This window comes from Dermacentor variabilis, chromosome 5, assembly GCF_050947875.1.
Source record: "Dermacentor variabilis isolate Ectoservices chromosome 5, ASM5094787v1, whole genome shotgun sequence".
Taxonomy (NCBI): domain Eukaryota; kingdom Metazoa; phylum Arthropoda; class Arachnida; order Ixodida; family Ixodidae; genus Dermacentor; species Dermacentor variabilis.
This window is the reverse complement of record NC_134572.1, coordinates 145,137,888-145,282,066: the sequence shown is the minus strand read 5'-3', so window position 1 is coordinate 145,282,066 and position 144,179 is coordinate 145,137,888. Positions and strand designations below refer to the sequence as shown.

General features: G+C 44.3%; 3 protein-coding genes across 4 annotated transcripts; 2 read left to right on the top strand and 1 right to left on the bottom strand.

The window, feature by feature from the left end:
* Positions 1-41,455: 41,455 nt before the first annotated feature.
* Positions 41,456-90,372, top strand: LOC142583215 (dTDP-glucose 4,6-dehydratase). Its single transcript, XM_075693579.1, has 13 exons — positions 41,456-41,654; positions 42,504-42,565; positions 44,261-44,317; positions 48,392-48,446; positions 59,017-59,108; positions 60,635-60,748; positions 66,063-66,216; positions 66,599-66,651; positions 69,771-69,897; positions 73,822-73,907; positions 79,333-79,446; positions 86,856-86,957; positions 89,930-90,372. Exons 1-13 carry the CDS (start codon positions 41,612-41,614, stop codon positions 89,981-89,983), a joined length of 1,113 nt encoding a protein of 370 aa, XP_075549694.1. The 5' UTR covers positions 41,456-41,611; the 3' UTR covers positions 89,984-90,372.
* LOC142583216 (testis-expressed protein 9) lies at positions 88,626-93,993 on the bottom strand. Of its 2 annotated transcripts, XM_075693581.1 has the most exons (4): positions 93,645-93,993; positions 93,095-93,173; positions 92,834-92,950; positions 88,626-92,314 (listed from the first exon to the last, which is right to left on the bottom strand). In XM_075693581.1, the coding sequence occupies exons 2-4, from the start codon at positions 93,170-93,172 to the stop codon at positions 92,225-92,227; spliced, it is 285 nt and encodes a 94-aa protein (XP_075549696.1). In that variant the 5' UTR covers position 93,173; positions 93,645-93,993; the 3' UTR covers positions 88,626-92,224. The 2 variants fall into 2 exon arrangements, with proteins under 2 accessions (XP_075549696.1, XP_075549695.1); XM_075693580.1 differs by having other exon boundaries at positions 93,095-93,992.
* A 129-nt stretch (positions 93,994-94,122) lies between these two features.
* Positions 94,123-140,031, top strand: LOC142583214 (uncharacterized). The gene is made up of 8 exons (XM_075693578.1): positions 94,123-94,674; positions 95,821-95,854; positions 106,803-106,894; positions 107,859-107,990; positions 114,120-114,236; positions 117,005-117,092; positions 121,065-121,275; positions 125,995-140,031. The coding sequence occupies exons 1-8, from the start codon at positions 94,409-94,411 to the stop codon at positions 128,772-128,774; spliced, it is 3,720 nt and encodes a 1,239-aa protein (XP_075549693.1). The 5' UTR covers positions 94,123-94,408; the 3' UTR covers positions 128,775-140,031.
* Positions 140,032-144,179: the final 4,148 nt, after the last annotated feature.

Sequence of the window (144,179 nt, the reverse complement as noted above, 5' to 3'; positions counted from 1 at the left end):
GGAAAGCTACGGGAGCGTGGCTGCAGCACGTGTGTTACGGCGCCAAGCAGTCCGGCAGCGTTCGACAGTGGTTTTGGTTGCTCGGAACAGAGGCTGAATCGACACAGCTTCACGTGCGACGGTTTCGCGTTTGCCCAGATGCGCAAGGAAAAAGCTGCAAAATCAGAAAACCTTTACATTAAGTGGTGCGTTTTGTCTTATTTGACTGATGCTAACAAGGTGTTTTTGTTTTCCCTTCCCCAGCTTAAGCTAACATAGGTGAAAACACGGGACTTTTTTCAGAAGCGCTCTCACTTGTGCGCGCTTTGCCTCCGTAGCTTTCCCTTCATTGCCACAGAAAGCTGTCCGCGAGTATAGAAATTTATTTTGAATAATGAACTGCGTTCTACAAGGCTAAAACAACTTTTGTAACTTCGAACTTGCTAAAATGTCGCCAAAAAGTCACCCATCGCTAAGTAGAAAACTTTGTCGCAAAACAAAAACACAGTCGTAAATAAAACCTCGAAATCTCTAAAGTGACAACACTGATTATAAATACCATTAAACTATTAAAAAAAATATGATTTTCTGTTTTCAAAGACGATCAGGTTCAATGGCCCCAACAAATATGTGATGATGCAAGCGGCGGAAGGTGAGATTTGGGTTTAACTGTCCGCCTACAGCTTGCTAAGCAATTCAGACGTACAAGGTGCGTCCCACAGGCGGCTCGCACTGCGAAGAATCGTAACGGTTGCTTAGTTCGCCCGTTGATCGTTATCTGCTTACAATGCGTCACGGCGAGGCCCAAAAAAAAAATCCTCGCTACGTAAGAAGGGAACAGGTAGTAAAAAAATAGTAGCTATAGTCACGTGGGCGCTATTCTGATAGACAACTTGGTTTAGGTGTTCTTTTAATCGTTTGTCCAGTGTGCAGCCGACAGCGCCCGCTTTTGAAAGCGGGGCAGCAAATGACCTACTTTGCCCCCCAACCTCTCACATTGAGGGGGGGGTGCAAGTGCCCCCCTGCCCTCCCCTCCCCCCGGTAAATACAGCTGTGAAACGAGAAACAGCACCAATGTGCATTCACTCGCTGCTGCAGGCCTTATATTGAAAGCGATCGTCTTACGGGACGGTCGGACGGACGTTTTTTCTTGTTGGGTAAGCATAGAAATGCATTTTAAAAAAATATGCGGATATCACGCAGTGTAGGAATCAATTTAAGCGAATCTTTCTGTGATGTTCACGTTGATTGACGATAATTAGCGGTGATGTTGACGGCGCATTCTTAATTTCTTAAACTTTTAGTCCAACACGACAGTGGTAAATAATGCTAAACGTTACCTTGCGTGCACCAGTGCTGTTTGTCTGCGTAGTACACAGAATGCACAAGAGGAGGTGTTTGTTTAAAGCGTTGTTGTGGGCCATACTTCATAACCTCTGAGAGGGTTGAGCGTTGTCATTGCCTCACATTGCACATCGCATCGGGGCACAAGCGTTAAACTTTAATGGAATTATGGGGATGTGCGTGCCAAAACTACAATCGGATTATGAGGCACATCATAGTGGTGGACTTCACATTAATTTTGATACCGTTGTGTTCCGTAGCGTGTCGCTAAATCCAAGTGTACGAGCATTTTTTTTTATTTCGCCCCCGTCGAAATGCGGCTCCCGCGGTCGGGTTCAAACCCGCGACCTCGAGCAATGCCATAGCCGCAAAGCTACCGCGGCGGGCACAGAAGAGTTGATTCTACGTGTGACCACTTCCGTAGTGTCGCCTAGATCCTACTGTGCGCTTTAATGCGGCTATGCTTCATGCACCCCTTGCGTAAGTGGTCCGCTTGACAAACTTGCATAGTGTTTACTTTTCAGAAATAGCAGAAACGTACTGTCCCGTACCTTGAACTTAAATTTATACCGTTTGCCCGCAACAGCAGTCGTGTCTATAGAGTAGCGTTTCTTTGCCTTCTTACGTCATCTTCTCCCTATCACCCCCCCCTCCCTTGTATGGTAACTGTGACGAAGAGTGGCAAGGCAGTTACTCGTTTCACAACTGCATCGGTTCTACCCATGCTGTACCTCCTCTCCCCCTCCTCTATTTATTTAATTGTGGGGTTTTACGTGCCAAAACCACTTTCTGATTATGAGGCACGCCGTAGTGGAGGACTCCGGAAATTTCGACCACCCGGGGTTCTTTAACGTGCACCTAAATGTAAGTACACGGGTGTTTTCGCATTTTGCCCCCATCAAAATGCGGCCGCCGTGGCCGGGATTCGATCCCACGACCTTGTGCTCCCCCTCCTCTCTGACCTTCTATCTAGCGCTCCTCTGGACTTGCACATAAGAAGAAAGGTAAGGGCTACAACCATCAGCAATTTGGAAGATATAATAAACGCAGCGGAAGGATTCTATACTGACCTGTACAATACCCAGAGCAGCCAGGACACTTCCATTGGAAGTAGTAATGCGCAAGTTAAAGAGGCTTCTTCGATAACTTGCGATTAAGTCAGAAGGGCCTTAGAAGACATAAAACGAGGAAAAGCGGCAGGAGAAGATGAAATAACAGTCGATTTAATCAAAGATGGAGGGGACATTATGCTTGAAACACTTGCGGCCCTTTTTACGAATTGTCTCACGACTTCAAGTGTCCCAGAGAACTGGAATAATGCCAACATTATGCGAATCCCCAAAAAGGGAGACATTAAAGAATTGAAAAATGATGGGCCCATTAGGCTACTTCCACTATTGTATAAAATAGTTACCAAGATAATTTCTGATAAGGGCAACAAGTCAACATAAGTCAACAATAAGTCAACCAAGGAAACAGGCTCGCTTCAGGAAGGGATACTCTACGATGGATCACATCCATGTCATCAATCAGCTAATCGAGAAATCTACAGAGTGCCTCTTTATATGGCATAAATTACGAAAAGGCATTTGATTCAGTAGAGATAGCAGCAGTCATAGACGTACTAGATAATCAAGGAGTATAGCAGGCTTACGTAAATATTTTGGAAAATATCTACAAAGATTCCACAGCTACCTTAATTCTCCATAAGGAAAGTAGAAAGATACCTATAAAGGAAAGGGTCAGACAAGGAGACACAATCTCTCCAATCATATTTACTGCATGTTTGGAAGAAGTATTCAAGCTATTAAATTGTGATGGCTTAGGAGTAAGGATTCACGCTGAATAACTAAACGACCTCCGGTTTGCGGATGACATTGTCCTGTTCAGCAACACTGGGGACAAGTTATAACAAATGATTCAGGACCTTAACAGAGAAAGTGTAAGAGTGGGGTTGAAGATTAATATGCAGAAAACAAAGATAATGGTCAATAGCCGCGTAAGGGAACAAGAGTTCAGGATCTCCAGTGAGCCGCTAGAGTCCTCGAAGGAATACGTTTACCTAGGTCGATTACTCACATGGGACCCTGATCATGAGAAAGAAATTTACAGAAGAATAAAAATGGGTTGGGGTGCATAAGGCAGACATTATGAGATCCTGAGTGGAAGCTTACCATTATAACTAAAAGTAAAGGTGTACAATCAGTGCATTCTACCGGTGCTAACATATGGGCCAGAAACTTCGAGACTGACAAAGAAGCTCGAAAACGTGTCGTCATCTGTTGAAAATTCGTTGTCATGTCGTCGCACCTATGCTGAGCAAAGTGGCCGCTGCGAGAGCATAGTTACGATGTCAAAAATGTGGCCGGTGGCTTTCTGGCGATGCATTGTAAAAGTTGGGGTTGCGTTCCCTTGTTTAACAAATGAATTGTTGGCCGAAACAGGAATCAGCTTACAAGAGGGATCATAGAAGCAGAAGAGATAGAAAATATGTGGGAATTGTTGGTAAGCACGCGTCTATGCGCTGACAAAGGAAGAATTTGATTTTCTGGGTGGGCCATCCTCGCTCGTGTAGAACTGTTGACGTGTGCGTGCGTGTGTGCGTGTGCGTGTGCGCGTGCGTGTGCGTGTGCGCGTGCATGTGCGTGTGCGCGCGTGTCCTCGGCCTTTCTTTTGTGCGCTTGAACCAGTTCTTAAAAATTGCTGTGGTGATTGCGTCTATACAGCGGCGAAGTTGTTTATCAAGCTTGTTTTTGCTCCCGTTTCTTCACTAATCTGTGCTGAGCGTCCCAGAGTGAGATGAGATGCCGATCAGTTTGAGCTTGCTCAATAGAACGCTAAAACAAAGCAATCAATCAATTTAGGCCGATATGGCATTCTATGAAAACTCTGTGGTCGTTATTTCCACGATAATATTTTAAATGACGTCAATGTAGTTTCGAAGTCGCTTTTCATGTCTGTCCTGCGTTGGCCTTATTCAACCTTTGGCTCCTTTAGAGCACAATGCAATCTATCTTTGCCGCCAAACAACTAGCCAGGCCCTAGCGGAAGTTGTCAAAATCTATGACGTCACGGTAAGCCCTTGCGGCTTTGCGGGAACTTCAAGGCGGCGGCGTCACCCGTCTTTTGTGTTTGTCGTTTTCTTTTTTTTTTTTGTCTGGCTTGCCAAGCGTCTTCTCGTGGTAAGAGGGGTGTATTCAGTATGGCGCAAGGGTAATTTACTGGTACAGAAGAGGTAATTCTTCCCTTTTCTCTTTAAGGAGCGGTAGATGGTGCATGTCGGCCAGTTCTATGAGGTACGAGCCGGCATGTGAATACTGGGTAACCGCAGTATACGTGACATTAATTAAAGGCGCCCAGTCGGAAAAAGTTGGTCTCGCGCAGATTTCTGATAGCTTTGTTCCAGGCGGCGCGTTCAATGACCGTGGGAGGGAGCCGGTGAGGGTTTAACATTTTGAGGTTGTTTGTGTTGTAAAGGTCACAATTTAGAAGAACCTGGCTACTACTCCTGGAGTTATTGAGATGGTCCGCGCTTTCCTGCAAGCCTGCGTGCATGTCCGCGATCAGGGTAATTGCCACAGAAGAGTAACTCACCTGGTTGGTGCCATGCCTGCTGCCACCGATGAAACTCTTCCGAGAAAGCGCCGAGCCAAAGCAGCTCGAGACACGAGGTTTGCCGTGGTAATACGGGCGATGGATGCCTCAGGGGGGGCCCCGGCTGCAGGCGCCAGTCAAAGTGCGTTCGCGGGTCCTTGGAGCAGAGCGATCTCGAAGCATGACTGAGCCTCTTCGTACGCCCATAGGGTACGCCTATCAATTGCAACAAAACTGCTGATTCACAGTCGATCAGCCGGCCGCTCGTCTTATGCGAACGGTGGCTATCAGATAAGCCATTCCCGATTCGCGCTCGGCGGTGAGAGCTTTTGTCGCGGTCCTCTGTTTCCTTTTATTATTATTACATATTACGTATTACATGTATTCTGTTTTCGTCCAGTACACTGCGTGTGTCATCGCGCGAATTTTGAATCTTGAAAATTGGTGGTGGTAAAAAGGTGGTGTAAAAGCTGTAAACTGAAAGCGACGTCCGGAATCGCTGGGGTCGTGGCTTGCAAGAAGAAAGGCCCTGCGCACTGTCCAATCTGATCTGTACGTGAGATTGAACATGACAGCGCAAAACATGGCCGTCCCTCCGCATAACCAAATTCTGGAGTGGGGAAAATCATTACTGTGTTCTGCGTCACCGCAACGGGGGGTAGTTTTCGTGCACAAATATGAAGGCGAACGTGCGCGACTGATTCATCCGTCACGACTTCGAGCGGCTGGTGAAATAATTATGTTCAATAATGAATGCGGTGTCTGCCTGATCGTAACATGCTCCGATTGGGTTGATCCCACGCATTCTTTTTTTTTTTTTTATTTGTCGGCTCTGAGCATTAAGAAAATATATGTGTGTGGTACATCCACTTCAATCGCCAATCGGCAAGGAAGAAGTTTAACGACCTAGACATCTTTTTTTGTCTTGCAGTCTGTAGTTCCACTTCGACGTCATAATGCTTTCAGAAACGTGGTATGGCCGAACTCGCTTCCTTGGAAGCTGCCAAATTGCCAGTGCCTGATTTAATCCAGCAGCGCTTCCCGAGCTGGTGGCGTCAGCTTGCTTGTCCGTTAAAATTTTACTGCGCATCGCATTGATTAATTCTGTATTACAACTATTTATTACGAAGTTTACGAAGTCATCACTGTTCTTTATGCGTGGACTGTATTTTCGGCATTCTACCACTCGCCGACTAATAATGCTTAATGTTTGTCCTCGTTCCTAGTAAAATGTCTTGTGTACACCTCTGCATATCAGTATAATCTAGCAGAGGGCAGATATTTTATCACCAACATTTTAGCACAAGGTAAAGCTAAACGCGACCTTGCGATACTGTTGCAATCTGATGGGTGCTTCGAAACTTGCTATAACTATGCCCAAACGTGCCTTGTTTTTTTTTTTTCCATGACCAACTTCGCCCCATTTAGCATAAAGACTAGTGCTTCTTTTTTTTTCATATAGGGTCAGAAACCACATGCCAATCTTTCTAACTTTCAATTGCGGCAATTTAAAAAACCTAGTTACGGGCGCATACCACTCAGCTGATTACACCTACTCGGCCAGAGCATTTTCGCGCAGAATTAGGCCTCATTAACGGAGATTATGTCGATCGAGAATTTATTTACTCCCGCATGATTACGTTGACGATTATTATTATTATTATTATTATTATTATTATTATTATTATTATTATTATTATTATTATTATTATTATTATTATTATTATTATTATTATTATTATTATTATCATATAATGTCGTGAGGGTCAGGTATGGCCAAAGAGCGCCATAAAATGGTATTGAGCGATCGATGGAATGGTGAATAGAGATGTAAAGTGGCTGTATAAAGGCCTAAAATGTATCGTTGTATAGATACGTAAAATATATACTTGCAATAAAGCTATGGCTGTGACTAGAGTGAGGTGAGTTATGTATGTAAAGGACGTATAAACTTAAAACATCCCTGTTATAATATTTTTATGCAGCACTACTGCCTCACCAGGGCCCTTGTACACAATACGCAAGGGCCTGGAGGCGTGTGCTCTGATGATATGTGGTGTTCAATGGCGTAAGGGGCCATGTCTGGCCAAAGAGCGCTATGCAAGTGAGTTCGAGTATTCAATGACACAATGAAGTACAACACGTCTGTGCATGGCCCTAAAGATATATATAGTCTCTGTAGGGGGCGTAAAACATAAATTTAATAAAATTACGACACCCACTTGTGAAGTGTCGCGCGAACGTAAAACGTGCAGGGTGTTTCAGTTAACTTGGGCCAAGTATTAAAAAAGAACATAGGCGCTAAGTGTGTCGAATCGGCGCAGTATTGTTCTGGGGCATATGGTGCAAGTCATGATATTTCTTTTCCAATCCGCCAAGTTGGTAATTAACAAATATTGCTTCATTAACTTTTTAAATGGTAACTCTAGCGAAAAATCTTCGATACCAAAGTTGTAGCGCTTGTTCAGAAACATCGGATTATTTTAACTGTGCTAAGGTCACTGTCCTGTTTAATTTTCTTCTAGCCTTTCTTTATAGTGCGCGAAACTTTAAAAAACTACCACGTGACCGCCGACTAACGCGTAGCGCTTTTAGTACCCTCTAATGTAACTTGAACGAATTAGCAAAAGCTGCTCCGGGCACAGAGATCGATTGAACAGGCTGTCGGTGACTGCGATGGACGTAAAGTGACAAAAGGAACGTCCGTCCTCACAAATAAATTCTTCAATGAAAAAGCGATCGGTACGTGCGATATGGGACCGGAGGCAGCATTTGAAGCAGCGCGGGCATTTTTTTTTCTTTTCATACCAATGAAGAAACACAATGGAGGGGCCGAGGCTGATAGTGTGATGAAGGACAGCGATAAAAACCACGCTGCCTCCGGTCCCACATCGCATTCGCATGTGGCGGCCGCATTCAGCCGCAGTCCACATAATGGACCATTGCCGGTCGAACAAGTGTATTCTGTCGGTAAGCTAGAGGAAAGTGCCTTTGTCCTTTCAGCTTCTGATTCACAGCACTCCACCAGGACAGGGGAGACGGTCAGCGTTTCTCCACGTTTCGCGCAGATGGGAAGCTCACCACCAGGCAGCAAGTAAGAGTGTGCCGTAGGTATGTCCTATCCTAAGTCGGCACAGAACTGTTTACGCAAGTTGCCCTCTTAGAAACAAAATGAATTCATTCTGAACTGCCTGGAAGAGTGTTTTTATAGATTAGAGCAAGACGCCTTTGACAGTATAAATGCCCTCTTTTCGCAAAAAAAAGAAAAAAAAGTAAGCATATTATGGTATAAGGGACACAGCAATTGACTTAATTACATCGTACTTGAAACGACCAAGGCGGCTAGTGCAACTTGACATGACATCACATGTCAGGCCAGTTAAGTTTGACGTCCCGCAAGAAAGGACCTTAGGTCCCCTTCTGTTTAATTATTCTACGTAAGTGACTTAGTTAATGTTGATCCTAACACGAGATATGCTGTCTATGCTGACAACACTACTTTGCGATTTAAATTAAATGCCGCATATTTATTTATTTAGAAATGTTTAGAAATACTGTTAACCCTCTGTTGAGGGTCACTACAAGGAGGGAGAACATTCTGCATACAGAAGTTTGCACATACGCACAAGCTTGCATATATATATATATATATATATATATATATATATATATATATATATATATATATATATATATATATATATATATATATAAAATAAGTAATGTGGGTAGTAAGTAAGTAAGCAAGTGCTTTATTTCCCATATACAACCAAACAACCAGATTATAGCTGAAGCTCAAACTAATCATCAGACTTATTGACATAAATGCGCATCAAGTAAACGCATGAATTGAGGAACATCATTTGTATTGACCATATCTTTCGGAAGGCGATGCCATGCCTGAATTGTATCAGTAAAAAAAAGAATACCGAAACACATTCGTTCGAGCGAAATGAGGCTGAAACACTCGCATATGATATTCGCCCTCTGACTTCGTTTTCCCAGCCAATAGTAAGTAGTCGTTTTTTATTAATACTAAAATTGCCTTTCACCAATTGAAAAAGAAACTTAATGTTATTTTTAGGTCTGCGTTTGTTTAGCGATTCTAAATCACACAATCTTAACATCACTGTAACTGGGTCATCCTTTGTGTACTTTACCCGCCGTGGTTGCTCAGTGGCTATGGTGTTGGGCTGCTGAGCACGAGGTCGCGGGATCGAATCCCGGCCACGGCGGCCGCATTTCGATGGGGGCGAAATGCGAAAACACCCGTGTGCTTAGATTTAGGTGCACGTTAAAGAACCCCGGGTGGTCAAAATTACCGGAGTCCTCCACTACGGCGTGCCTCATAATCAGAAAGTGGTTTTGGCACGTAAGACCCCAAATATTATTATTATTATTTGTGTACTTTGAACATATTGTCACGTGGTGATGACGTTGAAGAACACAGTAACAATACTGTGAACGACAAAACTAACTTTTATTGGGCGAACCTGTGCCCACAAGACGGGCTACACTTATATAGCGCAACGATAGCGGCGAACATGGTCGGCGATCGTCGAAAATCTGATCAACGGGTCAAGCGCGTCGGCTTTTATAGATCAGTCGTCGAATGTTCCAGATTAACCGCTGGGGCCCGCGTGTCTTCCACAAAGTTCTACACTATTCGCGTCGCGCATACATGCAATCAGATTACACAAGTTGCGGTGAAAGACAGTGGACGGAACCATCGATAACATTCCAGAAACTTCTTTTACATGCAGGCGCGTCCTGCGCTGTGCGATAACATTTGTTAGGCGGCGAAACGCGGTCGCCCGATAAAGATAAGTACACGTGTCAATATAAAACGGGTCGCAAGGCGTTGTATTGTTTGTAGCTTATTTTTCAATATTTTCTGATGAAGACTCCAGATAACACTGCCATGTTCAAGTAACGGTCGTATAAACGCCTTAAAAGCAATAAGTTTTACATCCCTACTTGCGCCCAACAAGTTTTTCCTTCGAAAGTGTAGCATCTGTGATGCTTTAGAGTATACAATATCAATGTGTGAATGTCACTAAGTTATGCGTAATTGTAACACCAAGGTACTTGAAAGTATCTACTGTCAACAAGGCGTGATTGCCGATGTGATATTCATGTGGAATTATCTTTTTCTTTTTCGAAATATGAGTAAGTGTTGACTTTGAGTCATTTATTTCAATTCCCCAAGTTTGACACCATAAGTGCAACGCCTGTAGACACTGGTTAATTCTTACCCGCGGCGGTTGCTCAGTGGCTATGGTGTTGGGCTGCTCAGTACGAGGTCGCGGGATCGAATCCCGGCCACGGCGGCCGCATTTCGATGGGGGCGAAATGCGAAAACACCCGTGTGCTTAGATTTAGGTGCACGTTAAAGAACCCCAGGTGGTCAAAATTTCCGGAGTCCTCCACTACGGCGTGCCTCATAATCAGAAAGTGGTTTTGGCACGTAAAACCCCAAATATTATTATTATTATTAGCTGATCATCCCCATTAGGTATTTTTGCGCAGGTTAACCAATCGCATGCAGACAGTTTGAGCATTACGGGAGGCTTTGCTATCTCTGCAATCTCATTAATATATATCAAAAATGATAACGGCCCGAGAACTGAGCCCTGCGGGGCTCCTGAAGATACTTCTAGTGAACCAGACACGACATATTCTATTTTCACGTATTGTTCCCTATCTTTCAGGTAAGCTTCGATCCAACACAGCACAGATTTACTAAGTCCGGCAAGACAGAGTTTAATCATCAATTTATCGTGAGGCACCTTATCGAAAGCTTTAGCAAAATCTACACCTATGACATCAAGTCGCTGCATGCCCAAAGCAGTCGCAAAGTCATGAATCGTTTCAATAAGATACGTTGTAGTTGAAACACCGCTCCTGAAAGCATGCTGATAAGAATAAAAATACTTCTTGCTTTCCAAAGACGCGTTAATGTGCTTGGCTGTGATGTATTCTAATGTTTTGCAGCAAACGGATGTAAGTGAAACCGGTCCGTAATTGTTTGCAGAGAATCAATCACTGCTTTTAAACACAGGAATAGTTACAGCTTCGCTCCGGTCACATGGTACCGAGTTAGAAATAAGGGATTTTTTGGAAAATAATATTCAAGTAGTGTGATAACCACTCTGCATAACGCTTCAAAAAAAGTGTGGGTATTTCATCGGGCCCACTCGCCTTTTTTGAATCAAGAGACAAAAGTTGTTCAGATACTCCTTCTTGGCTGATAATAATGTCTCCAATCGATTCAGATAAGTAGCATGCCGTACCCACGTCTCCCTGATTGCTTTTGCGTCGCGTGAGAACTTACTGGAAAAAAAGAACAGTTCAGACTGTCTGCAATGTTGGCCTTTTGGGTCAAAAGTTCATTACGTCATTTTAGTCCCATAATTTTGTCCCGCCTATCAGCCATATAAAGCCAAAACTTTCTAGGCAATGTTTGAGCAAAGCACTCAGCTTGTGTTGAAGAAAATAGTGCTTAGATTCTAACAGCGCATCCTTCAGTTCCCTTCGTGCACGTGCTATTTCCGTTGAGTGATACTTTCTCTTACGCAGCCTATTTAATTTCCGCTTCTTATGAACAATATCTTGCGTTATCCAGGGATTACGCTTCTTTATTCTCACACACACTGCTATGAATTAATTAGTGAAGGCAATGTTTGATTATACCTTTGAAGCGCTGCCATAATTCTACGCAAACCTTGCAACGACAACCATCGTTGTTCTGAGTATTGTTCACGACCGGTGTATTGAAAAGGGCTTTATAATTGACGCAAATATAACTAAAGAAGTGATGTTTCAAGCTAAAAATAAGAAAACTACGTTCGAAACAGATAAACTATTAGGGGGGCTACAAAATAGGAGGTGTAAAACAATAAATATAACTTCTATCCGAATAAGCCGTAAGCCGTCTTTTTTGGATAAGCATTTGTTGTGGAACAGCCATTACGACTTCCTCGCTGGAAAACCGTTCTTTTTCGTAAGTGCAGTGTACTGCCCTAAATGTCGTCCATAGAATGTAAAATTACCAATTTACAATGCCTTATTTTTCGCTCATTTAAACTACTGACGTCTTGCTTGGGGCACGACATCGAAATCTAATGTTGGGAGGTCGGTTTAGCGGAGGCAAGTAACACGCTTTGACAGGTAGAGAATGGAGAGTGAACATGCTTTATTCAAGAGTAAAAGCAGGTTCACCGAGTGGCAGAGGTGGCACCGCTGTCAGACAGCCGCTTCGGTTCTAGGAGGGGGCAATGACCCCCACGGCGGGGCGGGCCGCTACACTAATGTACACTGCGTCAATATCCTACAGAAAAAAAAAGATAATTTTACGCTTGCTGTATAATATGCCGTACGATGCTTCATCTCGGCCACTGTTTAAAGCACTTAACTAGGGCCCTATAACGTAAAACTATTCCCATATGTTTTTATTCGAATCTCCTGACGTCAAATTTGCGTAACCGCCGACGCAAGCATCGGACGGTCACTCGCAGGGTTGTTTGAACAGACCAATCAAACGCTCTCCTCGTTCATAGGAGGTCACTTTTGTTTGCTTGAAAAACGAATAACATTGCCTACACTTAGCGGCTTGTCTTATCTAATTGGCTGACAAGAGGCGACGAGCATGCTCAAGTGCAGAGAGATTCGATGGAGCCGAGCCAGTGCACTGAAAATCGATAGCCGGATGAAGAGGGTGGTGCCGGCGTCTGCGACTGGTCCGCTTTCCCTTACTTAGCTTGCAGTGGCTCATCGAAAATCGCGGCGGCATGCAACGTAGGCTTAATAATGACACTAAAACAGATCCTAAGCAAAGAAAAATTGGCAGAACGAGGTCGCGAACGTGCCGAAAGTACTTGAAAAGTTACACGGCCCCGCAGAAAGCTTTGTTACACGCAAATAAACCCATGCTCTCCGGCAGGTGCGAGCAGCGAGTGCCTGAGCGATCAGCGGCAGCCATCTTATATTCATTTCGGAACGGGGCAGCTGGCGGCTATTCAGAAGAAAATTCAGTTTTGTTCGGCACATTAATGCATCTTTAACGCGTACACGTCACTTTGACGCAGTGAGTTTTTGCGGTTTTGTGACGTCGCGTGAGGTGAAGTGGGCGCAGCCCGAAAACTTTTGAACAATAGCCTACGGCTAATGGGGTAAAGGCGTCGAATCAGAAATAACAATTTTTCTTCTGTTCGATCACATCATGCATAATCAGTGCGTACACGTCATATCAGATGGGGAGCTATCGCGGTTTTCGTGACGTCGCCTGACAGACAGGTGAAGCGGGGGTGGTCCGAAAAAGTTTCTGACCAATCGCGGAGGGCTGATTGCAGAATTGGAATAGAAAAGTTTGGAATAGCTTTACGTTATAGCGCCCCACTTCCTGCTTTACGGCACTCTTATGACCGGCTGGTTTGCCAAACAACTCTGTCAATTTCTCTTTGCATTGGTCCCAGCTGGTTAGCTCCTCTTAGTGGTTTTCGTACCACACCTTTGCCGTGCCTCTCAGGTAGAACCGCAGGTTAGCTAGCATAAGCGTAGGGTTCCCTCTGTTGATGGCCACCCACTCTTCAACGTCGGTGCCATCGGTCCCGCAGAAAGCTACAGGATCCTTGGCTTGCACAACGACAACCGAAGGTGACAGCGACGTAGCTGGCGACGGTGACGTTGGAGGCGGCAACGACGTTGATCCCGCGTGCTCACCGTCATTCATGGTGCGGACGGTGATGCGACGTCCACTGCAGAGCTCCGTTTCCAGCCGTGGTACCTAGAACCTCCACCAATATGTTACGGGGATGTTGCGATTATATAAAAACTATATTTACACTATATATACAGGATGAGTCAGAATAGCTAAGATGGCTGACCACCAAGAACACGCAGCAACCAGCGTCTCCGATCTTCTTCCTCTCTCTTCTGTCATCGTTCCCTAACAATATGCTTACTTTCTGTCTTTTTTGAAAAAAAGAGGGCATTTATACTGTCAAAGGCGTCTTGCTGTAATCTATAAAAACACTCTTCCAGGCAGTTCAGAATGAATTCATTTTGTTTCTAAGAGGGCAACTTGCGTAAAAAGTTCTGTGCCGACTTAGGATAGGACATACCGACGGCACACTCTTACTTGCTGCCTGGTGGTGAGCTTCCCATCTGCGCGAAACGTGGAGAAACGCTGACCGCCCTCTCTGTCCTGGTGGGTTGCTGTGAATCAGAAGCTGAAAGAACAAAGGCACTTTCCTCTAGCTTACCGACAGAATACACTTGTTCAACCGGCAATGGTCCATTATGTGGACTGCGGCTGAATGCGGCCGCCACATGCGAATGCGATGTGGGACCGCAGGCAGCGCGGTTTTTATCTGCGTCCTTCATCACACTATCAGCCTCGGCCCCTCCATTTTGTTTCTTCATCGGTACGAAAAGAAAAAGAAATTCCTGTGCTGCTTCAAATGCTGCCTCCGGTCGCATATCGCACGTACCGATCGCTTTTTCATTGAAGGATTTATTTCTTAGGACGGACGTCCCTTTTTTCACTTAACGTCCATCGCAGTCACCGACAGCCTGTTCAATCGATCTCTGTGCCCGGAGCAGCTTTTGCTAATTCGTTCAAGTTACATTAGAGGGTACTAAAAGCGCTACGCGTTAGCCGGCAATCACGTGGTATTTTTTTAAAGTTTCGCGCGCTTTAAAGAAAGGCTAGAAGAAAATTAAACAGGACAGTGACCTTAGCACAGGTAAAATAATCCGACGTTTCTGAACAAGCGCGTTTCTGAACAAGCGCGTTTCTGAACAAGCGATTTACGTTATAGTGCCCCTACTTGTATTTCCTCATTTGTTTTAACTGATCACATTGGCACTGACGAACCGCACGGAGCTCAAACGCCATAAACAAATTTTTGAAGCACAGCTTGCCTACACTAACACGTTGCCACTCATGACACGAGAACACCTGGACAATGGAAATTCCCGCGTTCAAGAACTAATTACTGTCGGAAAATGCTTCGACATATGTTCCCGACTTTGCTTAATAACCTTGCCTTGCAAAATATGCATCTACTCTCATTGTAGATCGTGCAAATATACTTCCATTCAAAATAATGCGATTTTTTGTCTTTCTTATTTTGATTATGCATGTACTTTAGGTTATACGAACGCTCGCGTAGTTTGTGCTCTGTACTCTTACTATTGCACCTGCGCCAAGTTTTCTTTTTTTTTTTTGCCTGTTGTACCATAAAACATGTATAACCAATCAACGCTGCTCCTGTATTGCAAATGCTCGTGTTATTTTCCAGTGTATTGGGGGCGAGCTCCACCACTGGAAAATCTGGCGCCACCGTCGGCGTGACGTGGCATGAGGGATCACGTGGACACAGAGGCCGCGTCGGCTACTTCGGAAGCGCCGAAGCGAACTGAAAAAGAAAGTTCAAATGTCCCGCTTGCGCTGTGGTTCTGATTAAGGGGTGAGGTTTTCCCGCCTTGGGTATCTACGTGACAGCATTTGAAAGCACTATAATAGGTAGTGGCTGCTTTTGGAGGTGTACAGCATGGTAGGCTACTGCTCGGTGCCGCAGTGCCGGACGTGCACAATGGAGCCTGGTGTCAGCCTTATTCACACGTAGCCGCAAGACAAGAAGCTGTGTGAAGGTTGGCTTGCGAAACTTAGAACCAGCAAACAGCCATCGGCTACAACTCGGGTACGCAGAAAGCACAGATGCGAGGAAAATTTCTGCTACGGCGTCGGGACTGCGATGTTCGGTGAGTAGAAGAAAACGCGCACTGAGACGCTCACCCACGCCTGCTGCCAGGCTAATGTCGTGACGCTTTATTTGGTCTATGAACTTGTTGATGCTAGATTCTGGCAAGTTCACTGGAATGGGAAGAGAGCGTTAAGGAGCACATTAAAAAAAGGGCATGTTACATGGTCATGTTTGTGTTATGAATTAATGTACTGGATTACGAAAAAGAAGCAGCGCGAAATCACACTCTGAGAAGCCCGAAAAAATTCAATACGACGCAACTTGAGAAATAATATTGAAGCGTCCAAGAATTTAGAAGAAAAAAAGATGGAATCGTCGCGACGGCACATCACAGTCGCCGTAGGCGTCGAAGTCACTCTAACGAAATTATTTTTGAACAGCTCTGATAGCGTCCACGCAACAATGGTTACTAGAGTACTGTGAAATGTTCATATTCTGCGCCCTAAAGCTCACGGCACGGTGCGAAAACGCGCTCCTAATGAAAACAAAACATTGTGCGCGGACGTGCATGCAGACGCGCAATCTGTCTCTGCGAACCCGTGCGATCACTGATTTGAGGCTTCATTCTGTTATGCCCCATTCGGTTATACAGACAGCCCACTGTAAGAACACATTTCACGTAGTTTGCGCTAAGCGTTTGCCTACCTTTCACGCAAGAAGCCGGTTCGGGAGACTCCATCGCGGCGACCGCGCGCAATAGCGTTCACTGTGCATATTCGTTAAAGAGAGAGCGTCTGTAAACGATTCTGTGCTTTCAGTTTGCCCAAGATTATTGTTTCGACAGTAAAAGACTTCGCTCGCTTTGAGAGTACTCGCAGAAATCTCCAGGACGGCTGCCGCGTGGTGTTATTATTGAGCGCCGTAAGCGAAAGCTGTGAGTAGCACGCCGCGTGATCCCCCGTACTGCGCAAAAGAGGCGCTTCCGACAAATGGCGACTCCGTAAGTCCTCGCCTCCAATAGTGATTACATGTTTCTTTGTAGTCAAATAATCAAATGGACTGTTTCTCTATGACCTGTATACACGCATGTTTATAAAACGATAGCCATTTCTTTTCTTGTTTTCTGTAAGTGTGCGCCCGCTGTCTTCTGTTCCCTCAGATGGATTATTTTTCCTTATGACTTCTCTATCTATCTATCTATCTATCTATCTATCTATCTATCTATCTATCTATCTATCTATCTATCTATCTATCTATCTATCTATCTATCTATCTATCTATCTATCTATCTATCTATCTATCTATCTATCTATCTATCTATCTAATCTATCTATCTATCAGATGGATTTTCGGGCTCGTCTTATTGAATGGGAGCTGATTTTACCCAGAACCCTCTCATAGTATTACTTCGAACTTCATGGGAAATGAAGGCATTCACCACTGTCTAACGACTAGGACCGTTCGGGCCCATATTGAGTCAAAGACACTAAAATTCATCTCGTAAACAAGAAAGGGCTACGTGGGACCTTCATGGTCTCATTTCACTTAACTTCCTCAGACTGGTCGCTCCTTACATCGATCAATTCTTGCGTTGACCGTTTCTTTTTTATTATTAATTAAGCGATAAATGGTAACAAAAAAAATGTAGCCCCGGCTTGAGTCCAGATACATGCACGGTACTGCATACATCGATGGTCTAGAAGCGACACTGATTTAAGCGAAACCGTTTTATTGCCACACAAAAAGGAAACACGTACACTTGTGGTTTGCAGGACTCAACAGCAAGAAAAAAAAAATATGAAGGAGATTGGTGAAAAATATACACTGTGTTCGAACATGACAAATAAAATTTAAAATAAAAGGCCGTGGTAACCCGGTGGCCATGGTGTTGCTTCGCTAAACTCGAGGTCGCCGGTTCGATCACGTCCCCAGCGGCCGCATTCCGATGGGGCCGCAATGCAAGAACGATGATGTGTCCTGTACTGTGCAGAAAAAAAAAGTAAAGCAGGAATACTGTGGCAAAGGAAATCTCTTTCAGTTCACTGCCGGGCCGGCTCCCCCAATAAACGTCGTTGCTCGTCGCGTTAATCGGTCGCCACCAGGGTTGCCAAGCCCCGAAGCCAGTTTTCCCCATAACTAGCGCAAAAAAAAAAGATCCCCTACTTTTTTTTTTTTTTGCAGTAGGTGGTTGTTCAGCGTGACATTGCGTTTTGTGTAAATTTTTTTACATGTTGTGGAAACAGCTACTACAAATCTTTTATGGTTTCAATTTATTTATTAGCTCTTTTTTTTTAATATTTATGTAAGGACCTCTTTGTTCTCAAGCTGAAAATGTTGATCCGTGACACTCACGCGTCGGCTAGTCTCGCCAGAACATGTGACCGAGAGAAAGAAACAAAAATTAATCAGAAACCACGTACCACGACTGTCAGCGCGAGCGAATAGCCGAACGCTTACAGTATAAGCTATTTGCTTCTTTAAAGGAATGGCGCGCACAGGATGGCGCATATATATATTACTTACAGTCAGACAATGTCATCTGCAAACCGCATGTTCCTGGCATGTTCGTCGTTGATCCTCACTCCTTGTCCTTCCCAATCTAATAGCCTGAATACTTTAAGCATGCAGTGAATATCATTAGAGAGATCGTCTTCTTGCCTGACCGCTCTTTGATCGGTATTTTTCACTTTTTCTTGAAGACAATTAAAGTAGCTGCAGAGTCGTCACATAATATTTGCTAAGATATTCACGTATGCTGTACTCCTTGACTACGCAATTCCTCCATGGCGGCTGGTATCTCTACTGAATCAAATGAATTTTCATAATATATGAAAACCATAGAGAGAGAGTTGTATTTCGCAGATTTCTCCATTACCTGATTGATCACATGGTAGGATACCCCTTCCTAAAGCCAGCCTGTTCTCTGGGCTTACGGAGGCCGAGTGTTGCCGGGATTATATTGGAAATTACCTTGAGGAATACTCTGTAGAGTTCTAAAAGCAAGCTAACGGGCTTGTAATTTTTCACTTCTTTAATGTTTCTCGTCTTATGGATCAGTATAATGTTGGCATTCTTCCAACTCGTTCGTATATTTGAAGTCTTGAGGCATTACGGTCGCAAGCTTTTCGAGTATAATATCCCCTCCACCTTTGATCAATCGAACGTTAATTAATCAATTTACTCCTGCCGCTTTCCCACAGGACCTGTCTTGCAAAGCCGCTCCACTCTAGTCGCTAGTTACAGATGGTACTTTGTAGAGCTAAGCTCTTAGGCGCCCGTTCCTGCGGTGAACGTCGGCGTTGTGCCTCGGCGTAACCGAGCGAACGAGAGTAGCGCGGAATTAAAGAGCGAGGAGGAAAGTGGAGAGGAGGGTGCAGCAGAACCATGAGGCGGAAAGCTGAGGAGGGTATGGCGAGAAGCGTGAGAAGAAAAGCGTAGTTTGGAGACGATGGCTACGAGATGGCGCCACAGTAGAGCGCGTAGTCTGAGAACTCTGTCGGCGGCGGCGGTGGCTGTGAATCGCGCCCACGCGTCACCCACGCGCTGCCTCTCGCGATCTCTCGATTAGCGAGGCAGTGGCGCCACACTTCGCTCCGTTTACAACGTGCCGCACGAGTCAGATTGTCCGCGCCAGCCAATAAATCGCGAAATGAAAACACATACAGAGCTGCGCGCTCAAATTTCGCATTAAAGAGTATCGTGGTCATCGGCGAATTTTTCCTTCACTACCTCCAATCTAGTTACGTAGTTGCTCTGCGCACATGTACAGTTCCGTGTAGAATTCCTCTGCCGCATTTACTGTATAGTCGAAATTGCTATGACAGTGCCCTGGTCATCATTCACTGCGTGCCACCTGTGCTTTCCTGTGCCAAGTTTCATTCTTACTGTTTCTACGCTGCCCCCAATTTGTACTGCTTCCTCAGTCTTTCCAATGTTACATAATTTCGAATATCATTTCCTTTCTTCTTGTTAATCAGCCTTGGCAGCTCAGCCAATATCATATGCTTCTGTTTATTAGCGTGTGTTAATACCCCTTCGACTAGAAGATGGTCCAAAATATGATATATAGCTTCCCACAGCGGCGTCTGAAATAAAAGAAAACCTGTTTCTTTGGGAATATTAAACACAGTCATTCAATATGTGTCTGCTTCCTCGAGCACTTCACACGATTCTATTGCAATGCTGCGTTGACGTTGGCTTTTCTAAACTATGACTTCACTCGTTGGTCCCCGTTATAGAAGAGTTCAGTGAACAAGCGGATTCGTTTGCTATGTAACCAACATTCAAGTCAGTCGGATTGAACGGTCAAAATCTATAATGTTTGTTTCCTGAAGTCAACGATATCAGTAGTGGCGAAGAACAGAGCATAGAAAAAGATTGTGCCAACATCTGCAGACCGCGGACGTTCTAAATGGGAAATTTTTGCTCCCAACGGTGATCTGCAAATCACTCAAGCAGCCAAAGCCCTGTAAACACAACCACCAGAAACTAAAGGAACAATGTGCGCCGCAACTTTTTTCACAGCCAAGAGTGATTTGTTGTCGTAGAGTCCAGAACGTTTCGCAAGCAGTGCATGCCTTTCCGAACACAGAGTAGCGCCATTTCTTCAGAAAGAAAACATATTTCTCCATCATGTTTGCTGAGGAAACGCATCTACTGGCGTGATCGAATCAGTGCACCACTGTAGCGTTCGGTCTCCAACACATACGCCGGATTTTATCGCATTTCTGCATACACTTGAAGGTTATTGCGCAAATGTTGATAGACATGGATAAAAGAATAAAGAGCAAGAGACAGACAATTCGTTTACTCTTTGTCTTTCATCCCTCTTTTGATTTGCGTTGTGACGTTCAAGATCGCGCAAACCAAATTATAGTTATCCTAATAGATTCACGTTTCCAAGTTATATATTGCTGTGCGTACACTTGGATACTCAGACTCCGTACGATCCCAGCCCAGCAAGCTTTCTTAATATTGCTGCTACTTTCATTAAATGCCTGAGCGAGACGTTTCATCAGTCACGAGCATTTTAACATCTTGTAAAGAGTCGTCCCAGTTTTTTAAGCAGTTTGCAACACAACTTCCACTTGCAGAATTTTTATAAATATTACGCGTGCTTTGGGGGAGGGGGGGATAGGTGGGGGCACCAATAGACTCCGGATGTAATGAAGACCAGTAAGACTGCTTCCACTCTTTTGTGGAATTCGCAGCTGGAGTCAGAGATATACCTTGATAAAAATCTATGACCATAAGATTTTGCAAGAACACGAAACCTATAGGCCTATTCAGGTTAGCAGGAAAGCCTGCAGAGTAAAGACTAAAGCGATAGCCATGTGTAATGACATGCAGCTCCCCAGACTAGCTATCGAAATCAGCCAATGTAAGAAGGGCTATCTGAATGTGTTGTTTTCTGTCAAAACGTGCAAGTAGGACATGCCGTTTAGATGTATCGTTAGCAAGCCCGACTCATGGCAACAGCAAATCAGCCGTTTTCTTCTTGAACATTTGAAAAGACTTAACTTGGGTGATCCCTTCGCCACCAAGAATTCCACATAGGTGACTGCGTTTTCAAAAGAGCAGACTGACGGTGGGTCTTTATTTTCAATTGATGTTCAGGATTTGTTCTAGGCTGTACCGCATGCAGAACTGTTCGAGGCCGTACGTGAATGCATTGAGCTTAATGGAGCCATATCGTTTCAGAATCCAGCCTTTTTCTTGTCTTGTATGTTTCCTGTGTGCTTCGTTCTTTTCTTTTGGGTGGGGGGGTAGGGGGGGGGGCTGGTTTTTCTTAATGCTATAGGCCGGACAGCCTCCCAACTGAATCACAAGCGAATTCACGAGTCGCATGTCCTTCCCGACGCTTCTCAGATTACAATGTTGCTACTATGTTGCTACTATGGCAATACTTTCTTACCGAAAGCTGACTACATAGATATTTAAAACAGCGCAAATAACACGGACAAGGGAGGACGCAGGACGAGCGCTGTCCTGTGTCCTCCCTTGTCCGTGTTATTTGCGCTGTTTTAAATATGAATGATCCGTACCAACTAGCTCGCACCCAAACCCTTCTGACTGACTACATAGGCGCTAAAAGGCTAGTGCGACGTTACGCAATATAGATAGGGTCATTTTGCTTCGGGTGAAATACAGTAACTTTCACATTTTCACGGTAGATCGTTCTTGAAAGGCTTAATTTGGACTCCACGTCATCATGTTGAACTGACTGGCACTTGAAGTGGCCATTGAACGGCGTCGTACTGTAGACAGAAAAAAAAACATACCGCCTGCATTCCACCCCGTGAAAGTGGATGTACGGCGAAGCTGGTGCGGACGTCAGAAAAGTACAACCACCCCAACTGACGTTAAACGATGTTACGCAAGCACCACCACCACCACCACAGGTGACGTACTACGTCATGCGCGCACGAACGTGTACGGAATTGCACCGCACATCCTCAATCTTCTGCGCCTTCCGCCAATCGCAAGTGCCTTATCGAACTAAATCAATGTTTGAAAGTAAATTGCCTCGCAAAAATGCGTAAAGTACGACTTACACACAAGCTGCAGACTTAGTAGCTTTGGATTGTAATTCCAATATACGAAAAAACGTTAACCTGTTACGGGGAAACTGAAAGACAAAGCCCTTTTCCGGCTTCCGTTTGAGGTCTTTCTGAGTGGCAGCGGCCGCTAGAGCGCGGCACCGTTAGCATAGCATACATCCTCATTCTTGTAGACCCTCCGACAAGCGCAAGTGCGTTATTGACCTAACTGAATTTCTCAAAGTAAAATACGTCACAAAATTCGTAAAGTAGCACTTACACACAACCTGCAGACATTATAGTTTCGGATTGTAATTCAAATATACGAGACAACATAATTCTGTTACGCCGAAAATTAAACATAAACCCCTTTTCCAGCTGCCGCTTTTTCTTTTTCTTCTATTTTATTTTGGGGGGGGGGGGTTAGCACGCCTCGGAAAATCCTGCCCAACCAGAGGCTAACAGCTTCGCTGTTATACATATAAAGATTACTCCCTCTATAATAGCTTATGCACGTATCAGGTAAACTCGTTTCAGATCATGTAGTATCACTGGAGGTATATTGCATAAGGCTACTCCAATATCACACAAGACTACGCTGGCCGCAATCTATCGCAGCCTGCGTAACTCACCGAGACAGGAGGAGGTTAAATATCGCAGCAGTGCACCAATTGATAGATGACGGGCAGGAAACTTTTCACGTTGCGCAAAACTGTGGATCCTCCGAGATTCACTCAACCTTCCGGATAATCAGGGGCTTCCCTAGTTACTCAGCCTTTAAAACGAATATAACAAGTCTTGCAGGTCCCACGCACTGTGGAAATCGTTGCACATGAAACCATACCTATAACTCCACACCGCTTAATATGCAGGGTGCCCCAGTTAACTTTAGCCAGAGTTTAAAATATGCGAATGCGACGTAGCTGGACGGAACCAAGGTAATGTTCTTGGCCATCGCTTAGAGATACTCAAATTACTTTGTTTTCATTTCGCCTGATTAGATAATTAGTCTTAATTAACTGATCAACTTCTCAAATATTGTAATTAAGTTCCTCCATACGGGCTATATAAAAGTGTTTTTCTGAGCGCGAAAGAAGCCCGCAAATGCACGCACAATTGCCGCGCGATTGGCCGCTCGAGGCACTTTGCGTGTATTTGTGGGTTTCTTTAATGCTCGAAAAAACACTTTTATGTAGCTCGTATTGAGCAACAGAAAACTGTATCGGGAGTTTTTCTTGTTGCTCTACAATTTTTTCATTGAAACGCTTCATCTAAATGTAATATTTAAGAAGTTGATTAATTAATTAGGGCTAATTCTGTAATTAGGTAGAATAAAACAAATAATATGAGCATCTCCAAGTGACGGCAAACAACATTACCTTGGTTCTGTCCAGCTGCGTAGCATTCGCATATTTTTAATCTGGCTAAAATTAGCTGGAACACCCTGTATGCTACACGAGATGACAAAAAATACTATAATGCGATAAAAAGATACTAAAATACCATCGCATTGCTTAGAAACTATTGTTTAGGTGAAATGCACAACAAAAACGTCACAAAAGCGACACAACAAACTCATTAGACCTTGGATATTTGGCGCTGGTCTAGCTCTACAGCCGTTGCGTTGCAGCTTTGGTCTTTGTACCTAACCGTGCAAGCTTCTCGTTTGAGTACGCTTCAAGGCCGCGCATTCTCTTTCCGTCTCCATCAATATTACCCTGGAACGCCTCAAGGATAGATCATATATCCCACCCTCTTTAATCTGCGCAAGACAGCCCTATCAAGGCTGCTATCCACAATCCCCAACCTTCGTCACCCTTTCTACGCCGACGAAATTATCCTATGGCGCGAAACTGGATGTCCATGGGACGTTTAAACAACCCTCGAGTAAGGCGCTGACACCATGGTTGACCACTTACACAAAGCCGGCTTCCAACCTTCAGCAGAAAAGTCGGCACTCCTCCCCATGAATCGAACACAATATCAAAAGAAAACAAACGCCCTTATACAACAGCCTATTAGGCAAACAGATACCAAAGGCGACACCCTGCCGAATATTCGGATTCATCCTAAATCATAACAACAATGCAAACTCTAGCGTTATACAATATCAAAAAGATTGCCGAACTCTCACGCACCTAATGCGAAGGATCATTAGCAAAAAAACACGTACATAGCGAAGAACAAGCAACACAGCTCTTGACTGCACTCGTGTATAGCAGGCTTATGTACACAGCCCCGTTTCTAACGATAACACAAACACAAACTCGAATATTCACTCAACACACTTCACAAGGCCGCCCTGAGTCCACCGATATTGTTAGGATCGGCCTGCAGCTATTTCAGCCCGCTGCAGGTGCGTCGATCGATCCGGGGTGGTGGCGCCCTTCAGAGAACCAGCGAGGACCGCGCTAATGAACCGTGAAATTCCTTTGGAGAACTGCGGACTACGGAAGCTCTGGAATTTAGGGGCGCCGGCTGGGTTCGGGCGTGACCACCTGACTACGGGGACGCAGGACAATGGGTACCACGACGACTGCGCTGCAAAGGTCGTCTGCCCTCGAGAGAGCACTGAAACCTGTGCGGCACGTGTGTGTGAGCCCTCTTCCTCCAAAAAGGCGTGTAGTCTGCGATGACGTCGAACGATGACGTCGAACGGAGTGCTTATAAGCAGCGATTGTCGGCTGCTAGAGGGTGCTCGTCGTCGTGCTCGGTGCTATATATAATATTTGGGGTTTTACGTGCCAAAACCACTTTCTGATTATGAGGCACGCCGTAGTGGAGGACTCCGGAAATTTTGACCACCTGGGGTTCTTTAACGTGCACCTAAATCTAAGCACACGGGTGTTTTCGCATTTCGCCCCCATCGAAATGCGGCCGCCGTGGCCGGAATTCGATCCCGCGACCTCGTGCTCAGCAGCCCAACACCATAGCCACTGAGCAACCACGGCGGGTATGCTCGGTGCTCGTCAATGTACTCGTGAGCTGTGTGCTCGTTTGCTGTATGCTTCGTCTTGCGGGCTCCAGTTGGGAGTCACGCTAGACTGTGTAAATGCATCCCAAGTTCAAATCTAAATAATGTAAATAAACCCTGCTCGCCTAGTCCTGTCGCCCCAAGTTCCTCCAATCGTCCCTACAGCTACAACCGCCAAACTGAATAACTGAATGGCAGCGGTGAGATCGGCCTACGACTCGGGAGACAGCAACGGCAGCTGACGGGCTTTGGCACATCGTGACCGACCGGTATCCTGATCGAGTTGGAGGCGACTTGGGATTGACCATCTCTCGCAACTGACTGGATACGGCGGAGAAGGACTGGTGATATGTTGCTGCTTCAGTGGGTAAGCGTTTGGTTTTGGCTGTAAGCTTTACCAGGCTTCAATTTCTCTGTGTTTTTGGATTTGATTCGCTGGGGATCTTCTACTTAAAGTTCTACTTAAAGGGTATATAAAGTTCCCTTGTCGTGTGGTTCCAGCTATAGTGATCAGATTGGTAGATGTATAAATGGAAGACTTATATAGAATACAGAAGTAAGGTGGATAATCACCGTGATGGGAATCTTCATATGCATTGTCATGAGTGTGTAATAAAAAACAAGAGGCCGTGCAAACTTTTGTTCGACATGTGTAGGATAGTAGCCAAAAAAAATAAGAACCCCGATGTTAGGGAGATAATTGAAGCAGATTGCATTAGAAAGGCGGGTGAGTCGGGTGTCAGCGCACCTTCTATTTTTATGTCGTCTAAAGAAACTAAGTTTCTGAGGACGACCACCTGATGTCGGCATGCCGGTCTTGTGACGTCATGAAGGAAAATGTTCCCCCCCCCCATATTATGCAATTTTCTGAATAAAAAGTTAACGATCAGTTTGAAGCACTCGTGTCGTCTGCACGTCCCCTCTGCACTTGTTTGTGCGCGCTTGACTATGTTCTGGTAACGCTTGACGTTTAATGCATCTGCACATCTTGCAAAGAAATGATCAATTGCAATTCCCGATTAGGACGCTCGCAGATGACGTTTAGGGTCAGGCTGAGCGCTTAAACTCTCCGTTAACTGGGTGCTAAGGGCTCTCGCGCACTCATGAGTCGCTTCCTAGTGCGTACGTGCTTATTTATCTACGTCATGCTGATCGCCAGGCGAACGGGTGCGCTCCCTCTCTCCCTGCCCCGCTCGGCATTAAGCCTTGGTCGCACTGAACTACACGTGAATGTCACTTGTAACGTGCAAGCCAGCACTTCGACGCAAATGATTCCTGTCGAAACTCCTCCGCGCTAACGCCACAGCCGTTCTCTTTCCCTCTTCTTCTGTCCCTCTGCGCTTCTGAGCTGTGTGAGAGACAACCCGTTCTATGTGTTCGCGTCGATACACCACTGTCGATAATCGCAGTTACGTTCTTGAGAATATCTCCTTGATAATAACCCCTGCGATAGTCCGCTGCTGTCACAGTGTGAATGAGTTCAGAGCGGAACAAATAGGTGAATTGCTTCTTTTTTTTTTTGTCATTTTAGGGAGGCGTTTGAGACTGCGGACGCGCAGCAGGGTTGCGACATGTCAGCAAATTCTATGGTCACGCTAAATGCGCCATCAGAGCCATGATATTACAGGGCTCATGTTCAGTGAGAGAGCGCAATTTCCGCACGTTTCGAGCACGTGCAGCCTCAAAAAGGCAAAACAGAGTTTACCCCTAATGCATGCTAAGTCAAGCTAGTTACAGGGAAAGCACTCCCCCGGCTTAGCGGAAATCCAACCTTCCGACCGAGTCCCACGCTTCTCCAACTTTCGCCTCCATTATTCCAAGCGCGTGTGTTCTGGCGAATACTGAGACCGCTTTTAGCCGACGACTACAGCGACTTCCTGGCCGAGAGCACTGCTTGAAGCAAACTTGCGTAAATATTTATGTCGAATCCATTAATATAAAGCACGGGTTCCATGTACCATAGTTTATTAAGAGAATCCACGCGTGTCCGTTCCTTTCATAGCGGCTCCTACAGTGGCTGTTACGTATAGGCCACCTCGCGGACGTTCGCGCAGGTTTGAATCGGAATAGTACAATAATTTACCGCTAGACGTCAGTAGTCACCAATTTTTTTCTTGTTTTGACTGCTTGACATACTGAAAGGAAGATCGACAGAATACTGATATATTCTTGCTTGTAATTTTAGTCATTATGTGTAAGCAAAAAAAAGGAGCAGCATTAAATCCAATTTTTCGGCACTAAATCGGGCTATCATATTTGCGAGAAAGAAAGGCAGCGTACAAAACCAATACGAGACGATTTTGGTGTTGTTGTTGTTCTTCTTGGTGCTGCTGCTGTTGTTTCAACACAAGGCCCGCACCTAAAGGAGATTCGAAGTTTGTCCAGCGCAGTTTCTCTTTTCCTTTTTTTAATTATTAGCTCACTGTTAATACCCATAGACACAGTGGGTCAAGCGAATGTGTTTTCTCTTGTTTTGTTTTTTTTTATGTAGAAAAATGGGAAGGTAGACCTCCTTAGGCCCCAATATACGTAATTCAGTACTCAGACATAGTAAATAATAAAGCTAGGCTTTATTATATTACATTATTATATTGTATTATTTATGTTTGTGCGTGCGTGCGTGCGTGTGTGTGTGTGCGCGCGTGCGTGCGTGTGTGTGTGTGCGCGCGTTTGTGCGTGTGTGCGTGTGCGTGCGTGCGTGCGTGCGTGCGTGCGTGCGTGTGTGTGTGTGTGTGTGTGTGTGTGTGTGTGTGTGTGTGTGTGTGTGTGTGTGTGTGTGTGTGTGTGTGTGTGTGTGTGTGTGTGTGTGTGTGTGTGTGTGTGCGTGTGTGTTTGTGTGTGCGCGTGCGTGTGCGTGTGCGAGTGCGTGGCGTGTGCGTGGCGTGTGCGTGTGCGTGTGTGCACGTTAAATAAATTGGAAAACACAAGTTTATTTCGACGTTTCGGCAGGTGACCAGCCTTTATAAAATATTGTTTTACAGAGGCCGGACGGCTCTCTTGTACACTGCGGGTTTATTATTGCTGCAACATCGCGCGATTATCGTTTGCAGAGCAGTTGTAAACAGAATCACGAAAGAAATGTGAGGATACACCAGCACAAAATATAATTGGCAAAAAAATTCAGGGATACACAATACAATACAAACTCCCTCGTGAGCCAAGGCACTGTCGCCAGGCGTATTGTGGCAGACACGAAGGAAAGGCATTTCCGGGAAATGTAGTTACATACACAGGGGCGACGTGCCGGAAGTGTAATAACATAGTCACAGGCGTACAGACATTGAAAGGAAGCCTTCTCAAAAGCCATAATCTCATTTTAATGTACAGAATAAAGGCAACAGAGCATTGCTCCTACATTGCGCAACTATCTACAAAGGAAAGGAACTGGTTGCGGAGAAGTTGCAAAGGCCGTCACAATGGTGACTACGGTGCAGGCGTGCAACCATCCAACATTTACAAGCAAACCCGACCGCGAACGCTGTAGGTCACACTGGGGGCATTCTACAATAATATGATCCACTCAAGCGTCTGGGTTGGCACAAAAATGTCATCTGTAAATGCTGTTCTCTTGACGCCGCACAAGAAACGAGCCGCTTGAAATATGCAGCGGACCAAGAAACTAAGGGCCAGGAAACCGGTGCAGCTAGTGAATGAATACAGTGTATCTCCGAGGCAAAATTTTGCCTCGGAGTGTCTAAAAAAAGAAAGCTCGGGTTAACGCGCTGTGACTTTAAAATTAATATCGCCTGCTTCCAGCTACTCTGCAGACTGCGTGCTACAGCTATACTAGTTACCCCAAGAGCACAGGAAACAACCTAGACCCTACGTGCAACCACATCGGCAATACATCGTATAACGCTGGTCCAACATTATAGTCGCACGCCGGCCCCACATTAGTGTTACTTGGGTGAGGACAGCAATGATAATGAAACAGGCCGACTCTAATGAGAGCTGGAGATGTTCGCTCAAGAGAGGGTATAGCATGCTACTCCAAATTGTTAGTGAGTGATGAAATCAAAGTAATCAAAAGGTGAAATTAAATTGTATTTTTTAAATAATATATAAACAAAATCAAAAATTTTTAAAGAATAAACAAATAAAACAAAGAAAAAAATACTGAAAGACAACAGACTTTTGTGACCTCGCAGAGTCACAGCCCCATTTTCAGTGAGGCTGTTTCTTTCGAGCAGCTCCATTAAGGAATACAGTTGCCAGTAATTAAACCTCTCACTTTAAGACGTTGCCAGTTTATGACTCACCCACTGACGAACCCTCTTAAAACGTTGCTCGCATGTCACACTTTTCAGTACTTGGTTGAGGAGCTTTCAACAAAGGCGATACTTCAGCCCTGCACATTTGACTTGGCATGTTCATCACTGATAACGTTCCCCCCATTTCCGGCAAATTTGGTTGCGGTGACAGCTGGAGTTCTTCCTGTACAGCTAGCTAAATTCTACGCCGTTCATTAAGAGGAAGCTTTAGCTCGGGCCCAACTCCGACGCGGCCTATTCAAATACATGTAAAACGCAAAAACGTTTTTATGAGATAACCCCTGGACCGATTTTGATGAAATTTGTCGCATTTGAAAGAGAAAGTTACATTCTAGTGACTGTTGGAAGCGGAATTTCGATTTAGGGCTTGAATTTTCTTAAAACGATTTTCAAATATTTGACCGTTTGAAAAAAATAGAAGCACGAAGTTTATAAATTCATAGCTCTGCATCAAGAACCGATATCGCGGTTCTGTAAACGGCATCCATTAGATCATTCAAAGCGGACAAATTAAATATGTCATTTTACATCTTACGTGAATTTGTTACGTTGGTTACAACTGTTTTGCAAGAGTTGTATTTCTCTATTACTAAATCTTTTTATATTCATGTGTAACATATCAATTTTGTCCGCTTTAGATGTACTATTAGATGCAATTCACAGAATTGCATTATCATTTTTAGTGGTTGAGTTACGGAGTTGTAAACTTGATAGTTTCGTTTTTTGAAAATTTTCGATTTTTGACAATTTTTAACAAAATATTGACAATCTAACTCGAAAATTCGAAACCAACAGTCACTAGATTTTAAGTTTGTCTTTTAAATGCAACAAACCTCGTCAAATTTGGTGCAGTGGTTACCGAGAAAAACGAATTCTCCTTTTACATGTATTTAGATAGGAGCACTTGAGCTAAAGCTTCCTCTTAAACGCAGTTATAATTTTCTGATGTGCTTGCATAACTAATTTACTGTGAAGGCCGTAATTAAACCCCATGGTCTGAACTTTGCCTACAAATCACGTATAACCCATACCATATTTCCACGAAATATAAACGAACTAACTGGTTTCATTTATTGAGGACACCGCAGGCACCTCACATAACGCATGAAAATGGGGAATAAATAAGTGTTCAGTAATTATTTGCGGAACTGATAATTAAGCTATAAACTTTGAAGTTTTGTCACGCATTATGCTTAAGATGCCCCACCCCCCTTTTTCCAACAAATGTTGGAAATGTATCCCACTGTCCAAAGAGTTATCTCGGAACAATGGCAAACATGTTACTGAAGTACTATAGCGCCAAACAGACGACGCAAGAAGAGACACGGACCGTGTCTCTTCTTGTGTCGTCTGTTTGGCGCTATAGTACTTCAGTAACATGCACCAACTAGCCCAACAAAAAGTTCTGCTGGAATGGCAAACATGACGGATAACGGCCGTATAACACTGTCGAGCACTTCATTAAAGAATTATTTACAAAAATCGTAAATTATCTGTACACATTTAACTTCGCAGGCACAACAGCCATAAGATCCCACTAATGTTAACCAAATTTTATCTAAGTGGCATTTAATAGCTCTCCCAGGACAGTGGTCTAAACAGTGACCGTTCGTAAAACACTTATAACTCTCCGGAGCGCTTAAATACGTAAGTTACAACAATAACCGTAGTTAAATTACACACTTTGAACTTCGCCCACCCATAACCCATAACATGTCCCTTATTTTCACCAGACACAAACATTCGAGTAGTTCACCGAGGACACCGAGGAAATTTACTTCCGAGGCAAAGGAAGCTTCGCTTTAAACAGGTAAGAGAAAAATCAAGAAGCTAGTTGGATGTGAGCATCCGCTTTGTTACCCTTCGTGGGGATTGGGGAAAAACGGAGACACAAGTATAGGAGAAAGGGAAAGTAGGCGATTGGCGCACATTCAAGAGAGAAAGGAAATAGAAGGCGTAAAATGTTATATGCGTTCACATGGGATTCGTTGCAATAAGGGAATGCGTGGGCAACCATCTGGTCCCGTGATGAGTGAGATCGTTTTTGGAGAATTGTCCGGCCCGCCAGAGGCCTCCTACCAGGTGAAAAAAGAGCAGACTGTTTTGCTTACTTCGCGTGTGTTTTTCGCTACTATCTTAAATCCGGGGGTCCAAAAAAACCCATTCACATTTCCCAAAACATTTTTGCTATAAAGATTGTGGAGTAAGAATGCACAAAGAGACTGCAGATAGACAGCTGACAAACTGGTGACGTTGAAGTATGGGACAACTTTAACGTCGCGTTCGCAGTCTGGTCTGTACCGACGGCCTCTCGTTGAATAAATAACCGAAGGAATCGCGAGACAAGCACGTATATGCAGCTCCTACAGCGAACATCGCAGCTACCAAGGAATGATACCTCGACAAATGTTGGCACTGCACTTCATGCACTTGGAGCTCTTCGCTGCAAAAGGTGTCGTGACCTCGGAATAAAGTCGTGCGACCTGTTGCGAGTTATTTCACGTGTCCGATTGGTGATTGCGGCGGAGATTTCATTGCTCGTAGCAGTGTGGCCAATAGACGATGCGAGTGTTTTCGTGGTTTTCCGCACATAAAAGGATCGCTGTCAAGAAGCCGACACACAAACACGCTCGTACGCACGCGCATGCACTTTCTCCCTTTCTTTATATCTCTCTTACTCACTCCAAGCACGCAAGCACGTTTGCGTGTTTGTCTGTATGCCTGTGCGCAACTTCTCCTCACTAAGAGTGTTATTGCGGAGAAACAAACTTTACAAAGAACGGTATAACGAGCTGCGCACGCATGCAGGGACAACTGTTTCAGAGGCGCTGCAAAAGTTAGGTACAGAATGTCGTGTGCGCAAGAGACATTATCACTCGCCGGGGTTACTTAGTGGCTATGGTGTTGGGATGCTAAGCACGAGGTCGCGGGATCAAATCCCGGTCACGGCGGCCGCATTTCCATGGGGGCGAAATGCGAAAACACCCATGTACTTAGATTTAAGTGCACGTTAAAGAAACCTAGGTGGTCTGTAGTTCCCCACTACGACGTGCCTCATAATCAGATCGTGGTTTTGCACGTAAAACCTCACGACTTAATTTTTAAAGAGACATTATCAAGCCATCGCTTAATCTATAATGAAACACCCAAATGTATCGGGCGCGCGATACATTTTAGGACTCTGTTCTATTTCACGCAGCTTAATGTAATTCCAACATCATCTCTCTTCATCTGCCATGTGAATATGGAACAAATTGCCGCACGAATGCATTGACTTTTGTGCTTGCGCTACATTTACAGCAGAACTAGAAGTTATATTGAACCGAATGAAAGCTATCTGTGAAAATGCAAATTTACTGTTTCGAGTTGCCAAACTGGGATGTCCGTTTGATTCGGATTCTCCTCCGCAAACTCCACCTTGGACGTGGCACGCGTGATGGTGCTAGTGATCGCATTATCCCTCTTCGCCGCCACGCTCATCATGAGTTCTGCATACATGCTACTTTGCAACACAGGTGTCGGGTTGGTTTCCTTCTGGCCGGTGAGTTTCTGGAGTCGAGACTGACAGCTTTTTTAGTAGCATGCTTGGTGACCGTGGGGGTTGTTTCAACCTGTGAAAAGGCGTAAGTGCGCGTAGGGATCGTCAGCAGCGAGTCCGCTTGCTTTTATTTCCTTTTGAAGCGACATTCACTTGTTTTTTTGTTTATTTTTTGGTTTTTTTTTTTTTTTTTTTTTTTTTGTTCGTCCCGGTGTCGGGGATCTGGGTGCTCGTTGGAACCGCCCGATACAAAGCTATCGATGAAGGAACCTGGCACTTCACATGTTTCTGCTCCGCGGATAGAGTCTTTCGTCGCACTCAGTCAAAATTCCCTCAAATACTGCACCCTTTTCCCTAAGCGCTCCAGGAACGCCGCACGCGGTGGCAACCGCAGGCCTGTGTCTATTTGTCACGTCTGGAAGTGTTTGTTCCAATGACGCCAGCCACTTCCGATCATGCTCTTCCAAAGTATCGCTTTACGCGTTCACCATGTCTTCCTTCGGTTGTTTCATCGCTTCCGATCCCATCGTTGCCACCAAATGTAACCACACCACCACGCCGACTACAACACTACCTTTTAGTAACGTCGCTAGTCGCCATTCTGTTCTTGATCTTGTTCCTTGGCGAAATGGCGCTACCCACTCTGGGGTTGAAATGACTGTTTTCATTTTTTGAAGAAAAAAAGGTTAAATCAAATAAGTATCTTGTAGAAGTCACCATCATGCAGCTTCTGGCTCCGCGTATTCTTCGTTCTCTCCTTGCATCCATTGAGCTTAACTTGCAGCTTGAGTTACTCATGGTGACGACGGATGTGACTTGGCCTTCTGGCCATTACCCATATATATATATATATATATATATATATATATATATATATATATATATATATATATATATATATATATATATATATATATATAGCTTCTTTAGGCCACTTTCTCCTCAATATAAAAAAATGCTTTAAAATTTATCCGGTACTGGGCGGCGTCGCATGTGTTCCTCGAATATAGCAGTCCGACGCTTGAGTACTGCGCCACGAATGCTCACGGGCAGCGAGAGATAATTTCTCGGCGTTCGCACAGCACCTGAGCGCCATCGGTGCAATCTCGGAGGCTGAGCAACAGGAAATGGACTTCGCGCGCACCTATAGACGGCGCACCACGTGAAAAGGCAGTAAAGTCCTTTGATAATCAAGGGGCTTTAAAAGGCACTAGGGTGCCTTGATGTCCTCCTCGCCCGCCGCTCCGTACAGGGTGGCGAGAACCGCATTATGGTGGTACCTAACCGCGTCGTCCGCTACCGCGGGCGCCATGTTTCATCTCACTCCGCAGTTTCCTGCGCCTAGAGCGGTGACCCGAGATGGTCTTTCTGTATATGAAGACGTTCGTGCAAGGAATAACCGCGCTGAAGTTGGCCTATTGCAATCCAAGTTTGCCTGCATTTGCAATGCTAATTTGCTTGAACTTGCGAAATAATGTAAATTTGCGACAAATGAAAAAGAATCGCAAGCTCACTTTGGTTGTGGCATATATACAATCTGCGTCCAGGCGTGCTTTCGAGAGCGAAGTAATTATCGTACATTATTGCTGAGCAAAACAGCTGCAGTCCATTCAAAACGGTGCCCGTCGGTCTCGGGTTACGAGCGCGTGCTTGCCGTGCTTCATATGTAGTGATAAGCACGCATGCGTGGAAACCCGCCAGCTGTAAGAAAACCCACACGGGCTTCTCAGAAACAAAGCTTCGTAGTTGAAGAAAAATTCGCCCTGGTCCGGGATTCGAACCCGGGACCAATGCTTTTTAGGAGCGGTCGCTCTACCATCCGAGCTGAGTATAGGGAGCTAGCAGATACCAGCGCGGGGGCGAATTAATCGACAACTCGAAGCACAAGCTTCCTCCACCTTGCGGAATTCCGCAGAACTGACTTGCCAAAAGATGGCGGAGCGTGCCGAGAAAACTATGGCTTCGAGGGGAAACTGTCAGCATCGAAGGAATTGTCGCCACCCTGCACCACCCGCACGGAGCCGCGGGGGAGGAGGTGCGCTTTATAGCGAGAGAGCTGCACGAGGCTGGCAAGTACGCGACTCACACACGACGCGTTGTGGTGGAAGCAACTGCAGGTGGCGCTACATTGCTTGAGTGCTGCGGCATTAACGTCGATAATCATCGCGAGATGTGTTTCTGCCGCAATCTTTAAACTCTCTTCGGTGGAAAAAAAGGATTGGAGACATGTGCGACACTACGTTCACTGTACTCTATTACCCTTATGTTCACTCTCTCTTTCATTCTCCTTTGGCCCCTAAGTCCCTCTGCCCGAAGATACAAGTCGCGGGCAAAGTTATTCCGGACGACCTCTCCGCTTCGTCATTAAACGTTCTCTCCCTATCCCCCGCTGAAAGGGTAACGAGTACGCATATGCTGTGTCTTCACGAGCAGTAGGTCACGTACCAATCAGCCAAAAGCGTCTGCGCAGGCCAAGAACACGGAAGAGAGCTTTCAAAAAAACTGAAACAAGTGTAAACGCTGACGATCGATACAGCGTCCACGACAATTCAACACTTTCTTTCTTTCGTTCTTCCTTTCTTTCTTTCGTCTTTTCTTTGGTGCTGTGAAACTCAACCTTAAAACAATAAAATGGGGGACAACAATACAACACAACACATACGTAATAATGGCGAGCACGTTCTGTGGTGCGGGAAACGCGTTTCGTAACCTGACTTTACGTAACGTCCACGGCCACGCCCAAAACAAGGCCGCGGTAATATCGTGGGCAGAATTTAGAAGGAAGGATAATATTAAGTTTTGCGTCATCTATACGTGGCCGGCTGCGTTTTTTTTTTTTCTGTCAACCGCTAATTGGGATCATTACGAGGGAAGCAATATCACGCGTCACGCAGTTTGTGGATGACGAAATCTTCCGGAGGGTCGCTGTATCCGGAATTGCCACCACTTAATTCGTATTAGTGTGAAAGCGTTTAGGATGAGCTTCCCACAGCGTCCTTCAGACCAACAAAGCAGTGTAGGTGACGCCGCAGTTAGATTTCCTTTCAAAGCGCTCGCTGGTATTTCACATAAGGAAGGTAGTAGTGGGCTCCTTTAATACCCCAGTATAGCAGTACACGCGTAATCTCCTTGAATTTTATTGCATATATGGGCTATTTCTGGCTCAGAAAACTCCAGACAATGCCTTTTTTTTTCCTATTAGCTACTACTTGAATAATTATAGCCGGTTATTCACCGATGTCGTCGTGAAACAATACAATTTTAGAACATTTTTATACATCTAAGATGGCCGCCAGCGGACTTAAAGACATGATACTGTATTCCTTCGGAACTTACTTTCGCTTGAAGAAGTCGATAACTGGAAGAAAAAGTAAAGATAAATCTTTTTTCCTTTTTTTTCCTTCTTGTTTTTTTACGCTCGACTTCCAGAGCCGATTTTCTTGTATTTGGGCCGTTTTCGAGCAGTAAGTGTTCTCAAAACTCGCTAAATTCTATCTCTGGCTCCCTTTGATTACAATGCAGTCCACCTTTATATAACGAAAAAATGCTACAAGCCCTCAACAGACGCTTTCAAAATCTAGGACGGCAAGGTAAGCTGGTGCAAAAGCTTTAATGCGGCGTCTCCACCCGTTTTTTCTTTTTTTTTTTCTTTTTTTCTGGCTTGTGAAGCGTCCTTTCACTGTAAGACTGAAATTAGTTGAGTTTTGGGGTCTTACGGGCCAAAACCACAATTTGATTATGAGGCACGCCGTGGTGGAGGACTCTAGAGTAATGTCGCCCACCAGGGGATCTTTAACTTGCCCTCAAACGTCGTGTCGTTCCATGAAAAAAGATCAAAAGTCGTCATGATCCTGATGCTGTCGGACGTCTTCATTTCACAGAAATATCACGCGCAGATTTTCTTTTTTTTTTCATCCTGTACAACTGCGCCGAACACACGCCTGTGACGCGCGGAAAGTTTTCAGTGAGTGTGAATCGTCCTGCTAGTTACCGTGTATACACGTGTGGACATACGACGCTGAAGCAGAAGTAACTGATCCAGCAGGCCCGTCTCCTCAGCGACAGGCTGGCGCGCATTCGGGAAGTATACCTTAGTGAGTGATGTTCATCGGAGATCGTACGGCGCAACAGTAGGCAAGCTTTTATTTCCATTTTTTCTTCCTTCTTTTTCCGCCTGCTTAGCCTAACGAGGGATTGCGTTAAGTACTGTAACCCTGCTCACTTTTTAGTACAAGTTGTTATGCATAGCTTTGTGCGGTTGCCCGGCGTTTCATCGACCAACATTTCTAATTATTGTTGTCTCGTAGTTGCGCACTTCTTGCGCGTACTACGCCGAAGTGAAAATAGCGTGAAGCAGCCGACCAGCACCGCTGCAGCCGCTGAGAAGCCGAGCGGCGGTGAAACTGATTTTTTATTGTACGTGCCTTCCGCGCCGAGGAGGCCGGCTCTGCAAACATAAAACATCCGCTCGTTGCACAGACGTTCACGGCGGTGGCGCTGGAAGCGGATCCTCTACAATAATCTATAATGTGACATACAGATTAGGCGGAAAGGTTGTTGAGCAACGACTACCGGGTTTAATGTATGCGGACGATATTGTATTGTTAGCAGATAGCCAGGAAGATTTGCAAACTCTGGTTAATTACTGTGGAGACGAGGGAGACAGTTTAGATTTCAGTTTTAGTGCAGCTAAGTCCGGTGGGATGTTTTTCAAAGATACAATTGATCAGGAGCTTACAATACAAGGCCATGAAATACCCCGAGTGGCCGAACACAAATATCTCGGGGTATGGATAAACAAAGGGCATATGTACACGGAAAAGCACGAACAGTCTCTCATAGCAAAAGGGCGAAGAGATGTCGGGATAATGAAACATAGGGCATTGTGGGGGTACAACAGTTATGAGGTACTGAGAGGTATTTGGAAGGGAGTAATGGTGCCGGGGCTTACTTTCGGGAATGCGGTCCTGTGTTTAAGGGCAGAGGTTCAGTCGAGACTAGAAGTAAATCAGAGAGCTGTGGGAAGATTAGCACTAGGTGACCACGGGAAAACCACAAACGAAGCAGTACAGGGGGATATGGGCTGGGCATCGTTCGAAGCAGGGGAAGCTCGAGTAAAATCCTATACGAAAAACGCCTGAGGAAATCGGACGATAACAGGTGGGCAGCTAAGGTATTTAGATACCTATACAGAAATAGCGTTGACTCACAATGGCGGAAAAGAACTAGGAAGCTAACCAGCAAGTATGCCAGACACGATGACGAAGAAAAGACAGAGCATTAAACGACAGGTTAAAAATGCGGAAGGTCAAAATTGAATAAATTCAATGGAAAAGAAGCATAGTGTGGAACTATATCGATACTGCAAAAAGCAGATCAGGAAGGAAGTGTTTTATGATAACTCAAGAGGCAGTGCCCTACTCTTTGAAGCTAGGTCAGGATGTCTTAGAACGCGGAGCTAAAAAAGAAATTTAACGAAGAAGACATAGGTACTGTGTGTGGTAAATATGTAGAAACAATGGAAAACCTCATACTAAAATGTGATGGTATCATTCCCGATTGTGATGCGGCCACAGTCACGCTTCCTGAGGCCCTAGGGCTCAGAGATAACAATAGTCATGTAAATAAATATGCGGTGGAAATTAGCAAGAGGCGATTGGAGTATTGGTGGCTCAAAAGCAGAGAGGTGACATAAGGTTAAAAGGGTAGGAAGACGTATTTAAAGAAAATCGCGAATTTTAATAACGCACAACACAGGTAAACATAAATAAAAGGCAAAATAAAAAGCTGAGTATGGTGGCAACTGCCATCACCCCGTTTCAAAGGGGATGCTCCTACCTTCCATCCATCCATCCAAAGCCTGGGACATGGGCGGTTTTGTTTTTTTCACCTTTTGTCGTTTTTTTTTTTTTTTCATGGAAATGTAGCTGTTACTGTAAGAGTGGCTCGTTTGGTGTTGCAGAAGCGTAATTTACTACTGCCGCTCAATCTGTTTTCCTCGATGGAGCCCCTCTTAAAGGGACACTGCAACACTCTTTCAACAATATTAAGAAACTTACTTTGTCGCTATAGCCGTTCACACCGGCGATTTGAGGAGGTCGCGCGACCATGTCTTTGCGACCGGTTCCAGATGATCTCCCGTCTCGAAAAGCGACTGTTTTAGCTCATTCGCTCGCTGCTCGACATTTCAGTCGCGCGACCGCAGTCGCAAAGCATCTGAACCAATCAGGTACGCAGGAGCAGGACGTCTGTATACGCTGACGCTTATTTTACGCAGTGATAGCATTGCGATCACACGTGAACGGCATCGATCGCGAGAAATGTCGGCGTGGCGACGGGCCGGTCGCACGTGCGAGTGTAAACGTCGGTCGCCTTGACTCACTTTGTGGTCGCAATCGCTCGCGCGTTTGATCTCCTCAAAAATTAAATTATGGGGTTTTACGCGCCAAAATCACTTTCTGATTATGAGGCACGCCGTAGTGGAGGACTCCGGAAATTTCGACCACCTGGGGTTCTTTAACGTGCAGCTAAATCTAAGTACACGCGTGTTTTAGCATTTCGCCCCCATCGAAATACGGCCGCCGTGGCCGGGATTGGATCCCGCGACCTTGTGCTCAGCAGCCTAACACCATAGCCGCTGAGCAACCACGGCGGGTGTTTGATATCCTCAAGTCGTGGGTGGGAATGAGCCCAAGTATAAACCCAATGTAAGCGATTTTGCGCGCGACGGCGACGAGTGACGCGATGTAGATGGCTGTCGCGTCAGCTCGTCGCCTACAATGGTCACCACAGCTTACAAGTCGAGCCCCAAGCGAGACACGGTGTTGAGTGACGGCTCTCTAGAGTTACCCGGTGTTGGGGCAGCAAATGCGCACCGAAACTGACGTGACGCATGAACTAATAATTTAAGTTTATTTATTTTGCTGTGCAGAGCAGCACAAGATGTTTCTGAAGGTTTTGCAGTAGGTTTTTGTACACGTCGCCGTCGTGTACAAAATCCTTCACGTCCGATTTGCTTGCAGCATGGGTCTTTTGTTGGAAAGACGGTTTCCTTCAACTTCGTGATATTCTTGATGGAACATGGTTATAATGGCGCGTTTTGAGGACAGGACACAGAACGAACGCACACAGGACAGTGTCCTGTCCTCAAAACGCGCCTTTATAACCATGTTCCATCAAGACAGCAACCAACTAGCCCATCTAAGTCTGTTATTCGTGATATTCCCGCCACTTCTTGTCATCATTCCTACGCTTATGGACACGATGGTCATAGCCGAAATTTCTCTACACTTCGCGACCTTTTTCTTCTGCCTCCGGCGGAAGCAAGAAAGCAGAATGTCATCATAATGATTACGTGTGAAAAATTAGAATTAGTTGTATCTGCTACGCCTTCACTAAAGCTCAATGTAATGACAACTGTACTATATATGTGATGTGCTGCCAATTGGGCGTGAAATCCTCCGAGATCGGGCGGAGCGACTAAGCGTCGCGCGGCAGAGCTTCGAACTGAAGTGACTAGCGCAGGAGTGGACACGGGCAGTGGCGTAGCAACAGGGGGGGGGGGGGGGGGGGGGGGGGTGTCCCCGGCTGCAAGGGGCCAGTGAGGGGGGCGGAGAGGTGTCATATACGTCTAAAGACACCCCTCTTTCCGCCGGCTACAACCGGGGAGGGGGGTGACAGAAGAACTATGGGCCCCCCGCGGTACCAGACGACCTAGCTACGCCACTGGACACGGGTCACTAAAAAGGAGACAAGGACTTTGCGCTTGTCCTTGTCGCCTTTTTAGTGTCCCGTTGTACACTCTTGCGCTAGTCACTTCAGCATGTAATACCAACTAGCCCGGTCTCACACCCTGCTTCAGAGCTTCGAGCGCGGTTTCAGAGCGAGGTGGCGAGGCCGTGTAAGCGGCCGAATTTCATTGTCGTTAATCCCGTTCATACAAGGTGAAATCAGGGAGTTCTTGCTCGAAAAAAATTCGTGAGATTTCACTTACCAGACGCATTCCACGCCTTTTATAAAAGGTGTAGCAGGACTCCTTTAGAGGCACCCTGGTGACTACCTCCAACAAATTTTCCTGGGCACGGACCTGGCTGGGGCAAGCAACACTGCAAAAAAGAAGTGTGCTCCCCGCGCTATTAAATGTAGCCGCATATTTTACGAACTAGCCGAAACATGTGCGTCGTATCGCTGATACCCATGTCCAAGAAAACACGCAACAACGCAGCGTGGTAAGAACACGCTCAAATTTCGCGCGCCGTGCTCGAAGCGTTACCTGGCGGGATATGACGAGATCAACAACATTTCTGTCAACCATAACAACGTCACTCTTTTTTAAGATTAGCACACTGCACTATAAAAGTGAAAAAAAAATATTTAGACACTCACAATATATAGTGCTTACCTGAGTTATATAAGTCAACGTTAAATGCAGCAAATACCTTGGTGTTGATGATAGTGAATTTTTAATGAAGCTAGCGTCATCTGGCGCTGATTCATTCAGCTATTTTTGCGATCTCGCCGCTACATTCGCCGACCTCCGCCTCCTGTTCCGGTCGTCGTCGCCCACGTGTTCCCGGTCCTGCGGTGCTGCACCACAGCACATCGCTCGGAAGCTGCCTGAACGTCGACCGGTATCAACTCTTGCCGGTGTCAAGGCCACGGACATGGGCGACAGCAACCAAAAGCACCGATTCCTCATTCTGGGAGGTGAGTACTAGCCTGACCGCGAAAAGGAGACGCCCATAAATAGGCATTGTTCGTTCACCTGCAAAGAGCGCGTTCTTTGAGTGGTGTGTCATTTCCGCTGTCAGGCGATGACACACCGATGACAGCACCTTCGGCATGTCTCCGTGTCGCAATAGCTTCGTTGGTGCACGCTTGTCTTCCCATTTATCGAAGCCGTCAACACCCAGTCTGAATATCTGTCTTTAACTATCTCTTCCATACGAGAAAATATTATTTGCAAGGGTGTTCCGCGAACGGAAGCGCACTGTCACCATTACTTTCGATCTGTATAGCTGTGCGAAGACAGTATAAATTTAAAAACAAGGACTGTCACACTGACGCACCATTGCTCTCTATACGATTTCATGAAGATGAACGAGCTAATATAACTGTACTCTACGTTCGACCGCACTGTGGCATTTCGTAGACTTTAATGAAGGACGTGGTTGCCTTGTGAAAAGCACAGTTGGAGACGGCAGAAGCAGCTTTGAAGGTCGCCTTTCAAGTGTCATCAATATCCTGTCTCTTTCCTTTCCTCTTATTTTTTTATCCCCCGTTCCTTTCACGGTGTGGTTGAGATCTTGACAGGCAGGTGCATCTGCCCATGTCGTTTTTGAGTGTGGCTTCCCCCTACAATATAAACTGGAGAAAAAAAAATTAAGGGATTTATTGTAGTTTTGCATTTCCCGTACTGTCATTTCTTGTCAGTGCTTTATCAGTGCTTAACCACTGCTGTTTATCCGATGATTCTGATAGGTTTGCACATGAACAGTTCTAACAGGGCATAAATGAACTGACTACACAAGTGCTACCTCTGTCCCTCCCATGCAGGGACTGGCTTTGTAGGACGACACCTTGTCGACCATTTGCTCAAGAGTGATGTTGCTTCAAAGGTATGGAAAAGCGTTCACACACTGTAACTTCAGTGTACAAAACATAGATATTAATTCTAAACATACTAAATCTAAACAAGAGAGTATCACTGGAAGATTGAGGCTTGAATTGACTAAGTTGTAAAACGAGGAATGTCGTTAAAGCCAATGTTTCAACAAGTGCTGTTTTCTTCATCAGGACAGCAATAGCATAGTAAATGCAATGTAACTGGCAACTATCTCTAGGTAGCAAATACATCTTATTATTGTACCTTACATCAGATACAGAACTATCAAGGCAAATGATGTGGCAGTCACTCACCATTTTCTGTGAAGAAAAGAAGTATTACCATGATGGTAAAGTGAGCTTGTTATGAAAAGAAATAATTTTTGAGACACTTTGCTATGTCAAGTTAGTGCAAAACCAAGAGGGAAAACAAACATGAGAGTGTAAGCACTCACTTATATTTGTTTGTCATTGGGTGACGGGGAAATACTTCGAAATTAATGTTGAAACATGGAAGTGCTGCATGACTGCAAAGTGCAGATGGGCTGGGTGAAAATGGCAAGAAAAAGCGCTATTTGTTTCACCTGTCTCATCATCTTTGCTGTTTTGCCATGTTGAGCATAAACCAGCTTGCGCAGCACAGAACCCTTGTGGAAATGCACTTTTTAATGCATGTCTGAAGCATTCAGTGGTTACGGCATGTTGCTGCTGCCGAGCACAAGGTTGCATGTTTGATTCCCTGCTGCAGTGGCCACATTCCAAGGAGAGAAAATGTAAAAATGTAAAAACACTTTTAATGCACCTTGCTTTGAGTGCGCATTAAACTCGTAACTGCTGTGACAAATTCAAAAAAAATATTTAGAAGCACGCAAAAATTGGCAACCATCACTGTGTATTATTTTGTTGCAAAAATTACTAGAAACAACACAAACACATATGCGAAAATTGCCGAAAATTCACAGCAAGTTATCTTGTCATTGACAGTTAAGGGGTTAAAGAATCCCAGGGGGTCAAAATTAATTTGGAGCCTTCTACTAAGGCTTCCCTCATAAAACCACTGTGCAATTTGAGAATATTAAACCCCATAAATAATTTTGTTCAAAAACTTGGCAGCAACATTCCAACATTCGACAATGGCGTGGTAACAAAGTAGTCCAGAAATTAGCCACAGCTGAGCGCAGGTAAATGGGGATTTCAATGCAAATTAATTCTTCGTTTGTTTTTAATAAAAATGCCTCGAAAGAAAGCTATGCCCGCTCTCCTTGCACGCCCACCAAAGATTTTTCACACCAGCAAGTTGACTTGCATCCACAGGCAGACATTCAAATGCATTACTATATGCACAAATCCAATGTTCTTTCCTGTCTGTAGTGTATTAAACAACTCATTGTGCAACCCTAACGAAGGAGCTCTCATACTTCTGTGAAAACCACGGCAGTCCAGTGACTCTAGGGTTCCGCTGCTAAGCCTCAGGTTGCAGGTTCCATTCTCAGCTGCTGCATTCCTGTCCTTATGGGGGCAGAATGCAAGAACGCTCATGTGCTGTGCTGTAGATGCACGCTGAAGAAACTGATGCAGCCAAAGTTAATTGGCAGCCTCCTGCTACGGCTTTTTTTATCGCCATGTGTAGCTTTGGGATGTTCAGCTCAGTCAATTAGCAAATCAATCGAACCGTCTTTCACTTTACCTCTTGTGTCAAATCCTCTCAGATCAGAGCTGTGGACAAGGTTCCTCCACAAATGGCATGGCTAAACAGTGCTCACAAGGTAAGCATGCTTTTTCTAATTTGTTCTTACCTTGATGTTGCAATCCAGCCTCTGCTACTTTAGATAAAAAGGCTCCTTGGTGCCCTGCTTGCAGAGGGCTTTATAGTCTACCACGAGCGCCTGAAACCGATGAACCAAGCTTTTTTTTTTTTTTTCCTAATATCTTAGTATCGCATATTTGTCCTGCTGTTCCTGATAGCACATGCCACTGACTGTGTATGTGCAGTGTACAGTTGATCTGCAATTTAGGGGAAGCAGTAAGGGGGGAACTACACTATACTGAAATAATCTTTTCTATTTATGTTGTACACATTTTGTTTTCGTCAATTTTCTTGTCATAGGTACCTGTACTTGCACTCAAGTGCTGTTGTTGTGCCTTACATTTTTTTCACGCTTTGCAGCTGTCCTCATCTGACTGGCCGTCAATTGTCATAGCTCCTTTATTTATTTCCAGTAAAAATGTAATGCCTGTAATTTATTTGGGACAGAAAAAATAAAAAGCCACAGCTTCCAGAGTTGTAGTGTGTTAAAGGGGCCCTGAACCACCCCTCGGGCTTGGTGAAATAACATAGCCCGTGGGTAGCATGCGCTGCTGCGAACATCTCAGCTGAGTTTTGCTGTCGTACACGGTATGTGGAGCTTCCAAGCGGATTGCAAAGTCTCCTTTCTCTCAAATGCTCTTTTCAACAGATGGCCACGGGGTGTCGCCACAACTCCACTGGCTAAGTGCACTGCAGCTCACCGAGGACAAGCGCGTTTGGCTCATGTTTAGAGCGTCGTAGGCATCAAAGCAGAAGTCGTGGCATCTACGTTAACATCCAAAATGAAATTTAAGCTGCACGCCACAGTGACGTTTAGAAGGCGGAGCGTTGTGGGCACGCCCCACTATGCCGTAGCCTTCGCAGTGCAAGGCATTGAAGAAGGGATGGGAGCACAGCGGAGGCCGTGTTTGATTGCCAATAACTCGGCTTCTGCCGAACGCATCGAAGTACTTTTGTGGCAAAGTATTTCTGAAATAGCCTATTTTCACTTGAAACGCCTTTCTCCACTTCGCTAAAATGTGGTTCGGGGCCCCTTTAAGGTGCCGGGAACACATTGAAGGTGTGCCCGGTGAAGGGGTAAGATCAGTGCAATCCTTTGCCGATGACAGCTGGGGGAATGCAGAGTTGACAAACATTTCCTCAACTAAGACACTTTTTCTTTCTTTTGATGGGTTGTGCTAGCTGTCACAAAAGCTTCAAAGCCAAATCGCTACTGCCCACTGCAGGGTTTCGGCGGCAGAAGGTCGCGAGTGCATTTTCCAGCCATTACGGCCACATTCTGATTGGGAAAAAGTGCATAAAGGCTTGTGTACCAAGCTTAGTGTGCGCATTAAAAAGCCCTGAGTTGTCAAAATTAATTCAAAGCTCTTCAATGCAGTTTCTGTCACAGCCCGTGTCTTGCTTTGTCATGTTAAGTCTTATCCTTAGATCAATTAAGCATTGTATCACTGAGCTTTTTTGGGGTCTTAAAGAATACCTTACAAGAAGAAAAGAAGAGCACTAGTGGCATGTGGTCACCCTTTCAGTCAAATTTTTGCAGTGAAATTTCAATGTGAAAGATTTCTTAAAATGCCCCGCTCACCTTTATGTAACCAATGTATCAGCGATTGCTTATGTCATGGGGCAAAGCAGCTGTGGCCTCAAAGGACCCCAAAGTTTATCAATGGTAGCACATTTCCTGTTCCTTTTCGTTCATTGCGTAAAGCTCGCTGTGCATGGGCCTTGCTGCTACCTGCCGGGGAATCCTTTCAGATGCAAATTAATTCTGTTTTGCTGAAAATTTAGTTTTCCCTCATTTTTCTAACCCACTAAGGGTAGCTAAGTGGCTATGGGATTACGCTGCTGAGCACAAGGTCGCAGGTTCATAACCCTGCCGCCCAGGCTCATACCCTGCCACACTTGTGGCATGCCTCATAATTAGATTGTAGTTTTGGCACAGGAAACATTAGATGCATGATAAAGAACCCCACATGGTCGAAATTACTCCAGAGTCCCCCATCATGGCATGCCTCATAATCAGTTTGTGGGTTTTGGCTCGTAAAACCCCAGAATTTCACTTTTCTTCCTAATTTCTTGCCCCTTCAGCATCATTCAAAACAAACTGTGCCAGAACAAACTGAAAATTTGTAGTTCCGTAGAAAGTTCTATTGTGTCCACAAATAGACTCCTCATGCCTGAACACTAAAAACTATTTTAGGCATGAGGGCAAAATTGGGTTCATCATCTGCATTGTAGGCAAAAAATAAGCAGTCGCATGAGAAGTTTGCCTCATATGAATTGTTCCCATCAAAAACAGGGAAAGAGAACTCTCTACATGGTTAGACACTGGTGCTGTCGGCAACGTTTTATGTGTTTATCTTCGAGCACTATTTGTAATCAATTTCAATCAATAATCAGTTACTCAGCATACGTCTAACAAGAATTGACCTTAGGTGTAGGCAATGTTTTAAACAATATATTTATTAGTGCTTTAAATTGCCTTCTGCTGCAACCCACTGGCTATAATGAAACACTGCCGAGCCCAATGTCGCGGATTCCAGTCGAGATGTCCAGTCGCTGTAAAGTTATCTGGGTCTAGTCAACTTCTACCGCAAGTTTCTGCCAGGACTATCCAGCGTGTTGCATCCCTTGAATGACCTGCTTGGAGCCAAGGTGCCTTGGGAGTGGCATGCCGGCCACGAACATGCATTCCTACAAAGCAAAGAGCTACTGGTCTCTGCAGCCACGCTAGCACATAATAATCCCAAGAAAGCTTTGGGGCTAATTTGCAATGGGTCACTGTGTGGCTTTGGCGCTATTCTGGCTTATCGTGAAGGCTCTGGTGCTGAACGGCCAATCGCATTTACATTGTGATGTCCCGAGCCAGCTGAGCACAATTAGTCACCTAGACAAAGAGGCTTTTGCAATCATATTTGGCTTAACAGTTTCGACAATACCTTTGGCATTACGAGTTCGAAGCTGTTGCCAACCACCAAAGGCCGAGGATTCGACTCCCACCTATGTTCATGGGTTCGACTTTCACCAAAGGTCATGGGCCTTAACTCCATGTATGTTAATTAGCTGTGCCTGAATTAACTTCATCTTCATTAACACCAAAGATCATGGGTTCGACTCCCACTGAAGGTCGAGGGTTCATAGCCTTTTTGTACCTTTCATGTCATTGATGCGTCTTTGCTCAAGAACTTTGTGGGTCGACTCAATGATGAGACATGTAAGGCTTTCGCCTTAATAAATCTGTTCAAGTCTGCTTCATGCTGACTTGCAGAACTGTCTTGTGGAAATTATTGTCCTTGATTAAGTGCACATAGTATTCAGGCAACTGTCCCCACATCCCAGCACCTCAGTGTGCTCTTGGGCAGCCTTCTTCCCTCAACACATCGGCAATCAAATGCTGCCACTGCCATGCTCCGACCATTGTTGCACTGAGCTTCTGTACCGGCATGATCTTACGATCATATGGCACAGCACTTCTCCTTGCCATCAGTCTCTGAGGCTGTAGTAGAATCAGTGCATTGGTGAGAATGATGGCACTAAGACAACAACAGAGAGAGAATAACATAATGATGAGCATAGTGTGGCACCACATAACTACTTTTGGACTGCAGCAACGGCTGCACTAAGGCACTGCAGTTGTAACTGGCACTGTTTAAGCTTGAGTATGATGCATGCTGTCAATGCCAACACATTTTTTAGTGCTATAAAGAGTCTGACAGCTCTCAGTGTAAACCACGAAGTGATCAGAAATTGTGCGGGCCTCTCCATTGTGATGTCTCTCATAGCCTAGGTGTAGCCATAGAGTGCAAAACCGCACCGCTTGATTATACTTCATGCACGGTGCATGTTTGTGCTTTTGAAAGAGACATGCAAGTGTAATTACCACGCGTGCACAAGCCTTGCAGCCTTTCTTGGTGTCTACACCTGCTCTAAGGTAATGTTCATAGTCACGTCACATGTTTGCAAAGTGTATGGCATTGGAGGTCTCAGCGCTGTAACGCTGAAGTCTTTGCTAACGCCAAAATTGTATTGCATGCAGGAATTATATGAAAATCCGACTGTGGAGTTCAAGAGCGCGAATCTCATCAACCCAGGTGAGCATTCTTTAATGTGGCCTAATTATCTTCTGTGTCATGGTACATCTTTTAATTAGAGCCATTTATGTTACATGAGTGCAACACTCGGAGGAATCCACATCACCCTTTTCCCACTTTGTCACAAGATAGTGTGTACAGTCTTTGTCAAACTTATATGGGCTACGTTGGCTGTGACTGCCATGCTAACTGCAGGCTGTTTAAAGGGTCCTTCTCTATGTTTGGGCATTGCAAACAGACAAATGCAGCACATAAATCGCATGGTGGCAATCGTGTCTGCAGATTACCAAATCGTTGCACAGTACAAAAACAGCTGAAATTTTAAATGAAAGCCTGCATGCCCTTCCTCTAACTGGGGTTCCTGCTTCAGCCAAAGAGTTAATGCCACAGGCACAAATGTGTCTACATAAGATGCACTGCTTGCAACATCGCCGATGATAGCGTGTGACTTTGGTAAATTGTCCAATTTAGAATGTGCAATACTGCCATTGGAAGTGCACCATGCAACAAGAGGAAGAGAAGAGAAAGAGAGGTGGGGCTTGTGACGTAAATGTGACACAGCCCTTCAGCTACACTCTGGGAGAAGGCACAGAGCAAATGTAGCTTGTGGACAGTTTGATGTAAAAGGGTAGCATGTCTATGTTAAAGGGCCCCTGAAATGGTTCGGACGAATTTTGCAGATGGATAGGGTACATCTAAAGTTAATCATTCGCACCACAACTTCTGTGAAGCATCTCATATTAAGAGAGCTACGGACGATTACAAGTTACCCTCATCCGTAGCCATGCATTTTCTCCTCAACTCATTCGCCGAATGATTGGGGCTAAGCTCCGCCTTCATTGGCTCTGCGTCATGATGGTACGTCGTGTCGTCTACTTCTGGTAACTGCTACTGTGTTTGGTTGAGGTGTTGGGCTGCTGAGCACGAGGTCGCGGGATCGAATCCCGGCCACGGCGGCCGCATTTCGATGGGGGCGAAATGCGAAAACACCCGTGTGCTTATATTTAGGCGCACGTTAAAGAACCCCAGGTGGTCAAAATTTCCGGAGTCCTCCACTACGGCGTGCCTCATAATCAGAAAGTGGTTTTGGCACGTAAAACCCCAAATATTATTATTATTATTATTATGTGTTTGGTTGAGCTCTGTGCCACCAGGTGGCTGCACCATGCAGATCATTCACATTTGTGCTTCTGCTCATCGAGTGAAACGGCAAGGTCAAGCGGCCAGGCCCTGTCCCCTCGCTTGCGTTTACCTGAATACCAGACTCGCGAAACGCTATTGTGGTAGTAATCCTCCGGTGTAAACGGACGGTCGCAAACGCACAAATTCTGGTGCCGGTCGTTTAGCGACAGTCAGATGCGCTGCAGCCACTCCACTAGTCTGCTGCCTTGCAGAGGAACACGATGTCGCAGCTTGACATATTGCCAGTCACTACGCTTGCAGCCCACAACGCAACAAAGTCGATTCATGGTGCTCATGAAAAGACAGACCGACACTGACCGCAAAGCTCTCGTCAAGGCGGAGCACATTGTAACACAAGCAGATGACGCTTGCTGGGTGCCAGAAGGGCTAAGTGTAGTGAGAAATTGTTCTTGTGCATTCTCTTTCTGTTACTTTCTTTTTATAGAAACAAATTAACTAACATTCTAACTATTACGAACATCATTTGTTCACCATAAAGGTGGGAAAATTATCGATGACGCGCCCTGGGCAGCCAATCAGATAGCTCGCCCTAGTGACTTCAATGGGGTCATTTACGTCATATGAGTAGGGGCTGCTGAAAATTCTGCCGAGCAGTGTGCTGCGATCGGCAGCGATGTACATTTTTAAAACCTTATAATAAATTGCATGGTTTATATGGAGCACTTAAATCCGTCAATGAATGATCAGAAGGACCTACTCTAACAACTCAGTACATTTGTACAAAATCGTCAAAATCATTTCAGGGTCCCTTTAACAGTGAAGCTCGCCTCCTGGCAGCTTAGCAGCACAACATTTAAATTTCTTGTAGTAATATGTTCCCGGGACTGTGCTTTACCCGCCTCTTTGAAAGATCCACATTGCACTTCTTCAGCCATGCAACAGTTAGCAGATTCTGCTACATCACAGGAAGCTCCTTCTGAACCTGTTTGCCTCGTGTCTTGTGCTCCCGTCAATGGTGGCAGCAGCCGTGATGTTCAGACTTCGAAGTGTGCCTAACCAAAATATCTAACGGGGCCTGGTGAGGAGCTCCTCAAAGGAGTACTTTTGCAGGCCAAACGTTCTGACACCTTGGGAAATTAAAAGTGCTCTTGTACTTGCCATCATGAGTTTTGGTGTGTCAGAAGCACCACAGGAATGGCAGCACACATTCGAATGCAGAGTAGTCAATGTAGTTTTGACAAAGGCTGTTCAATGAGGTGTTTAGTTTGGCATTACTGAAATGTGCTTGAACCCTCTTAAACTGTCTCTGATAATTGCCTCTGATAAGCATTATTCTGTACTGCAAACCATCTTTACTGCGAGAATGAACAGGCTGCGGAAATTTCCCTGCTGCGGGAGCCCAGTGACTGGGGCGTGGTGCTCCTGAGCTCTCAGAGCCTCCGAGCCTCTGAGATGCTGATCTCAGAGGCTGCATTTAGATAGGGGTGGTACACAAAAATGCTCGTGGACTGTGCAAGAACCCCATGTGATCAGAATTCATCCGGAGTACCCCACTGCACCATGCTTGATAATCGGATGATGGTTTTGGCACATGAAACTCCAGAATTGAATTGTTTCGTTTTTTAACCTCGGAAATTTGTCTTATCACAACCACCACAGTAGCTCAGCGACATTAAATTGCGTTTAATTCAAATCTGCCTCATCAGTAGCACAGCCTGAAGTACAGTGAATCCACATAACTAAACAAAAGTTCTTGTACTTCCAGCTCGCCAGAGAATTAGTGTAAGAGAGTTCATCCTAAAGGGTCAGGTATGGTTAAAGGGGGCATGGCGTGTGCATCAGGGTTTGAAATGATGCATGAAGCTTTTGAGAAGGTGAAACTGCTGTGTTTTCAAGGCTTTAAGAGCCGTAAAGTTTCACGGAATGCTTAGAAATTCTAGAATTTTGCTTTCAGCCAAGCTTAGGAAAGGATTTAATTTCTGTATCTGACTGCAGTGTTTATGCAAACCAAGAGTTGAGCCAAGCCAATCCGATTAGCATCTTTGTGGTGAGGAGCCATCTTGTTTATGCTGGCTGGTGATAGTTTGCAAAAAAAACTTATTGAGCACTTTTTCATTCTGTGCACAGTAAAAACAATGTTTCCTAACTGTTTAAGACAGTGTTTCGTTTTCAGTCTGTCAGGCATGGTGGTGCTTCAATATTTCCTGCACAGAAGTTGAGCTGAGCTTGTCAAGCACTTGTACTTGTAAAAAAGAATGGACAACAAGCCAAACATCCCCAGTGTATTTTTGTCTGACACCCTCAAGAGAATTTGAGCTCCTTTGTTGCTCTGTGTGTATTGTAAACACAAGATGACCCAAGGAGCCTATTATAAGATGAAGTTGTGCATACAGACTTTTTTTTCTATTATGAAGGGTAGCCAGCTGTCTGTTTGAAAATGTCATCCACTGTGGGACAAGTGAATCCTTTGAGTCATGTTTAAAAAAAGCGTGGTGATTTAGAGAGCTCAGTTTCTTTGAGCAAGAACAATTTTGTAGCGTGTTGTGTTGAAACACGTAAATGAGAAAATACAGAACATACAGTGAAACTTACCTGTGTGCAGTTTTTAGCCCACCTTCATTAGAGCGCAAAAACCTTTTTTTTTTTAATGATCCTTTCCTATGTGACACAATTTTCACTTGGGCTTGCTTTATATGGTATCAGTAATGTTAGCATGTGAAAAAAGTTCCGTTTTTTTTTTGCAGTTTTTTTTATTATTGTTGTTGCCTTTAACCCTTGAACACGCTTTGTCAGGGCCTTTAAAGTCCTTGAAAGCTCCTGCATGTTTTCCGCGACAGCTCTTACAAACTCTGGTATCACACCCCACCCATCCATCCCACACGACACAAAGGCCAATCTGTAACGTGCAAGCAACATTTTTCTTCCAATTATTTGCAGTGCCTTTTTAAACACACAATTCTCTTCAATTACATGTTTAGACTTTGTCCAAACCTAATTGTTTTTCACCTATGTTCAACATAATCGTTCTTTGCTGTGGTGTGTGCTCACAATTAATGTTGCAGACTTCTGTTCCAGAAAATGTGTTGCAAGGAACACACACTGCAACTAATATTGCTGAAAAACAAACACAAAGTTGCAGCATATTGGAGGACATCCTTGGCTTCAAGGTTTTCTAAGAGCGGTAAAATAAAATTTGAACTTTCGTAAAGTTTATGTTTATGTCATGTTTAAGGACATCTCGCAGATATATGGTATAAATGTATTCAAAATTTGGTTAGTTATGTAAACCTGTTACATAAACTACAAAATAAAACTTGTTTGCTTACACGACTGCTGTAATTGCACTAGCACAACTGGTGTATTGACGGCAAACAATAAAAAAATAAATTGTGCTCACTATCTCTTAGCCTAGCAGCCAACTCTTAGCTCATAGTTAGTGGCATGGTTAGTTAGCTTAGTGGCAAGTTACATAGACAGGCACACAGCTGAGGAAAGTTGGGAATTGAGTGCAAGCTGCGCAAACTCTTGTGCACTAAACAGAACCGCAACTCAGCAATGCTGATTATACTAATGGCCTAGTCGGCATTCATCCGCTCGAAAGATGTGGCCTACAATTGGCTCCCATTTACGCGGCATCGTCATGTGTCCTTGAATCGGCAGTCATGACAATTCAGGAGCGTGCCACATGACAATAATAGAAACTTAGAAGCAGAGTGTCAAACCAGAACTTTTTTTCATTCTGGTTCAGCAAAATTGTTCATTTCAACGTCAGAACGAAAAAACAAGTTCAAACTGGTTTGAATTGGTTTGTTTGTTTGCATAACTTAAAAAATAATTACAGAAGAACAGCGTAAATTTATTTTGTAAAAAAGAAACACTACAGTGCCTCTGCTCTGCTTGGAAAATACAAAAAAAAGATGGGGATCTGCGTGCTGTTCTTCACCTCACAAGTAGTTAAGAAAAGAAAGCGCACCTCAGAAGCAGCTACATCACTTTTATTGCACGTACTTGAGTTTACATGCCAGTGTGATCAAAAGTGACTGCCCAGCTAGAAAGTCCTTCATTTCAGTGGTCATACTGTGTTTCGTTACATAATTGAACCAAGCCTTAAAAAAAAAGTGGTACGTCTGAGGCGACTGAGAATAACGACATATTGTTTGTAGTCCTGAGTAATTAAAAGCATTTTTAAAGTGTGATTTGTTTGCTGATTAGCTCATTTCAATTATGCAAATCTTAAATTATTACACTTGCGTTGTTTTGCTTTTTAGTGGCGTTTTTTGCCAGGTGGTCACTGTTATATTGATTTGTTGCTTGATGCAAGACGTTCATGCTGTAATTTGACATTTTTTTAATGTTGTTGATTCTATATTGAAAGTCTTGTCTGATCGGATTGCGCACACAATGCAGATAGCATTGTAGATTCTTGAATGTATGCAAGCACCAGTGATTACTCTAGAATGTACAGCAATACGTGTATAAATAGTAGACGGACTCAACCCAAAAGAACAAATTTTGATGGCCAACGACTTTGTCTGCTACAGTCGTTGTGCTTTGAGTGTTACTTGTTTTTCTCGTACAAGATTGTCCAGTAAAGAGCTTGATTTGTGACTCAGTTTTGGCATTGTCCGGTTCTTCACCGTCACTACCATGCACCTTGTGGCATGAATGTGATTGGAAATGCAGTAAAGTGCACTCAATAAAACCAAGTGAAGTTGTTTCCATGACCTTAACTTTCACCCCTGAACTGCCATGAAAATTCCCGAAAAAAAATTTTGGAGGTGCGAAGTGAAAATTGGCAAAAGTCATTGTGTCTTATTTTCTTGTCAAAATTGCAAGAAACTGAACACACACACACGTGCAAAAATTGCAAACATTCACGAGTTAACTCGTCATAGGCACTAGAGGACACTCTTGATGGCAAGTTATCTCATCATCGGTAGTTAAGGGCTTAATGCCGTTCTTTTGCATCCAGGCTCTCTAGATATCTTAAAAAAAAAAAGGCAGAGATACAGCACCACACACTTGTGCATCTGGTTTGCAGCGCTTTAATCATATTTCTAAAAAAAAAGGGAGATAGGCCGCAGCATCCAAGCATTCACGTCGGCAAAGTTCAAATTGATAAACGATGGGACAAGTGCTGAAAGGCAATCAAAGCCCACTCATGGCTTCTTTTATGACAAGTACTGTGTGCGGTTCGTTCCTTGTGCAGTCAACTCCCGTTAATTCAACTCCGGTTAATTTGCCTTTTCACTTGATTCCAGCGCACTGGAAGGTCCCAGCGAGAAACCATACATTAGGCTATGAGAGGAAAACCTGTTCAGTTAGAATGTGCAATTTTTGTAATTCTGATGTGTTAAAGATGTACTGCAGTCCAAGGACCATGCACGTGCTGGGCGTCAACAAGATACACAAAAATGTAGTGCAAGGCATATTCAAGGACGTAAACAAAACGAAGTGATAACCCTAAAGAAAATACAATTTTGGTAGGACGTTAAACACAACAGTAGTATGCTGTTGTGGTTCATTTGTGCCTCACCGGCGCCCCTCGTGCGTGCAGAGGTTACTAAAAAGCTTGGAAATATCAGAAATTCAGCAAACAGCGTTACTGAGGTTCCCCAGGCATGGAGCTGTTTTATTTTTGTTTGAGTGGCTGGCGCTCCTACCACCAGTAAATCCATTTGTTCCTGCTTGTTTCATGTTGTGTCACGTCCCTATACTTGTCAGTCTGCTTCACTTGTCCAGTACGGCGTCGCCTGGAAATTGCACAATGCTATCCATTGCGGTCAAGAAAGATGTTCTTCAATATCTCTTGAAGAATATCTTGAAGATCTTGAAGAATTCAAGATCTCTTGAATGGGTTCATTTTGCCACCACTTGTTACTTCGATCTCTTAGATGATTCAACCAAAATTTGTGGTCCCGCAAGGGCCGAATTAACGGAAGTCGACTATATGTGCATTTGAGAGTACTTCCATACCAGACGCACCAAAGCGTGCAGGGACAACATACTTTAATATTTCACGGGCTTTCTTCAGACACTGGAAAAAAGAACAATGTAAAAGATAAGCTTCATTGGGTGTCATTAGGCATGCTATTCAACTTTTACAATCACACTTATGCCCTAAAGCAAATGTTTGAAATTTTCCAAAATTGTGCTTGGCTCACAAGTAGTTGCAAGAAAATCGCATTGCTGAAGCACACTTTAAAAGCGATACGGTCGAACCTCGATATAACGCAGTTGTGCTTGCAGCGAAAAACTTTAAATCGAAAATTTCGTTACTTGAGGCTTTGGAAGAAGGTCGGGCCACAACAGCCCGGTTATGAGTGCCAGCGCATGCGGTGCTGATCACACAGAAAGCAATACATCAACGTGGCTCGCAATGTCAGAGGTTTGTGTGTTGCATCATGCGACACCATAGCTAACACCACTTAGGGCCCCACAGGCAGCACCCACAAATTAAAAACAGTGTAAAAAGATGCAGATATTTGTCCGGAGCAAATAAAAATGGAAAAAAAAAACTGAAGTCAGTTTTGCCTGAAAGGCAGCGCATTGACGGCGATAGCAAAGAGATAACTGTGTGAAGTGAGGTTTATCGTAGTTTTATTGGTGTCATGTGCACTCATACAAACTAGATGACTACGAACTCTCAGTCACAACGCGAGTGAGCATTTCGCACCGTGTCTTGGAAACTTGAGATTATGCGACTGCCAACACTAAATGCACGGGAAGGCACCAGCGATTTCGATTCGGGCTTTGCACTTGCCGCGGAGAGATAACCTTTAACATACGGCGTGTGGCCAGGGCACAGACAAGCGCGAGGAGGCGAAGGCAGATAGAAGCTTGCTCGAGGACTGGACTTCACCCCCCCCCCCCCCACCTCCCAGCACTTGCTTGATCACATTATTGCACGTTCACTCCCTCCCCATCCCTTTGCACAAAAGGAATCGTCAGCTGCCGTGTCTCTCCAAGCACTGCGAGCTGCAGCATGCCCTGCGGCCTCCACAAGTTCTTTACCAACGTGACAAATGGCACAGTTGCGTTTCCTTGGTACCACATCCTGGCACGCTCTCTTTAATGGTGGTTTTGCAGCTGAAACTTTACAATGCAGAAGGACACTTAAGATAACTTTTGCCTCGGCAGACATTTTTATCATTTTCTTGCTAGATTTACCAGCCATACGCGCTCCAAATACGTGCATGAAATAGCTGAAGACTTCATTAAATTGAAACCATGGCACGCAATTACTTTGCTAAATTGTATAAAGAAATACACAGTTTTGAATTCAACTGAGATCGGGAAATGAAAATAGTTTAACATGATGAATTTTATTGAATCAAGGTTTGTTATATTGAGGTTTGACTGCGCATCATTTATCACTTATGCAAATATATGCTAATGCAGGCTTGGACAAGATACTCAGAAAATATATATGTTACTATATACCATGCGAAAAAGTATTTCAGTAGAGTATTAAATATACCAAATCCAGAAATGTTTGAGATAGTTCTAAATACTCAAACAAGTATTTTGTTACTTTAAAAATACTTCGCAGTAACTATGTACTTTTCACCATACTTTTGTCTGAGCAGTCAGCCGTGGGAGCACTTAATGAAAAGTCGCCTTCTAGCTTATCTTAATGTGCTTAGATTAGAATAGGACATTCTTTCTGTCAATAAGATCTTCGTTTTTGGTTGTCAAAGCTTGCATTGTGCTCGGACACTCTTCTTGGCAATTTCCACGCATTCAAAAAACTCTCAAGGCCAAGGCAGCACCAACATTGCCTCGCAGGCCTTGGTGTCCATCGTTGCAGCATGCGACTTGAGTTCAGTGTCGCCGATGTCGACTGATCAACTTTTGCAACACGTCACCCTTCTTATTCTAAAGCGAATAGCGCGTGTTTTAAGCCTGCTGTAAAAAAGATGCGGCTGGTTTGGTTACTTTTTGCTTGTCAAGCTTGAGAGCCATGCTTTCTTTCGTTTTTGTTCTTTGTTTACTTTGTTAGCCTGCCACCCTGAATGGTTGTTAAACGCAAAATGGGAGGGGCTGGCCACTTGTTCACCATGTGTCTGCTGTGACAAGCTCGTTGCATGCTGATACTGCCCCTTACAGTGATCTAAAGTATCTTAAGTACAGAGTACTCTGAAAAGTGTATAAGTTAGCAGCAAAAATACTGAGTTGTCAGTTTATTTAAAAGATACATGGTTACTTTGGAAAGTACTTAGTGTATAGTATTCTGAGCGGAGTACTTAAGCTGCGAACAAGGCCTGAACTAATCGCACTTCAAAAAATTCTCTGAGTAAATAGGGATGAATACAAACAATGCCGTGTGATCTCAGTCACCTAACATATACCACTTCTTCAAAAATCTTAATTTATGGAAACACTTGGTAAATAGGTCTCCAATCTTCAGAAAACCATTTGACAGTCACCAATACCAATTTCAAGCACTCGCATGAGTATTACTAACATGCCAGCCACCCAAAGAAAAACAACCCCAATAGTGCTGCCAATTCAATTCAGTTCAATTCAATTTATTTCCCAGAAGCATCTGGACGGCTTCCTGGCTAAAAGCAGCTAGAGCAGCTTGACAAAAGGCACTTCTGAAATAACAGCAATCTTGTGTGCATTTACAAATTAGGAAGCGTGTTCCAGCCAAATATGTAGGCAATACACAGGTGAAAAGCTCCCTTGAAGGTAGAGAACCTGAACCAATCTATTTTCTTCTTAGTTTTATTCTGATATGAAAAAAGTATTGTTCCAGTTTAACTGCGGTTCAAGCAGAATTTTTTTCTTTTTCGGCTTTTGGGTTGGCTTTGGTTAGATACCTTGCTTTGAAATAACATCCTAGAAGGAATAGCAACCGTTGAGGTGTAGAAATATTCTTGATACCAATGAGCTTAGAACATAATGGAGCCAACACGGCTCCTACTTATAGGGCACCAGTGCGTTTCAGATTGTGCAACAATCATCGTTCAACGGCTCTTGAATGTGCTGCATTCATCAAATGTGTCTGATAACAACAGACTTGTTAGTCTAGGAGGGCCTGAGACAATCGTGGCATAAGATAAACCTTGATACAGCAAGTACGGGGTGAAAAAACGTGGCCACTTCTCCAATAAACAAAAGTACAGGTGGCACTATATGTTATCTGCATTACATACTGTTCACACTTGTAAGTTTAGGTGATGACCTTATTGGCAGAAAGCTTACTTTCTTTTATTATTTCTGCATTTTCTGTACTTATGTAAGTGAATTCGTAGCGTAGGGACGAGGCGCCCTGTGGTTTTTTGGTGGTACACTGTAACTAGGGCTGACAGCTTGAGCAAAGAGCCATTTTTGTGAGTGAGGTTGTGAACACACTTGAGCAAGTCTTCTTAAGGGCCGCAAGAGCGGCTTATCACCCAGTTTTCTCTTTCTCTCATTTCAGCCTCGTGTAAAGCAGCCTTTGAAGACCCAGAAGGGCCATACGATTTTGTGATTAACCTAGCAGCAGAGACGAAGATAAACTTGCCAGACTGTGTAAGTTCATGTCCTCTTGCAATTTTGCCTGTTAATTACTACTATCTCTTCGGAAAGGATTTTAATGAGTGTTCTGTATGACAAATTCCAAAGACTATGGCACCATCCGCTGAACAGGAATTCAAGCAAGCCTGCAGCCTTGCCTGGCGGGCATGTACTGTTGTGTGTCGTGCCAGGATTTGCTGCTACAGGCTGTCATTCAAACTTTTGCCCCACACTTCTTTACAGCACATTGGCATCTGACATGCAGCGGGGCGTGCTCGGTCTTGATATTGCTTCAGTGGAGCTTTGGAATTCAAGAATTAATATCTTAAATCAGATGTGATATCCCAGATTTAAAAAAAAAGATGGGTGGATTAGAATGTGACTACCCATAAACTTGAAGAAATGTGGTTAACCGAGAGGCCCAGATTTTATTAGTCATATCATAAGAAGCCAACAAACACTGACAACAAGGACAACATAGGGGAAATTACTTGTGCTTAATAAATGAAATAAAGAAACAATACATTAATGGAAATGCAAGTAGATGAAAACACAACTTGTCGCAGGTGGGGAACAATCACACAACCTTTGCATTACGTGTGCGATGCTCTACCAATTGAGCTACCGTGGCGTCGTTTCCCCATCTACTCTCTTGGGCATTTATGTTTCCCAATAAAACCCTGGGAGTGTTAGCCAGCACCACCACTCACAGGCCTTGGCGGCGGACGTGGAACGTCCTTTTTGCCGCAGGCGTCACGAGAACATGGATCTTTTTGGAGGAAGGCAACCGTTCAATAAACCCACTCATGCTACCTGTAGGCATCAATAAAAAAACAGGCCCCTCGGTTAACCCCCTCTCTTCACATTTATTACATAACGAGGGTCTCGAACCCGGCAACATTGATGCCTCTTCTTCTTTCTCCTTTTATTCCCTTTACCCCTTTCGCCAGCACAGGGTAGCCAGCCGGTACTTACACTGGCTAACCTCCCTGTCTTTCCTCCCCCTTTGTCTCCTCCTCTTCTTGGCGTTGCGCTGCTAAGCCCTAGTGCATTGGATCAAATGCCAGCCACAGTGGCTGCATTTTGATAAGGCCAAATGTAAAAACATTCATGTAGCATACATTGCATGCACATTAAAGAACTCTAGCTGGTCAAAATTATTCCGGAGTTCCCCACTATCGCATGCCTGATAATTATGTTGTGGTTTCGGCACGTAAAGCCCCAGAATAGAATTTTTTTTATTCAACAAGCTGACCTGAGGAAAAGGGAGCTAATGCGTGTGCAAGTTGAACAGTCGTGACGCATGAGGGAGAGTTCACAGTTTTGGATGCGTGGAACTTCTCCCAGTTCTTACTGTGCTGGACATGCTCACAATTATGTATCTTGCAATTCCAATGAAAATGAAATTTTCTGAAGCACCTGTCCCGTGTTATTTGTCATCTGTACTTTTGTTGCGCTTACTTTTCTGTGTCATCCTGGCCTGTGTTCCTCACAGGTTCTAGATGACTTGCATACTCACACTTTCGTTAAATGTCTTGCAGGTATATGAAGAAGGAATCTTAAAACTAAGTAGGAATTGTGCTAAGGAAGCACTCAGCCACCATCCAAAACTGTACATCGAAGTCTCATCTGGTCACATGTACGCTGAGGGAAAAGTGAGTGCTCTTTCTTTAAAAGCAAATAGCTTTTCTTGGCTGCTCTTTTGCATGGCTGGGTACTGGGGGCTCGGTATCTTGCCGGAAGGAAAGGGCGGCTCACGAGCACCGGCGGTTGAGGAGGAGAGAGCGTTCACCGATTGGGCCTCGCAGCGCTCGCCGGTTGGCCCATGGCAGCACCTCCATCACGACTGACGCCACTCTTGGAAAAGTGGGTGTCGGAGGCAACAGAGGGCAGTGATAGAGGAGGAAGGTTGCGGGGCTTGTTCATTGCCAAATGCCAACTGGCTTTGAGGTGTACGTGCTCTTGCATAAGAGCTTAGATGCTGAGATCAGCGCTGCCATTGTGTCACATTTCTCCACCGCATGGGTTGATTGTTGTAGGGCCCTGTTGTAGGGTGCGTTCATCGCCATATAGTCTGCTGTACGTCTTTTGTCGAAATTTGCCGTTTCGTATTGCATTGTGCTGCACTTGAAAAGTGAAAGAGAACATTGCCTATAGCAAATGAGTGCTACAAATGTGCATTGACAGCATGTTGGGCTACTTGCTTATTTAATCATCTCTGATGGTTTCTTCCTTATTTGTTTTTCTTTTCATTCTTTTTTTCTGTTATTTCTATAGACACTGAAGACAAATGTCAATTTAATGTAGGTTGATTTATTGCTCTTTGGGAATGCGATATAGGTTACTCTTGCCATGATGTCAGGTGCGGCAAGCCAGAAAGGAAGTTATCCTTTCTGGCTTGCTTGGAAGGAAGCCAGAAGTTATCCAGAAGTTCACAAGGTGTAAGTTGTATAACTGGTAAAAACTGTCATCCACATGTCAGTAGCACGAACCTACAAACTTCAAAGCTACAGCTTGAAACCACAAAGAACTGCGAAAGCGTGAAAAATATGAAAGTTTGGCACTTTGTAGTTTCAAACTCTAGCTATGAAGTTTGTAGCTTCATGCTACTGTCAAGTGGATGACAGTTTCTTTTTTTTTTTTTTTCTTGGAACTTCTTTAGCTTGCAGATTTCTGCCGAAGTGATTACCTATATTCTGTGTCCCTGTGCTTTAGGTTGTCAATTAATTTGGCCTTGCTTCGCTATTTGCGAGCATCCTTGTTAGCTTAGACGTTGCAGCAACTGCCTCAGAAAAGCATTAGTCCCATGTTCAGTGCCCTCGGACAAGGACGAACTCAACTGTGTAGCTTGCTTTCTGAGAATCGCATATGGGCTTTCATTCTAGATTCGTGCTACTGTCATGTGTACAATCCGCCTTTTTCACGCATGCGCCCTGGCCTGGTGGATTAGTTGCAAAATGTTTGGAAGTATTGCACACACAGCCGCATGGCTCAATCTTTCTCCAGAAAAAAAAATTAGGTGCACAGACTCGCACTGCTGCAAACACTTTTGCCGCGTTCTGCGTTGCAACTCCACTGGTAGCTCTATGTCGGCGCAGAGCTGAAAGCGTGCGTAGCATACTGCAATTCCACATTAAAACATAAAGAGGCCAGGGCTTCGTCCGGACTGTGCCACGAACCATGTAGTTGCCGCCCTTCATTGATGGCTGGTAAATTTATCAAAAAAACCCTGTTTTGCACGAGGCCGGCACTTCAAGAACGTCACATTGCTGGCGCAGTCTTCTTGTAACTTCTGCCCTCACTTGCTGGTGGTGGCAGAGCATGCCATGCTAAATGCATGCTAAACGTGCCCGGTTACGGCGAGGTAACATTGGGTCGATCGATACGAGACTGACAAGACGCTGGCGGCAACAATGGGCCGACTTTTGAGCACAATACGTCACTGAGACCATCTTGTCATACCAGGTTGACGACGACACAACGGACGAGCCCTAGTTAAATCGGGCGATGGGCTTTCTTGTCAACGGCACCAACAAAATCTGCATGCCGACCATTGTTCGTCCGAAGGCCACGCGATCGGCCGTCGAACCAACGACACAATAGCTGCAGTGCATTTGTTTGTACATGTTATTATTCACGCTCAAAATGAGTTGAAACATGCCTTCAGAGTTGAAATGCACGAGCTTCAGCCCTATCAAGATGTGCACGTAAAGTTTAAGCCATTGTTGAACCTGTTCAGTGAAGGTTAGTCCTGGCACCGTCGAGTTTGTGCACCCGCTGCCAGTGGACCTGAACTTAAATATAAGCAGTTAAAACGAAGGAAACTGCTTTTATAGTTCGGTCCTGACCTTAGAGATTCGAGATCGACTCTTCACTTGCATGGCACGGATATGCAAAAATTGACAGCCACTTAGGTATCGTTAAATGATTTGAATGCAAAATAATTGACTTCTGTAAATAATTGTTATGTCCATTGATATGTGACGATATACGTTGTCAGGTGTCCTTCACAACTCTACCTTAATCCAGCTCGCTGTAATTTGTATCAACTTTAATCCATGCACTTTATCACTCCTTAGTCCACCTTGCTGTAATTTGTGCCAACCCCAATCCACATTAATCCACTTTACTTCACCTACATTCACTTCACCTGAAGTCACCTTACTCTAACTTGTTCTAAGTTTAATGCACTTTGCTTCACTCTAATTCACCTTAATTCACATTAATAACCAATAATTACTACTGGTCGATGTTTCTATACCATTTACTCACTTCTGTATTACTACTGACATCACACAAGGCACTGATGACGTTGCTGATGATGATTTTAGTACCATCACTTGATCACGCTGGATTTTCGTCCTCATGGGACATGTAGTGCTTTCGCATTAATAAGTGGCGACAAAGCACTGTGTCAACATCTGCACATCACCATTCCTTAAGGTCTATGTCTGTAAGTCTGCACATGTTGTTATTCTGCACATTTATTTCCAAAGATGCACCGTTTACCTGTGTGTCAAATTGGAAAAAAAAAAAAGACGGTGCATTTGGTACAGCAGCATAAACAACCACTTGCTCGGTTACCACCAGTGGCAGTGATGGCATCGATGTTCGTGCAGGATAATTACGCGGCCTATAAATGAGTACCTACTTATGCGAGCAGTTTTCTCTAATAATACTTTATGGCCCATGCAAACTTTAAGGTTGATGACGTTAAAGAAAAGCAAGAATCAGTAATAACAGCCCGTAATATATGTATCTGGATCACAGTTGCCGTTTTGGGGTTCGGATGCTCATATTGACTCTTTTCAGGGTGGAACAATGCGGCTTGCATGCCTAAATATGTATGTTTTGCTACGTTTTATGATTATTTCATATCAGCAATGTGCCATTTCCTCAATATTTGAAGCTGACAACAATCTGTGGCTGTAGATGCTGATGTAAACAAATGCTCGCCTCTTTGGTAAATTTGATGCGGAAAGCTGCGCTCGAAGACTTCTTGGATATGCAAAATGCCTAAAGAATGTGTAAAAGGAATATAAAAAGCAACGTGCAAGTGCAGAAATCAGTGGCAGCAAACTCCAAGAGAGCAGCATCGGAAGACGGAACTTATCGGCAGCATTGTTAGCACAACAGTGCACTCAGGCCTGTTCACCCAGTGTCTGGTGAGTACTACATGGCTTCCGTAAATGACATGTTGCCCCAGAGAAGCCATTAATAATTGTGATCCACGAAACATTCAAGCGACGCACACTCAACATGGGCGCAGGTACACAAACCGACCAGCAAACGCCCCAGCTGCCTTCCAAAATATTTCCAGCACCGTGCGGCAGAGGGCAGCAAAGGAAAATGAAAAAGGCACATTTTTTTCCCTTGCAACAAATATGCAATGAACAGCAGTCCCGTGAGGTCGTGGATTTTGACAGCATCTGCTGTTGGACCAACAGCACTCAATGACATTCAGTCTGTTGCTCAGTCCCCACACGTTCAGGTGAACGATGACAGTGTATTTTAAGCCATTCGCCCCAGCACCCACCCACACCAGAGTCCGAGAGTTCTATCTACCTCGGGGGCAGTTGTTATGCTTGTCAATGAAACTTGTGCACAAACAATGATATTGTCATGGTGTAATCAGGGCAGAGAATCAGAAGTGCTATCCGAATATGGTGAATAAAGAGTCTTGACTCTTTATTTGGTGAGCTTGTGCCCAAAAAGGAAAGCAAGTCAAAGTGGTGATAGCGGAGAACACGGTTGTCAGTCGTCACATCTAATCCCACAGGCCAAATCCGTCTGCTCTTTATACTTGTTGCCGTACATTCCAGAGCAATTACCGGTGCTCACATGGGTTATTGTACAACACTGTTTACATCACTCATGCAATCTGATTATATACATGCCTCTCTATAAAATTCGCGACAACACTCAAGAATTCCTGATACTGCAAGCGCATCCGGCTCTGAGTGATAACGTTACAGTGATAATCAGGCAGTTTGGTGTCCAATTTCCCAGCACCACCGCTGCAGCAAAGCATACCCCATGCCAGTAGCATGTTGTGTCTGTACCATGACAAGCCTGCTTAGCCTTTCAGGTCAAAATGCAGAGAGGTGAGAGTGATAAGATTTTGCAGCAGGGGGTTATGTTTAGGAATCTCTCACCCCCAAGCTTCTGCTGAAATTTATTGGAAAAAATTCATGATGGCATTGTCCTTCGCATTCCCCTTGACGTTGCCTTGGGTGCAAATACAGTGTCAAAGTGGCGAGGATTACTGTCATTATGGCACTAGCAGGGGCTGCCGCACATGCGCACTGGGCGTGGCGAGGTCAGTGGAGAACTGGCACGAACATTCGATCTCGCTTTTTTTGCTCTGTCGGATAGCCACCGGTATCGCGGGTCACCGATGTGTAGGTCGGTGCAATAGTTGAAGCCTCATTGGGATCGCATTTTCGAAAGCTTTAGGTGACAGGACAGTATGAGATGGAAGGGCGCTGCACATTATCGAGGAACACTACATTTGATGGTGGTCATGTAGGCTATCTAGTTCTAACAAAAGTCACAGCAGGGAAGCAAGCTTACTGTCCCATGTGAAATATAGAGAAGCATAGACTAAAAGGAGGAAAGAATGGTTTGTGCAGTGTGCCAGGCTTGGCCAATGTGTGCACGAGGGGTTCTCGACCACTGCCTCTTATTTTCATGGCATGCAGATATGCATCGTAAACAAATCCTACGCCAAGACGCCGCTCTCCATCTGGCATGCATTTTGAAATGGTCACCTTAAAAAGAAGATATAATTGATTTTTCGTGCATTCAAGGAATTCTGGCATGGTGCTGTAGTTACAGGGTCGACATCTGTGTGATAAAGCGTAAAAAAGGGGGTATACAATATTTTTGCATAAGAAAAGGGGGTATACGATAAAGAGCACCCCTTTAACGCTCTTTTGCGTGGTTTTTCTTTTCTCTTTCCTTATTTAGAAACCAGCACAAGAGCATTTTTCATTGGATCCTTGGACAGTTACAGCTCAGTTAAAGCTAGCCGTCGAGGAAGACCTGCGAGAGATGAAAGACCTGAATTACGTGATTTTGCGTCCCGCTATAGTCTATGGTGTTGCCGACAAGCATGGCATTGGTGAGGATGGTTCCTGCTTATGAGTTTGTCGCAGAAAAAGGATATAAATATATATATGTATATAGAATGTTGAAATTATTTGTAGCTGTAGTTTAATTGGCATTGATGGTGCTCATACTTACTGAATCTTTTCCTCATTTGCTTTTCCGCTTACCTATAATCGGCTTTTCATCCTTGAATACTGGTCCTCAGTGCCATTCTTCTTCTTGTGTGTGCTATTGCCACAGAGTAACATTACTTGGTGCATTTCGTGGGTTTTCTTCTTTCTGGGGGAATGCAGTTGTCTGGGATAAAAAAAAATTTCCTAGTGCATGCTTTTGTTGTCACGGCCCTTCTCAAACACAGCATGTTTTTTTCCTCATCATCTTTTGTTTTCTTTTAGTTCCGCGCATTCTAGTAGGTGCTGTCTACAAGCACCTGAAGGAAACGATGAAGGTAAAGTTGTTTTCTGCATTTTTTAGGATGCCTTTATTTAATGAGTGCATTTAGTTAAGCTGCACTGCTTTTAGAAGACACTTTGTTGATATGTTGACGTTCTACCAAATGGACATGCCACAGCAACTGCACAAATCTAAAACGTTTGACCAAAAGCTGACTATCGTCCAATAAAAATGCACCCTAAAGATGCGACCGTGTATATAATTGAATACAATCAACGACCGATTTTCCAGACTCCCAATTTTTCGGACACACCCAATAATTCGGACGCCTTCGCGGCACTGTCACTTATCCCATAGGGTCGCTGTATAAGAAAGTCTGAAATTTCGGACCCAAAAACCCTTCGCCGTCCGATTTTGAGGACTTTTTGCCATTACCGCAGGTTCGAAATGGCGTTAGCAAAGCCACCACCACCGTCATTTTCATCATCTCGCCGCCTCCAACAGGCGCTCTTCCGCACGCAGATCCGCTGGCAGCCGTAGCCACCACCGTGGCAACGCTAGGCCTGCCTGCTTCTCGACTTTCGCTACTAAGCTTCTTACTGTTCGGTGCCGTGTTTTTTATTGAAAGAGTCTGCCGCTGTCAGCAATAGTGTTGACTCTCCCTTTGTAATCCTCGCCAGCGGCTTCGAAGCTCGTAAGGCACGACGCGTTACATAATGCCGGTTTCCGAAAGTCAGCTTCGCCCCAATACAGCAGTGTTACGCGGTGAAGCATATCTAGAGTTAGGCGGGGTAATTGTCACGGGACACATTATGTATTCCTTAATTATACACGCCTGCACCCGCCGTATCCCTCCACGTGAAGAGCTCCGATACGGCTAACAAGTCAACTGGTAGGCCTCCAGAGCTATTGCGGACGTGCCTACGGCGATTTGAGCCCTTGGGGCAGTAAAAATTGTGCATTCATTTTTTCGGGCATTGTCTGTACCAGAAAATTCTCTAGTTCTAAGTTGGCGCATCAAATTGCTTTATGCAATTTCTGGTTAGTTCTGTGTACCAACTTAAAATTAGCATCTTCTCACGCGAGTGAAGTTGTGCTCAATTCTATCAATAAAAAGCACAGTCTCATTTTCACCGTTATCTCAACACATGTAATGATCACTTACCAGTTACTTTAGGGGAGCTTTGCTAGGAGTTCATGATGTGTATGTTCCTAGTTTAGCTGGAAATATACGCAGCATACACATTCTGCTGTTTCAAAAATGTTTTCTAGACAGTGTGTGTTCATAGTCACTCCTTTAACTCCTGCTTGCAGTCTTACTTGACTTCTTTAGTCAGTTTCACGTTTGTGAGGCTCTGTACTCCAGGTGACAGCATTACAGGCCTTCTTACAGTTGAGCCGGAATACAATTCATTGCATAACATGCCTCGTATTTGCTGTATCCATTATGGTTTAACTTGCCTTCAGAACTATCATATGGAAGTCAACAAGGGGCAGAAGAGTTGTGTACTTTATTTTCAGAAATGATGTCCATTACATTTACTGTTGGTAATTAGTGATTGAGCTCCGTTTAAATAGTTTCCATGGACACTGGTACTCTACAAGCTAATAATAAAGTTAGACAATTGCCAGCCCTGCAGCTTTGCCAAGATTGCTTCAGTAATATATGCGACTTCTTTATTACAAATTTAGCCTAAGTAAGATTTCATTGCAGTTGGACGTTAAGTTTCTATCTAACCCAGACCTCTACTAATAATCCATTAAGAATTTGCTGTACATCGGCTACATCTTCTCATGTGTTTCTCAGTTCTCTTAACACAACAAAGGAATCAATTGATTGCTTTCATTGACATACAATTAAACATCGAACAAATTACATGTACCTTGTTTGAACCGATAGCCGTAATGGATAGGATAGGATTTAGCACAGGAAGATGATGGAAGAAATGAAATTATTAATACTGGTGTCACATGTACACTTCTGATCATGATCGGGGCTGATCCGGATCAAGTTTGATCCGGATAGAGTGTTGCTACACGGTCATTTGCGATTGCGATTCTGCGGGATCCGAATTTGGGCGATCACGATCCAAGAATTGCGATCAGACCCCTCGATCGTGATCGCAGACTGACGTTTGTGCCCTCTAGCACAGTACTATTCTGAAAACACTAAAAACAAGAAGTGAAGGCAGCTCAGTAAAAAAAAAAAAAAAAAAGTTTAATCTTTTTACCAGCAAATAATAAGCTATGAAATTGAAATATTGTCGAAATTTAACCATGTTTTGCAAATCTGAGTTTGTAACCAATACTATATGCAGTTCTGAGAGTTGCTGACAATCAACAGATGATAACTCATCCCAAATCATTGGACCGTGTAGCAGTTAATCGCAATCAAGAAATCCGATCCGCATCAACCCCGATCGCAATCAGATGTGTATACGTGAGACACCTGTATAACTCTAGTCAAACAAGGGACGCCTCAGTCTGGAGCCAAACCCTCCATGGTTACTCGGTGGCTATAGCAGTGACAGCTGAGCGCAAGGTTACACAAGGCTTTCACCCCAGCCATTCCGATGGAGCAACATGCAAAAACACTCTCGCACTTATATTTAGGTACACACTCGTTAAAGCACCCCATGTGATCACAATTAATCCAGAAAGAGAGAGATGCAAATGAAAGAAAGGCAGGGAGGTTAACCAGAGTTGAAGCCTCCAGTTTGCTACCCTGCAAAAATTAATCCAGAGTCCTTCACTGTGGTGTGCCTCACAATCAGATAGTGGTTTTAGCGCATAAATCCCTGTTTTTTTTTTCATTCTTTTTTATCTTAGTTTCAATGCTTCAACAAGGGGGGTTTTCTAAATGCCGCCCTAACAAAGACAAGTCTTGTCAAAACAATCGCCCTGTACTGAGGCTTCCTTCGTTCAGCCATTGTTGATCATCCCAGTTCTCTGGGCGTCGGTCAGTCATTCTTTATTGTTTCTTCTTCTTTGGTCTCCATGCCATCTGGTTCTAAAGTAGCAAGTGCTTCTTCCTCTGATCAAGACGTATCTTCGCTTATTGCTTTAAGCATGTCACCTGCTTTTACAAATGTAGCTGCAGCGCTTATTTTGTTCTAATGTCGCACTTTTGTTTCACTCTTAGTGGCCCTAACAGGTCTTTCGTATGCTTTGCAGCTTTTGTGGACAAAGGATCTCAAGATGGACACGGTGCATGTGTCAGACCTGTGCCGTGCCATCTGGCATGTATGTCTCCACGGGAAGTCTGGAGATATCTACAATGTTGTCGACCAGGGGAACACAAGTGAGTGGACTTCTCACTAGTTATTGATCACAGAATACAAGTATACATTACAGAATCTATTACAGAATCATAATGGTAGTAAAGGAAAATGATAGCCACTGTTTGAAATAATGCATAGCAGCGCTCAATCCCTAGTTAGCATACCTTTTGACACAAGTATTCGGTTTGCATGGCTCACTTAATTTTAGTTTAACGACGTTCAGTTATATCTCATCTTGCTAAGCAAGATACAGTTTCATATATGAATTTCACAGGGCCAACCATGACAACTTATTATTCTTCACTGCATTAAGTCTGGCTAATGCGAGGATGGGCACATCGTGCTTTCCCAGTAGCTACGAGTAACCAGGCCAGTGTTGTCGGCGAGTGCCAGATTCATGTCGATAATCATTATCATCATCATAATGAACCTATTTCTATGTCCACTGCTAGATGAAGGCCTCTCCCAGCGATCTCTAATTACCCCCGTCTTGCATGAGCTAATTCCAATGTGCACCTGCAAGTTTCCTAATTTCATCATCTCGCCTAATTTTCTGCCGTCCACGACTGCATCCCATCCCTTGGCACCCATTCTGTAACTCTAATGATCCACCGGTTATCTGCCCTACCCATTACATTGCTTGCCCTGCTCCATTTTTTTTCTTCAACTAGAATATCGGCTATCCCCATTTGCTCTTTGATCTGCTCTCTTCCGTTCTCTTAATCTTATGCCCAATATTTTTCATACCATCACTCTTGGCGTAGTTCGTAAAGAGGCCCTGAATCACTTTTTATCGAGATCGAGAAATGCATTTTAAATTAAAATAGGTTAATTCAGAAATACTTTGCCGCGAAAAGTACCTCAATGTGTTCAGCAGAAGTGGAGTTATTGGCAAACAACCTGTTCGCGATGCTTTCACTCCTTCAATACCTTGCACTGTGAAGGCTACGGCAGAGTGGGGTGTGTCCACAACGCTCCGCCTACTGAAGATTACCGTGGCGCGCAGTTCAAATTTGATTTTGGATGTTTGCGTAGATGCCACTACTTCCGATTTTGGCGCCTACGGACTTGTTGCGGCATCCCGCAGTGCCACGATGTCTACGCTACATAACAGGCCATAGCTACACGTAACTGTAATATGTATGTGCAGCATTTGCTTTGTACTCAACATGGCTTGAGTATGCTGTCGCGCTAATATGCTCCAGTCTGGCCGTGCTACGGCGTGTGGACCGGCTTTGTCCTGCACTAGTTTGACCGACAGATAGTAGCCACTTCCAACTTGCGCATGTTGAAACACTATCAATAGCTCAATATGAAACAAATTCTGCGAAGGTGTCTAAACAGAAGCAGTGAGGAGAGAGTGCACGCTGGCAAGGATGCATGCGGTCTGACCTTAAGTTTCGCATGGTTCGAGGCTAGTTGAATGTTCAAAACTAGTCAAAATTATCGAGGCCCTATGGCTACAACACCGGTAAGCAGGGTGGCCAAAGTTTAATTCCTGTGCAGGCGGCTGTGGCTGAGCATGAGCAAACTGTAGTCTGCTTCTTCCAGAACTACATAATTATTATCGAAATTCGAAAGCAGATTTTTGTTTCCTTCAGCCTCTTCATTGAATGCGTCTATAAATATATACAGTAACGGTAGGAAAAAGTGCATTAATCTAAACACCCTTCTTTATTGACGTCCACTATTGGCTACTAGCAGCTGCGTTTGAGAATCTGCTGTGTTATGAAATAAGGAGTCCAGAAAAGAGTAAATAGCAGACTTCTGTAGAAAAGAGAGAATTCGAGAAAACGGTGACTTGGTGCTTTGCTTGCGAGCTCCATGCATGACTGCAAGACTTTGCTGAGATGTTCACAGCAGCTATGCTGCCTGTGGACTATTTTTTCACCAAGCCCGAGGTGTGACTCAGGGCCACTTTAAAGTGTTCTCGAGCTTCTTTGTTAACCTCCACGTTTCTGCCCATATGTTGACACCGGTAAAATGCAATGACTCTGCACTTTCAACTACAGTGGTAAGGTCCCAGTTGGGATTTGATAATCCCTGTCATATGCACTCGGGCTCATTTTCATTCTACATGTCGGTCGGTGACATATAGGTGCCTAAAACATGAGCAATGGTGCTTAATTACACACATTTACAGCAGTTTAGTATACTCTGATTATACTAGTTTCACATCGAACACAACTTATTGGGCATTTTGGGTAGGGTGGTGAATATGAGCATGGGAATTTGAGCAGTCGTCCTGTAGCCTATCTTGCTTCGTGTAATTGGGCTCTCAGTTTACAATTCTACTTAGCTGTATAACTTCTTGCATGCATCATAGATACAGCGGCTTATCATTTATTTCAAGGATACAGAAAGGCGTCGATTTGTGTTAATATAAATTACGGTAAGTGAAGCTACAGCAATTTATGTTAACAGCTACGCAGCTGAGCTGCCATCCCTGACTGACGCATTGGACCAAATGTGGTGACAACAGCAGTGTTTTTTGTGCGGCCCCGACAGTTGCGGTACTTTCCAGGTTCCAGTGACTTCTGTTCTGACCCCCACAGCATCTCGGTGGCTCAGGCATTCAACTTCCGAGCAGAAGGTTGTGGCTTTGATTCACTGCTAGGCTGGCCGCAGTCTTATGAGGATGTAACGAAAAAATGATTGTATACCTTAATCAATCAAGCACGAAGTTTGTTTTGACCATAAACAACACAATGTTACTTAGATTAAGCTACATATTGAAAATCCCCATCTGTCCAAAAATAGTATGGAGCTTTCCACTTTGACATCTCTCATAGCTTGTGGATTGCTTTGAGATGTTATACCCCATTATTATATTAAATTTTGCTGCCAAGCACGAGGTCACAGGCTTGATTCCCATTCATGGAGGCCTCGAGAAATTCAAGTGGGCCTGGAATTAGAGAGGTTAAAGCAAAAGGCAGGCAGCCTTTTTTTAGCAGAATCATAGCGTCACTGCATAGGAAGCAATATTTGGCTTGTTGGTGCAAATTATATGCATACTTTGCCTTTGAGCACAGGTTCACTGCGTAAGCTATATTCAGTGCAATTCAGAAAGCCTGTCTTGTCACTTGACAATGCTGTCACGAATATCATGAGAGTTCTGTCAAGTGACAAGACAGACATTTCTTATCATGTTGAAGTACTATTGCAGGGGCCTTTTAAAGGTGTACTGATACTGTTCTTTTTTTTTTTCCCCTCTCGAACTTGTATTAGGTGACGTGGAAAAGTCTGCCTGCCACTCCATTTCACCGCTCACCGCTTTGCAGGGGGTCATAGCACTGATAATGGTCCAGCTAGTCAAAATTTTCCATTCTTCCTTTTCCATTTTTTCTCCGATCCTCAGGTGTTGCTTGATCACATGGGGAAGTACTAGAAAAAAATCGCAGATTTTCTTAGGTCTGTCAACAGAAATCAGGTAGTTAACTGGGCTTGAGAAAGTGCCGTCGCACTGCAGATCGCAGGCCTTTTTGTTTAAATATGACCGCCATCTTTGGTATTGTCGTAAGGATGAGAGGTCTGGGCTTCAGATAGCTGCCGTGCCATATTTTTCATCACAAAAATGAAAGCAAAAGAAATCGAGTGAACGACTCTCATTTGTAAACGAGAAAAGACAACAGAAGCAATAGTTTTGTTGTAGACAAAGCGTTCTCGCTCCTTGCAGGCAATGCGGATGTGCATGCCTGTGTCTAGTGATAACTGACTGACAGTGCATACTACCTTCAGTTATGCTTCTGCCACGTGCTCACGTGTTTCTTTTAACACATCTGAGTGCACATTGCAGACTATAACCCCCTTCCACTTTGGCTTAAGTTACCTGGAGTGGTGTGCTCTATTTTGTCACTGCTTACTTTTAATTTCACGTGGGTGCTCTTCATGTGGGAGCTATAGGTTACACCACGGGTGACTTAAATCATCTTATTCTTTTTCAGCGCAAGGAAAAGTGACTGAGATCATTTCTGAAAAATTCTCGATAAGCCACAGCTACTGGGGAACTGCTGCTTCACTTCTTGCAAAGGTGAGTATTTTTTTCTTAATCCTAATTTAATGTTGCACTCAAGTAAAAGTGCATCTACATCTTGCTGCCATCGGTGTAAAGTTGGTGAAATCTGCGCATTTGTGCAAACAGTCACTCAGTATCAAGCCATATTTTTTATACGAATGCATCACAGAAATTTGTGCAATGTACAGCTGTCTGCATTTTTATTCTTACAGCTTTGCAAGAGCAGTCTTCTTGTTTTATGCTGTTTGTAGTCAAGTTTCACATTTTTTGGTCCATGTCATTCAGCGAAGCCTTTGGTATCGCAAGTAGCTTGCTCTGTCCTGAAAATAGTAAAGAAATAGTCATATGTGCGCCCCATGGATTTTCATTGCTGAGCTCTTCCAGCATAGTGCAACACGCTGCGCAGAACACTGTTGAAACTTTAGAAATATGTCCGAAATATAAAGCCTTGACATTGTCATTGACTGTTCAAGTAATCTTCATGTAAAGTAATAATAATGAAGTAATATTCAGTAATAAGTAATATTATAATAGTAAAGTAAAATTCATTTAGCAGACATCCTATGCTTTCCACTCGTTTCACAAGATACATCCTCAACATCTGTGGTGAAATACTTTGATGTTCTAGTTATAGAAGTACTGGTGCAAAATTTTTCTGCTTTTTATTAAGTTATTGGATAGCGGTCGGCCCAGTAAATTATGCCAGGGAGACTCAGTTCCTTGAGAGTGCAGCAAGTAAGTGTTTCCATTGAATGCTACCGGTTAAAAATGCTTGCACGCCAATGCAGCATGGCTTCAGACGTGGAGCAGTAGACTATTGTCGTGAATTAAACTTGATGCAGTAGTCTCATGGCACCAGCCATGTGTATGCACACACTACGACTGGGCTAAGTGGCATGCTCTTGAGTTGTTTGCGACACCACGTGACCTCTGGATTTGGTGAAGTGAATAGTCTCCTACATCATGTATAAAGCCAAGCTACACTTAGCACGAGCTTTGAGCATGTCGCATAAAAGGTGTTGCAATTATTTGTGCCACTTTCAAGGAATTATGGTTTTGTATCTTAATTATGCAGTCGACGGCTACCTAAACAAGTAAAAAGAGCAAGACAAAATTTTCATGTCGGTACTCCTTTAACACTTATCAGCACCCCATTTTTCACGGTGCTGATAAGTGTTAATATCAGTGCACTTTGCCACATATTTTGAAGATGTACGAGGGTAATTCCGTAAGTTTCTGGCCTGACATCTAAAACACACAGCGATTTCAAAACACCCGCTTCAGACACGCAGCGCCATCTCTTAAGAGGCCAGCGTATGAGCTTGAACTCGGCACGTGTTCGTCAGTACCACACACTCGCCTGACAAACACGAGGCACACTAAGTGGCGATAATGCTAAAAATCAATTGTCGGGCCTCACCAGAGAAGGGGTTTCTGCAAGTGCTATGAAACAATATTTAGATGGTGTGTATGCAGAAGTTTCTCCTTCTTAGTCCATCGTGAAGGAGTGGGCGAAACAGTTTCACCTCGGAAGAGAGCACTGAGGATGAGCCCTGCAGTGGTTGGCCCATGGATGTGATGACCGAAGGAATTGTCTCTTTCGTTGAGGAGGAAGGGCTCAATGACAAGAGGCCGAAGTTGAAAAAAATCGCGGCACAGGTGGAACTGACTGTAACGACTGTGTTCCACATAATTCAAGAGAAGCTTCATATGATAAAGGTCAGTTCAGTGCAAGATGGGTGCCCCGAGCCCGTTCTTCTGTGCAAAAAGAGCAATGTGTGACCTGTCCTCTCAAGTTTTAGAGCTTTGCTGTGGAAATCTAGAGAGAAGTGCTGGAGCCTTTTGTCACCGGGGATGAAACCACGGCCCTTTACTACGATCCCCTTTCCAAAAGGGAATCGATGGAGTGACGGAAACCAGTAGAAGCGCCACCGACAAAAGCCAAGGTGACTCAGTCGACCAAGAAGATCATGGCAACAATCTTTCGGGATTGCTGCGCGATTATCTCGATCAACACTAAGGAAGGAAATACCACTATGAACGCACAGTATTATGCGCCACTTCTAAACACACTGCATGATGCAATAAACAACGAGGTGAGGGATTTTCCATCATGGTGTCCACCTGCTTAACAATGCTCCATTTCACACGGCAAGCGTTGCAAAGGCTGCAGTGAAGGACTGTGGCTTCGAAGAAATCGATCACCCGCCCTAATGCCCACACCTGGCGCCCAGTGACTACTACCTCTTCTCAAAGCTGAAGAAAGATCTTCGAGGCAAAAACGTTGCTGCTGATGATGAAGTGAAGAGTGCCGTCCGTGGACATTTTTGAGACAAAAGTCCAAACTATTTTTTGAAGGGCATAAAAATGTTAGTGCAGAGGTGTGAAAAATGTGTCGAAGTGTAGGGAGATCATATTGAAAAGTGACACAGTTGTTTGATTCCTATCTCCATTAAAGGTGCATCAGGCCAGACACTTATGGAATTACCCTCAAAACTGTAGCCAAGCACAGGATATCTGTTAATTATAGATTACTTCATTACGGCTTGGCTTCAATTTCAAAATTGGGGCTTTTGTTCAAACCTGTTAAATTGCAATGTTAACTAGTGAAATTTTGTTAATAAGGTAACACCACTCCATATAATTTGTCTTGAGAGTAGTGCCCACCTCCTCTTGTAAGTAGTGTCCCAACTGATGTGACATAATTGTGATCTATACCATTTGGATATCTGTGACAAGTCTGTTCCCATGAACTCTTTCATTACCACGCCTATTCAAATCGACCACCGGTGAACGATGCTTTAGATCGCCAATTCCGACTTATTGGAGCCATTTCTTATAGTACATATAAGGCCATCGAGTAGTTAGCACAGGCACTGCACTTTCATAATCAGTTTAAATTTTCGCAATCTGACAATGTTGTGAATTTTGACGAACAGTTTTACAAACTAATGTGCATATGTTGTAGCAAAAAGAGGTGTGGCTCTCACCTTCTGCCGCGCTCGATAAAAAAGCATGCCGCTCGTGATATCGCCGCACTAGCATCAAAATTTTGTAATCAAATGACTCCCAGCAAGTTAAGAATTAAGTTATATTGCCGGCTTTGCCGTCCAACAGTGCTGAGTGGTGATAGCGAACCGAAAATGATGCCACCCGTTCACTAGTGAGCTTTCGTTTGGAGTCCGAGTTGTTTTATTCCACTAAAGTGTATTTCTGAAGGTCCGCTGCGTGTCCAACATGTGAATCCGACTTTGGCAACCAGTTTCCAAAAGTTTTGGTAACGCTTCTCTCGTAAAATCCCGGCAAGGGGCGCTGCCGGTGTCACAGCACAGTTATCGAAAGTCGCTCCCATGGCGTCGTCCCGCGCAGCTGCGTCGCGATTAAGGTGTCCTGCTCGAAGCTATGCTGCACCCGCACTTGAATTTATGATGAGGATTCGGATTATGATTCCAAAGATGACAGTAAAGCAGATTCAAGCTCTGACGGCGACAATGTTTTGAGTCAGCATGGGACATCCGCAGCTGTTCACTGGCGAGTTTACGGCCTCGAGCGGTCTCCTTCCTTGTGCATGCTTATCTGCTTATCTTTTTTCACGACCTCAGAGCTCTACTGATTATCTTCAGGGTGCATACTTCGCTTGGTTATGATGTGCTGCTATCCGTAACAAAGAATCTTCCGCTCACACCAAGAAGGCCACCTGTAGCACATCTCGGCCGAGCACTACGGATCAGCGCAAGACAGTTCACAACAGCATGTTATTTCTTTCTACTGCTCTTCTCTGCAGAGGTGACAAGGACGATGGGCAAGAACACAAACAGATATGCTTGGATGCGTAATCTTGTAGTTGCCCAGCTACGCTGAAAGCGATCGGTCCTGGAAGAGGTGCATGACTCTAGACGAACTCGTGACGCGCATTCCTTAGATTTCTCATCTGACCATCCTCAGAAGATGCCGAAAAGGCGGAACTGCAAAATTTGTTACGCGAACCGCAAAGTTGAACAAAAACTAAACGTTTTGTGGAAAATTGTGTAGGACACCTATGCTTCACAGAATCCAGAAACTGCTTCACCACGTGGCATGAGCGATGAATTGGTCTCAGCTTCTTTTTTGTATCTGAAGAATGGTGGTGTACTGAGCATATTTTTTTTTACAGACACGATTCCTGGGTTATCATTAATATGTATATTCTGAATTTTCTTTGATATTAATATTTTTGTAGGTGTTTCTTGTTGTTTTTATCAACTGGCAGCAAAAATAGTGCTTTGTAGAATTTTTGTTTTACTTAATTTTTTTCTTTGGCAACGTATGTTTTTGGAAAGAGCATTTCATTGTTCACAATATGCTATGCTGCATTGTGTGCTGGAATATTATTTGCAGTGGTAAATAATTTTTTCTCTAGAACTATGAAAAACGACCATTTTCTTGCGGTAACGAAAGAGTTAATGTAGATAATCAAGTACAGTAAGGCAGTGGACATTACTGTTCTCTTTCAATTCCATCATTTAACCGTACCTACAATGCAGCACTTTTCTAGAATTGACACCCCTCATATCCTAAACGCAGTTAAATAGACAGCACACTAAAGGAATAATCTTGTGACACAAATTGGTCATGAACACATTCCAATGTGTGTGCAGATCAGATTGGATAAGTGTGGATTCCATTCAGCACAGGCACACTCCAGTATATACTATGTATTTCAAAAAGAATGATATGGGTAAAAAATCGGGATGAGAAAATATGGTCAGAATGAAACGTAACCTGCACGCAACGTAGGTGATAAAATGCGCTGCCACTATAAATCGGATCCCTAAAATTTACCGAATCAGCTATCTGTTGCCCGTTTTCAACAACCCGTTTTATTGCGATGGTAAATATACGGGTGCTGCAGGCACGTTGGTGGCATCGTTATGTCACCTTATTGGTGCACACGTGTGGCCCATGCATTGAGTTCTAGATTGTCCATAGTCGCGCAGTGTGTTTGGGTAGCAAAAACAACAAGTGGGAACACCATTACGCCCTGCTCAATCGACTCTGCTGAAGCCAGGGCAGCATTCTGGCTTTCACTGCTGGTGTGAGTGTTCTGCATATGCACATTAGGACTGGTCAGCAGCTGTGTGCAGACGACACCATGGTGCATACACTGGTCTGAGCAGAACGGACAGTAAACGTCGAGCTGAATCTATGCAGTTCTTTCATTGGGTGCTGTCAAATGCAGACTCTTTTCCCTTCGATCTCATCTTATGCAACAACACTGTGCGAAGTCTGCAATGCCGCTGGCAGCACTCCGGATCACGCCAGCTTTCCGAGACGCCTTCAGTGCAACGCTAAACTTTGCCATTGCTTTCAGTGCCTTGCCTTGGTGCGTGACTGCCAATTATTTTGGTAAATGCATGACACATCCTTTCTTTCGCTTCCCCTCATCTCTCACCGTGCGCAGGCCGACATGGAATCGACCGTGGAGCAGGTTAATGAGAAGCACCTGTCTCCCTGGCTGGAGGCGTGCCAGAAGGATAACATCACCAACACGCCATTGTCTCCATACCTCTGTCAGGTAAGCACAAAGTTTGTTGACGTAGGGATTGACGCCTCGGTCAGGCAACGAACACTCGGTAGCCAGGCATAGGGATGAGGACATCCGAGTAAGAGCAGAAGACAAATTGTTCAGTGTACAGCTGGCCACAAAAGCTTACGGGGCACGAATTCCGTGACCAATGCACATCTGCCAAGCCATAAATTTTCTGTAGCATTCATGAATTTGGGCCGGTTCTCCAATTTTAAGAATGCTGCGTCAACTTTTACGAACTGTTCTGGTCATGAAAAGGTTCCTAGATGTGTTGAGGAAAGATAGGGCAGCGCAAGATTGCAGAAAATGCATCCATAAAATGTGATAGCACCTGTGTCACCCTCTTGTGCTAGCACAAGATGCCATATGCCAGAGGTGTACTTGCTTCGAGCAAGTTTACACAGACAAGTGCCTGAAGCAGACGAAATCGGCCACAGCAGAGTGGCCGAAAATGTCACTGCGATCTAAAAACAATGTGTTATCAGTCTCTGTTGTCCCAAGTTTGCCACTGCTTGTGTACTGCCTAGAAGGTAAATCTTTGTTAATAAAGTGCGTATCTCATAAAATATGTCCATTCAAAGCCAACTTTAAGAAATGTCAGTAGGAATGCATGATGCTCCCCTTCTTTATTGTGTCAGCAGGGTTCTTACAAATGTTAATTTGCGCAGATGACCGGTATGCAAGTGTGAATTTCTGCTCTTTTAAGTCATGGAACATATTTAATGGGTTGCTGCATAGGTAGCAAAGGCTACTGCACCCTGTAATTTTCAATTCGAGGCTCCGTGGCCAGGCTTTGCAGAAATTCAGCTTTTTCACAAATCCGATGCCCTGTAAACTTTTACAGCCAACTGAGCAACATTTTGGAGGGGTCAGCAGAAGACCACCAAGAGAGGTCAAATGGTTTCCTTCTTAAAACTTTGTCTGCGCTGGCCATCAAATGAGATTTTTGTAGTTGCCCAATCAGCATGGCGGGACGCTTTCGACCACTGGCATAACAACGCTTACCTCTGCGCCATTCGTGGTATGGAAAGATTGTAATCCACTAGAGTCAACGACAGCTTTGACTGAGAGTGAAGTTTTTTTAAGTTGATTTCATCTGGGCAGACCAGGGTGTGAAGAGAAACGTCCACTTGTTCAAAGAAGTATGTGATTTTCGTCCGTAGCGTGGTGTCCTTCCTTGCAACGTTGAGTACAGGTACAATGAGTAACGTCGCAACAGGCTGAAGCTCATGTAGCAGGTATACAGTGACAATAGCAGACACAGCAAAATCCAAATCGCAGGTTTTGTTTCAGAGCACGACGTGCACTTTCGTGAAAGTGTCAAGCTTTTCCAAGTTACGTTTGCTGTCCAAGAGAAATCCATGCTGTGCGTCATAAATGTCGAACTGTATCTAACCAAAAGGAAAATAAAAATGAATAAGAGAGCCTTAACAACAAGCCGAACAGCTGCAGCTTCATTGCGAAAAGGTGAAGAGTCAACTCACGGCCATTTTCAAATGGAGCCTCATCCTCAAAAGATCACCGATTTCTTGTTTTTTTTTTGGGAAAGGGTCCTTTGTCCACATGTACTGACATGCTGTCTGTCCGCAGGCAACACTTTTATTAAACTGAAAGGGCTTTGCACCTTGTTTGTGCTTAGAGATGAGGTGAACTAGAACTTGATAGCTTGTGGTCATGTGAGAGTTTATGGTAATGTCTTTAATAACCTCTGTAGTCCTGAAAAGGCAACACCACAATGAACGAAAACAGTTTTTTTTTTTCCCCATAAATGTGATGCATTCTCGAGCTAGGAGGTCTTGCAGGGGCAACGTGTGCATGTGCTGAGAGTGTGAAGACTGTGGCCTTGTATTGTAAGGATTCCTTTCTTTCTATTCTATTCATTTTTTACCACCTGTACTGACAAGCAGTCGTTCCTGGCAGTTGCAAGGCTTTGATGTCGTGCGAGCCAATGACAAAAAGAGAAAAAACGCAGATAACAGAAGGAATCGCTACAGAATGTGTTCCCTACCCATGTCTGGTAGACTTATCATATGCTTCAAATGGGAAGAACCAGAAATTTTCAGAGGACAGTGTAGCGGAGATAATGCCTCTTTTTGCCCATGCATTACTAGCGGTTTCAGGCATCAGCGAATTCATGATAATCACCAACTAATTCAACTAAAAGTTGATAATTACATTTCTAATTAAACTAGGGCACATGTTGAAACTGCAGAGTTGAAGTTGGTTAGTGCTTCAGGCATGCCCAATTAGTAGGAATCCTGAGGCTAACAACATGTTCAAGATACTTGCCCTCAAAGGCATCAGAAAATGTTTCGGCACTCCACTTGTCTTTGGACTGCATTGTGCGGTGAGGGGGGTGAGGTATATCTTTGGGAACAGAAAAAATGTCATGCCAGTACTCCTTCAAAATTTGGTTGAAATACCGAAGGATAGAGCAAGTAACACAATTGCAAAGTGGTGGGGGAAATAAAACATAAATGTTAATAAAAGGGGGAACGAAATTCTCCAGGAAAATAAACATTTCAGAAAGATGCAAAAGCTTTAAGAAAGAGCTAAAGAAAAGATGCGTAAAAGAGATGTGCAGGTGCAGTCGGCATTGTTTATTGCAAGCACAAAGAGTCTGTGGGTGAAAACGCTTCTGCATGCTTGCGCATCAATTTTTCGACACTCCTTGAGGCAAGACAGTACGCGGAACACAATGGAAAGCGACGACAAAGCAGACGAAACAACCACTGCGTTCGCAGAACTAAAAAAACTCAAACTCAAAGAACTCAAACACGTGGCCATGGAGAAACTAAGCCAAGACAAGAGCGTTGGATTTGACACTGCAGCTGCTCTTGGTCAAGTGGCGTGAACCGCTCGGGAATCCCGCGATGTCACATGGACGTGGCACTCTCAGCTACTTGCAGTCTGTACGAGATTAACGAGCCAGCAAAACCAGTGCAGCACTACACGATAGCAAAACTACTTAATTAATAAAGGGAAAATCGGACATCCACCCGTTCGTAGCAATTGCTCCAAAGGAAACCCATACAGGTCCCTCAAAAGAAAAACCTGAGTTGAAGAAAAATTCGTCCTGGTCTGGGACTCAAACCTGGGAGCGCCCCCTTTCTGGGGCAGCCGCTGTACCATCTGAGCTAACCAGGCGGCTAGCAAATGGCAGGGCGAAGTCGAATTTGTCGACAACATGAAGCAAAGGCAAGTGTTTGACGTAGTAGTTCTGCGGAAACCCGCAAGGTGGAGAGAGGTAATTAATAAAGGGAAAATCAGACATCCACCCATTCGTAGCAATTGCTACAAAGGAAACCTGTATGGGTCCCTTGAAAGAAAAACCTCACAGTTGAAAAAAAATTCGTCCTGGTCCGGAACTCAAACCCGGGACCACCACCTTTCCGGGACAGCCGCTCTGCCATCTGAGCTAACCAGGCAGCTAGCAGATGGCAGGGCGAAGTCGAATTTGTCGACAACATAAAGCAAAGGCAAGTGTTTACGTAGTAGTTCTGCGGAAACCTGCAAGGTGGAGAGAAGTAATTAATAAAGGGAAAATCAGACATCCACCCGTTCGTAGCAATTGCTACAAAGGAAACCCGTACGGGTTCCTCGAAAGAAAAGCCTCAGAGTTGAAGGAAAATTCGTCCTGGTCCGGGACTCGAACCCCGGACCACCGCTTTTCCGAGAGACAACTTAAACACAAAAGAGCGGGTGACACAGAGCGTAGAAAACAACCTTTCGACTGCTCATGCCATTGTCGAGGGTAATTTTTTTTTTTTTATCATCTTGTAATGCAATGCAAGTATTTTTTTATTACGAGTAGTGTAGTACTAGTGACAGATATAAAATGAGGAGTGCCCGGGAGAGTCTCTATTCGTGTCCTGCATTTACCTCAATTTCTCGATTACTAAAGCTCTGGTCGCGATAATATTGGCACTTCAGATGTTCTCAAGCACTACTCTTATCACTTTAGCTTATCTTAACATTTCTTTTTAGTGTTCCTTTAAATAGATGCTTCCTCTTTTTCATTTAAGGTGTGGTTTATTTCTTACAGAGTGCAATTTTTCTCTCGCAGTGGCATACTGGTGCCATTTATTAATATATAGAGAAGCTTTCTTTGCCTATCACATAAGGTGCTTCTCACTCTCCGCGGACGGACAACAGGCTCGCGCACCTCATACAAGCCAAAAAATCCATCCAGAAATGCCTGCAAGAGCAAAAACACAATATAAATCTAAGGCGCAAAATCGCAGAACTAAACAAGAACATCGAAACACACTGCGCCCAGTTATGCAATCAGGATTGGGACGAGGTATGCGACGCCATGGACGGCTACATCAACATGGACAAGACGTGGAAGATCCTCAAGCACCTGCTCGACCCGTCGGGTACGAAGACAGCGGCGAAAGCGGAAATGACCAAACTCAGACACAAGTACAAACGAAACAATCATGAAATAGGTGATGAAATCATCGACTGTGCCTCGAGAGACCTCCAGCCGTTGAACAACGGAACTACTCGGGCTCTCCCAACAAGGACCTCAACAGAGATTTCTCCCAGCAAGAAATCAAGGCGGTCCTTCAGACCATCAAGACCAAGTCGGCTCCGGGCCCGGCAAAGTGACCAACAAGATGCTCCGGAACCTGGACGACCAGGCAACGAGCCACTTGACAGACTACATCAACGAGTGCTAGCGGAACGGCGGGATACCCGACGAATGGAAGAGGTCCGACACGATCGTCATCCCCAATCCGGGTAAATCCTTAGAAATACAGAACATGCAGCTGATCTCTCTCACTTCCTGCGTTGGTAAAGTGATGGAGCACGCTTGCCTGAGTAGAGTTAACGGCTACCTGGAGTCAAAGGACCTGTACCACAGCAACATGATTGGCTACAGAAGAGGGCTCTCTCCCCAAGACGCCATGATACAACTCAAGGAGCAAATCATAGACGCCACAGGGCGGGGCTTGAGGGCAATACTTGGACTTGATCCAAAGAAGGCCTTCGACAGGGTCAAGCACACGGCCATCCTCAACAGAATCACGCAACTCGGCCTGGGCAAACAAACGTATAAGTATATCCGAAATTTCCTTACGGGAAGAACAGCCAGAATCAGACTGGACGAGGAGGAAAGTATCCAGGTGGACATGGGCAGCGCTGGCACGCCGCAAGGGTCCGTCGTGTGACCGATGCTCTTCAACCTCGTCGTGATTGGACTATCGGAAAAACTGGAGAGAATAGAAGGCATTAATCACACCGTTTATGCAGACGACATTACGATTTGAACCACGAAAGACGCAAGCGATGACGATATAGAAAACAGACTTCAAGTGGCGGTGGAGCAATCGAAAATCATCTGGAGGGCGCCGGACTAGAATGCTCGCCGGAGAAATCGTAACTGCTACTCTACTGCCCCAGGAGGCTCAGCAAACCGTCCAGATACATAGCAGAACTACACAAAAGGGGAATCAGATTAACCACGAGAAAAGGCACGGAGATACCCATGGTCCAAAAGATTAGTGTCCTGGGTCTCTGGATCAAAGCCAGGGGAACAAACACGGAAACTATAACACGCCTGGAAAAGAAAGTCACGGCGACTGTTCAGCTAATACAGAGAGTCTCCAACAACAGGAGGGGCATTGAAGAAAGAAACATCGTACGGCTCGTTCAGGCCTTTGCGATCAGCCACGTCGCATACGTGGTGGCGTTCGTCCACTGGAACAAGGCTGAGAAAGACAAGATCGACACGCTCATTAGAAAAGCGTACAGGATAGCACTGGGTCTCCCCCAATACACAAGAAACGAAAAGTTACGACAGCTCGGGGTACATAACACGCTGGAGGAAATCGCGGAAGCACAGAGGTTAGCGCAGCTTGAAAGACTCTCCGGAACCAAGGTGGGTAGAGAAATCATCGAAAAGATCAGCATAAATTATCACGGAATGAACGGCCCCAAGACGCAGATTCACCCAGATGTCTGATCCGCAATAAACACGTAAAATATCCCGAAGAACATGCACCCTGTGCACAATCTCAAGAGAAGAAAATGCCGCATGAAAACTATTCTCAAAAACCTGGCGCAGGAGGGGCTGCTCTTCGTAGACACCGCAGGGTACCCCCGAAACCGGGACTACAATGGTGGAGTCGGCGCTGACAAAGGGAACTCCCTCTTCGATATGGCGGTCGTATGCACGAAAGGAAAGACCGTCACTGCGGGCTCCGTAAGGACCAGATTGTCGGAGGCAGCGGAAGAAACGGCAATCGCATTGGCTGTAATCAACGGTCGGCAACAATACAGAACAATAATGAGCGACTCCAAGACTGCTATTACGAACTTCACAAAGGGCTAGGTCTCCACCGAGGCAGCCAAAATCCTGAACCGCAGAGCAGAAGACTTTAAGAACGGCAAAATTACACCCAAATACCTCAAATGGATCCCGGCACATATGGGAGAAGTAACCACGAATGCCACTCCCAACCTCAACGAGAAGTCCCACCGAGTCGTGCGAAAACTAACCCACCGCGGCAAGGGCAGTGATGGCCCAACACCCCGCAGCCCCCGGGGAAGGGGGAAGGACTGCGATGGAGGCGATGGAGAACACGGAGGAGGCGACGATGACGAAACGATAAAAGACGACAGGGACAGACTGGTCACATACCACAACATACTGACACACTACACGAAACAAAGAGAAGCATACCCACAAACAACTCAATAGGTCTCAAGAGACAGATTGGAGGAGGTTGCAAACCAGAACGTTCCGAAACCCAGTGCACTTAAACAGAGTAAATTTAACACAATACCCAGACGCGAGCTGCAAGCTCTGCAAGCACAGACACACAGACGTGGCACACATCTTATAGAAATGCACAGAGATCAGATCAATATATGTAGAGGACGACATAGAACCGGACCTTCTCGAGGAGCGATGGCTAAGCACTCTGACTAGCTCGTAACTAGACGACCAACGATGGGCTATCCAGTGGGCCAGGGCAGCGGTGGCAAGGCTATGCCTCACCGCACATAATGCCCAGTGGCCTGAGCCCGGGCTGGCAACCTCGCAGGTCCTTTTCTCATTAAAGTTTTTTCCGTCCATCATGTTATTTCTGTGTGCCTTTAATGTATTGTTTTTCTCTTCTTTTTTGCACAATTGCATCTATTACTGTAGAATTATGAGTGAGGGCTAACTTTGCAACACGCTTCATATTGATAATAAAGGAAAGCTGAAATTAAAGTGGAAGAAAAGGCAACTGGCCATCAGTGGAAGCCAAGCCCACGACCTCTACAACGGTTGTTGGTCTGGCTCCAACTGACAGCAAATTGTATTCTGCCACTTTTAACTTGCACTTAGTAAGGAGTGCAGAATTCTAGTTGCTTCATGCCCTCGCACATTTTTGTTGTTACAGGAGCTTCTCAGAGACAGGAATTTGTGCTTGGATGGAAGCAAGCTTGTCGGCACCGGTTTCACGTACCTCGTTCCCGAGATGACGAAGGAACGCATTAACGAAGTAAGCAGGCTTGAAACTTATTCCGACGTTAACATTTCTTGCTTTGATACTTGTCATCGTTGAACTTTTATGTGACTTTGTACCCTGCATGACATTGTAGCAAGTACATAGAGGTCTTTGAGAAGTGAAAATTTCAAATTGAATGCGAATACTATGCAAAAAAAATATGGAGTTTATTAACACAGTAGAAAACTGTTCACACTTGTTGGGCAAAAAAATGCAAGAAAAATAATACTAACTGGGAAAATGTACAATCTGAATTCGCTGAAAAATTTGGCAAACTCAGCTGCAGTTGACATCTATGTGACACGAAGCATTGCAGCTAGAGATGCCGACGCACTTGAGCTGGAGGGTTCTAAGCCTCCCGAGACGCACATTGTCGTTTTTGCAGCTTCAGCAAGTTTGTTTGCACTCCTCGAAACATTGTGGGCAAGCTGCTGCTGTGGGTGATCACTGTTCTCGACGGTGCATGTGTAGCGCTTTTTTCTTGCTTCTATGGGATCGAGCGGCCGCAGTTTGGCAATGTGCTGAAAGTTGGTGCCAAAAGAGTGCGTTTTCTGGGAACGTATGAAACGGTAAAAAAGAAGCATAACTCTATCGGGTCATTTTTTCTGTTCTCGATCGGGAACATTGGTGCCGGGAAATCGCACGTAACGGTATCATGTTAGTGAGGTTCTACTATGTTCCCCTGTCTACTGGCAGTTAAATATTTAAAGCTATATTTGGAGGTAGGGTGGTACAAATAAGTCCTATCCGTTGCCTTCAATATGCGCAATGCCGTTTGGAAGGCTTATCTGACTGGCCAAATGGCTTAAATTTAAAAAAAAAAAAAAAAAGGAAAGAACTCACTATGACAACAGCGACCTTTCACAGCGAACACCACCAACTTCCCCATAGCTTTTTCTTCTTGGACGGGCTCAGCTCTTAACTGCTGTCGCAGCAAAAGTTCGCTATGGTTCTTGGTTGGCTTACAAATGTACGCTTAAAATTTTCGGTGTTCCCAAGGCCTTTTTACATGGTAGATGGGCTTGCGGAAGCGTACCTATGCTCTATAGCCCCTTCAGGCATTGTGCGCACATTCACACACAAGATAGCGCATCAAAAGCAAAAGTATTGATGAAAATGACATTTAAAGTGTCACAAAGATCTTGAAACACTTCTGATTGCGCCTGTACTGAAAGATTAACTAATACGTGTAAGGTGTTTAGTAAAACGAGTTGGAAGGTAGATGTCTGAATGTATGCTCTTGGTATCGGAATGTCATCATGTAGCGGGCTCATTTCTTTTGGTGTTTTTCACAGTGGTTTGCATCCAGCGTATACTTCAGTGGCTGGATAGGTGCTTTCCCAAGTATGCTAGACATGAAATGTAGTTGATGTTATCATATCTGACATTCCTGTGGGGAGAGTTCCTGCATGGAGTCCACATTCTGTAAATGTGACTAAACTCGCAAAAGAATTGAAAATGTTTAGTGTGCTTGCAGCAGTGCACTATTCATGATTTTGAAGACTCGAAAAATGTGGCGAAACTAAGTTTTCAGTGAAAAGAATGAATTGGCGCCTCAAAGAGAGGGGGAGGGGGGGAGGGGACATTCAACCATTACCAAATATGAGATTTGTGGGTGAACTGTGCAAGGACGGGTCAAGGAAGGAAACAAGCACGAGCACAGACTGTGAACATGCAATTTATTTGAAAATGCACAGCGCATATATACTGACGCGAATGCACATGTGGTTAGTCGGTTAGTTAGTTAATATGCACCAACAAGCCCAGTAAAAAAAAAACTTCACCAAATATGAGATTTTTATACCCCTGTCAAGTGGGCAAGTTAACGCACACTGGTCGGAGTGCATTCATGGAACACACTTTGCTGGCCAAGTGCTTAGCCAGCGGTTTGGATGGTACAAAATGTAATGCATAAAAAAATGACACATAAGTTCTTTTTAGCTTTTGAACAGCTTTTAACAATATAATCGGAAAAGAACTCGCTCATATTCTGTTCTAGCAGGATCAAATTCCACCCCTTCACACACCACAATGTTGTTCTGGACTGGCTGGGCATTCGTCTTGGCCGGCATCAACTTGCAACACTCTTATTATAAAAATGTTTTCGTTTTTTTTAGTTTGTTTTTATGTATAATACAGCGTAAAGCAATCACGTTTTAGAAGGCTTTTTTTTTTTTTCCTTTTTAATCTACAGCTTCAAAAAGCACGGTCTTAAGTCCAGACCACACATGCGCTGCATACGCGTGACAGCGCCTGCTCACTGAGCTCACTCATAGACGCCTTGGAAGATGCCGCTTCGTACTTTGTTATTGACAGTGTCTCAACATACTTCGATGTCTATAAACGTAATTGTTACATTTTTAGAGCTGTTAGATCAGCGCAGAAAGGAGAGATTAAGCACTTTCTTGCATGATGTAAATCTACTTCACTGAGAATTTAATGTACTTGCCCGTAGCTGCATAGCCAGGCGCGCCGACACGAGGCAGCTCAAGCGCGCGGTAACAGAGAGGAGCTGTTTACCGAGATTGCGCCGCGTTTCGACGTGTACAAGCCATGCCACACTGTCTGCGCATGCGTGGGGGCGCGGACGCGCGACGCATACGTGCGGTCTGGGCTTTAGTCTGTTGCTTATTTTATTTATTTATTTTTAACTGCAAGTGCGCTTTGTTTTTCCCATTTAGTGACACGTAGCCTAAAGTTGTCACTCAAGGTACTGAAGTGCACTTAACTTACCCGCTTGACAGGAGTATTAAATTGAAAATTCAACACTTTGATTCAAAACAAAAGTATATTCGACTTCTCTGAAATTTCGGTTATCCACATTCTCCTGCTTTCAAAAGTCTATAGCAAATTGCAGAAGGCATCATTTTGGCTCTTGAGTTACAAACAGCACAGAAAAACTATGGAATTGTAGCAAAGTTACAAAATTCGCCGCATTGATTTTTTCTTCATTTTTTGCCCCACAGGTAGTGGACGATTATGTTGAGATGGGCCTTTTTCCAAGGTCACTGCTCCTGTGATGCAAGGGTGATGAGCAAAGCGAAGTGGGCAGAAGTGCTAGTCAACTTCTGGTCATCTACAGATAACTTTAACGTGCCTTGCAAGTATTTCTCTACATCGACGACAGCGGCCATCGCCCGAGTGCAATGTGCAAGCCGGTTTTCTTGCCTGGCTCTCGTGTTTTGTAGGTTATTTACAGCTTGTAGGCCCCCAAGGAGTCTCTTCGTCTTTTTCACTCTCTATACAGTATATCTAGTATTTTACATTCCATGAGCGAGTTTTTGCTTGCATTGTTGAAACCTGCCAACGCCTTTGATGCTCTCTGAAACTTTTTGCTTGCAGTCTAGTTGATTGTATTGTTTTGTGATATGATGTTTCAATAAAAGTTTTTAAGCCATTGTGCCAAGTATTTTGCCATGGTTCACTTTTATTGCTCGGACAGCTGTTATTGCCAGAAAGCTCTTCTCATTTTTGTTTTTTCAGACATCTTTCCAAACTCCACGGTGGCTTAGTGACTATGATGTTCTGTTGCAGAGGTTTAGTTCATTCTTTGTTTAATTTCATTACAGGGTCAATTGCCATCTATGGCAGTCGCCTTTGAATGAGGGCAGAACGCAAAAATGTTCGTGTGCTTATATTTAGCTGCATGTTAAAGAACCTCTGGCTCCTGAAATTAATCCAGAGCCAACCCACTACGTCTGTTTGCTGCTTTGAGAGATTAAAAGAACACTAAAGCAAAACATTGTCCAGCTAGATTGATACATTATTCATCTGAAAGTCTATCATCGTTTTCTGTGTGCCAATATATATCGCTTTGTTGCATAGAAAATTGCCTCACGAGGTCCCATTGCTGCTCCTGAATTTGAACTGCCCGCGCCAGAGCAGACAAGTTGACATAATCTCCACGTGACCTCCCTCTCTGCCACCCTGTGAATCGGTCGGTGCTGACGTCACATTTGAATTACCATATAGTTCACAGCAGATGGCACCATTCTGACTTTTCTGTTTTTGTCATTTTCTCACTGACAAAAGCTGTCTTCTCACTATGAATTTTGTTATTACAGACACCTCACCTTTTCAATTCAGCTTGGCTTAATATTTTTCTTTAGTGTCCCTTTAAACCTTTTTCTATTCCTCCTTTCCCTTACACCCAGTGTAGGGTAGCAAACTGGATGCCCGACTCGTTCATTGGTTCACCTCCGTACCTTTCCTCTGCTTACTTTCTCTCTCAACGCTTCAGTTTCTTATTTGATATTCTCCCTTCATAGGTGCTAAGCTATGCCAAGCAAGAATCGAAACCCTGCTCTTGTGACTGCACGAAAGTTGCCTACTGTTATATTAGTACACATTGACCTGCGTATATTAATTGAGCCTGCCAAGCAACCCTGTGAAAACGTGTGCAGGGACGAGACAAGTTATTTATTGCAATTGTTTTGCATGCTCGTTGCAAATTAAACATGTGTGTCTCTGCTTAGAATTTCAGCTTTGTGAAATGGATAAAGCCATGGATTATATGAATTTGAAAACTTCTAGCAGTCTGCATGTTTTTCTTTGTCCTGGTGGATAAAATTCTCGGTGCTGAAGTTAGAAGTAAGAACATTGGTTATAACTATCAGGTGCGTGCCATCAGCAAATGTAATTTGTTTTGACCATAGTAATGTCTGTAAACTTTTTCAGAACATTTGCTATACCAGTGTGGAATTTGTGTGCGTGTCACAAAAAGTTTTAACAGGTCTAAAGTGCATGAAAGAGCCTTTGTATCATCACATGATCACAATCTTCTGACTTGTGGTATCAAACTTCCCTCCATGGAGCTTTCTTTTCAAATGAGTAGACCATACATTGATAGGTTGGCATGAGCCAGGCCTCAGCTAAGGACTTGCATTTTTCTCGCACTTGCATGTGCTGATCTAATTCACAAGCAGGTAGAGGAGGCTAACAGCAGCATACATGAAAATATTGGCATCGAAGCAGCATGCAGTATTTTTGCTACCTATCTGCAGTATATGTAATCTACTGCAAATACTTGGTCCCTGGTCTGCATGCCTGTTGCACAAATACACATGAACAGTGGCATAGCTAGGTCGTCTGACACCCGGGGCCCATAGGTATTCTGTCCCGGCGAAAAGAGGGGTATCTTCAGACGTATATGGCACCCCCCCCCTTCCCCCACTGGCCCCTTTCACCCGGGGCCCACGGCCACCCCTGTTTCTACACCACTGCACACGAATCTGCCAGTATACTGTGTAGACTCCTATGTTCTAGAGATTTTGGTCCTTCTTGTCCATACTGAAAAGGTGTATCAATTCGTCTTCCGTGAATTGGATGATTCTAGTAGACTCCAAGTGTATCTGGAAAAAAAAAAAAGCAAGGGCAGTGGAAATTAGTCACATGTTTGCACTGCAGTTTCGATTCCTTGAAACATGGCAACCAATTCCAAGGGGGTTGGCTGCACGACAACACCACACAGTAGGTCAACACAACTGGGCAACATGGTTCAGCATTATGAATATGCAAATGCACCTAACAGATGTGGACAATAGAAAGAACGAAACACACGTAGTATGTACTTTCAGCTGGTTTATTTGAAATCCTGTTGTCAAATATGCATGCACACACATGTGGCACCCAATCATATATTGCGCAATACACACATGGCAATTGCCAAAAAGCAGTTTCTTTCCATCACTTTTTTTATGCAACACGAGTACAGTGCACATGTTCTAGTGTCACATGTTTGTGCATACGTTCTCGGCGACAGGGTTTCAAATAAACCAGTTAAAACATGCATATGCGTTTTGTCTCGTCTATTGTTTAAGTATGTAACGCGAATTTACGTGTCCGTGACACAATATGCAAAGCTTGTGTACCTTCTGCTTCTTCAATATGTCAATCAACTTCATTTGTTTCTTGATGAGCGCCAGCAGATCAGCCTTCTGCTTTTCTAGTTGCTGGTTTTTCTCCAAGAGCACAGCCATAGACTTGTCCTGCGTGTAATTTACAGATTCAGTACCTCAGTGTCGTCCTTGGCATAGGCTGTACGAGTTGTCCCCGGTACATTTTTGTCGGTCTGCAGTACTCGAGCACGTCGACCCTGACGAAAAGCCCGAAAAGCTGCGGCGCGCGATTACCTCGCCGCCGTGTTTCTGCGATGAGTAGTCCTTCGACGACTTCTCAATCTCCGGAAGCCTGTCGCTGGTGTCTCCCATACTGCGGCAGCGAGCACCGAAAGATAAAAGGCCATTGAAACTTAAGGCACGACGCAGCGCTTCCTTTCCAAATAATAATGCAGGAGAGACGCAAAAATGCGCGCGACATTTTGCTGGACAATCGTGCTGGCCTGTTACGCAGAAAGCACAGGTGCCAGGCGGCGTCAAATAAAACGATTGATGCAACAGCAAGCGAAAGAAAATGCTCGACGAGCTTTATTTAGCGAACAGAAAAAGAAATCGGCCCGTGTGCTGCTAACATGCGCGAAGCTGTGCATTTTTTTTTTTTTTTTTAACAGCAGCTGGGCAGAATGGCGCGCAGATTGCACACAGTAGCAATGTAGCTAGAGCCACAGCAGAACGGCTAACCAACCGAAAAGCCATGCTAATAAAGGGCGAGCGCAATGTCTCAGCGAAAGTTCATTCTCCACAACGCCACAAAATTCCTAAGCGATTTGCAGCTAATACTGACATTCCAATGAGTGAAAAGATACGCTTGCAGAACAATACGAGCACGCCGATACAGCACGCTCTCGGCCACCAAGCCAGCGAATGCTGCGGACCAGCTGCGGACGCGGCGCGGCTGCGCCCTCTGGAATCTATGCAACACTAATAAAACTATTTTGTATCTGTGCGCGCGCGTGTGAAGCAACTCGTTATATTAAAGGTAACAAGTCAATCCTAAATACGACGCTTGAAACTTCCGCAGTCTGCATCGTCCCGTCATTTGGCATATGCATAGAAAAGTAATGCATAATTTTATTGAAAGCGCAGTACCAAGGTGAAAGGAGAAGCTTTAATTATTGTATTTTGCAACGGCAGTCCGCGCTTGCTGCGCAGCCGCAGTACAATCGATTGTTTAATGCAAGCACACACACAAATGCCTGTAGCGAAATACAAAGACGAATGCAAAAAGCGAAAGTGCTCTAGTGCGCATGCGCGTTATCGACCGGCTTGCAAGAAAACCTGGTCTGAATATGATGCGACGAAAAATTAGTCGACTTAATGAGGCATCGTCATTGTACCATAATAATGTCTTCGGCCATTATAATTATTTAGACATTTGTTCGAAAAATTTCAGCCCTATACACGACGACGGAAACTTAGACGAGTAGGTTTGGTGACATCTTTTACGGCGTCCTCTAACAACTCGTCCAGCTGATTCCCGTGCCAAAATGGTAATCGTTTTAAATAAGTGTGTCCTCTGCTTTAAACTTGTGAATCTTAACTTAAATTATGGATCCTACGAAAACGAAGACGTTGAAGAAAGAAAAAGCGTCGGTCAAATCGGAAGTCGGCTGTTGTGTGAAAGACGAGCCCCCTGAAGTGGAAGCTTCGGACTGTGCTATTGACGTTAGTAGTCGTTTGACTAACGGGATTGATTTTAAAGAAAATGTGCCAGAAACTGAGAACATGGGCATGTTTTCTGGACCGCTGGAAACCGAAGCAACGAAGCCGGTCAGGAACAACTGGATGAAGACCCACATCGAGCAGTCGATCAGGTGATGGCAGCTTCTCGCGAGCCTCCCGATGCTTAGATCGAAACCGTAAACAATGACATCTTATTTCTTGCAGCGTGGCATCGTAAGTCATAGGTGAATAACGGTGCCTTTGCATTTGCCGAGATCGTGGGAGTCGTTCACGCGTGCCGCTCATCAGGCGTCGTGAGCGATCTCGTCGCTATTATGCGCGAGCGTGCTTGCATGGCTTCGCCCGCGCCGCGATGCGAGCGCGGTTTTCGCAAATTTACTGTCTGCCTGCTGCGCCAAGAATCTAGCGGACGGCAATGTGCGTCGCCGTCCGTTAATTTGTGACAGCTGTTGGCGCTGACACATCAGCTTTCTTAAAAGTCCCTGTCGATGCTTTGTTTGTGAACGGCACGGAAAGGGAGAAGAAAAAAAAAAAAAGAAAGAAACGAAGCTTCATTGTATATGTGTTTCGGAGACGGCGGTTTTAACCTGCGCGAAAGCCTGTTCATTCCTTTCGGTACTTCGCTGCATTACGGCATACAAAAAGTGCGTTTTTCGACGCTTTCACGCGACTTGTATGAAGTTGCCAGCGGTCAGCTGCCAGACGTCGCGCGGCGTCTTGCTCCTGAAGCGCGCCGCGAGCTATACGTGGTTAATTACGGCAGCCCCAGCTCCCTTGTTCGCGCGGCTGTGTAACTACCGCCCGCTGTCGGCAGGCCGTCCGCCGCGGCACGTATGCTGTGAAAATGCTTGTGTAGAGGCCACGGCGATCGAAATGTAGCATTCGTTTCTTTTTTTTTTTTTTTTTCATCCCTACCGAAGCTTTGTCGATTGCTGTCAACGCGTGCGCGGTTTTACGTTGAGTCCCATATATGTCATAAGAAAAATATATAAAGCGTTGTAAAGGTTTCAAAGCTAACACACACAAAAAAATCGCATGATCTTTCTTTCTCTTTTCAGATCAGTCTTCTGTAAGTACAGTGACTGAAGTTTGACCTATAAGTGCTTAAATTTGCATTGCCATTGTTATGGCCTTCACCTGAGTCATCTAGTGGAATGCTTGTTGTAACAACTAATAATTTGAGAAGAGAGCATTTATTTCTTTGCTTGGTGGTTCATATGTGTGGTACAGTATCTAGCTTATTATTTTTAATTAATTATTTACTTGCATTTTTGCAGTGAGGAAGCAAGGAAAAAGGTAGCAACTCTCATCGTAAGTTGAAGCGCATCTTTCTGCATTTTATCAGTGCTTAAAAATTGACGTCATTTGTGCTCTGAGGAAAGTTTAAACAGTGTGGCTGACTTTCATTAATTGCAATGAGCTTTATCAAAGTAAAAAAAGAAACATGTACCAAAGCCATTGACACCTTTCTTGGGGCTTTCGAACATGATCAGATTAACCAACGTTGAATCAACAGAAGTCGTCTTGCACCCTAACCATAGCGAGAGACAACAGAGTTCCTAATTATAGACTCATTGTGTGCTTTGCATTTCTACAAAGCACATTGTACCGTTACATTGTGGTTGTAACAGCCGTGAAGTGGGTATGTTAGAGCCATTGTTCTAAGTGTGCGATATTGTAATGAAACGCAAATGTGTGAATGAATTCAAAAATGTACTACTATGTGAAGCCACTTTGCAGTAAACCTACTACTTTCTGATTACTAAGGCAATAGACTGCCCCTGTGGTAGTGCTGCCCTGGTATACATGCTTCTGCTGCCTTATCTGTGACACTTTAGTAAGAGTCGCTGGGCAGTCACCTGAACACATAGATAAACTTTTGGCTAAGTTACAATAAAAATGTTCTTTATGGCATCATGTACTGCATTCGTGACATGAGACCAAGCACTAAAAGCTGTGAGCAATGACAGCTTGCACTCTAAATCAAAGTTTTATTCATTTTCTTTTGTGCGGAAGAACCAGATATTTATTGTGTAGACATAGTGAGGTAGTCTAAAATTAATGATGTAAGTAATGAAATGCTGTCTTTCAACAAGGTTGTGCATAAGTAATGATGATATATTTAGGAACTTGTGCTTAGACAAGGGATTCCATTTGTTTCTGTCTGTAGTTAATGGCTCAGATTATTAAAAATAGGGGATATTGGGAGAAAGGGACAGTGTCAAAGAAAGTAACTGCACACAAGATTAATTGCGATTATTTTCATGTGTCATTATTACAAAGAAAAGGGTGCACATCATTTGTAAGCCACAAAAAGAAAAAGTTATTTTGTGTGTGTGTGTGTGTGTGTGTGTGTGTGTGTGTGTGTGTGTGTGTGTGTGTGTGTGTGTGTGTGTGTGTGTGTGTGTGTGTGTGTGTGTGTGTGTTTTTGGCTGCTACTTGAATGTGCTGCTTATGTCAACACCAGCTATTAGAGCACTCTGTCAGACCATGGACATATTGTAGTATACAGGATACAGGGTTACTGCAAATGCTTGTGGGAGCGACCCAAGGAGGTTATGTATCAAACTTCTGGAGTACCAGTCCCAGTACCTGCGGGAGCAAGTGAAGCTGACAGAGGCCATGTTGCTAGAGGCAAAAGAGGGCAGCTCCAGCATAGGCGGCCGCGATATGCGCGCATCGCTCCCTATGCTTACAGTTGCGCAACGAAAATAAAAAGGAAACCCCCTTTAGAAAGTATATCAGGTAGCACTTGCATGTCGCTGTTTAGTGACCAAAAGATATTCCTGCGTCAATTTATTGCCACAGGCCTTGCACTTCCTCGCTTGGTTAAATCAGAAACGGTCTCTCCATACAAACTAAATTTGTGTGATTTGACTGCGTAGTGAACATTCGTCACTGTTTACCTGCTAATTGACATGAAAGATACGATAGGCGCCGCTGTGTGTGATGTGTCGGGTGAGCAGTCTTCGAAGTCGCGTGGTGCTTCACCGCGCAATCTTTAGCAATAATTTGAGTGCGTACATTAATGTTTCTGTGTGCATGTGTTTTTCTTCCTCTGGAAAATCGCCAAAAGAAAAAAGCTATGTTGAGCTGTATTGATAAATTATACACGTCTACAATACCAGAAAATCCACTCTTGCCATGAGAGGAAGCATGGTAAGCCAAAAAAGACACAAAAATAAAATACATGTGGTGCCCTTGCCTTAAAGTTCCCGTCCAGCTCACCATGATGTCATGATGGCATCTGCTTGTTTATCTCCTAGTTTAACTGCAAAAATGGACTGCATTGAATTCTAAACTAGCCAATGACAGGCACATTGTGTATCTTATTCTGTGCATCCTGTCTACTTTCCTGTCTACAGTCATAGACTGAACTGAGACACTGTTCCTTAATTTTTACGGCAACAAAACAGCCCGAATGAAGTGTAACAAAATACTTGGAAATACATTACGTCACACTGACGTACTGGTGCTGAAATGCAAATATGAAATTGAAGAAATCAAATTCTGATCATCATTCTCTTTTCTAGTAATCAGCCTCCTGAGGCAATAGTAATAAAGTTTTGAAGGACTACTTTATCAGTCTAGATTTATTTAGCATTTCTCCTTAGTTTACCTTTAAAACCCTTGCGATAAGGTGGCAGGAGGGCATGAATAAGGGATTTTTGATGATAAGTTTACAGTCGAGGCAGGCTTTACTAGAGACATCTACACCCACATCCACCAACTCCCTTCCCCTCGCACTTAAAATAAATCAAAGCACTTACTTGAGGAAATGCACACTGCAGCTGGCTTTGGCACTCCATTTGAGCTTGCTTGGAAAATAAACACAGTGGAAAAGGAATTGAGGCCATCAAAACAGAACCTTGGTGCAGTTGTTAAGTTGATAGCAGGGGAAGGCCAACTGCAAGCAAGGCCATGACAATGTGAGAATTTCATTCCAGTGCTGTTTCCTTTTGCATTTCATCAATGGTCTGAGTGGAGGTTCGTCTGCATCGCCACCGGGATCATCCAGTTGTGCATGGGGGGGGGGGGGGGGTGATGAGAAAGGAACAGAACCAGCTGAAAGGAATCCTTACCTTACATGCCAATCCCAATTTCACTTTGGCTAAATTGTTCGTAAGTGAGTAGTACATATCCTCGAAACAACCTTGGCAAAGCTGCAGCATGCTTGTAATAGCTCTTTTTTTTTATTATAATTATTATTAACAGCTTGTAAACAGCACCTTAGCAGGCAGTGTGGGCATCTGGTGGTTAACAAACATACGGCATGGATTCCAGAACACGGCCTCTGAGATTTTAAACATGTCGGAGGCGTTGCTAAATATCAGAGGTCATGTTCAGATATTTAGTAAAGCAATGAAGGGGGCTAGTTGGTGAACGTTCATGGTTATATTGCGCTCAGTTTTACAAACACGATACTAAGGAAGGACAGGACGTGGACGGACGAAGCGCAATGTTCAGATGCTGCACTAGTTATCAACTTTCCGAGTTGTGGCGTCATTTCTGATGAGGTGGTAATGGTGGTGTTCCCCCCTCCGCCCGATATGAAAAAAAGAAAAAAATTTTTGAGCCATTTATGGTGCATACACTCATATTTAAAATGTTAAATTTTGTGCGCATGTATATGTCTAACTAGGCTTCTTTTGTGGCCCGAAATTTTATTGCAGTTGACCTTCAACAGCAGCAGCTGTTTATACTCTTCGCTTTTGCAGCAATCTGTTTTCAGAGTTTGTTGCTGTGATCTGTAACAGGGATTGCCTTGTTGCTATGGCAACCTTATGCATAACTCAAAATCAGGCACATCACATTTTAGTGAAATTTTTACAAAAAATAGAAAACAGTGCCTTTCTCTTATAACACAGACATTAAGGTCAACTGCTTAAAGGTACACTAAAGGCAGATACTAAGTCAAGCTAAAGTGATAAATTAGTGCTCGAGAATCTCTAAGACATCAATATTACCGCAAACAGAGCCCTAATAATAGAGAAATCAGGGTAAATGCAGGACATGATTAGAGACTTCCCCGGGACATTCAAGCCCTTGCCCGATGACGAAAGCACTCCTCAGTTAAATTCTCTCACTAGTACTCAACTACTCGTTTCAAAAAGCATCCTGGTATTGTATTATAAGATGAAATAAAATGCTACTTATTCAGTTCCATTTTATGTTCAGAAAAAAGAACTCATTGCAATTACCGTTGACAAAGTCACGGGCAGTTGAAAGGTTTTGTTTTCACTTGACTCTGCGCCGCCCACGCCTTCGCGTTTCAGTACTTACCTGAACGCATAGTACTGCGCTGCTTTTGCTGGCTCGCGAAACTCGCAAAAACTGCAAGTAGCAGAGAATTCAGCTTCCATGTGATGTCGCGGGATGCCCGAACGGTCTACGCCACTTGACCAAAAAGCAGCTGCCGCGGTGAATCCACCAACCCTGTGTTGGCACGGGGCCGCCGCCTGTCGGGCGCCATTTTACTCACCAACGGCAGTAAAGGTCGGTGAGGGTGTATGCAATGTCAACACTCCCCCGATTGGGTGGTGGGAAATTTGAATTTCGAAAAAAGTATTCGAACCCTTCAGATACAATTTCCTCGTGAACTAATACCCCTGTCAAGCGGGCAAGTTAAGTGCAATTACGGGGAGTGCACTTCAAGACCTTGAGTGACACTTTAGGCCATGCGGTGCTAAATGAGAAAACAGCGCACTCGCACTAAAAAAAATTTTGACAGACTAAAATCGTGTTTTTTGAAGACGTGGATTAAAATAAAAAGAACCTTCAAAAAACGAATTGCTTTAGTTGTATTATAAATAAAAAGCCATCTTAATCTATATTTACTCAACAAAAAATGAAAATATTTTCATCATATGAGTGTCACAAGTCAAGGCCAGCCAAGACGAATGCCTAGCCAATCCAGAACAACATAATGGCATGTGACGAGGCAGCATTTGATCCTGCTAGAACAGAATATCAGCAAGTTCTGTTCTGATTATTTTGTTAAAAGCTGTTCAACAGCTAGAATGAACTTCTGTGCCCTTTTTCTGTGCATTATACTTTGTATTGTTCAAACTGCTGGCGGTGAGGTTACGCACTACGACCAGAGTGCACTCTTCTGCGAATACACTCTGCTTGTGACCTTTAGATTTGGGAAAGTGCAGTTAAAAACGAGTGCACTCTACATAAGTGCTTTTAACTTGCCCACTTGACAGGGGTATAAGACTTTTCTTGGCACGAAACAAGCGTTGGGAGGTTTTTGGAATGGTATTTAAACAGTCCACGTTGACTTAGTATTTACCTTTAGTGTCCCTTTAAGCAACCCTTCTTGCACACTTTGTGTCATAAAACATGAGATGTTCTTTAAAAGTCACGAAATAATTACATTGCAGTTAGTGTAATTGAATTGTACACTATCAGAATTTCACATATCATATGTGCTTTTCTGGTGTTTGCAGCATATCTGTTCAAATTACTGACATTTGAAAATGGGAAAATGGTTGTTTACCTTACTTTATTTAGACATCTTTTTGAATCATTCCATAGTGCATTTTTAGTGGATCTGCAGAAATATTTGCTCAGTATTTGTAGATTTGGAATGTTGTCTTGCTGGAATCATTGCAAGCATAAATTGGCAATATTATTCCTGAATAATTAAAAAGAAATTAATGGTTGATAATTAACAAATGAAGAAGCAAGCCTGGAACCTGCCTACAGGGTACAGGTTCAAGTAACAATATCTTTGCCTTATAATAATTTTATTCCTTTATGTTTGGCTTCGCTTGCCACAATGAGTTATTAGTTGAGTAGGCTTGTTTTAAACAGCTGCTGTCAAAGTAAGCAGTTCTCAGAATTAAGGCCACGTCAGGTCTTGTGATGAACTTTACATAGAAAGGTCATCATCTTGTGTTATGTTTGCGTTGTGAAATCCAGAGAATCAAAACAAAAATCGTCCTTTTGCTGCTCCTTACAAACTTGATATTCTCTTTCATTAAACACCCATGCAAATAGGTGCTATGGTGTTCTCCAGCCGAGTACAAAGTTGGGGGGCTTGAATCCTGGCCGTGGCATCGGTCCCATTGCAGTGGTATAGAAATGTAAAAGCACTTGTGTACATAGATGTAGGTGCACTTAAAGAGCCTTAGTTGGTTAAAATTCATCCAGAGCCCTTGACTGCGGTATCTTTTAGGATGTGAAACTACAAGAACCAATCAATGATACCAGCAAATAACTTGTTCATGTCTTTAAATTACACTAAGATTTTATCTAAGCTGTGAATTGTAACCCAGTAGACATTTTTGTTCTTTGGCTCCCTTTGGTTCCCTTATCTGCCTTATTGTCGTTATTTTCTTTAACCCTGTTACTTTTGTGTGTGTGTGTGTGTGTGTTTTTGTGTTTGAGAGAGAGAGATCTTATACTGCCCTTTGGTGCTTTACAAATTTCATCTACGGCGATATCAAGCAAAAAACATTTATGTTATGTTTGAGCAGAACAGTGGCGTTATCTCTTGAAGTATCAACAAAACATGACACACACTGTTTTGAAGACAATGCCTTCTTATCCTACTTCACATAGATTTGGTATATCTGGGATCTGGGTATCTTGTAGCCACTAATGGGCATTGGTCGGTTAGGTGACTTGTGGATGTTGTATGAACATGACAATAGTATTAAATAATACCTCATCATGCCCAGAATATGCGCAACTGTAAGAAACTAAAGATATAATGAACAACAAGTGTAAGTAGTTGTAAATGGGGTGGGATGGGAGTCTCTGTGTCGCTGTCACCCTCTGCCATGTAGCCGCCAAGTCTCATTTAACTTAAACTACTGTGGAGTGCCAGAGTTCAATAGGGTGCCTCGCTGCATTTACGCCACTACGCACTACAGGAAGGATGGCACATACATCGAGGCACCCTAGAGTTCAAGAGGGAGCATAAGTGTGTCTGAGTGCAAAATGCACACTGTCATCTTTGAGTTCACGCGAGTGCGAAAGTGGCCTCACTGATTTCTACTTAGTGGCTGGCCTTGACAAAGCTTTACAATTTATACTCCAACGTAATGCGGATGCATGTCACGCATGGTGCAGTTCTGCCTTGCCGGCTAAAGGTGGATGCTCATACAGTCTAGTGTCTGCCACAGTCAGCGTGACTAGCAGTGGCCGGCATGGGACTAGAACATGTTCCATCTCATGCTGATAAAGCTGCTAGGCCAGAGTGCATCGCGCACTAGCTTGACTGGCCGGCAGCATGCTGACTTACAGCTTGGGTGCAATGAAGAGATCATGCCGAGTTTGCGCCTTTGACAAACGAAACAGCACCCGCTCACCAGCACCTGTGCGCATGCACTGGGGCAGCAACTGATCCCACGTGGTTGTAGGCCATGTTCAGCATGTCAAGCTATACAGGGGCAAATCTTTGGCGATTCTGGCATCGCTGGCATGATGTATCAACTTCACTGGCTGCTGCCTGGCATGCCAAGAAGGCCAGACTATATATTGCCCCTGAGGGGTTCGTAACGGCAACATGCTGCCATGTTGAAAGACAACTGTTGATGCTGAAGAAAGGAAACGCAAGCACGCCGAGGCTGCGTGCATTCGATGAGCCAATGAGAGTGCCGATGTGCAGAAAACACGTGCAAGCCACACCGAGATGGCTGTAGGACACGAGGCCTGTCTCACGCATATGTGTGTTTCTCATCACGCTTGCTAGAATCTGATGGATATCAAGCAGCAGTTAGGGGCTCTTATGAAAGAGAGTCACCCAACACTGATGCGTGGCTGCCAAAACTTCTGAAGAGTACAGCAAGCGTCTCCGATGTTGCAGGATGGCAAAGGAGACCCAATGGGCATCACCCTAATTGCGCGTAAAATATGATACAATTAAGATACAAACTAAGTGAATATAATAACCATGAAAAAGAGGCAGTATAGAGGCATATTATCACATTTACTCATTGAATCATTTGAACAACCATGTACATCGACGCTTGGTTTACACTTACCTTTTTTTTCCCCCTAGCAATGATGAACAGCAACACAGTCGCATTGCACCAAAATCAATGTTGTTTTGTCTGTAATCGTCACAGATTACATGTACATTGTGGAATACCGTTAAAGTGAATGCCAAATAAATATTAATTCAGGGCTGATTGAAGCTCAGTTTTAACACAATAACTACAGCTATAATATTTTGCCAGTGCAGGAGCAGTATTCTTGGGCAATCACTTTGGAGATACTAATTTCACTTTCACAAGGTTTGGCACTGGACATGTCTGCATACACAGCCAACAGCATTTCTGGCACTGAGCCAAGCTTGCTATCTTTGCAGTGCCAAGAGTGCTCTTGGTTGTATACTTGTACGCGTCCAGTGCCTAGGCCCGTATAACGTAAAAATATTCCCAGCTGTTTTTATTCCAAATTAGCCATTAGCCCTCTGTTATAGGTCTAACTTTTTTGGGCTCTGCCCATATGGGCAATGCACCTGCCTATACAGGTTGAACTTAAACCATCCTGACCTATCACGGACGGCTAATAGCCGATCTGGAATAAATACAGATTGGAATGGTCTTGCGTTATACCGGCCCTGGGGCCCTATAACGTAAGGCTATTCCAAAATGATTTTATTCCAACCTCCTAACGTCAAATTTGCGTAACCGCCAACGCAAGCATCGGGTGGCCACCCACAGGGTTGTCTGAGCAGACCAATCAAATGCTCTCCTCGTTCATAGGAGGTCACTTTTGCTTGCTTCAAAAATGAATAACATTGCCTACGCTGAGCGGCTTGTCTTATCTAATTGGCTGACAAGAGGCGGGGAGCATGCTCAAGTGGAGAGGGATTTGATGGGGCCGATCCACTGCACTGAAAATCGATGACCAGACGAAGAGGGTAGTGCCGGCGCCTGCGGTTAATTCGCTTTCCCTTATTTAACTCATGGTGGTTGGTCGAAAATTGTGGCAGCAGGCAACGGAAGCTTAAGAATGATGCTAAAATGGATCCTCAGCAAAAAAGAGTTGGCAGAATGTGGTCGTAAACGTGCCGAAAGTGCTAGAAAGTGTTACGCGGCCACGCAAAAAGTTTTATTATATATAAATAAACCCATGCTTTCCTGTAGGTGCGAGCAGCCAGTGCCTGGGCGATCGGTGGCAGTCATCTTTTATTCCTTTTGGAACAGGGCAGCCTGCGGCTATTCCGAAGAAAACTCAGTTTTGTTCGGCATATTAATGCATCTGTAACGCGTACGTGTCACTTTGACGTGGTGAGCTTTTGTGGTTTTGTGACGTTGCGTGAAAGGCAGGTGAGGTGGGTGCAGCCTGAAAGCTTTTGACCAGTAGCCGAGGGCTAATGGCGAAAAGGCGTCGAATCAGAAATAACTAGTTTGTTTTTGTTTGGTCAAATCGTGCATAATCTGTGTGCACACGTCATATCAGATAGGGGGCGATTACTGTTTTTGTGACGTCCCGTGACAGCCAGGCAAAGTGGGGGTGGTCCAAAAAAGTTCTTAACCAATCTTGTAGGGCTGATTGCAGAATTGGAATAGAAAAGTTTGGAATAGTTTTACGTTATAGCGCCCCTGTTCTCACAAAATCTTGAGAAAGTGAAACTGTATCCAAAAGTAATCACCTTAGAATACCGCCCCAGGTTCACCTAGTGTGTCACATCCAGCACTTTGTTTTCTGTGAAGCTGATGGTTCATTCTAGTTATTGTACTCCAGATTTATTCTGTACGAAACAGGCTAGTACTTAATGCACACAGAAGTAATGTGCCACACCTGTATGTGAAATTTAAGCGTGAGAAAATCAGCAGTTTAGCTGGGAGCATACCTGCTAAATCTTATGAATTTATCGTAAAATGCTGAATTTTCAGAGCTTGTTTATGGTTTTCATAAGGGCACCAATAATTTCATGGCTTCTGGCTTGTTCAGGGCCAAACTGGTTCAAAAAGATACTAATACACTCACCACCCAATTTTTCAGACTCGATTAAATTTTAAAAATTTGCCCACACCACCACCACCTGCTCTACAGAAGCATTCTGACCAACACCACATTAGTACTGACGTAGTAGTTCTGCGGAAACCCGCAAGGTGGAGAGAAGTAATTAATCAAGGGAAAACGAGACATCCACCTAAACGTAGCTGCCTGGTTAGCTCAGATGGTAGAGCGGCTGCCCCGGAAACGTGGTGGTCCCGGGTTCGAGTCCCAGACCAGGACGAATTTTTCTTCAACTGCGAAGCTTTCTTTTCGAGGAACCAGTATGGGTTTCCTTTGTAGCACTTAGCTACGTTTAGGTGGATGTCTCATTTTCCCTTCATTAACCACATAAGTACTGCATAAATAAGCCTTATAAATATTTCCATTTGTCTTTAACATAGATAATTCTATCTGTGACTATAGAGCAAAGCACATGTTCATGGCATCCCTGCAGGACAAAGTCTGTTATTTTTAATGCGATTAGCATTCTTTGAACTTCACCCAGCTTGCAGCATGTTTCTCTGTCTGTCTGTCAGTCTGCCCGTATCTAACACCTTTTATGTCGACTTGGGTCACTGGGTAGTCCATGGTCTAATGGGCAGAGCATCGGTGTGCTGGGCTGTGAGGGAATCTGGTTCGAAACAATCATCGGCCAGACTTGGTACGCTGGGTACGTGCTGCTCTTCAATGACAAAAAGGAAAAAAAAACTTTTAAAATTTATCCGTTTCTGGGCGGAATCAAACTCGCATCATATATATTCAGACAATATTACCAGGATATATATTCAGACACGCGCCCCCGTGAAGGCTTTGCGGTGGCGCCACTAGCGGGCGCAGTGTGTCCAGAGGGAAGCACATGAGAGGAGTCCAGCTGCAGTGCAGGCTTCATACATGACGTTTCTCGGCGGTGGCAATATGGTGTGTCGCTGCATTGCTTCAGTGCTAATTGCGTTAACGTCAGCAGTCATCGTGAAACACTTTCTGCCAGCATTTGTTTAAATAATTAGTCAACAGTTTGAGAAGTAAAGCAGTTTTTAGTATCTTCCCCCTGATTTTAAAATATTCTTGCTTCAACTGCATTGCCCTTAAAATCTTCAGGTTGGCAGGTCTGTGGGAGATTCACGTATACCTAGTATTCTCATTTACACATTATTCTGTGCGGTTTGAGGGCATTGGCCACTGTAGCCATATGTGGGGACATACTGTGCATGGCGCAATGTAATTGTGTGCCTTGTGCTCAGGTAATCCCTTGTGTGGTACAATGATTCTCTCTCTCCTCTGTCTGTGTCCGCAGGAGGATGTTGGTCAGCTTACGGACATTGAGAAGCTATATCTGTACCTCCAGCTTCCTACTGGGACTCCAGTCGATGCAGATCCTCTTAAGCAGTGAGTTCCTGTTGACCAAGTGGAATTACCATCATTTTACGAGTCACAGATGTACCCATCAGACGACAAAATTTAATTCAGTAAAAAACAGTGGACGAGAAGAAACAGGACAAACTTCACATTACATTTTTTTATCATCCTGCATGAACTGAACACACCGCCAGTTGAACTTTGTGCTCTGTCCTGTCCGGCTCTTCTCACCTGTTGTCCTTTAATTCTTCATTAACTATGATACCTGTCTTCATGAAAGGCTTGCAGTGTTACTCAAAAAAAAAAAAAATCCATGGTCTTTCTTTTTTATTAATCTCATCTTACTGCTTATATTTATACTGTCTTTCTCCAGTCCCCATTTTGTACTATTTTTGAGACGTGTTCTCACACCAGCTAGTCCATCTTTAAACTGTATCAGTTGCTTAAACTTAGTTACTAATTAAGCTTAAGCAATTCGTTGCTTACCTGCTTGTTCATCTTACAAATATCTATTTCTTAATGCAGGAATTAGATTATTTTTGAGTGAGAATAAAATTTTCCGAGATGGCCAAACTTTGCACACAAGCCTACCATGTCCTACCATGTTGCGATCTTACAACAAAAAAGGTGCAGTAGTTGCCTAGGTGACACAGCTACCAATGCAGATAGAGGCACTGTAAATGGCTAGGGCCTGCAACAACACTAGGACCACTTCACAAACGAAACCACCTTTATGTTTATGACAATGCAATGGACAACAAAAGAGAAGTGCAACTGAGATGTCAGGCATTGTAAAAAGGAAATATGGGTATTGAGTGTTATTCAGCAGAGGGGGGGAGGAGAAAAGCTAATGTCAGGACAACTGGCCGTCCCTAGCTTTGTCAACTCAAGACTCGGGACATTTACTCAAAAGTTGGGACTGTCCTGCTAAATTTAGGACCAGTGGCAACCCCAACTGAGAGTGATGTCGTGATGCGTGTTGCATGCTGTGTAGGAAAAGTTCGGGCAATCCGCTGGGCAAGAAGGCAGACGCGGAGGTGGCGCAGACTTACACCTGGATTCAGAGCCACCTCGAGGAAGACCCCGAGACATCGCTGCCAAAGCAGGAGGTTTACGAGGAGTACAGGTGAGCACAATGTCACTGGTTTGGTTCCCGGCCACAGTGGTCATCATTCCGACAGGGGCACTATGCAAGAACGCTTGCTTACAGGCATTGGGTGCACATTTAAAGAACCCCAGATAGCCGAAATGAATTTGGAGCCCTCCCTCCCCCCCCTTTTTTTTTACTACACTTTCTCTCCTAGCTCCTGCATTGCTTTTAATTAACAGTACTCAAACAAGGAATGTAGCGGGAAACAACATTTTGACAGGGGGCTTGTCTTTTCAGGGCAGCAACATAGACAAGTCCCCTTGTCAAAACATGTTCGACCACTATTATTTCTTCAAACCTCCATCTTCCTGTGAACTTCTGTCTTGTTCGAACTCCATTGGTCAATCAATCAATCAGTACGACTCACAAATATAAACCAACACATTTGATGTCTGCATTCTGAATTTTACGTTAGTGTGCTCTTTGTTTCTTTTAATGTCTTCTGTCTGTTACCTTGTATTTTTTCTGAATAAGATCAGTCTTTTAATTTACGCTCAGGTGATACATGCATTTACTATTATAATAAATCTCTCTAACAATCTAATTCTGGGTTTCCGCCTTTTATGCCTGTATATACATGCTATTTGGCAGAATAAGTTTGATTGATTGATTGACCAGTAGGTAAAACCAGTGAACCCCAGCGAAATGCATTGTCAAGATAGCATAAGCACAACATTCTCCCTAGACATTTTGCAGGGGTTGTTACGGCAACTAAGTCTTTCTCCCTTTCTTGTTTACAACATGACCTTCTGCCATTTTGAATTGTAGTCACCAATTTTGCGTTTTGGATGCTTTAACACAACCAACCTGAGCCAGCAACACATGCTAATGCGATATGCAAACCACGCCAGGACAAAGAAACGCACAGCTCACCGCTTGCAAAATGCGCACGAAACACTTGCTGATGATTCGAGTCTGTGGCGCCCAGTAGAAGCGCTTTCGTGTCCACGTGGCAGTAGTAATGGATTATGATGCTGGTTTTTCCAATTTTTGTTCGCTTCTGGTGCTTCTATTTTTGCGCAGCAAAATGCGCCACTGCTGCTGTATGAAAGTCAGATCCCTCTTCTTTACGATGGTACCAAAATGGCGCCGTTGTATCAACATAAAGTGTCACGGGTTGCACGCTTTGCAGTGCGATGAACCTCTTGGTGCCCGATTTTCTGCCTGATTCTCGTCAGTTGCCCACTAGGAAAGTGCGATTTTCTCAATGGCCCACTAGACAAGCGTGATTTTTCTCAATTCTACATCACTTTTATTTCTAATATTTCCCCATGGTGATCAAAACTATGAAACAGAAAGAGAAAAATCGAACTTTGGTTGGTCAATTGGCACGGTGGATGGTAAGCCCAGAGCTGTGGGCAATAAACTCAAGCTGTAAGCGGCGTTTCCACTTCCGCCCATCATGGGAAAAGCCCTGCATAAAGGGTAACTGAAAAGGATTTGTATAAAAATAGCCTTTTCGTCCCGATGAGAACTAAACTTGGGCCAAGGTTCTTTTAATTGCCTGTAATTTTAGTGCTTGAAATTCAGTTCAGTTTGTTACATTAAGGACGCCTTCAACAGATTTTCCATAAGGGGTGGGATTACAGAATAATGAGGTAAGAACATCTGCCGTGTGGCCTAGGATGACGGGTGACCGATTATAGTTCTAAAAAAAATATCTCGGGCAGGTGATTGCGGCGATGCTGTTAGGAAGGCCATTCCATTCTGGAGATGTACAACGAGAGAAAGGAGCAGAAAATGTTACAGTATAAGCATGTGCTGTGGCAACTTAAAGAGCTTGGCCTGTTTACTGACAATTACCTTTGAAGCACCTGTAATTTCATAAGATGTTCTGCATCTGCCAGTGTTGCTGGGAATGGTTCTCGCCCAGCCAAAGGCTAGGTCACCTCAATGTACAGTGTGGTTCACTGTAAAGGAATGCGTAAGTGTAGAGGACATGCAAATTTTTTCTCTTTGGCAAGGGTGCAGTCGCCCGGTTTTGCAGCAGACAGCTTATGGTTGGCGATGCTGGCACCTTTGTACACACCTGTGCAGTGCATTCACATACCTTTAGTTGTGAATGAACTAAAGTAAACTAAATGAACTAAAGTGAGCCTCACTGCACCTAGTTGGCCATTGCAGCTGGACTGGCCAGCAAAGTGAGAGCCGCACACTAGAATGTTCCCTTTAACAGTGCATTACACATCACAGGGATCAAGCTTACTGGCAACATGCAAGCACATGGCTCGAAGTCCTTGCAATGCTAGCTGTGGTGCTGACAGAAACATTGCAGAGGTGCAGTGTTAGACGTGCAAAGCACAGCAAGAGCTGTCCCCCCTGTATTGTCTGCATTGGTACTGAGCGGCCGTCTGAGAGTTGCAGCAATGACAGATGAGCTTCCTTGCACTTATCGCACAGCTGCTCCAGCTTATCTTTTTTGAATTTCTTTGGAAATTCACATGCTGGGCAAGATTCATGATTACTGACTGAGAACACAGGGGATAAGCCATGCAGCTCTTGGTGCGTAATGCCTTCTGATCATGTCGCACAGCGTGTGCTGCAGTAGCAGACTAAGTGCCGGTACGCATCCAAACTTATACATGGCCAAGAACAAAGATAACCGATTAGATTTACAGTTCATTCATTCAAGAACGTAATTGATTGCAGTGACCAATTACTGCTCCACAAAAGTAACTGAGAAGTTACTAAAAAGTAATTGATTACTTTCACGTTACGTTCCTCCCAACTTTTATTGAAATGCACACAGTAAATGAAACGGGCTGGCCTGACTCTTTCGGTGCATCGTCTGCAGCTCTTCACACACTTATTTTCAATAACAATCGCTTTTTAAAATTTTTGACGGTCTTCCCTCATTTTCTTGTGACAACGTCAGCAGAGACACTGAAATGTATGAACATCGACAGGGAAATTAGCGGTCGGAAGTTTCGAACTATCCAAATAAAATAGAAAAAGGATAGCTTAAACTTAATTTGAGCATTCTGCCATGGTGGCGCTCGTGTCGCACAGAAACTAAGGTAGGGACCTTAACAGAAATGCAAAACCATCGTAAGATGCAGAATGCGGTGCCAACAACACAGACCACACAACATTGATGAGGAAACCGGTTCTGAGCGCCCACGTTTGTCCGAACAAGCGCAACCGCTGGGCTGCTAGGTGGCACGACTGTGGGCATTTTACTGGACTTCCAGCCAAATTTGAGTGCTCGAACTGCGTCGCCTGTTGCAACTTGCCTCGTCTATAAAGTAACCCATTACATGTAATTTGTTGCAGAAAAAGAAATAGTTGAATTACACTGAGCATTCCTGAGTAAACAAAGTAATTGAACAATTACAACACTGCTAAACATGTAATTGATTACAAGTAATTAATTACATGCAATTCGTTACGTACAAGTCTGGACACTGTGCTCTTCGCACCTGCACAATGTATGTTCAGTGCTTCCACTTGTGCCCACACATTGCACAGCTAAGCCATCGCACTCACACATTACCACCGAGTTTGTCCTCTGCTTTACGCAAATACCTGCAAAAGCTGGGGCTAGCAATCACCAATGCACAATAGACCAATCTATACAGGGCATACATACTTGCCGAGCTGGCATGTGGGAAGAAAGGAAACCTGGCAAAGATGAAGGAAATTTGACATTACTTCTTGGTGCTGTCCTGCATTGTCATTGATGCATGAAATTTAAAAAGAAAGCATCTCTACACAGCAACATATATTGCTCACCTCTTGCACATGTGGTATCCTGGAGCACATGATAGTGACATATATTTTTTAGAGCATAGTGAATCGATCGCTAGTTTGTGAGAATACACCTCAAAGCTAATGATCAGTCTGTGGCTTACTTCACTTCTTTATAAGGGTGGTGAGGCACACAATTTTTCTATATTATTCAAAAGGGTTCAGTGGACTGCCATGTTCAAAATGCAAATTATAGCAACACCACAGATTATAAATTGGGCTCATTCTCCATCTTACTGGTCACAAACACTATGTACGTATCTAAGTAGCTGGTCCATGATCTTGATTTTTAGACATTCTGAGGTGACTCTGGAATTGGAATTTTTTTATCAGTGACCTTATAAATGTTATAAAGTCATCTGTATGCATGAAATCATTCATAGATGATTGCATAATTTATAGTTTTCTTAAAAACGTCTAGATCAGTTTTTCATCTTTTTTTTAATAAAGTTGAATGGGCTGATGGCATGGCCCATTTTATAGAAGCATAGCTATAGACTTTGATAAAATAGTGCAACCATATGCTGTATTACAAAATATGTGTAAAATACATAATACTATAAAATAGTGGAATCTGGAACACCAGATTACAAATATATAGCAAGTTTTAAGTACATCAGGAAATAATGTTGACATCATTCATGGATGTTCTGCTCTTCCTACATATTTTAGGCAACACCACATCTTCACTACAGCTGGTAGTGTATAAAACTTACATTAAACGTTTCCTTGAATTTTCTCAAATCATTTGAGGCCCCCACAGGTTAACATGTATAGAAAGACAAACAAAAAATTAAATGATTAGCTGCTGCTTACATCTAAAATTGCTTTAAATCATGTAATTCATCAGTAATGCTGCAATATGCTAACTTGGAACACAGCATAAAACTCGCTTGATTCAAAAATTTTTGCGAGGTTTTTTGTGACGACATAGTTAAAAATGTCTACAGCTTCCAACCGTAAACATTGCCATTGCATAAAATTAGTATTTGCACCAAAATTTTTAAGTGTATTCATTTTTTTCTTAGAGTAAATAACTGGAATGCACTGCCTGAAAGTGCTCATATGTTGTTATCCCCAGTTTAGTGTAAGTCTGTCGACCTGGAAAGCATATTTAGCGCCAGCGAACAACAGAAGGGAGACGACACCACAATGCGCCCATGTATGGGTCCTGCCAGGTTCTTGCAAAGCACAAAGATAAAGACGTGCGAGAGATTATTGAGGCTCAGTCAATCTGTCAGAATAGTGATATGTGTGTTAGTGCCCCTTCGGTTTACTTGTCAGATAAGCAGACGGCTTTTTGGATGGTTAAAATTTGGATGAGGTGGCGCCACTGTGCATGGGTTAAATAGGAGGGTGTTTCCTGATAACGTATTGTAGTGTCGTCTCCCTTCTGCCCTTGTTCGCTGACGCTAAATATGCTTTCCAAGTCAGTTTACCAACACGCCCAACAAATGGGAATGCTGAAATATATCAACCTGTTTTGCATTTCTTTATGTGTTGTCTTCTGACTGATGTATTTTAATTCATTCCACCCTCTGATCTTTTGTAACAATGTGGTGATCCATTTCCTTTTGTTTATGGCCGCATGCCATCATCGCCCTATTCTCTTTGGAGACTTGTCTTCAGTTTTGTAAAGCCAAAATAAGTACTTCAGGCTTCTTCCACAGTCTGGCACTGGTTTAAAAAAAGTTTGACAGCAACTGTTGAAGTGCATGCATTCTTCTTCACTTTCTGTCAGCCACCGAGAGCAACCGACTCCTTTAGCAACCATTGATATTTGCTTCTCGAAGTGGTGTTGTGGGCTCGAGGTGGCGTATGGACCAGGAATGCATCAAGCCCATCTATGAGCACATCTGGTAGTAGGAATGAAGGGAAATGGGTTTATTTTACACTATCTATGCTGGCTCCAGATACGGAAGCCCACTCAATGCAGGAGCATATTAAACGTCTTGAGTTCACATCAGGACACGTCAGCACCACCTCACTGCACCAAAAGTCTACGCTTTAATGCAGTCGTCTTCTTCCCTAGGCGACTAGACTACGGAATCTGATGACTGTATTATAGCCAACCACAATCGTCAAATCAGTCGCAATGTTCTGCCCATGACCTTCGCTCTGCTGCTTCACCATGACTTGTAGGGTTTCGTAAACATGTGATGTCATAAACAGTTGTATTTCATTAACGTATGTCATTGTCATTAACGTATGTCATCGTCAATGACGTTGTCATTCATGAACAGTGGGCAGCTGTATCTCTTTTGACTTTTGTGCATTTTGAGTTTTAATTTACATGTCAGGACATCTCTGCGGAATTCCGATTCACCTGCTTTTACCATATTTGATTTTAACGCGCAGGAGTTTCTTTGAGAAGAACAAGATTGAGCCACTCTGTGCGGCTGACTTTGGCAAGGTGATGAAACACGTGTTTCCATCGGTGAGACCACGCAGGCTCGGCACGAGGGGCAACTCTCGGCAAGTACTTTCACTGCACATTTTACTGATCACGTGGAAGTGCTCCCCGCTAGTATGTGATGCTTCTTTACTTTTTTTCCATGCTATTGTTGGCGTTCTACTGTGACCTTTCTCCCCAACCCCCCTTTTCCCTTGTTCCTCGCGGGAAGACGACACTCAAGCCCCTGTGCTCTCGGCACCACTTCACATGCTTTCACTCGCACCCAAGGCACACAGTGTGGGGGACACAGTAGGATCTTATCGGTACTTTGTCCAAAAGATGCCACTCCGTTTTCATGCTTGATCGTGCAGCATGCAATTTGAGAGGTGCAATCACAAGCAGCTGCTTGTAATTAAGCCACGTAGACATCTGCATCTGTGGAAGTTTCCATTGTCTCGGTATTCCTTCGTAGCAGCTGTGAAATTTTGTTATATATTGAAATCCTGTATAAACACATTTCGTTATATTGAGGTGCTATAGCTATACATGTTGTTCTATGGACAAGAAGTTACAAAAAGTTGAATGCATTGTTACATCAAGAATTTCGTTATATTGGAGTTCATTATATCAGAGTTCGTTATAGCGAGGTTTAACTGTATTTCACCTTGCAGGTTTCTGCAAAATTTATTTGAGCAATATGCTGTGATTTTTCATGGCATTGGAACTTGGGCTTGTTTACTCGATTTTTGGCCACTTGGCTAGTGAGTGAGTGGAAGCACTCATCACTATCATGCCTCGTCACTAGACATGTTGCATTATAAAAATAGGCTTGCAACCTCACATCTTGACTCCGAGTATAAAGGCACTTGGCTGCCTAAGGGATGCCGCTTTAGCAAGCTGTGTATGAGGGTCTCCACACAAAAACTTTGCCGTTGGTCTCTAGAATGTGTTTCATTTCAGGAATCCATCTCGTTCTGTGAAACTCTGGTATATTATGGGGTTCCTGAAGGATCCTTCTTGGTCCCTTCTTTATTCCTCCTCTACATAAATGACATAGTGAATATTCCAGATACCCCTTCAATTTTATTATATGCCGATGATAATTCAGTGTTTTTTGTGGTCGTAATCTTGAAAAAGTTTTCATGCGTGAAGTTGAACGACTGGATCATTTGGACCATTGGCTACAAGCGAACAAACCAACTAAATATTGACAAGGCCAAATATCTTACCTTTAAATTGAAAAATAAATTCTTGCCAAGAAACCTGAAGTAAACAGGTCTTGCAAAATGCAATGTCAACAAAATTTTTAGGAATTTAGTTTCTTGCTAACTTAAACTGATTCGTTCATATTAAAGTTACTTGCAAAGATCTTTGAAAAGTGTCTGTGATAATGGCCATGACCTGTAATTATACACCAACATGCATAAAGAAGCAGCTATGTTATACTCTCCTTCACTCTCGCTTACACTGTTGTTTACTTATGTGGGGAACCACTTCTAAAACTAATTTTGCACTACTGGTAAGGCTCCAGAAAAGAGCCACACGGTCCATTTGTAATTTGCCATTCTTTGAACATGCGGCACCATACTTTGTCAAATTTAGCATACTTCCCATAGAAGTTCAGTTTCAGTACAGGCTTGCTGTTGAAGCTTTTAAACTAAGACTGATGAGCTGCCAACACTTCGACACCTTTTAATATCCCAAAGAAACCGCCTATAGTCTTAGGCAAAGTGAAATTGTCACCCCGCCGCACACATACAAACTACAGTACTCAGATATTAGCGTTCCAAATTTCTTCTTTATTAAACAAAACCTATTTAATACTTCATGAATTAGCCTCTGATTTGTCTCCTTCTGCCTTTAAAAGAGTACTAATGGTGCATTTGGTTGAATGTCTTAAGTATGCCCTAGGTAGTACAATTATGATTGTTCATGGTACATTTATTTTTCCTTTTTTATTTATGCTTGTCATTGGCGCAACATTTGAAATCTATGTGAAGCTGTATTTGCACTTGTATATTCTTTTCTTTTTCTTTTTTCCCCGCTTTTCAATTGTATTGTACCTTGCTGTTGCCCGCTACATTCCCCTTAAGGTTGTTCTGCATCTCATTGCATTCCGCATCTGTTTAAGGGCGCTGCGGCCCAGTCAGGCAGACTGTTGCCTTTGGCCACGTTCCCCGAGACTGCTGTATATTATCCGTACTGTGCGTCTCAAAATGCTTAGTGAATAAATAAATAAAAAGGCTATGGTGGCACCTAAGGGCAATTCTTATGATGTGTAAATGCGAGAACATTACTTGTCACCGAGCTTGTCGCTGAGTTATGTCGCCGAGTTTAGTGCTGCTGCGAGTTGTTTCCCAGTGTAACGTTGCTACTCGTGAGGTCGCAACAACGCAAGACGACAAACCGACCATATTTGCAACCTCTCGGCCGAGTTTTATCAGTGGAGCTTTTTTTTTTTTCCCAGGCAGAGCCCAACCGCTCGCACAGCCTCGAAGATATTCACCACTGTCGCCTGTTGAAACGGTGGCGCAGTGATAAGCCCGCTCGGTTGCGGAGCGGTAGCAGTGGCGGTGGGCCATAGAATCGAATCCTCACCGTGGCCATTTTTTTTGCTGTTGTTGTTAGGTGAAGATGGGGGCCTAATTTGTGCTGTGTTTTTCTGTCGCGGCCTTTCTGCCACGGCTTTCTGATGACAGCGGGGTCAAACAATGAGCCAAGTAATGCTCTCGCATTAATGATAAAGGCCCAGTGGAAAATCTGCTTCAGTTGAAACACTAATAGGCATCACGAGTAGGTTTGCATGATGAATTTACATTCAATATCTCGACGTTTTCTGTCTTTGCAGGTACTGTTACAGTGGGCTTCGTAAAAAGTGTGAAATGAGATCGCCCACACTGCCAGACCTGTCAGCAAGCGAGGACTCGCTGACCAAGGCAAGTAATATTAACGTCTTATTTGAGAGTGCAAGTTGATGCAAAAATAACAGAACTAAAATTTCGATAATTTAAAATGTAATAAACAGCAGCACAGTGCAGTTTTCACAGAATACTCAGAAAGATATGAGACATTGTTTTCTATATTTTCTTGAGCAAGATATATTGCCGGAGCGACAACATTTGTCGCCAGCAGGCAACGCTATGTGCCATTTTACAAACTGCTAAAACGACTGATGTGCCACCAGCTGGTGGAAAATTCAGCTCTTCTGGCAATAAATTGATGCTACTGTCTGTGCACTAATAATAATTGCATTTTTGCCACTTCTTTTGGATCACCCTAAAGTTATTTGCTTGCGTTTAATTAAGGGCTTTAAAACAAATTAAAATCAAACATTGTTATATTAAAGTACATGGTCGTAGACTATTTGGTGTGTTGCTGTAAAAGAGGTCAGTGATCCACTTTGAATGGACAGGACAACAAAGGCACACCTACAACATGCGGAAGCGTTGACTTAGAACCATTTACAGTAGAACCTCGTTGATACGATCCCATTAGGTACTGTTTCCCGGCGCCAACGTTCGCAATAGAGAACAGAAAGAAAATTGCCCAATACAGTTGCGCTTCTTTTTTGCCGTTTGACACGTTCCCTGAAAACACAATCTTTTGGCACCAGCATTCAGTACGTCGCCGAACTGTGATCGTACGATACGTTTTCCGGCCACTAGATCCCATGTGAACAAGAAAAGCCAAGAGGCAGGTGCAGTCGAGAACAGTAGCCGCCCACCTCGGCAGCTTCACCTCAGAACTCACCCACCCATGTCGCGAGAAATCACCAGCGTGCATTGAGTTTCCTATTACGGTACCATCAAGCTTCCTTGTGGGTCATCTGCCAACCCTATAGCGATAAGCATCTTCACCTATCAGTGTCACAGCGCGCATGGCATAGTGCCATTGAAAGTGTACTGCATGCTTTTAATATGAAATAACCTAAACGCGTTGCCATTTCCTGTTTGCTGCAGGTGGCACGAAGTGAGCGTCATGTTTCGCTCTGGTGGCATCGTATTCCAGCGTCGCCCACCAGCTCGATTTCATTTCGGTTGCCTTCGGTTGTCTTAAAACACCATGCAGTAGAAAAAGGCAACGCGCATCTCGGGTCACTGGGGCCCCACCAGCTCCACGCGCATCAGTGTCTCTCATACTGTGGCGATTCGATTAATTCCAAGTGGGCACATCAAAAGTTCCCGCAAAGATGCCCCCTTTTGGAAAAGCTGATGACCCAGGCCAAATTCGAGAAGCGCAAATGTAAGCTTGCCAAAGCCTCGAAAACGACAATGCGCATCTCAGGTCGCTCGTGCTCCGCCAACTCGACATGGGTGGGTGTCTCGGGCTGCAGCGATTCGAACAATGCTTCACATTGCATAGATGTCAACTACACTTGAATCTGCCAGATTTTTTAGTGACTTCATATCACACATCTTCCCAGTTAGTTTTTCTCAATATATTTTTTGTTTCAAAACATATGAACAAAGTCCTACTGTATTTCGGAAACATCAAGCCAAATTTGTTAATATGCTGACAAATGTGAAAAAGTCAAAGTTGCAGCTACAGATGGTCATCTAGAGATTTCACTTCCACTTGAATGATACGTACACTTAGAGCACTATCACATGGCATCACCAGTTTTCATGATGTGGGCTGCCTCAGCTAACGATGCATGAGGCAGCCCACATCCGGACGGCTGCTTATCTGATGCTCCTGTTGATCAGGTGTTTTTATGTACAGTAAGGCATGGCTGAAACTCTGTAAGACTGACTCTTACTGGGATTTTGAAAAGAGCAACATTACGTAAATTTAGGCTGGTAAGGTTGCGTTTCAAAAGTGCATTTCCATTCATTTCATTTGAAGAGGTTGATTATTACTGGAGAAAATGAAGGCCAGACTCTCTTTTTCTCTTTATTTTTTAATATTCTACCAAAAGCTAAGCACTGGTATGTCAGCGTCACGTCACAGATTTCATTGTATTTTCTTGCATTTAGACCGCTCAGTGCAAATAAAACAGGTTCTCGTAAACTCACTAGATTGAGTCATTGTTTGTGTGGGCTTCTTTACTGATACGAAATTAATCAGGCTCAACTAGATGCCGTCAAAATCCGTGTTGTCATAGCAAAGCTAGCGTGGGAACTTGAGAGAGGCGTCAACAGTTGTTTTTGTTTATTTATGTAGTTATCTAGAACTGGACTCGCAATACGGCTCCAGTCCTCAGTCACGGCGAGAGGCTTAGCAGCCCACATTGTAGCCACCATCCCAAGCACCATAAAAAAATCCACATCGGCGGGACGCGGATTTCCTCATTGTTGTTGCGCTTTTCCCACCGAACCCCATATTATGCTCTGTGCTTGGTATGCAAAAACCATTGTCACATGTCAGTTAGGGATGCAGCCGTTGCGTCAGGTGATCAACAAACAAGATGGTGGCCACGACACGTTTCCAGCACACGTAATCGTTTCCTGCGCTTTGTTGTTTATGTAAACAAAAATGGTGGCAGCCTCGCAAGCGTGCTGCGACGGTATCTATGCAATTTAAGTGAGGGTAAAATGCATTTGAGCACTTTTTGTACGGCTTTAGCATTACATGTGTAGATAATTTGGGGATGCTCCAGCAGATTTTATTGATGCAGGATTGGCAGTTTAGTGACATATCATTGTTGACAGATATACGTAGGCATTGAATCCTCGGCTTTCGCAGCTGCTCAGCGAGACTGCTCCACCAGCCTGGCGCCACTGGCACACCAGCTTCGTCGGCGATTGCATGGCGCGTTGATTGTTCATACCTGCCACACTGTGAAAAGTGGTTAGCAACATTTAGCATGTTGTAAGCTAATGGTCTTGGGCCTGGACTCTGAAAAATTTGCATCCCAAAATTCGTATTCGGCATGATCATATCACAGATTCTTCTGTAGATAAGTGCTTAAAGTTCACTAAACCTTATAGCATTTCAGTTTAAAGGTTATATACAGGGAGATCATTTCTAAGTTTTATTTAAAAATAGCTTGTTGCAAGTAAAATAATTATTGTCCTTGAGCTGGATTATATATACAGGCGGACATTCATTGCATGAGAAATCGAAGGACATATTTAATTAACAAAAGTTCACTAAGGATCTCTTCAATTAATGATGTTAAGCACATATTGCAATTTATTAATTTTAGCCGTATAGTTTGCAACGCGTATCTACTTGGAATGAGTTTCCAGAATGACGCCAGTTTGGAGATATGCACTATCAAACTCAACATAAGAAATCACTGCTGTTCCACTTACTTCTTTAATAAAACACTCTTTTATGCAATGAATTACAAAAGTAATTGTAATGCTCATGTATTTCATCCCACACTTTGGAAAGTAATATCTCAAAACTGGTTTCCTCCTGGAAATTCATTTGAAGTGGATACGTTTTATAAGTACAATTCATAAATTGCAATATGTGCCATAGAGTAATCAAATTAAAAAGTTAATCAGTGAATTTTTGTTAACTGAATGTGCGTTTGGTTTACCATGTTAGTAATGATCACCTCTTCGAGTAATCCTGCTCAAGGACTAAAATTATGCTACCTGCCACAGGCAATTTTAAATATTATATGAAACAAAAATTATCACCCTGTATACATACACTATATATATATATATATATATATATATATATATATATATAGTAATGTTGGAAAATGCTTGGCTTTGCAGTTGCTGACATTAACTGATCTTAGTCTGCAACTGATGTGTAATGTTTCCCCCACTGCTACAATAGCCCCAGGGGGCTGCAGTATGATGCATAAATGCATAAATACCTAAATAATGAAAAATGAATTCTTGTCTAGTAATTTTAGTAGGAAAGGCTATGGTTAAACCCCATGGTTTGATTTTGACGCCGGCTACCGTCGCACTGATGAGTGGGCCCACGCATCCTCTGCCCAGGAGTGTCCACAGGACGGGTCGGAAGAAGAGCGGGAGGAGCTGAGCCAGGCCTCGTGGCTGCTGGTACGCGAGTGGGCCGAGAAGGTACTCTCACACAAGTTCCCCACCGTGCGCCACCTCGCACGGCACCTGGTGGACAGCACGTTTGTGGATGCCTGCTCGGTGGCCGCTGTCACCGTGCTCTCGGCCAAGGCCCTCTCCAATGACAAAGGTATGCCAGTGTGTGTGTGCATGCACGTGTGTGTGTTTGTGTTACATCTGTGCCTGGCCTCGTCCTTTATTTGTGCCAGACGCCCCTCAATAAGGCAAGGGCCTTCTTTAGAAAGGCAAGCTCTGTCATGGGAGGCAGACACAGACTTCAGACACATTAGTGCAGTAGCTCATCTTCAGTTTAATTCTCTGTTTCTTGCCTACTCCTATCAACTTCATCCTTCATTTTTTCAAAAGCTGCTACATGGAGCGGATGATGCTGCTTAAGACAAGCGTCGCAACAACCCAAAGCAGTAGGAGGGGTGCAGTGTTGACACTTTTGCAACTTTTTTGCCAAGTCTAGCCGTAAACGCTGATTTGGAATGCCTTTACCAAGTAACACAGTCAAATGTCTTTGAAACGAATCACTTGTGCCCTCATGAATCCTTGTGGAAAAGCGGAATGTACTTGAGGTTGTCATCCACAACCCAAAGAGAAAGTGCATAGACATTGCCTGTGAGTTTAGACCAGCGGCATCGACTGTCAACACGTGTAGCCCGCTTGGCCAGCGAGCTTGGCTCAGCCCGCATAACAGGTTGCAGCCACATGATCCTTCTGTGGGTGTGAGACCAACAGCCAATCGGTACGCTTTGGTGCAAGTCGTCTTTCTGCAGACATGAATAAGCGCGCATGGCTGTGTACATACGCTGCCCGTTGTCTTGGAGATTGCAGGCGCGGGTGGTGTGACCTGAGAAAGCTGGTGGCTTCACTTTGTGGTGTGATCTTCTGAGTTTTAATGCGACAGTGTTAAGGAGCCCATGCCGCAGAAAATCTGGTGTCGGCATCGGATGTTGTTTCAGCGAAAAGACTTTTGAGCCACCCATACCCAGGCCCTCCATGTGATGCAAGGAATTTACTGAACTAACTGAATTTCTCAAGCTAAAATACATGGGAAAATTGTAAACTATGACTTACACACAACCTGAAGATATGATAGCTCTCGGATTGTAATTTTACTATACAAGAAAACTTAATTCTGTTATGCGAAAACTCAAAGAAACACCTTTTCTAGTGTTTCTACCATTCACAAACCAGCCGCGGCGCCCACCATTTGTGCGCACTGGTGCGCGGGTTTCTCGGAGGCCACGAAGCAGCACGCTCGGTTCCTTGCAACCCCTCCAGATGGCGCTCACCTCCGTCGCATCGCGGCCCATGCCAGTGGCTGCATTTCTACCAGAAAGCCCACCTTCGTGCATAGTGTTCGCAGCCAGCGTTTGCCAGTAAACATTACGGTGAACTCTGTTTATGTGTCTTTAGTCGCGCTACACCACACTTTAGTTAGTACACGGATGTTTACTTCAGTTTACGGTGTCCCTAACGCTACGAATTTTACTTTGTGTAACAAGCGAATACTTTGCTATCCCTATCAGTGCCTTTTGTAAAACTGCAATATTTCTTTTATTAACTTTTTGATTGTACATATTGTTTCGCCCCTGCCCCTCATAAAATAACAAAGAAACATACAAGTGAGGATCTACTGTTCCTGGGTTGGGATCTGCAATAGCTACTGCCATGTCCAGACGCTCCCGCATGGGCTTTGTTATGGTGTCAACTGATGTTCCCTCTCACCGCAGTTTACTGATGGCCACAAGAGGCTGTGGCAGCAGCCCTATGTACAATCGGCCATCGGGGACACATAATTCCTTCGTTTTGGACACGCAAAATCGTTTTAGTGGTCTTTGCTGTAGAGGCGTTCACAATGCATACGAACTGTAGGAATTCGGCCAATACATAGGGAATCCTTCATTATGCAGTCCACACCCATTACAGTGGATCTGCATACAACATAATTTGGAAATGCCAGACGTTTCTTCTCACCTTGTTTGGTCTGCCAATATTATCGGTGCAAACTCTTGCTTTTAACTGACCAATCTATAATGGACTATCGGGCACAGTGTACAAATTTGGGGGGAACTGTTTACTGCCTAGTGTAACTAGAACATACTTTATATGCTGTGGTGATGTGTGCGTGTGGCAGTATGCTGCACGAAGCTATTTTCGGCCACTCACAGAATGTGTGAAAATGCATTTTTTTTTCTTAGGCAACAAACACATTAGCGGCGAGATTCCCGCAATGGCATTCCACGCAATGCTTAACAGGAAGTTTCCAAGTTGTCGATGCAAGTGGCTCCCTGCCGCCTAACCAGCTCGGCCTTAAGTCGTGGCACTAGGCACATGAAAAAAAAAAAAACTACCAACGATCACAAAACACATAATCTTGATAACGCTTTATTTCTCCTTGCAACAATTAGCATAAAAAAGACGATAGGCTGCTATTCACGGTGTCTAGGGCACGAAGTGTGTGATACGGACGCGCTGTCTCGCTTGCAGTAGAGCAGCGACCAGATGTGGGCTCCAAGTTGAACTTGCCTCTTACCGCAGTTCTCATATGTGCTGCTTTCACAGTGGTCATTGCCTGTTGCAAAAAAAATGAAATTAAGACACTTTATTCAACCGACCAGTGTTTTGTATGAAAAACAGTAGTCGATGTTTGCATCACCGCGAGCGGCAACGCACTCAAGTCAGGTGGTCAGCATAGTGCCATTGTTCTGGCTGTTAGTCTTGTTGTTGGGCAAGTGTATGTATGCTCTCATGCGGTAAACCTAACATTTTTAATCTTGCCGTTGTGCGGGTGTCCATATGCTCTAGTGTGGGAAAACTGCCATTTGTCGGGGACCAACGTCCGTAAAATGGCAGACAGCGAGGCATCATGCTGTGTGGTTGTACGACTACCATTTAAACCCGTTTATATATTATGTGTTTACTTTAATTTCAATGTTTTCACCGTACTTGCGATCACCTTTTGGTTTGACCGCGGTGTATGCGAAGTCCCGCCATTTCACAAGATATTGTGGCCCTAATTTCGGATACAATGAATATCAGACATAACGGACCATTTTTCGTTTAATGATGATGATCCTTTGTAATGAGCATCAGCTGTATAAGTCAGTTCGTTGTGGAGGTGTTTGTTTTAGAGAGCATTCTACTGTATAGACATTTCATTGAAACAAAAGGTAAGCAGTGATGCATAAGATTTGCAGAATAGGTGCCAAAGAAGGTAAACGCAGACAGGGTGCAATTAGGGATTGGGTGATCTGGTGAGGTTAGGAAAATTGGGGGCATACTGTGGAATCATCTGGGTCACTAGAGATTGCCAGGAGAGGCCTTTGTTATTAAGTGGACATGAAGTAATGGTGACAGGCCTTCTCCATTGCTCCTAGTTAAGCGCACTGACAAACAGTAGAGATGGTGGCACTTGACAGTATTTGCGATCAAATGCATGCGTTATGTAAGAAAACAACAATGGAAAGGAAACAAAATTGTACTGACATGCAGCTGGGTTTATTGGTGATACGCAGGCCACGTATAGCAATTATCTACTTTAACGAAAACAGACTTGTTAAAGGCTCCTATGCTAGATATTGTAATCCTGTCAAATCAGCTGGATTACTTGAAAGAGCAGATATTACTTGCAAAACAAATTGCTGGGGGGTGTCAGTTAAGTTTTAAAAATTCATTCATTCGTTTTGTAAGTAATCACTTTAGAGAAAACACCCTGATTGCAGAATTGTAGACAAGAAATAACGGGGTCACGTTCATTTAACAGAAATCATGTGCTTAGCACCAGTTTCGAGAAATTCGTCCTCAGTACCTGTAGTGAAATGCACCAATGTTCTAGGATAACACTTATCAGCACTACATTTTCCACAATGCTGATATTACTGTTTGTTAACATCAGTGCATTTTTAATTTTAGATATGTCAGTACTACATTGCGCATCTTAGAACACATTTGAAAACATCGATTTCAATAGTTTGTGCTGTGCGCTCTCTGATTGGCTTTCTTCTGCAAACAAAGGAAATCCTGCAAAATACAAACCTGAATTCCCGCTTCTGCGAAACAGCAGCACTCTTCTGAGCTGTGCAGTGGAGGAAGTAATACTGGCCGTGTAACAGACCGTTTCAGTCATAAATATGACCAGTCAAGTGCCCTTGAGATAGCTGCTACGCCATGATCACGTTCTTGTTGGCCTTACATGGCAAATGATAACTTGCTCTAGATGTTTTATAATGTGGGCTTCAGTCTGCTCGTCTACTTACCACTGTCACAAACTGTTGTGTGCTCAGACACAAGGCTCGCCACCAGCAGAAATTTTGCAGCAATGTCAAGCTGAACATCCTGTAAAAACGATGCAACTACTGGGTCAGGCATGAAGCGCAGTTAGGTCATTATGAACAATACAAAAAATGCCAGACGCTTGTTCAAGTTGCTGCTTGCAACCTACCTACAGTTGCTTTCATTCACGTAGAAGGCATTGCTGTTTCGTTTCTCTTTTTCTTTTTAACCTGGTGCATTATAGCTGTGACACTGTCAAGCGCGCAGATGTAGCCAAACACCAGAAAACCAAAACATGAGCATGTCTAGATACTGAATAAGGTAATTTTATATTTAAATAGGTTGTTGTACCCACACCCCTCTTTCTCTCTCTCTTTTTCTTTTTCCTCGTGGTTTTCCCTAACTAGACACTCCTCTTGTACGCCAAGGTGTGCATTTGCATTACGAGCATTTTATTGGTACTTTGACATTAGAGGGCATAGGAGTTGGTAAAGGCAGTTTGTGTCTTTCAAGTCGGGGAGGAGCCAGCAATGCGACGGTGTTATAGCTGCTTTTTGACTTGCAGGAAGCCAAGCCAGCAGCACCCCTCGAACCCCCGGCAAACGGCGAGAGGCGCAGCAGCAGCTGCAGCGCAAGCTCCAAGAGAAGAAGAGGCTGGGCGACCAGAAGCGCAAGCTCACCGAGCAGCGCTCCCACTCGGCCCAGTCTTCACAGTGCAGCACGCCGACCGAAGGCCGTTCCTCCCAGCAGAGACGAGCGCTGGCTACCACACCACAGGGCAAACGGGACCAGGCCTCACCGTCCCTGGTCTCCTCCGAAGGAGACGTGGCACGGAGGCTGAAGGAAGAGCCCGCAGAACACAAGTTGCAAACCTCTGCCACGCCAGGGAACAACATCATATTTGTCCCCACCGTGCAGGGCCTGCAGCTTGGCTCTCAGGACACCACGGGCACCGGCGCCATGGTCGCCACGGCCCCGGGTTGCAAGTACAAGAAGATCCAGCCCAAGCCAGCCACATGCCGGAGTACGGCAGTGGTCGTGCACTTCAGCCGAGAAGGCGGCCTCACCACGCCCACGGCTGAGGTGGTTTCCTCGTCGCAGTCGCCTGTCGTCGTCTGTGCGGACCCTGTCGCGGAGGCCACCGGATCGTCATGCGGCAGCAAGCTCAGCAGCATAGCCTCACAGACGGTGCTCCAGGTACCCAGGGATCGAGTGAACAGTAGCTCGGACTGGGACCCCAAGCCCAGCACCGAGGTGTCGGCGGGAACCATGAAGAGGCACTCGGAGGACGGAGAGGCTCTGCTCTGCAAGAGACGACACACTGATGATGGCACCGGCACGCTCAAGTTGGAATCAGCCAGCCTGGACCTTCTGGTACCTACCCAAGGGTCAGTCAAGGAGGAAATGTGCGTGGGCCACCTGGAGAAAGAAGCACTGAACGAGTATTATGGCAACACCTCATATGACACCTCAGTTCTGGAGAGGCTTGCTTCCAAGGATGAACTCTCACAAGGGGCAATGAGTAATGAAGTTACTGCACAAGCAGTGAGTGAGGTGGCCAAGGCCCACTGTGCGGAGCATAAAACTGCCCAGCTTTCTCAGTTGCGAATGCTGCTGGAGAGGAACCTCCCTAGCTCGTACCAGCGCAAAGACGTCACTAAACTGCTGAACACTGGTAAGCAGAGCACAGGCTTAGAGTGCGGTATAGACCCCGCACTTCTCTTGGGGCAGTTGGATAATCTGAAGAATGGAACAACGCTCAAGCAGGTCACTGTGCCTCAGAATAGTGCATCCTCGTCGACGGTCCACTGGAAAACAAGTGCCTGGACAAACTTAGTCTCCAAAAGCGCCGGACTGCAGCAGCAGGACGACCTTAGTGCCATTTCACTCGATGGACTCGTGAAATTGAAAGACCCTCTTGCAGACGCGGGACACCTTGTGTGTGATCCGAGCATCCAGGCATCATTGGACCAAGTTCTGATTGGGGCCAGCCATGTGTCCATTGCGCCTGTTCCTTGCAGCCCCAACAGCCGGGGACGCTTCTTCACACCCATCTCGCCTCAGACGACTCCTCACCCCGACAGCCTCCTGCCTTCCCTCTCTTCCCCTGTGATGGCCACCAGCACAGATATGGTATCGGTGGCGGTGGGTACATCCTCACAGCCACCAAGTGCCACCAGCAGCCCATTCGTTTCGCCGAGAGGCACACCCGTTCCGTGGACAAGGTCACGGCACAGTTCCGGCCAGAGCGGCTACAGCGGCACACCTCGACAGACACCCTTCCAGGCAGTGGACTCGGGTGTATCGTCAGTGTCTGGCTCGCCCTTTGTTTCACCACAGAGCACCCCAGTGACGGCCGGTCGCGTGCGTCACAATGCCACCTACAACCCTGGCAAGGCAGTCACGTTCACCAATGGCTACAACACAGTGCTCCCAGGGCGTGCCCGCCACAGTTCAGGCCCAGGTGGCCCACCCTCCCAGCTTGTGTCGCCACGCAGTGCTCCACTCTCCCCCATGGTGGGAGAGAGTGCCACGCAGACCTCGGGCTTCTCATTTCCGGCTGTTGGCGAGACACCCACGTTGCTGCGTTCGCGCCACAACTCCGCATCAAGCGTGCCGCCGCCTTCTCCTCAGTCAGCCCCTCTGTCGCCACTGGTGTCGTGCCCCCCTCCAGCTCCCTCGCTCAATGACTGCAGCAGCCTGGTGCCCAGTGATACTGACTCGGGCATGGGCCAACCGCCATCGAGCCCCAGCTGGATCGCTGGCCTCAAGGAGAGCATCACCAACACCCCACTGCTTTGGCCATCGACCTCGTCATCTGCACGGCAGCGCCATGCTTCGGGACCCGTCCTGCCCCAGCGACTGAGCGTGACCGGCAGTGACCCCCTGGCACATGAGATACAGGAGTACTTCAAGAACGCCACACTGGCCAGTGGTGCACCTTCGGCCAATCGCAGCCGCTCAGTGCCTGTGCACCAAATGCTGCTGCTCCAGGAGGAAATGGAGCCTCACAGTTCGAGCGGCGCGGTCGACAGCTTCTCCAAGTCCTATCCAGCCACGCCGAGCATGGGTCAGTGCTTCAACTTTCCCCAGCAATCGACCGCAGCTGCTGACCCATTGACCTACACCGGCACCGAGACATTGGCCCAGCAGGACGACGTCTTCTTGGCATCGGACTGGAATAGCACCCTGGAGAATGAGCCAGCCATGAAGTTTGAGGACAATGACGACTTTGATGCCGAGCTGCAGTCTACCCTAGAAGACCTCAAGGACTGTGATGAGTTCTCGAAGTTTGCTAAGGAGTTGGACTTCACTGCTGAGAATGAGGATGACGAGATGACCTGAGTGGGCAGTGAGGTACCTTCTTTTTAGGAGCTGAGCCTCCCACAGGGCAGTTGATGCCACTAGCAGCCACTGCTCATCTTTCTTTCTGAGAATTCTTGTGCACCAGAGGTTGAAAGGTGTGTGACCTTTTGTTGGCCGTGACCATAGAGTTTCTCAATACAATACTAGTTAGGGCAGGATGAGCGTCTCCTCACATGTTAATCTTGCTTTTCAAGGAGGTCCCTTTGCAGCATTCTACTGTCATGTGGATGGCAATCGTTTATGAAACTTGGCTCCACCTGGTGGATTTCCACAGAGCTTATTTAAACACTACCCAGAGGGAAATCTGGCATCACTGTCTATGCGAGTTTCTGAAAGGGCACCGTGAAACCAAGGGAATGCCGGCATAAGACAGGTGTGGCTTGTCTTGAACTTGGCTCGGACCAAAACAGTCATGACTGTGCTAACAAAGCCTGCTTGAATTCTTGCCCCAAATCTTGCTTCTCTCTTCTACATGATGCAGTAACGTTTTCTCACGTACATTTAAAGAGAGGAAGGCAGAAGCATACATTATTGAAACTGGCACACATTGAGTGCTACCTTCTCGTCTTTCCTTAAAATTCAGTTTGCCAGTGGTAGGCTTCTCATTCAACATAACTGTACGTTCTGGTGTGAGTGCTCATACTTTAATGACAATAGTATTGATGATACCACAAAAATAGCCTCGTGTATGTGGTTTTAGTGGAGACTGAAAGAACTGTTGTAACAGGGGACATAGCTGCTGCTCGGACACATCTTCAGGGCGTCTTGGCTTTCTGTAAACAATGTTAATCCGAAGGCCTTACTTCCGTGTGTTCTCACGGAAACAGCAATGCTGCAGTGCCATTTTTCCCTCTTAGGTATCGGTAAGAAACTCCATGGCTGCGACCTTCATAGCTTGTGGACCGAGCTCCAGCAGGTGACGATCGGGTCCTAACTGTGGCCTGATGGTTAAAGGTACAGTGAAGGCAGGATCAAGCTAGGTTGTCAGATTAGCTTTCAGGAAACCTTGAACATTCGTTTCGCACCAGGAAGTGACTTAGTTGCAGGAAAGATTGAGAAAGAAAGGGGCCACACACCTCCTGCTATTTAAACCATCCACAATGAATAAGGCCCATTAGGTAGCTGCACCAGCAGTCTTGGAGATAATGCCACTGCTGCCTACTTCTAGTTGGGAGCCCGCAGATAAGGGGGCTTCACAGTCCTGTAGAAAAACACTTTCACGGATAAATGCCAGTATGAGCAACTTGTACATCAAAGGCATAGCTTTAAGGGAGTTCTGACTCCCTTCAGCCGTCTTTTCAGGGTCTGTTTTGCCACTGCTGGAAATCTGCCCAAGCCTTTTAAAATGCTTCACTATATGCAAACTTTGTACTTCTATAGTTCCGGTTGTATCAAACATATGTTCCTACATGCTTCACTGACTCTACCTGCCCGGCATCTGGCCAAGCACTTAGCTCATCACCGACGATGGCACCACAGCCAAAGCCACACTGTGATGAGGGTGGAATTGAAAAATGCTTGTGTTTCAGGATCACATTACAGAACCTGGGTAGTCAAAATTAATCTGGAATCTCTCACTAGAATGCCCCTGCAGTCCGTGTGTTTTTTTGAACGTTAAACACCATAATTTAATTTTTGAGGGTATAATTTTCAGTCCTGTTCTATGTTGGTGCCAGTTTCTTGCATGTGAAAATTTGATTACCTGTAAAAGGAAAAAAAAAACATGCTTTTGGCACCTCGGCACCTCATCTGTCGCTAACCTGTGAGAGATCAGCTATTGATTAGTGATTTTGAAACTAATCTGTCACTCTGGCTTTAATCTTGAGCTTCACTTAGAACTGGCCTTCAGTGTCCCTTTACAACACGGAATAGCAATGAACGAGTCCGAGCTTCATCAACGCCTGTCACCTCGGTAATTGAGTCGCCGTGAGAATGATCGAGGAAGCGAAGTTTCGGTTTCACGGTCACTTTAAACGAAAACAAAACTGGTGGCTGCCAGTGGCATGTGCTCCAACCTGTGAGTTCCTCAGCTCGATCGTTTCCCCGTTTTAATTACTCTTTTCTTTTTTCCTCACTTTTGAAGCACTGTTGTTTTATCGCAGTTGTGTTATATTGTGATGGAAGGCAAAGCAGACGGAAGTGCTTGCAGAAGGCTCCTGTTGAGTAGGCAGAAAATGTCGCCTGTTTGTAATATATATATATTGTATGTGTAACTTCATTTTTTTGAGGGCGCACAGATTTTAAAAGAGAATAGCTTTTGACCTCTTTCTTCTTTTTTTTTTTATCTTCTCTTTTACAAAGCTGATACGTTAGTGTTTGTACTTTTGACCCCGGTACTATAGTAATCCCACCTTTGCCGTTTGTTTCTGTTCAGAGCTCCCTCACCTTATTGTAGTGTTGTCTTTGTTCACTAGCATGGGTGACCAAGTTGATGTTTGGCGTGTCGTTTCAGAGGTGTAAAAAACTCTCTAGTAGTCTGTAGAAGGTTGGTCATGATGGTACGAGTGGTGCATTGGGTTTGGCGATGGCAGAAGCAGAAGTGAAGTCCCCTGCCACGTGCTTAGTATGTGCATGGGATGTTGTAGTAGAATGTCTTACGCATTAGCGGAAATGGTTCTTATGGCATTAGGATGTGCTCCTTGTCACCCAAAACGATCGGTAGTTTGAATTGATAAGCTTTATTTACACCTTCGCGATTGGTAACCTGTATGTGGGGTACGGAAAACTAGCATGAGAAGAAATATTAGTAGCAATGAAAAGTCTGTGGATCACTTGTGCCAATGGGACAAGATTTGTGGGATGTTGGGCTGACTTCTGCCCAGAGAATAGTAGTCAGGTTGACTGGCTGGCTTTCACATAAAATAACCTTGTCCAAATCAGAAGAACCGTCATGTATGAGGTTTCATTAAGTGAGAGCCTTTTCTTTAATTCCCAGTAAAGTGGATGAAAAATTTTACAGAAGAAGTATGGTAGTATAGAAAAGCTTTTGCTGCATCTGTCAGCTACATTTCTTGCATGATCACCACAGTAGTTAACAAGGTTTTTTGAAGTCCCTGGGTCGCTTTGGAATACATTAGAGTTAGTCATTCAGTCATAGAACTTTTGGGAATGCTAACGAAACAGTTTTACCATTCATATTTAGCCTTTCTGTGTTATTTTTAATGGGCCCATTTTGTTCTTTAGTCACCAAGCACAAGCTTTCAGGGTTGTCTCTTGGCTGCGGCGAGTGCGTTCTGATGAGGGTAGAACACAAAGTGCTGCCCATCTATTTAGATTTAGGTGCATGTTAAAGAATTCCGTGTGGTTGTAATTAATCCATGTCCCCCACTACGGCATCTCTCACTGCAACATACTTCAAGTATTTTGCTAGAATTGTGGCATGGAGTTGACGTTTGTGGACGTGCTGAAGTTTACTGAAAAGGCAAAGTTGTTAATCTGTTATGCTACTGTGTGTTCTTAAGGATGCCTTGAATGCAAGAAATATGTCAAAACTAAATTTTTGATAGAATAATGTGGAACCTTAGAAGGATTGTTTTTAGAGGGTGAAAAGCAGCTCAAGATTCATTCACAGCTTGCAGCTAAAGTCTGCACATAAATCTTGTTCCCTTGACACAAGTATAATGTTGTGGTGATGCGGTTGGCACTTTTGGAAATTTCTCCGAGAAAGTGGAGAAAGGATATCTTCTGCATCTTTTAAGGGTTCCTTTTTTTCTTCAGTAGTCGACATTACCTTGGAATGCAGTGCAAGCGGGAGTATGAACAGACTTTCATACCTTTCAGATGACAAAGTTGCCGTGCATTGTTTGGCCAGAAAACTGGACTGTAGGTCATATTCGCACCATTAGAAGTGGTAACCACTTTTGTTGTTTGGAAAAAGTTTGTGAGTGTGCAGAAGAGGGCGGTGTGTCTCCCCCAGTGCCGTCAATGCACTTAATATAAGATGAGCCTGTATTTTTGAAGGCACCAGGCAAGTGAGGCAAACTTATGCACAGGCTTCTCTCTGTGGAAAGCACATGTAATTTTATTATGCACTGCACTTACCATGCTAATAGGGAAATGGAGTTTTCTGACCCTAGTTGATCCATTCGCTGAAACACTGAGGGCATAAGTTGTGTCAAATTTTGGTAGTACTTTGTGTTATGTCATGTGGAGTGAATGCCACTTCATCATGGGATGACGTAGCACAACCTGGTTGGCTAATTAGTTGCTCATAAAAGTACAGGTGCAACGCACTAGGGACCAAGTGGACGAAAATGGTAATTTTGGCAAATCGCTAGAGATCCATTATTTCCAAGCAGCTTGATAAAAAAGAAAAGCAGTCGACAAAACCAGGAAAGGCAAAATCGTTATATGAGCGGACACCACAAAACTCTCCAACTTTTCATTTATTAAAAAAGATATGCTTGCATAATATGTTGCATAAATTAGGGAAACAGGTATAGATGTTTGTTTCAGCTTACCTGTTGTCTCATCAGTACTCAAATTTTGCATATTGATGGTGAACTTTGGCTAATGGTTCAGGCGCAGTGATTGCCTGTTTTGCCCTGAAGAAACCAAACTTGTGCATCTGCAACAATGCTGGAAGAAAAGGGACAGATTTTCATTGCGTAGTGCCATGTGTCACTGTTCAGAGACACTTAAGCTGTGGGTTGCCGTGACAGTAACAGACAGTACCAGCGTATTTTTTTTTTTTTTTCACTGAGGTGATTACACTCGTAAAACCAGTTCTTACAGAAACCCCAGACTCATGCACACCATGTATCCAGACGTGTACACTACAAACAGATGTACATCGGGTGGCGAGGTTGCCGCACTTAATCACATGTTATGGGAAGGTCAGCACTTAACAAGCTAGTCGGGCAGTGCCGACCCCTCCGTCTCTTCCACCGCTAGCCTCCGCTTGCGCTGGAAGACCTCACTGCTTAGCTTGAACCTGACAGCAAAACTATGGGCCGTCCAGCCAGCCGAGGAAGCCGCTTCGAGACAAGGTCTTGGAACCGCGTCCGCGGCAGGTGCCCAGACCCACTAAATAGACGCCGGACTCAAATCTTATTGATTTGAAAATAAAGTTTACGCTCTTGCTTATATTTAGACGCGCATTAAAGAACTCCATGTAGTCGAAATTACTCTGGAGTGCCCCACCGTGGCATGCCTCATGATCATATTGTGGTTTTGGCACGTGAAACCCAAAATTTCTTTACTTCTACATTGTGAGTTATACCGAACGAAACAGGCAGATGTGTATGGTATTCAAACATTGTATTAAGTAAACCATAAAATGCCACCTCTGTCCAAAATTTGGGTACTAATGAGTCCATGTTTATAGGACAGTCAAAATACACATACAATTAAAACTCGATCTAATGAAACCCGATTTTACGAAGTTCCTGATCTAATGAAAAAATTTCGTTTCTCCGGCAGGTACCCATGGGGTTAAATGCTGTCATCAACGCAAATTAACGAAACCAACTTGGCCGAGCTCGATTTAACGAAGTTTTTCCTGAAATAAATTAGTAAAAAAAAGCAATGATTTCTTTCTAATTTTGACAAAGATGGGTTTTTCTTCGAGCATGCACTCTCAAACTAATGCGTTAAAACATCTAGGTGCCCTAGTCACGGCCCTAGCTTTATTTTGACGAGGCTGTACGTCGCGCTCATGCACGGAACTGCAAACTCAACATCGCCTCGGGAGGGGCGGCAGTAGTTGCTTTCATTATTTCATGGTTTATGTGACAGATGGCTGGATTAGCGTCAAATACAATGCTGCAATAGCTTTTACGTGTCGCTACATTACAATTCTAGATTTCGAAGGACCGGAAAACTTTTATATCCATTTTACAAGCTTCCCAATTTAACTAAATAATTCGAGCTTGGTCATCGCGTCATTAAATCGAGTTTCAACTGTATACTGTTAACAAGAATATGATGATAGTGCCGGTAAAAATGCATAGAAAAGAGCGAAATAAAGATCACCTGATTAAGTCCCACTTAGCTGTCGTACAGCAAGGAATCGATGTGCCTTGGTCATCTACTTCCCGAGTGCGTTGCTCCTGTACCTAACCACACGACAGAACTGGTGCTTTTAACTAAGCCTACAAGGCATGCAGACATGAGATTGTTTTGATTTGCATGCCTTGCACGCGCATTGGGTGCCCGCTTAGCAAATGTGCTCAAGTTTATTGGTCTCAATCGGTAGCATTTCACCAGGTGTACCTGATCACGCGATTGTATTGGTTTGTATTGCACTGATGATCGATAAATGAGCACGAGCGAAGATTATGACGCAGGTGGAAAAAAAAATGGCTGTGGCGGTTCAGTCACTATGGCATTGTGTGCTGAGGTCATAGGTTAGACTGCTGGCCTTGGCTGCCGCATTCTGCTTGTGGTGGAAGGCAAAAATACTTATGTACCATGCTTTGGGTACATAACATGTTTAAAGGCCAACTGAAGTGTAATTTCACTATGGCTAAATTGGCAATAAACGAGTAGTACATACATAAGCTGTTAAAGCAACCTCTGCAAAGCTATAGGGCTGCTAATTGCCAAATAATCTTATAAGCAGCCTTTTAATAATGCCTAAGCACACGATGCATGCACTTGGTAGTCAGTGGATACAATGCAAGTCCCAGCACATTGCCTTAGGGAATTTTGAGTGGGCAACCGCTGGCAGTGCCTAATCTGTGAGCTCATGCCAAGGATTCATGTAATCTGAGTCGTGCGTGACTTCTGGGGAGCGGTAATAAGGGTTTCCTTTATTTTTTCGGTTTTGGCATCAGAAATGCCAACTTTTTCAAGCATTTCATGAGGCATCTGCTCATTTTTCAAACTTAAAATTTCATGTGCAGGCTGTTTTTTATCTACACTATCTGCCCCAAAATTTTGTTGCAGCTGGTCTTTAAAAACCTTGTGTGGTTAAAAATTGCCCAGTGTTCTGTACTAAAGCTTCTCTCAAGGCCCCTCTGTAAGTTCGGGTTGTTAGACCTCAGCAGTCAACATGGGTTAAAACAAGGGAGCAGGACAAGTTTCTGCCTATGTCCTCGTGTTCGTTCGTGCACTTTAGTGATCAGTTCATATGTACCCGCGTCTCTGTCCATGTGGCCAAGTTTCCTGTCTCATTTTTTTTTTTTTTAATATCGTCCTTGAAAAGAGCACAGACCCAAACCTGCAGCTGTACTACATGTTTGGCTGAATTTAAATGTTTATAGTAGCGTTCTCAAGAGTATTAGGAGAATGCAGACTGTGGGGAAGAGAAAAAAATGTGGGGCGGAGGGAATCTGCTTTTTTAACACTACACGCTGTAAAAAAAAACGTTAGAGAAAAGGTGTTTACCATATCGAACAATTCAGGTGAACGTGTGGACCCCACACAATTCCAAAAAATTTCAATTTCACTACCTGCACTGTCCTAAAGAGAAGGTAGAAACTAGCTTTCAGAGCACTTTGGACGTGGCGGCCAGAACATTTGCCCACAGCTGGCCATGCCTGCGCATGACCATGCACATTTTTTTTTTCATTCCGATCAAAGAAATTTGGTCTAGGAGCACATGTTGCATGATTTTGTAGTTGCTGTTGTAGCAAGTTCCGTCAGTTTGTCGTGTTTGTGTGAGCGTCTGGTTGGCAATACAGTCATGTTCAGGCTGACAAGCTTCTTGGATAAATTGCAGTGCTGCCATATTTTTTTCAAAGATTTTGCTAAAGCAACTTTCCGAGAACAGCTGTACATGTATCTTGCAAATCTGCTTAAGATCCAGTAAGGAGACTTTCAAAGAATAAGGACAATAACAAACAGACATTTAGGTAGCGCACCTGTCAGTTATTTATGGCGATGCCTTGAATACTTGCAAGGTACACCTGAGAATGGATAAATTCTTGGAGTGCTACATTTGTTTCACATCACCACAAAGTGCATAGGAAGAAGTTCTTTGAACAGACTCGTTGTAACATACTATGCTGTCGAAGACTAGCACTGCACAGATTAATGTTGCTGTGGTTTCCTGTGAAAACACAGAATTTGTTAAATGTCTTGCAAAACTACAAAAAAATATTCCAATCAGTGTCTGCTGAAAAAGAATCCACTGAAAGTAAATTTTTCCCCTAACCACAGAGCAAGAAACATTTAGGAGTGGAAACTCCGCTGTTTGCGGCGACCAGAAAAAGTCACATGCCCGCGGAGCCGTTATCGTGCTGGCGGCCTGGAAAGAAATTACCGCCGTTGAGAGCGCACCGAAGCCGCCTGCCCGGGCGCTGCATTTTTTTTTTTTTTTTTCGCTGCGGCTTCTAGGACGCACCGCATGGCGCCGCCACTGTATATGGTCCCGTCGACGCATACAACAATTGTGACCTTATCTGGTCGCCCGCGCTCGCTCGCGCTGACGGGAGTTTCACCTCCTAAATGTCTTACTCCGTGCCCCTAACCAAGCCCAAGAGCCACCAGATATAATGCAAAATCTGTTAAATATGGCAACACTCCAATTTTGCTGAAAGTATAGCCTGAGAATTTAAGGATAAAGTGGAAAATGCACCGCTGTTCAGCTTGGAGGATTTTTATAGCTGCGCCGGCCAATTATATTTGCTAGTTTCCACAGCCACACGGCAGAGCCAGGCTTGTTTCATTTCACTGTCAGCTTCCCTCGGGAACTATTTCTTGGAGCGTGGTGACACACAGGGCAGGTGCAGTGTGGTTTTAACGCATTGGCATTAAGGGCCCCATGTCGCAGAAAATCAGGTGGCGGCATCCAGTGTCAGACATTGTTTCGGCAAAAAGATTTTCGAAGCACCCATACCCAGGCCCTCCATGTGGGGCAAGGAAGCTACTGAACTAATTGAATTTCTCAAGCTAACATATGCAGAAAAATCTGTAAAGTATGACTTACACACAAGCTACAGACGTGATAGTATTGGATTGTAATTTGTCTATAGGAGAAACCATAATTCTGTTACACGAAAACTCAACGAAACCCCATTTCCAGCGTTCCTACTATTCATAGACCAGCCCCGGCGTCCGCCATTATTGCGTACCGGTGCGCGAGTATATTGGGGGAGGGGGGGGGCATGGAGCGGCGCACCCGGTTCCTTGAAATACCTTCTGGTGGCGCTCGCCTCCACCACATAGCCCAAGCAAGAGGCCACGTTTCTACCAGAAAGCCCGCCTTCGTGCATAGCGTTTGCGGCCAGCGTTTCTTGGTAAACATTACGGTTACATACGCTCCAGTTGCCGGGAAGCGTGAGAAGCGGTCAGGGATCTTTGAATACTATCGCGTTCCACTCTTAAAGGTGAAGCTTAAGCATCCTCCATCTTTTTGTAGGCGGAGCTTGTACTGAATTCTTATATTGTCACAGGCTCCTTTTGCTGGATTCTTTCTTTTTTTCTCCACCATTCATGACCAGCCAATCCCAGTTATAATGTGGGCGGAGCTCCGCTCCCGCGAAGGAAGCACATAACCTACGAAGGGGCATTACGTCACACAGCCAGCCTTCGCTAGCCAACCCTCCGTGAAGCCATACTCTTTGCCTTTCTCCCACAAATAGTCAGCCTAACATGTGGCCGTGTTCGGCGAACTCGGCCCAGGGTGCTTGGTTCCCGGCACACATATTTGGGTCCTTTGTCAACCGTTCTGTCCAATATGCTGGTCCAGTTTTGGTCGTTTATTGCAACATGTGCATTTGTCATCTTAGTTTTAACATGTGATTGCGGCTGCCACACATAGCTGTCGTACCTATTATTGGCTATTCGGAAGAGCGCGCATTGAGCACGGCTATGGCAGAACGGTGGAAGGCGCTACTGCTTACCACGACATGATCGCATGTTGAGCCGACTCTCTTGACTTCACTTGCGTTGCGCGGTGCTTGCTCCTGCTCCTCTCCTCCCTTCATGGCCGCCCCAACCGCTGACCAAGCGTGAAAAGGAATAGCATTGGTATAGAAACATTACATCGTCCTGGCTCCAAGAAACTTTTCCCGTGGTCTCATACCTTGCGGTGCATTGTCTGATTTGGCCGGCCGCAATGTGGTTGGAAACGTTTTCTCCATATTTGGTGTCGCATGGTGCTGAAGGGATGAGGCGCAAGAGTTCTACGATGACCATTGTACGATTTTTAAGGAGACGAGGCAAGAAAAGAGTTACGGCATTTACGCTAACATGTGTGGTACTTGTCGTCAATTTGGCATCTTTTATTCTTACTACTCCTGCTTTACGAAGTCTCTCTGCTTTCTTTTTTTTCATCTGTTTGGCGTTCCCAGCCCTTGTACATTTTTCTTTTTACTTTTTCCTGTGGAGATGATTGTTGCATGGCATTTTAGTTAGCAGTCGTCGAACCGGTTCAAGTCAGCAGTCAGTGGATTGTGCTGGACAAGGGGGCGTTTGCACAACGTTTTTACATAGTGCCTGCAATAATTTTGTATATGTAAATGCTAGGCTGATATGTGTGTAAGAAAAAACTTCTGTTTGTTTTGTTTTGCAATTGTAGTACAGCTTTTAATAGCGAGATCTTAACAATGTTTCATTGTTTTGTTTTTTCTTCAAGTACCGCAAAGTATTGTTGCCCGTCAACATTGCCACTGTGGCAGTGTTAATAGAGCAGCAATGCACACAAAAATGTTGATATTGTTCGCACTTTATTTTTATTGCACGCTTTTTGCACAGTGAGTGATTTTGTGTATACTAGCGTTGGCAAGATCATACGCAGTTTCCTGTGAAATAAAATGAGAAAACGAAGGGGGTGGTGAAATCGACAGCTGTACCATCCTCAGCTGCTTAAATAACGTGAATCCCTGGAGTCTCGTTTAGGGTAAATTGAGCCACCCAGCGAGAAAACCTGTACAGTTGAGAAAAAAAATATTTGTGACACTGGTAGAGGAATCCATGTTGTGAAGCTGTACGTGCCGTTCCAGTGTTCAACTCTTGACGAGCAATGCCCTTTTGCAGAATGTTGCCTGCTTTCTGTTGCTGTTGTTGTTTTCAGAGGAGGCATTCACGTCTTGGTGTGTTTCACTATCACCTATTCAAAAGTGCCAGCAGCACTGATGCTTAAAATGAAGGCAGTGCCCATCTTGTTTATTCTGCAAGATTGATTGGCAACGTGTCCACACTACATAGGATGTAATCGTACTTTGTTTTAAAAGTGTCATATTTGCCACAGTGAAGACACAGTTTTACTTGTTTACATGCCTTGTCCTTTTAAGATGAAATTTGAAATCAGTTGGCTCATGTTCCTGAATAAACCACTTTTAATTCAGCATATGTGGGTTGAAGTGCAAGTTCTTGAAAGTTCAGTGTGCTATCATGAGAATACTTGCATTTTCTTGCGCTGCCATTCAGTGCACTGTCCAGGTGTGAAGTGAATGTAATCTCCAAAGGTGGTCCGTCAGTTGACTCATTTGGGTATTTACAGTACAGTCGACTCCTATTAATTCGACTCTTGTGGGACCACAAGTTTTGGTCTAATTATCCGAAAAGCCGAAATAATGGTGGCAAAATGAACAGATTCAAATTTCTTTGATGTCCTGAAATATTGTTGTCGACAGACTACTTCAATACAGATTACAATAACTGCGCACATTGTCATCTCTCAGTGACCAACAGACTTCTCAACACTATCGCCGACATTAACAAGGCTCTCAAAAGAAACATCGCTCAGGGCACACCACAAGTAATCATCATAATCATCGCTTTAGTGTGTCTTTTCAAGCACGTAGTAACAGCTGTGGACGTGAGGGGTGCAGGTTGGGGCCGAATTAACCAAAGCGACGTGGTTTCATGTTTAAACTAAATGAGTTTTTCTTCCATAGCAATTTATGGTTTCCAGATGCGACTTTCCAGTGCTTTCTAATTCAGCAGAAGTCAAGATAACCGAGGTCAAATTAGTGGGAGTCGACTGTAGTATTTGCTTCATGAGAGTTTGACAGCTATGGAGAGGGCATTACACCCATGCCTAGGAGGGGTCTGTGGTGCGTTCGGAATAGAGATTTCATGAAGGGAAACTAGGAAGAAAAGGTTGAAGTATAGAAAACATGTGACAGTAATTATGATCATAGTCAATTTTAAGTCAACTAATTAAGGTTTCAAAAGAGCATTGTAGCAAGCATGTGACGCCCCCTCGGGCACAATCTTCGTTGGCCCGCCAGGCTCGGTGGCCTGCCAGGCTCAGTAGGCAACAATGGTCACCGCAATAAACACCAACGAGCACAGCTGCTCGGTGGTCGGTCATCGTTCAGTCATCAGTCACCACCACGCTGCAGTGCATCTGTGTAACGGAGGGTGCCTCAAGCCCTCCCTCGTTCACGAACCCGGACGGATCGTGACAAGCATCACTTTGCAAGTCTTTGTATAACAAAAAGATATTAGTGCACTTCATATAAGCGGAGTTATTGGCTCACACATCGCTCGCGTGCGCCGTTGTCTTTCGCTGCTTTTGTCCAGTCACACTGCACATTTTCATGAATCCGAACGAACCCGCCAACATCTGGTATCGACACGGCCTCAGAGATTGCATCAGTGTGCCATCCGATTTCAGAGGCAATTGTGTCGCCCAAAGTATCCGCAGTGTGGTATTGTTCTTCGCTACCCAATAGCTACACCACCTTATCAGTTGGGCATTTTAGAACGGAATAAAGAGACCGGGGCCTTTTCGGCGAAAATGTAGTCTACCTGCTACGTGTGCCATCTCGTATGTTCATGAGAATAATTAATTGTCTGTAGCACCGTGGTCTGGAGGCTGGCTTCAATGCTTGAATGACATGTTCAAAAGCGTGGGGGAGTCCTATTTGTTTCTAGTCGTGAATTCTGGTGGTATTAATCTGATTAGCGTTCTGCAGTAGCTTCACCCAATTTGTGGCATGCTTACCTCTCTCTGTTTGGCCATAACTAACCTCTTTACTCCATCTTGGGTCACTGGGAATTTAAGTCCATGGTCTAATGCATAATGCATTGCGCTGCTGTGCTAAGGAACCGGTTTCAAAGCCAACCGTCGCACTAGCGTGGGTCACTACGTATGTGGCAGTTAATTGGTACGTACCACTCATCAATGAGCCTCCTTCACGCTTGAGTCAATGGGTATGTACCGCTGGGTACGTTTAGCTCTTTAAAAATGTCAGACGATTACGAAACTCCCTAATATGAAATCTTGGCGCGACTCGAATTGTGTTTTGCGATATATTGAAGCAAAGAATTTGAGAACGTAGTCACCGTGCCGACTGGCAGTGGGTCCAGTGCCATCAGCGCCTTCGCAGAGGTAGGGGTCGTATGGGAAAGCTGGCATGATGAGCGGCAACGGAGCCAGCTGTGGTTGAAGACGACGAACACGGTTCGCGTGGTTACGGCGAGGGACGTGGCAATACACTGCGTCGCTATATAGACTCGGTGATAATGCATTACAGTCGACAGTCATCGTAGGATGACTGTCGCACCGCTTTTTCTCCAATCATTCACCCGGAATCGTCACCATGAAACTCCTATCGGGGCACGTTGAAGTCGAGTTACTGTATATGCTACTGTAGGTACCTGCGGTAGCACATACAGTAACTCCACGTCGAAGTGGAGTGGCGCTCGTTGAGGGGCGAGTTCATATACTATAGCATTATGCATGGCCTCCAATCGTGGAGGCCATTATTATGTTCAAAGAATACAGGTGTTGAATTCCGCCACTCGAAGAAATGGCGCCCAGGTTGGCGGCCTCTGCGTGAGCTAACTTCTTCCTTCGTCGCTGAACTCCGCGCTCATCTTTAGGCGGGCACGCTCGCTGAATGAGCATTAAGGTCAGGACGCTTGTCCTAGATACTGCTATTTGCTTCAAGCATAGGCGCCGCGAAAGTTGCGCTGAAGTCAGGCACTGGTGCGCTTTAGGTGCCAGAAAAGGGCATCCATCATTTCCATCATTTACGTGCGATTAGAGTTGGAGTCATGCACAAACGTGACGCTGTCAGTGATCGATCGTGTCAGGTGCATCGGCAGGTATAGAACTCCAAACACATTTTGGGAGATATTCAGTAGGGAGTCGGGGTGTGACCGCAAAAGTAGAGAAATATGGAGTTACTCCTAATGTAACCACTGAAGGAAAACAGTGTTAGTTCAGATTGATCAAGTATTTCTTCAAAACTCTTTATTACTCTCGTTAATTTTGTAGTAATAGTTTTATTACTATTAAAGTTATAAAGGGAAACTTTTATTCTTGTTTATTTATTATTTTATTTTTACGCCTAAATATAGTTTAATTGAATTGAGCATTGAAAGTTCGTTATAAATATCTGAAAGTAGGCGCGATATTAAAGATTCTTAAAAAGCGCACAAGGGGCACGTTAAAATGTGACTGCTGCCTCAAGGGCCTCAACGAAACATTTAATGAACAATTTTTTATTAATCAGTTTTCTGATATGTGCTAGCTGCAAAGTATGTCCGTTTCGGCGAAGGACTTCAAGAACGCCATGTTCGCTGCACTCCCCCCCCCCCATAACCTTTTTATACTAAAAAAAAAAAAACGTTCGAGCAAAAAAAAAGAAGAACAACGGCACACACTAGTACATTCTTAAAATGCAGTTCGAGTGAGTGAAAACATAAGAGTACTTAATAAGGTTAACAAATTATAGGTGAAAATCATTATGACATAACTGCACTTTTCGTCGTCGTAAACAGCTCTAAATGGTAAGAAACTCCCAACGGTAGGGTGCGGAAAAACCAACGGAAAAACCCCCACACTTGCTCACACATTGTCTGTAAACTTAAGTGAAATTTAAGCGAAACTCGGCGGATATACTTCCACTTCGGATCAAGTCAAACTTATGGTACCTGACATTCGCATTTCACAAACTAGCAGCTGATTCCTTGACGCAGACCATTTCGCCGACAAACAAAAAAAAGCGACAATTTTACTATTAAGAGTTAAAGGGACCCTGAAACGCTTTTGACGATTTTGTACAAACGTACTGAGTCGTTAGAGTAGGTCCTTCTGATCATTAATTGACACGTCTAAGTGCTCTGCGTAAAGCGTGTAATTTATTAAAAGGTTTTAAAAATGCACATCGCTGCCGATCGCAGCGCACTGCTCGGCGGAATTTTAAGCCGCCCCTACCCATATGACCGAAATCACCCATATGACGTCAGTGGGGCGAGCTATCCGATTGGCTGACCAGGGCGCGTGATCAATAATTTTTCCAACTTTATGGTAAACAAATGATCTTCGTAATAGTTGGAATGTTAGTTAATTTGTTTTTATAAAAAGAAAGTAGCATAAAGAGAATGCACAAGAACAATTTTTCAGTACACTTAAGCACTTCCGGCACATAGCAAGTGTCGTCTGCTTGTGTTACAACGTACTCCATTTTGACGAGAGCTCCGCGGTCAGAGTTGGTCTCACTCTTTTCGCGAGCACTATGATTCGACTTTGTTGCCTTG

Bases quoted from the DNA above. Each gene is read 5' to 3' on its own strand.
- LOC142583215 (XM_075693579.1), top strand. From the start codon at position 41,612: ATGGGCGACAGCAACCAAAAGCACCGATTCCTCATTCTGGGAG. The intron at 41,655-42,503 runs GTGAGTACTAGC...CCTCCCATGCAG, and splicing joins CCGATTCCTCATTCTGGGAG to GGACTGGCTTTGTAGGACGA. The intron at 66,217-66,598 runs GTGAGGATGGTT...GTTTTCTTTTAG, and splicing joins TGCCGACAAGCATGGCATTG to TTCCGCGCATTCTAGTAGGT.
- LOC142583216 (XM_075693581.1), bottom strand. From the start codon at position 93,172: ATGGGAGACACCAGCGACAGGCTTCCGGAGATTGAGAAGTCGTCGAAG. The intron at 92,951-93,094 runs GTAATCGCGCGC...AATTACACGCAG, and splicing joins CGCAGAAACACGGCGGCGAG to GACAAGTCTATGGCTGTGCT. The intron at 92,315-92,833 runs GTACACAAGCTT...TTTTTTTTCCAG, and splicing joins ACATATTGAAGAAGCAGAAG to ATACACTTGGAGTCTACTAG.
- LOC142583214 (XM_075693578.1), top strand. From the start codon at position 94,409: ATGGATCCTACGAAAACGAAGACGTTGAAGAAAGAAAAAGCGTCGGTC. The intron at 94,675-95,820 runs GTGATGGCAGCT...GCATTTTTGCAG, and splicing joins CACATCGAGCAGTCGATCAG to TGAGGAAGCAAGGAAAAAGG. The intron at 117,093-121,064 runs GCAAGTAATATT...TCCTCTGCCCAG, and splicing joins GCGAGGACTCGCTGACCAAG to GAGTGTCCACAGGACGGGTC.